The sequence below is a fragment of the Rhinolophus ferrumequinum genome, chromosome 24, assembly GCF_004115265.2.
Source record: "Rhinolophus ferrumequinum isolate MPI-CBG mRhiFer1 chromosome 24, mRhiFer1_v1.p, whole genome shotgun sequence".
NCBI lineage: Eukaryota > Metazoa > Chordata > Mammalia > Chiroptera > Rhinolophidae > Rhinolophus > Rhinolophus ferrumequinum.
Genome location: NC_046307.1, coordinates 8,964,281 through 9,105,572, shown reverse-complemented (window position 1 = coordinate 9,105,572; position 141,292 = coordinate 8,964,281). Strand labels below are relative to the sequence as shown.

The following is a 141,292-nucleotide window of genomic DNA, read 5'->3' as shown; positions in this document are numbered from 1 at the left end:
AAAACACAGTAGCAAGAGCTGTAGAAGGTTTCAGGGAAGGACACCCTCATGTAACCAGGAACAAAATGGGAGACTTTATTTCATTGCTTAAATCAAAACATTCCATTAAGGACTGCCTTAAATAATTTCAGAGGCTTCACTGATACCTATTTGGGAAGGGAGCCCATATGTTATTTGATATAACTAATGACATGCAAACACAATTTGCAAAAGCAGAGCATTACCACCATATGATATAAAAAAGGTTGTTTGAGCAAATAGATTCCACATCTTTAAAACAGAAAAAGAGTCACTGTAATTACACTGTGTTGAACCTGGGAAATCTTGGCAATACCTACAAACCTTCTCAATTACAGATAGGAGCAAAGGTCCAGAGATGTTAAGTCACCCCTCTAAAGTCAATGAGCAAAGAGATTCTGCATTTGCTGTTTTGGAATAAGTTGTTTGCTTTCCAAAGGCTTTTAAAAATGGATATCAGTACTTTCTGTTTGTACAGAACTTCCATATAAAATAGTTGGTCCTTAATTATATTCATTAGAATTTAACCAATTATTTTTCTGGTGTAAAGTTATGACATTTTTTTGGAATGGCAGCCCAACTTTGCATATTCACCTACTGCACTGAAAGGCTCAGCCAGATTTGAAAACCACAGATTCGGAAACATGGCACAACAATGCAATTCACAAATAAATCACATTTTAAAAAGTTAAATATTCATGCCAAATCAAAATAGCCACCCACCAGTGCCAGAGACACGTTTACATTTCACCATAAAGACAACCACGAATTAAAAGTATTTGCCCAAATGTCTCTTCTCTTATTGTTATATCATCTTTACTCCCAAGATGCACTTGTTTCCTAATATCTAGCATTCACAGTACACCTGAAATTACATTCACAATGGTTATATTCTGCCTTCAAGACTCTAGAATCTTCATTGCCTAAAATGAGGTAGATAGATATTTAAGGGTTTTGTTGGTTGGGATTAACTTCCTTTAGATCTTGATCATTTTATTTTTTTAAAATAGAATTCCAAAATATTTAGCAAAAGATTGAAAATGTCTGAACATTTTCCCTAAAAATTGAAAAATATAATTTCAAAAGGTTACTATGAAAGTTGTTTTACCTCATTTCAATTTAAAAACAGGATAAAAGCATCAAATTATAAAACCACCACTGGTATCTTAAAGCTGACAACCATCCAACATCACACAAGTAAAGAGATCCTTGCAACTAGTTCTGGCTTGGGAGTGTATAGATGCAGAGGCACTGGGTTAACTCATTCAGGGACCAGACCAGCTGCCGCCCCTTAACCTTTGATCCTAAATTTCAAGTCTTCTCCAAAGTTCAAGCCTGACTTCTGGAGTTCTTCATAGAAGGCTCTCAGTGAGATCTTGAATCCCATCTCTGGAGACAAGTCAAGCTTCAAACAGAAGCTGGAGGCATAGGCCCACCAGGGTAAAACAGGCTGCAATGGACAAAGTTGGAAACTGGATGGAGCTGAAGGTGTTGGGCCGCCAAGTGTTGGGTAGGCTTAGACTGTGAGTTGCAGGCTCGGTAGCCTCAACCAAGCCGTAGCCTCAGGGACTGTCAGTTTGTAAGGGCAAACTGGGCATTAGACCAGCGAAAGGCCCCAAAGTGGATCGATGAGAGATTTCTGAAAAGGCTGGCAGGCCACTTCGAATCTTCGTCTTTTTACGAGGAACAATGGGCGACGCACCCAAGAACCTGCTGAAGGAGCCCGACTTCTTGAAGCCTCGTGCCAGGTCCTGGAGCAGCAGGTCGTCGGCCAGAACACCCAGGAACGCGCTGGTGGTGGAACTGAGGATGGTGGCGGCCACCTGCACTGGGCTCCGGGCCGCGTGACTGCCACTACCACCACCGATCGCATACAGTTCCATAGAGCTTTGCAGGCGGGGGTCGCCGAGTACACGGCGCACTGCATACGAGGCGCCGGGCGACAGGTACTGGTAGGCGCGCCGCCCACTGTGGTCGCGCACGTGTACGTGTGCACCCAGGCCTACCAGCAGCATGGCGACATCCTCGTGGCGGTGCAGAGAGGCCAGGTGCAGGGGCGTATAGCCGCCGTGTGAGCGCGCGTTCACGTCGACTGGCGCGCCCCCACGCCGCGCAACTTCCACCAGCTGCAGCACCATCTCGCGGTCGCCGCTCTTGGCGGCCCAATGCAGGGCCGTGAAACCAGACATGAAGTCGCACTTGGCCGCCAGGCCGCAGTCGCGCAGCAGCAGCCCGTGCAGCTGGTGGGTCCAGCGGCCACAGGCTGCCCGCACTAGCCACTCGTGCTCGGTCGGCTCCAGGGGCACCGGGGACGGCGGCGGCGCGGGGGGCACCTCCTCGGTATCGGGGCTCAGCAGGCGCGGGCCGGCGCGCGACAGGCGTCTCAGATGCGGGGAGGGGCCCAGGCTGAGGCCCAAGGCAGACTCCTCTACCGAGATCAGCCGCGGCAGCAGCGGGGAGACCCGCGGGCTCGGCTCCTCTGACAGCTGCCGGCGCAGGCCCTGCTCCTCCGCCCGGATCCGAAACACCGGGGGGCCAGGGACGCAGCGCACGGGCAGCATGCAGGGCTTCTGCGGAGGCGCGCGCCTAGGGGGTGGTGGCGGCCCTGTCGTCGCCCCAGGCCCGGATTCCGGATTTGGCGGCCCTGCGCCGGGCAAGGCGGCCTCCGACGGCGCCCTAGGTGGGGCCACGTCTGCAGAGAGGCCCTCGGAGGGCTGGGCTAGCTCAAAGGCTGGAAGCCTGGAATCGGAGGCGCCCCCTGACTTCTGCGCCGGGCCTATCAACGGCTCCCCAGTGGGTTGAGTGGGCTCAGAGGCCGGAGCCCCGGGGGTGTTCTGTGGCTCTGACGGCGGGGCCGGGTCCTCAGGTGCTTCCACTGACGACTGCACCGAGGCCAAGGATGGAGCCCCCGAAGCAGCGTTTTCCCCGTGTGAGACTGAAGTGATCTTCGATGGTGAGGATGGTGCCTCAGGGGTGCTGGGGACGCAGGAGGGGAGGGGCTCTGGTCCTTCTTGGGGCCGCGGCTTCTTCCTCAGCACCACGAACTTGACGCCGTCGAGCTCCTTCACCACCGCCACGTTGTTGACGAACTGCTTGAAGCGGTCCCTGCGGGCTGCGCGGCCGCGCGGGTCGCCTGCATCCAGCAGCGGCTTGAAGCGGCTCACCAGCTCCGAGCTGCGCACCTTTCCGCCGTTTTCCTGCAGGAAGCCCAGCACCGCCGCCTGGCTCGCCGCAGCGGCGGCCGCGGCGAGCGCCATGGTCAGTCCCTGTCCCGCAGGGGAGCCGGCCCCCACCTCCGACCGGCCCTCGGTTCCCAGCTGCTGGGGCAGGTGGCGTCGCGGCGCCCGCTGGGACCCACCGGGGCGGAGGTTCCCGGAATCACATCAGCCTCGGCCAGGCTCACCTGGTAGTTTCCACCGAGGACAGACGGGCGTGTCCCTGAAGCTGGACTTCGGTCACGCCCGCGCCGCAGGGCCGGGGTGTTTCCGGGAGGAAAGCGCTGGGGGCCGCGGCGCGCGCCCACCGCCGCCGCGCTGCCCGGCCCCCTTTCTTGGGGGTAGGTTTCTGTCTTTATATTCTGTCCAATGGGCGCTGGGCTCCATCCCCCGCGTTCGGTGCTCGCCTTACAGGTGACAGCTGCCACCAGGGCCGTTGGGGGGCGGAAATTCACCACCACCACCCCCAACCAGGGAATTAAAGGCGCAGTGCTGTGCTTCAGCTCGGCTCCGGTTGCTAGGTGGCTGTGTTCCCCGGGGATGCCGTGGCCGACCTGCGAGGGTAGGATTTTTATTCCTTTAAGAAATATTTCACCGCCACAAAAATACTGGGCGATTACTTAAAAGCAGTTTTTTTTTTTTTTTTAAAGACCATCAATACCCCTCCAATAGTCGATTGCCTTTCATACTGGCTTCATGAAATTCGCAGCAAAGACAATTAATTCGCTGTGCGTGGCAATGTATGTTACCCGAGGTTTAGAAGAGACTTTTAAAAAGCAATTTTCTCATGAAAGAATAATACATTTTCACTTCGGATTTGGGGAATAAAATCACAGGAAAACAAAGAAGAAAAAATAGCACTTGAAATCACCATTAACGTTTTGAAATATTTTTCTTCTATGCCCTCCATACACATGTGTATACATGTTTAGGCTTTAACATAAGAACGCGAAATGGGAATCATGCTATGTTTTTAAAACTTTATTTAATTCACAAATATTTGTTGAGCACCTAGTTTGTGCCAGTGCCTTTTTAGGTCGTGATACATCAGTTAGTAAGACAGACAAAAACCTCTGACCTAGTGGAGTTCACATGGTGGATCGGGGGACAGAAGTAATATGGTGAATCTGAAAATGATATAATATGCTAGGTAAATACTATGGAAGCAATAAAGGAGAGTAAAACAGAGGAGGGGCAGGTTGCAATTTTGAACCTGGTACTCAGGGTAGGATTCATTGTGAATGTCAAAATTAAGTAAGGACTTAAAGTGATCAGGGAGTTATGTAGTTAGGTGGGAGAAGAAAGGACTGCCAGGGCAAGGTGGGATCAATTTCTTAATTTACAAACACAATGCTACAAATACATAACTACAGGCACCACATCGTAAGTAGTGCTGTAGTCAGAGAGAGCAAGACTCTGGAGTCAAAATTCCACACTTGAATCCTAGCTCTACTTTGGGCTAATTGCTTGACCTCTCTCCGTGCCTCAGTTTTCCTATCTGTAAATTGTGTGTGTGGGGGGGTGATATTAATAGTACTTACCTCTTCAGGCTCTTGGGAAGATTAAGTGAGAACATAGCATAAAACACTTAGAACAATGCCTGACCCACAGTAAACATTCACATTATTTAAAGTTTTTTTTTCATTCACATTATTTTTAGTTGTACGGATACTACTGTTATTATTACTCATTGAAAAGAGAAAGAGAACAGTAAAATGTGAAAGTTCCTCTTTTTCCCAATTTCATTCACCAGAAGCCAGATCTATCTTCTGCCCTGTTTCCAGAATGCATATGCTATAATCTTTTTTCCCTCACTTTATATTATATTGTGAGCCTTTCCCCCCAATGACGATAACTATTCTTTAAAAATATATGACTTTTAATGATAGCATCACATAAACGTAGTATCACACTTTGTTTTCTTATAGTTAATAGTCTATAATGTTTCTAGTTTTTAATTCTTATGAATGGTGCTTCTTATATATAAAACTTTGTGTATATTTAAAAATTAATTCCTCAGGATAGAATCCTACACGTAGAATTACTGGGTCAAAGGGAATTAATTATTTTTATGACTCTTGAAACTTATTGCTAAGTTGTTTTCCAGAAAAGTTACAGCCCCATGAAAGTACTTAGCTTTTTGTCACTGGCATTGAATAGTGTCATTTGTCGATTTGGAAGGCAAAAAAAATTGTATCTCTAATCTCCATTTATTTTATTACTAATGAAGTTAAGCATTTTTCATTTTATTTATTGTCTATTTGGATTTGTTCTTTTGTGAATTGCGTTTCCCCCCTTTATTAATATTTTTTTGTTGACATGTAGTTACTATCCCTTTATTATATATATTGTAAATATTTTCCCAGTTCGTCATTTGTTTTTTTTTTTTCTTTTTTCTTTTTTTTTAAGGAGGGTGCAGCTCACAGTGGCCCGTGCAGGGATCGAACCGGCAACCTTGGTGTTTTTAGCGCTACTCTCTACCAACTGAGCTAACCAGTCACCTCATTTGTCTTTTAATTTTGTTTTCTGGTGACACTTTTCATTTTTAGGCTAGTTTTTGTCAATATTATATCCTTTTAGCTGAAGAATGTAAGTGCAAGATGAGAAGGTACATCTCCCATTTAAAGGAGAACTTTTAGGATCAATTTACCCTATAGTGTGCTAAGCAATCTTCATTAGAATGGTGACATGTCCCTGGAAGTCCTTGTGTTTTTAACATACAATGAAAGCTGTAATCACAAGGAACACTTGGTTCCCGAATCACTGCCAGACTGTTCTTGTTGGACTGACTTTGACAGTACACTAGATGCTGCTGCATAAATCACCTAGACATGAAATAGATAGACATCTTGATAAATGCAAACTGCCTTAACGTTTCTGTTAGATGACCTACTGGTATGGAATTGTTATTAGTGCAGCCATTTGCTGGATATTGCAAAACAAATATTCCAGTACAAATGAAATTTAAAGAAGTATTTCCATTGTTTTTCCAAAGAAGTTAATCCCTCTCCTAACAATATTCAGGAAACAGGATTTTTTTTTCAGTTGAAATGTATTAAAACACCTTCCACTACAAAAAACAAAAACAAAACAAAACTGTAATCAGCTATCATTTCTGTCTAATTATTACCCCTTCTTTAAGCCCAGCTAAGTTCCTAACCCTGTTAAGTGTTCTGCACCTGCCTCAGGTGTGTCATCCTCTTTACTTCTGTAACTTATTTCAGCAAATTGATTAACTTTGGGTGCACGGCAGTGAGCCAGGTACCCTGGGAAGAAGACACCTGTCTTTAGAGAGCTTACCACTTAGTGAAGGAAGAAAAAACACAATTATGTTATACGTCCAGATGAAATGAATGCTCCCTGCACTTACCAGCAGGTCGATTCTAAGAGAGGACCATGGGGAAGCCTTCAAGGGACAGGCTGTGAAAACAGGGTAGGCAAGGAAGTTGGACTGTGAAGGCTTGAATTCAGGGTAAACAGTGTCTAGTGTGTTTTTGGCTTAGTAGGGTATGTGTTAGAGATACAGAAGATGATGATGGAGAAGTAATCTGGGGTCATAGATGGTGAACCTTAAATGCTAGCTTGGACTTTTTTCTGTTTGCAGTATGATGCCATTGAAAGCTTCTTTTCTTCTTTTTAAAAAGTAGCTTTAATTATTTTCTAATTATAAAATTAATAATGATGTTTTCCCAGTTCTCAAGAGTTTTCAAACTATGAAAGAATGGATCACATGTCACATGTTAGAGAACCACTCTTAATATTTTTGGTTTCTTCTGTGAGGAGCTTTCTATATATATCCAGAGATATATACACAGCCATTGCATATATATATATATACCTTTCTATACAGACAGAATGAGACCACACATTGTTTCATAAGCCATGCTTTACTTCCTGCTGTAACCAGTGCCCGGTGTGGTGAGTGGATGGAGGAGGGGGCTTGGGGAGATGGTGAGGGTCATCAAGCCAGGGCAATCGGGGCAGAAAGACAGGGATGGATGCCAAAGACGTTTCAGAAACAGAACTTGCATTATATTGCCTGTTTTCATTTTTTTTTCTTTATTTTATTTTATTTTATTTTTTTATAGGACTTGATTGGGGAACAGTGTGTACTTCCAGGACTTTTTTCCAAGTCAAATTGTTGTCCTTTCAATCTTAGTTATGGAGGGTGCTGTTCAGCTTCAAGTTGTTGTCCTTTCAGTCTTAGCTGTGGAGGGCGCAGCTCAGCTCCAGGTCCAGTTGCTGTTGCTAGTTGCTAGTTGCATGGGGCGCAGCCCACCATCCCTTGCGGGACTCGAGGAATTGAACTGGCAACCTTGTGGTTGAGAGCCCACTGGCCCATGTGGGAATCGAACCGGCACCCTTCAGAGTTACGAGCATGGAGCTCTAACTGCCTGAGCCACCGAGCTGGCCTGCCTGTTTTCATTTTTAAAGTCACATTTCCTTCGTTGCAATTTTCATTTCAATAGCCACTTTTTATATTTGATTTGCTTAGCTTTTTCAGGACGAATTGCTGAATCCCTTGGAAAAATCTGTGATCTCATGGGCAGTGGAGCCTCAATCAACTTGGCATTTTGTTACTGCCCCCTCACTCCAAGGGGAGGCTGCAGAACATTTCCCTGTTCAAGATCATTATTGATTTATGTGGTTTCAACTCATTCTGACTGAGATCATTCATTATAGACAAGGGATTAAATATTGATTGAAAAGGAATTGCTGGTACAAGCAAAGTTCATTGACAGTGTTTAACAGGCTCCAGGCTCTGAGCTATATACAAAGATACGTGCCCAAGGTCAGCCCAAGGCTGAGCCCAAACTCAAACCCCAGGCTGTTTCCACAGCTTGTGCTCATTTACCATGTGCAACTAGATCACCAGTTACTTAAAATTGATGTTCTGATGTTTAATACATAAAGGAAATAATAGACAAAGGGAAAACCGCCTCAAATCAGAATGTAGCTTAAACCTTTATACTTGTGCATCTGAACATACTCAGCTTTAATATTTTAAGTGATTAGTTTATACTTTGAGCAAAATTAGGCTGAGAATGCCAATGACATTCAGATCCCCAGGATGTTTTTAAATGTTGGTGCCCTGCTGCCAGGGAGGCCATTGAATCAATTCTTCCAGCGCCCAGCAGTTTGCCTGGAAACACTAGGAAAAGAAAATATAAAAGGTATATTTAAAGCAAGGGTAAAGTCTATAATGTGTCTTGAACACGGGAGAAAGCAGCTGGAAGGCCATTTGTTCCTAGCTCAGTGTCTTAAATTTGGAGGTGGGCAGGGTAGAAGGCACTTTGTATTTTTTTTAAAGCCCCAGTATTAAATAAATATAAAAGTAAAAACCCTCCATAATCTGTATTCTATTACAAGTCTGTTATGTTACATTATGTTGTATTGCTTGTTCCATTCCACACTACCCTGTGAACCCCACAGAGGGCCATAGTGGATGATTTATGTGGGTGATTGTCTTGTCCCTGTCACGGCAGTGTGAATAGACTTTCATTAGTCTTAGTTCACCATAATCGGCCTCCTCTGCCCCAATTGGTGACTGTTGTGTTCACCAATACATTGTCATCAGGAAAGAAGAGAATCTGGGATCCCAGTAGACGGAACCGGCGGGGAGGGACTGCCCAAAGTGGCTGTAAAGGGACTTTGCCCACATATTAAGTTTTGCAGTCATGACTTCCAGAACGAATTATGTGTTGTTCCTGCTTACCAACCCAAGGGGAAAAAAAGGGGAAAAGTCATGCCTGTGACTTTTTAAGCCCAGTTCTTTCCGAGGTCAAAGGAACTTTATTTCTAAATCTTAGCAACATTTGTCAGATCCTGTGCCTCTGTTGTAAACTGAGTTTTTGTATCTGCGATTGACTTTGCAGGCCGCTTATCTGATTCCTCAGACTTGCTGGTTGCTAGGTAGGGAACCAGTAGGCCTGGTCCACGGAGACTAGGAGAGCTGTGTCCTGGTTAGGAGCGAATCAGGAGAAGACGGTGCCCTGTGCTACCATCAGTCATCCCTTACTTGCCTGTTTTATTCTTATAGATAAGTTTTGACTTAAAAGATTCTCCTCTGCACCCCAGGAGGGACATGTTGGGGCTTTGTTCTCCTTTTACATGGGTCGGTGTCTAAATTAAGAGAGCTCAGTTTGAGAGGCATGCAAAGTGCTATTTTAACTGTTTCCTTCATTGTAAACTAGAGTCCTTGCTTGGGTCAAGGTGGCCGAATCAGCAACTCAAAGGCCAGACTTCCATTCCATTATGGAATACCCATTCAGATGGGCTTGGAGATGACGGCACCAAATGTCTGGAAGTATGCAATCCACCAATAGCATCTGGCTTTAAAATAGATAGGTAGAAATAGCTCCACTCCTCCTTAAACTCTTGCTATACTAGTCTACCATGTTTAACTTGCCTTCCCTTTAGCAACATGGGGAAAGGTAGAAAGAATCCTTAGACATCAATTTCTTCAGTTTCCTATTCAATAGTTCTAAGAGCTTATTAACAGAGAGCTCAGAGTAAAATCATTTGAAGTATGTTTTACTAAAAGACTGAAAATTTATGTGTTGATTGAGACACTCCCTTCTAGAGGGAATGTGTTGGGGGAGGAGTCAAACTGAGGTCTGTGTGGTTGGGGGAATGGCATGAGGTGGGCAGTGAGGTGGGTGTGGTGAGGCGGGCAGGCAGCCAAAGGGCTGGTTCCGGGTCCTCAGAAGGTCTGCTTGCTTGTTGCTTTGAGACCATCAGCTAAGTAAATATTGAACAGTTATTAACGGTCCTCAGAGTAATAATATGTGACATTGAACAACCAGCAAGAAACAGGAAGATGAACTGCCTCTGAGGCTATGGGGTCTGGGGAAGAAGTCCTTAACCGTGCTGGTTTAACATATCTGACTAAGCATCACTGAAACACTAACCGGACGAAATGAAAACAAGGATGATATAAGTCTCTGTTCAGCTACCTATCCCCAAGGTGGCTCAAGCTCCCAGGAGCAAGATGCTGTGTCCTCATTAGTTGAGACATAGTTATAAATGTTCAATAAATATTGATAATGATGAAATAGCAACAATTGCCCACATAATAGTGACTTTCATTGCTTTGATTTTTCTTTTTCAGAATGGGGCCACGGGGGATTACCATCACTGGCGGCTCCTATCCTCTATATTATAAAACAATTCCAGATAGAATGGCTGGAGCCAGAGCAAGGAACAAAAATACAGAGGTGCTTGGGACCCTTGGCAGGAGGAAAGGCTCTGCTTCCCCACCAGTCTCTAAAACACAAACTACTGAGGGCTTCTGTCTTAGTGGGAAGAGGCTGGAAGCAGCTGCTTGGCTCTTTATGTGCGGCGCCATGTTCCTTCCTCTCTTCTTCCCTCTGCAGTCTTTCTCTTCTTTGACAATGATGATAGAATTTCCTGGGCAAAATAATCCTTTCTTTTTTAACTGGAAAATTTTGTCAAAATGTCACAATGTTCTAATGTCCTCTGAGCTCAACATAACTGGGCCTTAGAAACTTTCCAGGGGAGAGACAATAAGACCACAGTCTGCACAGAGCTTTCTGTGTGTCTGTGACAGTGAAGATAAAAACAAGCATGCTAATGTTGTTGCTTAGGGTTGGGCTTTTTTGCTGCTGCTGCTTTGCGGTAGTTTTTCACTATCCAGTCTACGTTTTTAAAGAACATTGTTTATGTCTCCATTCAGAGAAATTGTTTATGTCTCGAAATGAACAAATCCTATGTCCTGTGCGTCATTTTCCATCCGGAAGGTGTAGTGGTTTAAACGGTGCCCCCCCCCCGCCCGAAAAGATATGTCATGTCCCAGAACTTGTGAATGTGACTGTATTTGACAAAAGGATCTTTGCAGATGTAATTAAATTAAGGGTCTCAAGATGAGCACAGCTTCGGCGCTAAATCCAATGACAAATGGATTTAGACAGAGACAGAAGGGGATAAGACACAGGAAAGGAGAAGGCCGTGTAAAGATGGAGTCATAGATTGGAGTGATGCCACCAAAGAAGCCATGGAACACCTGGAGCCACCAGAAGCTGGAAGATGCAAGAAGGATCCTCGCCTAGAGTCTTTGGAGGGAGTGCGGTCTGCTGACACCTTGATTTTTGGACTTCTGGCCTCCAGAATTGTGAGAGAACACATTTCTGTTGTTTTAAGCCACCCAGTTTGTGGTAACTGGTTAAGACAGCTACAGGAAACTAATACAGAAGATTTGAAGGAACTGGGGGATTTATCCAAATCTTGCTGGACAAGCAGATGCCATCCTCATGTCCCTAGGACTCAGATGACCCGGGGCTGTGAAAAGATCTGGTCCAGGCATTTCTCAACTAAAATCCATGGCATGGCTCCATGGTGGAGAACCCTGACGTGTAGACCAAAATTTGGGAGCAAAAATCCCCTGACCACATAAAGGGGATTAGCCAGATCCTAAGGCAGGCTCCTCATTCTAGGAGGTATTTTATGTGATGAGATAGCAGGCCAGCAGAGCATTTTTACTCTGCTTGGGAGGGGTGTTTCTTGTTGGTTCAATCACTGAAATGCTAGCTCCTGACTCCTCCTCTACCCAGGACCGACTTTCACTTTCACAGAACTCCACCACCACCCTGCGCTGCCTGCATCACTCTGGAGTCCACAGCAGGGCATGCTGGGTAGTCATCACCAAGCTGAGAAAGTTGACAGACAAGATGAAACACCTTCGTACTTCTAGTATAAAGAACAATAAGTGACGCTTCCTATCCTCTATGTTATAAAACGATCACCTGGTGAGGAAGACAGACATATCAACAAAGGACAATGGGAGGATGTACTCAGGGCTAGGCAGAAATATGTTGGTGTGCTGTAGGCAGAGGAGGGAGCACGTCTCCTCGGGAGAATCTGGAAACTTTCTGAGAAGACAACCTATTTGAGCTAAGTAATGACCAGGAACTCTGCAGACTGAAGAGGGAGAGGAAAGTCTTCTCGGCAGAGGCATCAGCCTGAGCCAAGACATATAATATGCTTGTGAGACAACAAGAAGTTCGGTCATAAGAGAACAAGGGTGAGGACTGGGAGGTGAGTGAGTACAGAAACAGGTTGGAGAGGGTGGCTGGTGCCAGGCTGTTAAGGGCCTTGCACATCCTCGATGACTCAAACTGAACGTGTCCAAACTGGAGTGGTTATCTTCTTCCCGAACCCTCCCCTTCCTCCCCCAAGGTTTTCCAGCTCAGGAAAGGGGTCATCACCCACCCACCCACCCAGGCATGGGTGTGATTCTTTCTCACCTTCTTTAGTACCTCTTGACTCCATCTAGCTCTCTCCATTCCTATGCCAGGCCATTGTCTGTCATCTCCAGCGTGGATATCTGCAATGATCCACCCAACCCACACTGCCCCCTTGCACCCAATCTCCGTGCTCCCAGCATGTCTTGCCTCTACTTCATTCTTAAGTGCAGCCAGAGTGATCCGTTTAGAACAGAGATCTAATTATATCACTTGTCTGTTTGTGTAAAACTCTATTTTAAATGACTCACAGGACCCTCTATGATACAGTTTCTGATAAAAAAAAATATAAGCCCAGAGGAGCTTATAATGGAAAGCAGTAGTGTCCTGACATAGCGTTCCCCATCCCCAGGCTTTCTCCCTATAGAATGGCTATTGGCCAGTTCTGGGTGTTGGTACTTCTGGTGGTTGCCTCCATGCTTGTACTGAAGCTTCTTGATTTATCAATCTCGAATATCCTAGGATAATAAATGAGGGTTTCATTGATTTCTATTACCTTTTGTCTCTCTTCTCTGTCCCCCAACTGTTCCCAGTTCCTCCTCTGCAGCTTCTACATAGCTATCTGGTGGCCATGTGGTTGATGAGTGCAGAGAGCCGTGTCAGGAAGACTGGTTAGAAGTCATTGCTAGAGTCCACAAGAAATGAAAAAGCTCTGGACTAGGGAAGTTACAGGAAGGTGGAGAAAAGAGCCAAGTTAAGGAGATGTTTCTAAGGACACAATCAGAATTTGGTGACTCTTAATACAGAGATGAGAGGAAGTAAGTATTCAAAGATGATTCTACAGTTTCTGTCTTGTGAGAAGCGGAACACAGTGTTGCTGTTTGTTGAGATAGGAAGATTGAAGAAAAGGAACAAGTTGAGTTTGGACAAGTTAAGTTTTTTTGTGTTTTTTGTTTGTTTGTTTGTTTTTTTGACAAGTTAAGGTTTTAAGTTAAGGGGTGGGTCACCTGGGAGGTAGCTGCAAATAAGGATCTGGAGCTCAAGAAAAACTTCTGAGCTGGAGCTCTGGGAGTCATGAGCTTCTAAGTGGTGGAGGACATGAGGGTGTGGGTGAGCCCATCTAGAGAGAAGGCACAGAAGAGCAGGAAGGAGCAGGTAGAACCCTGAAGGGGCAGGTGGAGGAACAGCTCACGAAGGAGAAGAGGAAGGAATGGACTGAGAAATAAGGCCGTAGGGAAATGGCTAAATGGTGATACGGCCATCCCCTTGAAACATGAATGAAGAAGAACCATATGTACTGACAAGGAGCAAAGTGCATGCATGGTATTTGCTTAATGAACCCAGCAACTTTATTCACTCAACCAGTATGTATTGAGGACCTTCTACGTGCCCAGGCACTGGAGATTCATTAGTGAGCAAAACAGCCCCAAATCCCTGTCCTCATGGGGCTCACAATATAGTGGGGAACTCAGGTGACAAGTAAAGAAAATGAAATGCAGTCTGTGAGAAGGTGGCAAGTGCTAAAGAGAAAACATAAAGCCGGGAAGAGAGATAGGAAATGTAGGGAGAGTTGCCATCACACATAGGGTGGCCAGGTGACTTTTGAGAAAAGACTCAAAGAGTGAGGAAGATAGCCACGTGGATATCTGGGGGAGGACACACCGGGTGGGAAAGGAATGGGCTGGGGGTGCTCAAGGGTCGGCAAGGAGTCCAGAGTGGCCAGAGCAGACAGAGCCATAGAAGAGGTCAGAGGGCTCATATTATGAAGAGCCCAGCAGGCTGTGGTGAGGAGGAGGCTTTTACTCTGTGGGAGGTGGGAGCCATTGCAGGCATATGAGCCTGATAATGACAGGATCTGACTTGTGCTTCAACAGAATCACTCATTGAGCAAGAGAACTGACATCGAAAGTTCGTGCTTTGAAGGCCCAAGGCAATGATAGATAAAGCGTAGAAGGAGAAAATGCAAAAGTCGGAGGTGCACTCACACAAGATAAATATCTCTGTGGACCAGAAGCAGAACATAAATCCCAAGACTCAAGCCACAGGCCTGATGGGTCCACAGTGGAGATATGCAGGAGTTTGGCTCTGGTGAAGTGCCAAGGGCTAAAAATACTCCTCACAAGGTGGTGGGGTGGGGGTGGGGTAGGGGTGGGGACTAGAGCCAGACCTACTGTGGGAAATCAAGTACTGGGATGGAGCCTGTAGAATGAGATGTATTCTTTTCATTTTTTAAAAAATCCATAATCTGTGCATGAATTCTACTTTTGTTTATGACTGGACAAATATTTGGAAAGATGTGTCCACTCATGGAACGGGCTGGGAGGCTGGGGCAGGGGTCTCCCACTCTCCTTTTTACATACTTCTGAGGTACGTGGCTCTTTCTCTCAATGACTATGTATGATATTACAGAGAAAGTAACAGGAGCCTCGTGCAGTGAGGACAGAGTAGGATCAGAATGGAAAAGAAGCCACTGGGTTGAGCCATTAAGAGGTCATTGGTGGCGTCAACCAAACAGTTTCCTTGGGGTTGTGGAGCCAAGACAGATTGACAGACACAAGACACACGAGTGACTTAAAAAGCAGCCTGCTCCTTCCAGAGGCTGGGCAGGAAAGGGAAGCGGAGAGACAAGCAGGGGGCATGAGGGGAAGGGGTCAAGACAGGCTTTTTTAGATGGAGGAGACTCAAGGATGTTCGTCCGTTAAGAGGGTAGGAGAAGGAGGGAGGGAGAGATTTAAGATGTGAGGAAAGGAACGCCCGGGGAAGGGTTGGGGCACTACTTTCTTGGAGCCCAGAGGGATGGTGGTCCAGGTGGCACTGTTGGACACAGGTGTTGGGCTGGGGGAGTGGTGGACGGTGGGGTTGGTGGTGAGGGTTTTAGAAGCTGCTTCAGTGACAGTGGCCTGTTTGTCCCCCATCTGGACTGCCCGTACTTTTGTGACGCTCCATTACACTTTGAGGGCCAGCACGCCTGGCCTCCCCGTGGCACACAGTAGACCTTTAGTTCATGTTGGTTGACTGAATGAGTGGATTGCCTTTGTGAAGAAGGTGTCGGCATCAGCTGAGAGTGAAGGGGATAGAGTGGGGGAGAGTGATTAATATTTGGAGCAGCTGCCCTAGGGATGGAACAGGATGGTGATGAGGAAAAAGTGTAGGACTTCCAGTGATTCCGGGAGGTCTGCTGAGCAAGGAACCACCAGGAGGTAGTGCTGTCAAGCAGCAGGGCTTGTGATCCTTTTTTCCCCTCTGCTGCAAGCCAGGCAGTGCAGGAGCATGCCGAGAAAGCAGATGGGCTTTTTGTAATGTGAGCTGACCTGCTGTCATTCTCTCAGCGGAGGCCTGGAGGAGTTCATGGAGCTCCCCAAGGCCCTGGCTTCATTCCTAGAGAGTGTTCTTGCCTTGGGTGGGCCCGTCCTTTGTGTTTGTAGCTGCTGTGACCAGAGCAAATTAGTATGGAAGCCTCAGCCCAAATGTCATCATCCCCAGGGAAGCCTTCTCCTGGCCTCTTCCTCCTCGGGATCCCGGGCAGGGGGTGCTGTGAGTGCCACTAGGAAGCCTGGGCTGGGGGTACAGTAGCTGCCAGGACAGAGCACACCCTGAGGACCAGAGCCCGCCTGAGCCATCAGCTGTCCACCAGCAGGCCTTCGGGAGGATGGCTGAGCCAAGGCGAGCAGGAACGGTGGTGTTAGCCAGGATACAGGGTGCCACAGGCCTGCGGAAAACCAAAGTACACGCCATACCGGGCAGGCTAGATGAGTTAGACGATATAAGGGGGAGCGGGTGGAGGCTGGCAGCGAGAGGCAGGAACAGGTTGGCTCAGGATTGGGGCTTAATAGTACTGGGGCGTGTGCCCTTTCATTTGACTCCCAACAGATTTTGTTTTGCTGAGGGCAGATTCTTAAAGGGGTGGGTGACCAAGTGCAGCTGTAAGTGATAATAATTCATAATTTTTATGTTTTCCCGTTGAACTCTGACAGGCAGACAGTAAACCATGCCTTATTATCCTCAGGCCCACGGCACAGTCAGTGCTCTGCAAACCTTTGTGGCGTAAATGAATAAATGACCTCAGTGTTTAGTCAGTTCAGGAACTTGTATAATCATAATAGCCTGGGCAGCGAGACCCTGAGAAGTGAGCTAATCCTTTCCCTCCCCTCCAAGAGGGACTTCACAGCTAAGGACACATTCTAAAGGTCCTGTATCCACAAGTTGTCGGAAAAATGGACTCTTTTATGTCAAATGAACTCAGTGTAGCTGACCTGGAGTCCGAACACCAGAATAAGGGAACTCGTGTGACTTCAGGCATCTACTCAACTGCCTGCCATTCTCCTCCTCTTTCTAACAAAACTCCAATGTTGTTCAGCTAGCAATGTGCCCAGCCCTAGGGAATGAATCATTATTGTCTGTCGTGTGGGAAATTATCTCGATACTTCCAAGTACTCCATCGGGCAAGCTGTCTGGAAGTCTATGAACAGAAGGACTCACTGACCAATTTAAGATGGTCGAATCACCTAGCTTAAGGATTTAATTTAAAGCTGCAGTGAGGAGCCGGCCTGGTGGCTCAGGCGGTTGGAGCTCTGTGCTCTTGGCTCCCGGGGCTGCTGGTTCGATTCCCACATGGGTGGGCTCTCAACCACAGTGTTGCCAGTTCAATTCCTCGAGTCCCGCAAGGGATGGTAGGCAGTGCCCCCTGCAACTAAGATTGAACAGGGCACCTTGAGCTGAGCTGCCGCTGAGCTCCCGGATGGCTCAGTTGGTTGGAGTGCTTCCTCTCAGCCACAGGGTTCCCGGTTTGACTCCCGCAGGGGATGGTGGGCTGCGCCCCCTGCAACTAGAAATGGCAACTGGACCTGGAGCTGAGCTGCAACCTCCAAGGCTAGGACTGAAAGAACAACAACTTGAAGCTGGGCTGCGCCCTCCACAGCTAAGATTGAAACGACAAAACATCTTGACTTGGAAAAAAAAAAGCCCTGAAAGTACACACTGTTCCCCAATAAAGTCCTGTTAAAAAAAAAAAAATCCTAAAAAAAAAAAAACCACTTAGTATTAAAAAAAAAAAAAGCTGCAGTGAGAAACAAGGGGAAAGAACTGGGGTCGGTGAACCCATTAGGGTAACGGGAGGAGCACACTGGCTGAATCCTGCGTTCCACAGTGGTCGCATTCTCCCTCTCTCCCTTCCTTCCTCTACCCCATCATCCTGACAGTGTGGTTATGAGAACCAGAGTTGAGACTGAACAAAGGGGCTCAGCAAACAGGAAGTGCCTGGAACCAACACACACTCTGTGAAAGAAACATGGGGCAAGTACCCCTGGCTACAGCCATAGCACAAGGATGACCCTGTGGGAAGAGCTAGGGAAGAGCACAGGAGAGGCCAGAATGGGGTCACCAAGGGGGCTGATTTGGGGGTGACAGCTGCCAATCTGGAATTAGCATGATCCTTAACTTAACACTTGGTTTTTCCATCCCTTTCTATCTACAAGTAATACTTTATCTTCTTGTATCCTTTTTTATCTATGTTCAACATCCATATGTTTCCTTTATTCTATGTCTAGCACATCTTGCAAGTTACCAATTTACTATCTATACTTAACACATTTTAGGAATTTTGCCTGGTTTTTGTTTTTCTTGCCTTCTATGGTAGATTTAAATATTCTCAATAATTCTGCCAACACACATTATATTAGTACGAGCCAACCTTTGGCGGTCCTGAAACTTCTGTGGGGTCATGTGACTCATTTCTGGTCAGCAAGACCCCAGGGGGAGTTTTTAGGGGGCATTTAGGAAAGATTTTCTTCCTTGACAAAAGACGAGCGATGCGAGAAAGAAGTCCCTTGTCCCGTTTCCTCCCTTTCTATGTTTCCAGCACTGAACTAATGGTTGGCACATAATAGACACTCAGCAAATGGTTGGTTGAATAAGTGAGTGGATGGTGCTGGTGCCAGCCTTAGTAGTGTCTGGGACTCTGAAATCATGCTTTGTCTTCTGCTTAAGCTTCATTTGTAAGTCCAGGGTTGGGAGGATGAAAGCAGCATGGTGAAAACAAATCTTGTGATGATGGTTTAATAATAGCTACACTAGTAACAGCAGCTAACATTTATTGAAAGTTCACTCTGTGTCAGAAATGGTTCCAAGCGTTTTACTTTTAACCCTCACAATAGCCATAGAAGGTGGAAGTGATTATTATCCACATTTTGCACATGAGAAAACTGAGGCACAGAATATAAGGAAACTTCCCTGAGGTCCCTCAGCGGGCAAGTGGTACCCCTGGAATTTGAATCTGAACAACTCGAGTTCAGAGTGCACACACTTAGACAGAGTGCCATCAGTTAGTTGCCTGCTGGAACAACTTACCGCATCCTTTGTAGCTTTAAACCACACAGATGTGTCATCTCACCATTTTGGACAGCAGCAGTCCAACACAGCACTAACGTGAAGGTGTGCTGAGATATGGGCCTCGTGCAAGCTGTGGGATAGGACACCCCCTTGCCTTTGCCACTTCGAGAAGCTGTCTGAATCCCTCGCCTTGTACCTGCATCACTCTGATCTCTGCTTCCGTTGTCACATCTTCTCTCACACTCCTGACTCCCTCTTATAAGGTCTTATGTGATTACTTTGGGCCCATCTGATACTACAGGATCATTTCTCCACCTGAAGATCCTTAACTTGGGCGGAGGGGTGGCTCAATTGGATAGAGCACGAGCTGTGGGCAACGGGGACTGCTGGGTCGATTCCCGCATGGGCCAGCGAGATGCACCCTCCGCGACTAGAAGGAAGTTAATGAGCTGCCACTCAACTCCTGGGTGGCCAGATGGCTCAGTTGGTTGGAGCGCGGGCTCTCAACCACAAGGTTGCCGGTTCGACTCCCACAGGGTATGGTGGGCTGTGCCCCCTGCAACTAACAGCAGCGACTGGACCTGGAGCTGAGCTGCGCCCTCCACAACTAAGATTAAAGGACAACAACTTGACTTAGATGGAGCTGATGAGTCCTGGAAAAAACACGCTACTGTTCCCCAACAAAAAGTCCTGGAAATATACACTGTTCCCCAATAAAATCTTTAAAAAATATATATCCTTAACTTAATCACATCTGCAAAATCCCCTTAGCTGTGTAAGGAAACACATTCACAGGTTCCAGGGATTGGGGCCATGACATCTTGGAGGTCATTATTCTGACCACCACACCATCCTGACCGTGCAGGCCCAATATCCTGTATGACCCAGGTCCTGAACCAGCAGGGCCCAAGTCCTACAGCAGAAGTTCTGTCACACACCGAGGAACAGAGGAGTGGCGCCTCCAACCTTTGCCTGCTTTTCTAAAAGCTTCTGGCTTGTTCTCCCCTCCCCTAAGTGCACCCACCACCACCACCAAATAGAGAAGAAATACCTAGTAAACCAGTAGTGTGAACCAAACATATGAGTTATGGGACATTGGCTCTTATTCCTCCGTTCCTCTAGATTGGGTTCTGTACATTGATCAGGTCCTTAGTTCTATTTTCATTCCTCAGTCAGTTGGCCCCATCCTTGTGTGTGTTTTCTTTATTGCTAATTTACTTTTATTTCTACTTTTAATTTAAGTTAGAGTAATTTTTCTCAGCTCCCTTGAATTTCTTCTTCCAATCTCCCTGGCCCACCCCTTGGTTCCAGGTAAAACTCTACCTCTCTGCTATCTCTACTCAAACTCAATGATTTCCCTGGATTTGTTCCAGCAGCAGTCTGTTCCAGACCTGTTTTGTCTGTCTGAATACATTTCCCCCAGAGATGTTGTTTTCAGACTTATTTTTAGCTTCAGAAGAACCCTTTGTGGAAAGGAAAGCCCAATATATAAAGCAGATGGGATGGAGCTGTTTGGGGAGGAGTAGAGCCCCACCAGCTGAGCTCCTTCTCTGCCCCATTCTTCCCATGGCCCCCGTTTGAAAACGATTGCTCTGCAGTACCCTCTCACTATAGGTCTGGCCCTGTCGATTTGCTTCTTAGTTAACTGTCTCCTTTCCTGTTGACTTCCTTTAGCACCTTGGCTAACATGAAACATTCTCTCTCCACTTCCCTCATGCTCTTTGAAGGTCACATTTCCCCAAAAAAGCAAACCATTTTAACTTCTTTATCTCTGTCTACGGTGTCACCACTTGGGGCTTTTTTTTACCTGCTTATATCCCACCTGTTTATGGCTGCGGGGATGGAAGCCACACTCAAATGGGCTGGCCAGCCAGCTGCATGTCACCTGGCCTCTCCACTTTATATATATTGTTGCTCTCTGATTACTGGACAGTTGGCCTATATTTTCCAGAGAATTCTTCTTTGCTCACAACTACTTTGGAGGAGCAGAAATGGTTCTATCTCAGGGAGGACCAGGTTTTAATGTACCTGTTTCGGGGGTGTGGGTGGGGCAAATCACATGGGGTGCCTTGTAAAGTTGGTATCAACCCCTGTCCTCGGGTCCTCCAGGCCAGGTTTGGAATGGGGCTTCTTCCCCAGCAGGCAGCTCTGGACCATGGGGGTTGCTTCAAGAATCCCTGTAGACTTAGGCACCGAGACCTGTGGGTGTCTCTGTGGCCCATTTACTGAGGGCAACCTGGACCTCCTAAAACACATGAAGCTAAAATTTCAGGCCTCTCACTTTGCATGGGTCCCTTCTAAGTCCTGCTCTCTTCTTATTCTAAATAAATAAATAATTCCATACCTAAGCTTGTGTATTCTTTTCTCAAAGAAGGGCTTCCACATTCTATAAGCTCAGGCCCTAGAAAACCTGGATGTGTCCCTGAGAACTTTGGTCTCAGGGCTCTCCCAAGGGACCCAGGGACCCATGTGTTAGAGGACTCTCTTCTGTGAAAAAAGGCAGAGATTCTCATTTCCAGGGCTTTCCAAAGCATTCCTCGTGCTTTGTGTACAGGGCGTCGATGCCAAATGCTCTGGCGGAAGGTAGGGAGGACTGTTCTGACACGTTTCCTGTCCCACCTGCAGCATGTAGTTTCCACTGTGGGACTGTGAGGCAGGGGACAGCCAGAGACCCGTGAGGCCAGAGAAGGGCTGCTTTCTGCCGGTGGTTCCCCCTGTGCCACAGTTCCTGCATCCAGCCTTGGTGCAGACTCTGCCCAGTCTTCCTGGAAGAAGGAGGCAGAAAATGGTTCCTTCTCTCTGGAACAGCTTTTTCCATCAGGCCAGGACTTGTGATCTAGGCCTCAACCTGGCAGTACTGCCATTTGACTGTAATTCCTAAATCTCACTGTTAAGAGCCATGTTCACAAAATGGGAGAGATGGCCTTCCTGGCTGGGGCATCCTGGGACTTGTGAACTCCGTACCTGGGACCCAGTAGTCTCCTCAGATCTGCTCTTGCCTTGTATTATTTCACAGGCATTGATACAAGTCAGACCTGAAAGCCAGAGAGCAAATGCTGCTTTCAAAATGTGTAGGGGCACTTCAGGATACAGATAGCAGATGACAGCTTCCCCACAGAGGTTCTCTTTCTCAGTGCCTAACACAATAAAGTAGATAAGATCCCACGGGAAACTTACTATCAGCAACCAGTACAATAAACTTCAAGTTTGGCTTCCAAAGAAAGATACAGAAGGTTTTGAAGTGGCGAGGAGTGGCACAGCACATCTCTGCTCCCTACCCTGTCCGCAATACCAGAAATTGACAAAATCCTGAACATTCTTCCTGGTACTCCTGAATCTGAAAGGAAACAGATGTGAGTCGTGCCCTTATATTCTTCCTCTTCTGAATGAGCTGTATTGAAAAATGCGTGGGGAGACATAGGGGAAGCAGGGAACGTGAGCCACTGAGCTGACTCAGCTGATGGAAATAAAGGCTCCAGAACAACACTCAACTTAAGAAATTGATCTAAAGCCTCGGTTATCCCCCTTCCTTGGAAAAGCTGTATAGGGCTCTCCTCTCCAGCCCCAATCAGGTGACATGAGCCTTGTGTAAGACATTCATTAGAACCTCAAGGCAGGAGCATGCACAGGTCTTCCAGCCAAGACTGCACTCTGTCTCTGCTGAGCTCTCCTCTTTCCCTCTTCCCCTCCAGCCTGCCAAAGAGTACTCGGAATGCAAACACCCAGCCTCTCACTTTGCTCAGAGGGAAAAACAGGCTGGTCTCAAACAGTGGGGAGATGCTAAGTAAGTCACCCTCTCCTGCCATCATATTACAGCAGCATGAAGAATGGTTTTACAGCAGCATGAAGAGCCACCAAACCAAGATAATAAGAAATGGATGCAAACACATGGCAGCAAATTATTAATGATAAGTAGAGGGAAAACACTGGGCAAAAGACAAGGGCTTCTCCCCTCTCTCCCGAAGGACATTCCTTACAACTACTTCAAATATAAAATGACTTAATGAGAACATGAATTTAATAAATTGGAGGCTCAAAGATGGGATGATAAAACAAGGGAACTGATGGAAAGGAAACAAATTGAGAACAAAAATATTATTATAGAAGAAATAAATAAAGTAGAACTAATAAGAAAGAGAATGGACCCCACTGAAACTCAAATTACTGAACTGGGGTATCTAAACAAGGTAAAGAGATTCAGGAAGTCAGAATTAATAGAAATGGAATATAGATGAAGATGAGCCAATACAAAGATTGATAGACCTGAAAAAAGAAACCAAAAATAGAGACAAAAGGGAATGTCTAATGTAGAATAAACAAGATTAAAACTGCAGATTGAAAGACACATTATGTTCCAGAAAAGCTTAGTTCAGAATGTTTAATACTAAGATACGTCTTAGTTGTCATTGAACTAAAAAAAAAAAATAGTGACTTCTTTACGAATACAAGCAGGAAAAGAAAGTCACCTACAAGGGGAAAGTTCAGGCTGGTCTCAGAGTTCTTCCTAGAATAAAAAGGGGCAAAACCTGCTACGTTCTATGGCAAAGAAGGTGAGACCCAAGAATATTATACCCAGCCAAGATAAGGTTCTAATGTAATGGCAACAGAGAGACATTCTTACACATTCAAAACGCTTCTTGAAAAAACAGCTTAACAATGAAATTCAGTCTATTAGAGACGATGAATTGAAATAAAGAACTTGCGAATGGAGAAGTCTTGAAAACAGGAACAGTGAGTATTGAATTCATTTAAATCTAGGCTGTATACCAAATGTTAATAAAAAAATTTAGGTTGTAATATAGAATAAAAAACATTTAATTGAGCAAAAAGAATTGTAACCCTCTGTAGACACAGATTCAGGTAGCAACCCAAACTGCTCTGGGAACAGAACAAAGAAGGGCAGGGTTTATAAAAGCAAAAACCACAAAATGGAATTCTTTCATGCAAATGAATCTTGCTGGCTAGGTGAACAGGGATTGGTTAGTTCCAATATGCAAACAAGGGAAGCAAAAAATACAAGGAGGAGGTCAAGTCCGTATGTGTCCACGCAGCAGGCGCCATCCCACGATTTTTATGACTCAGCCTTGAGCTGAATTTAGCAATGGTTTTAGCAACTGAGGCATGAGCTATGCGTAGGCCAAATAGGCCCCACCACCCTAACAGCTTCCTGACTCAACTTTAAGTGACTCTCTTAGCAATGCTTATTCCATTTTTTTCGTTATCACAAGTACCTATGTAATTATGTTTTTTTACAGACCAGAATATGATTATCATAAACCTTGATAATGTAACAATAATAATATAAGTAACAACAGTCAGGAGGCAGGGTCAACGGAGATGGAAAGATGGAAAGAATCATGACAGCTGATACACACACATAATTGAAATGTGTATTTTTTTAAAAAAATGACTTGAACCTCTTAATGTTTTTCACAATTTTTTGTTTAACCTCAGAGGTGTTTTTTTCAGGAAGTAATATCTCCTGTGGTCAAGAAACATGTGAAGTACAACTCTTCCTTCAGTTTCACTTCAACTTCTTTTAAATTCAAGTAAAATTAAATTTAATACTTTTTATTAAAATACCATGTGTATTACAGTCCAATTCTTATAAAATATCTCTATGATCTTTCCTCTGATCTGTAAATATGCATAGAAAACTTTCTGGAATGATGGAATGGAATAGTCATTTCTATAGCTGATTCTGAAAAGTGGTATATAGCTGATTATTTTCTTGCTTGTCATTTTTTAATAGTTTAATTTTCCAAAATAAACAAAGAAAAGTGTTAAAATATTAGAAAAAGTTTTTTTCAGGCATCTCATTGGAATAGGATAAATAGTCCAGAAACAGACTTGGCAGAGATTGCTGCTATCTCCCCATGTCTACTCTCCTAACATTTTATGGAATTTTTAGCTGTACACATGATGGTCAGAATAAAGACCCCATTTCCCAGCTCTGTCCAATAGGATGTAGCAGACATGCCATATGGCAACTTCTGGAATCATTTGAGACTGTTTGTTTATTTTTTCTTTATCACCTTCATTCCCTCCTGCTGCCTGGGATGCTAAAGTCACCATATGAGACCATGAGGTCAAGACCTTTCAAAGCAAAACAACATAGAAGGTGTGTGGAGAATATCACGTCACCCAGACTGCCTATCTGGCTAACATGAGAATGACTTTTATCTTGTTGAAGCAACTGAACATAATCTTAATTGATCCACAGACTGACATGCACACAGAAATTTACTCTGTGATACTATTTGCATTGTACATCATTGGGTAAGATGAAACAATTGGTTTGGCACACACATAAACAAATCACTGATGGACATAAATGTGACAAAAATTTTAAAACATTTTATAAAAAATACAAAGAGAATATCTTTATGAATTTGAGATAGGGAAAGATTTTTTAAAAGAGGTTTTATGGTGAAAACCATGAAGGAAATAACAGGTAAACTTTACAACAGCCACATTTTAAACTTTTGTATGACAAAAGAAACTACAAACGAAAGTAAAAGAGAAGCAACAGTGAGGTCTGTCATGTTCGAGTGCAGTGCAGTGCTGGGTGTGTATGTGGGGTGGGAGCAGAGGGGTGGTCAGCTAACTCTGGGGAGAACGCGTGGTCCTTTTACCTCAGACAGTGACAGTGCACATTAGCTTGTCAAAAGCTCTGAGGACTTCTACAGAAACCTTTTCCCACATGGGACCCAGCATTCCATACATATAGTTATTTCACTGTGGGACCACTCTCTCTGTGTGTGTATCACATCTGTGAACTTCTCCTGAGAGATACTTGGAAACACTGCCATAAGAAATAACACTTTGCCTCACGTGAGAAACGATTGTTGCATTCACCTTTGTGTCGCCACAGATCCCCACGGGTAACTCTCACTCCTTCAGTAGTTCTGACCAGCAGTAGCACTGGAGAAGGAGAAGAGGAAGAAGAAAGGAAATAAAAGGAAGTTTGGGGTTTAGGGAGTAGGTGAAAATTCTCCTAGTAGAGAGAACATATCCCAAGAGAAGCAAGTCAGCTATAATCTGGGCTTTTCCTTCTCTCAGCCACCAGCTGGGGCTGCAAGAAGTAGATATTTTGAAATATACCCAACTGGGCGGGGGAAGACCATTCTAAAGATTGTTTAGGGCAGAAAATGGCAGTTAGAACAGATTTCTTGCCAGTTGTAGGAAAAGAAAAGGAAACAGCAGGTATGGCCTAGGATGATCAATTCAACATCTCTCTCCCTCTCCTCTCTCTTTTTCCCCGCCCCCTGCTTTTGTAGTCTAAAGAGGGAGATTTTATTAAACATTTTATTTCAAGTATAGTTTAAAGCCCTTTACTTATTTCATCTCATTTAATCCTGTGACACAGGTACTACAATTATTCTCATTTTAGGGAGGAGGAAAGGGAGGCAGAGTTAAGTAAACTGCCTAAGGTTAAAAAGCTAGCAAGGGATGGAGGCGGGATACCAACCCAGGTGGTTTGCCATAAATCCAGATTCCTCACCCATTGCTCTGCGCATTTCTTGTAAATAACTACAATGCAGCATGTGAAACATCATGATAGAGAGGAACAGAGTGAAAACACTGAGTCAGAAAGGTCCAGCGTGATGTCAGTTCACCTTGGTGACAAGCTGTGGGTTTGCCTGGGAGGGAAAGGAGGGGAAAGCCATTTCAGGGTAAGATATGACTGAAAGCCAGTGGAAGGACAAGGAAGAAGGACCTCTTAAAGCCAGGAGCCAAGTTCAGATACGGTCTTGGGCACAAGTTTCTGAGTAGGAGGGACAGGGCCGTTGTTTCTCAGGAAGATATTGGGGGGCTCGTGGGTGGGAGGGGGGACGGTGTCGAGGGTGGGTCAACGGCGGATAAGGCCAGCGGATGAAGAGGCAAACTTTGCCATATTCCTAAAGACAATGCAAGAGGAAGGCAGAGGGAAGGGAAAGAAAAGGAGGATTTCAGTGGATTGGGGGCTGGGTTTTGCATGATAGTCAGTGAAAAGGACCAGAGCCCCCTGATAACTTCGGCTTAAGCAGGAGGGTTAGTTTTCTGAGTTGTATGCACGTTCTGGGTAGTGAGATCAGCAGAGAGAATGTGCCTGCATTAGGAGCAGTGGTCCTCTTTGCACAACGCCCAGACTCCATTAAGACGTTGCCCCAAGTCCTTGGGGCAGGTGGGGTGATGGTCACTTGCAGTCTGATGCCTTGATTGTCCAGCTCGGCTTTTCTCTTGCACAAATCCCGGCCCTGAACTGCGCATCCTGCGCATTCGTTGCGCAAGGAGCCGAAGGCTGGTCCCTTGCGCAGGAAGGCCGCCTGGCCGGATGCGCGGGTCCCGCCCCGGGTCCCTCCTTAGCACCGACTAGAGCATCAGGTGGGGCCCAGGGCACCGGCATACGAGGCTGAGGCGGCCTCTCCTGGAGCCGACGGGCCGCAGGCCGCCCATCGACATTCCGGCGGGTGTTTCCAGTGCATTTGTAGGCTCCGACGTGGTGGAGGCAGCTTGGTGGCGGAGACCCCTGGGGCACACGCAGTACCCCACTCTCCTACCCCACGGAAAGGGCTTCTTAGCGCGCGGGCCTGACACTCCCACCCGGACTCGGCCCTGGCCTCCCAGGGACACGCGGCAGGCCGGCAGGCACCGGCCCCCGGCCCCCCAGGCACTGCCCTCCCGGGCCCCCCAACTCGCAGACTACAAGTCCCAGCAGCCTCCGCAGCTGGCACCTCCCGCCTGGCCGCGGAGACCCCCGGCCGTCCCAGCGGCGGGGCTCCGGCTGCGCTCGTGGCCGGGCCGGGCGGGGAGGCCGGTCCCGCGGGCGGGGGCGGGGGCGGCTCCGCGGCTTCTCCCGCCGCCGCCGCCAAGGGGAGTTTCCAGGAAGTGGCCATATTGGATCCATTCAGCCGCAGCCGCCCGGGCGGAGCGCGTCCCGCAGCCGGCTTGTCCCCGTCGCGGCCCCGGGTGCTCGCCCCGGCCCGCCCGCCCGGTGCGGAGCTCGCCATGGCGGCCACGGACCTGGAACGCTTCTCGGTGAGGGCCCTGCTGGGCCGCGGCGCGCGCGGGAGGCGCGGGGCGCGGGGAGGGGGCCGCCCTGCAGCTGGCCGGGGGCGCGAGCCGGGCTGTCAGCGCCGCGCGGCCGGGCCTCGACGCCGGGCCGGCTTGGGGACCCTGGCGCGGGCTCTTCGCAGCGCTCGCCGGGGGTCCCGGCGCGTCGGGCGTGGGAGCTTTGCCGGGCGGCTGGCGGGGTTGCCCCCCGGGGCGCAGGAGAGGCAGGCCCCTTTCGCGGGAAGGAGCAAATAAATACCCGCCTGGCTCGGGCCAGGTGCGAGGACAGACTGGGGTCCCGGTGGGCGGGAGGGGAGGATCCGAGATACTTGGAACCCCCACGTCTCCGGGTACTGCTTTCTGCACTGCTGGGGAGATTCCTGGCCGCGCAGGTGCTGTTGGATGGACACCACCGGTGAGGCTGAAGCCCTAGGGATCCGGGGGAGTCCCCCGAATGAGTTCAGGGCAGGGGCAGACTGGGCCCTAAGACCCTGGGCCTGCTTTTCCTTCCCCCTCCAGCCCCCACCGCCCACCCAAGCGGCGGGATCCTGGGTGCAATTCCAAGTAGGTCCGGCCTCAGTGGTCGGGTCTGAGGCAACCATTCCCAAGGACCAGGCAGGAGCGATTCCAGATTCAGCCCAGTGGATGTCTGTCTGGGCCCCAGTTAGGGTATGCCTTCTGCAGGGCTGAGGGCTCTGGTGGTCCCTTCGGGGGTCTCTGGGCCTGATCCGGCCGATGGCCAACTTCCTAAAGGTTTTTCTAATTTCCCCGGGGAGAGGGGCCTTTTGGGAGTTGTATATACTTGTCCTCTGGTGTCTAAGGCTGGATCTGGGTGTGTCTGGGAGGCTGGGCTGTGACAGTGAAGGAAGCTGTGTCCTCCTGCCAGCATGTGAGGCCCTGGTCGGCAGGGAAGGGGGAGGGACAGCCCGGGGCTGTTGGGGGGGAGGGGGGAAAGCTGGATATGTGACCGATAAGGAATTGGTCTGGGGCTAAATGAGGGAGCCAGGGCTTATGTAATTAATGCTATAAATACAGTCATCTGAATTTATGTATGTAAATTTTCCCTTTAATCTGAAAATACATTTGTTGGTCTATTTTGGAAATATGCATAACTAAAGCAGGAGCTCTTGGTTTCATAATTTCTAGCCTGACGTGTTTTGTTTTCATTGGGGAGGGGGCTGTGTGTCAGTTAACTAAGTTTAGATACAGGAGGAGCAGATTCAGAAGTTGGAGGAATCAGAGATTCACCTCACCCCTGCACTGTAAACCGGAATTTATGTACCCCAGTTTGGCAGCGCCAGGATCCTAACAGACCTGCCGATTGATTAGCTGGAGGCCGAGAGACCTGTGAGTGTGTGTGTCTGTGTGCATTTTTCCTGCCCAGCTGACCAGAAAGTTATGTCTGGGGCTTGTCTGTGGTGAGAGGTTGCTCTAACCGTGGGTCTTGCAGGTGGGAGCCGTATGTAGAGCACCCAGATTCAGACCGCCTGGCATGAATCCTAGCTGGCCATGTGATTTTGGACAAGTTATTTAACCCCTCGGTGTTGTCATCTGTGGTGCCCATGTGGGTGTGAAGACTGGCCTGTGTGAGAAGGCAGCGGAGAATGTGTTTGTGCCATTATGCGGCACCCTCCCCTCACTGACTGTCCACAGAGCTTGGCCCCAGAGACCAAGCTGAGAGGCCCAGCTGCGCTGCCAGCAGGTGGACTGGAAAGGCCCCCCCGCCCAGATTCCCCTGCTTGCGCTTTGACCATTCCTGGGAGGATTTTAGGTGTTATCCTCATGGTGAGCTGAGACACAAAGAGGGCACGGACTCAGGTAAGGGTATACAGCCTGAGCTCAGGGGCCTGGATTACTGTGCTAGGTTAAGCTGGATGGATGGATGTGCTCCACGCCCTCTAGGCTCTGGGCTGTCAGACTCCTTGGAGGACTTGGACAGAGTTGAATTTGGGTGGAGACTTTGGGTGGGGTTTGGCCCGAATTTAGGAGTCTGGACTCCATTCTCCTCCCTTGGCTTGTCATCCTGGGAAAATAATTTCTTCCTTTATCTTGCTATAAAATGGACACTACCACACTGATATTCTTCAAAGGGTTCATGGAAGGTTAATTGTGGTCTATGGCATGTTCAGAGATATGCTTAGGTGTCTGGCCAGCACCAGGCTTGACTTTGGTGTTAAGCCGTGGCCATGAGGCTCTGGTCTCATTGAGCTGTGGCAGGTCTACACTGCCTTTCAGGCTGGTTCAGGGGTCGGACCAGCCCTGGAGGGCTGGGAACTGTCCCAACCTGGAGCTCAGATGAACACAGAGTTGTACTTTGAGGTCGGTGTGTACTGGGTTCTTGTTCCACATAGTGTGTTGTAAACACCACAGGCTCAGCAGCCTTTACATCTTGGCTGGGCCCTGCTCACCCCTAGACCAGCCATGGGATTAGGGTTGACATCTCCTGGGTGAGCCCCCTGGGGAGTTTTCTGTTATCTCTTGACCTCTTTGGGCAGCCAGACTCCTGTCTGTCCACTCTTGCTGCCCCTCCTCCTTACTGGGTCCCAGACTCATGGGCTTACCTTCTGTTGCCCCGAGGACCATCTCCTGTGTTTCTCCGGTCAGCGTCTCATGGGGCAGGGTTCAGACTCCGTGGGCAGGGAGGCTTCAGGGCCCGGGGAAAGTGACGATATGAGGGGGAGACAGAAGAAGTGTGCAGTGTGGCAGCATGGCAGCCTCACGCCTGGCATTCCTCCCAGCCAGTCACTCCCCCCGCCCATCTCTGCTTTATCCCCAGCACCATCTGTCACTTCCGTTGTCACCCCTGTAATCTTGACACTTCCCCAAGAAGCAGGCTATGCAGGGAGTGCCTGTTCCCTCCCTGAAGCTGGAGATAGTGGGAAGGGATGGTAAGAGGCAGCCCTCTCGCCCACTCGGGGCTCTGTCACAGAGTGGTATCTCCCTGTCCTGTAAAAATGGCCAGGAATCTTCTTGCTGAGCTGTTCCAAAGGAGAAATGAGAGCTGAGCAAGAGATGTCTGTGCAGCTCTCAGTGCCTGGTGGTGTTGAGGGTTCAAAGTGAGCCTCACCTTCCCCTGGGAGATGGGTCTGCCCTGCCCTCCTTCTCTCGTGGGCGTTGTACCATGTTGTGGGTACTCGCCTGAGGAAGGTCTGCCTGGGATCTCGATGGGTCTGAGTAGGGAGACTGGTAGGAGACGTTGGTGATCCAAGGGAGCACATGATGAGGGACTAACCAGGGTAGGAACAGTGATCACACTGTCCCTGGATGCGAGACTGGATGGAGGCCCGGACCCAGGGCCTGACTCTTGTCAAAAGCTTTGGATGACAGGGAGGGCGCTGGATGCTTTCTGTCCATCATCTTGTTGATGCCAGCAGTCCATGGTTGGGTGAGGTTGCACACTCTGGTCACTGGCAAGTTTGGGCCTGAGACCCAACCCCAGCGCTCGAGTCCCACTTGAAATGGCAGAGAGGGTGGAGCCTCTGAGTTCTGAGCCCTCCGTTGGGCTCTATGGAGGTGCGTATTTGGGTCAGTAAGTACCACGAATTTCCCTGTGGCTTGGGTCCAGCTACTGGACCAAGCAGCTGCAGAATGACAGAGCAAAGGGCCTGAGGGCTGGCTGATCTCTGTGTGTCCCTTGCAGCCTCTTCAGCCTTCCTGCCTCTACGCTGCCAGTTAGGGTCTCGGGATCCCCAGGCATGGCCCCCAAGACACAAGCTTTGCCAGACAACCAGATGTGCAGCTGTGCAGGCAGGAGGGAGACACATCTGCCTGGGAAAAGGATACCTCCCAAGGTCAGCATGCCCTCATGCTAGAGCTGGGGTGTTTTCTGCTAGAGCCATCTGCCTCCTCAGGGCTCATGTGAGGAACCGTGGCTGGGAGGGGTGGTGGAAGACGGCAAGGGGCATCTTGGCTGTGACATCAGTTGTCCTAGGTAGTCTTGGGGCAAATTAGATATTCTCCTCCTCAGGCCACATGGCTTCCAGGTGGTTCTCGGCCCCTACCGTAGAGGCCACATCAGAGGAACAGACCCAGGGGAGGAGGGAATAAGGGCCTATTTCAGATTGCAGGTGTGGGTTACTGTCTGAGGGGCCTCCTGGGCTTGGGGCACCTGGGGCCTAGGGTTCAGTAGGGGCTGTGGCCATGGGTCCAAGTCCACTCATCAGGTCTGGCTGAGGTGCCTGGGTGTGAGTCTGATACCCTGGCTGGTGCTGGGGTGAATGGGGCAAACAACAGAGAAGTATAGCAGCGCTGCCCTGAGCCGCCCTTGGCCCAAATTGGTGCTTGTGCATCCCTCTGCCCCTTCCCAGCTCCACCATCCGTCCTGGGGTTGGAGGCGTCAGGGTCACCTTTGCTGCCCACATTCCCCTTTCCAAGGGTAGGGTCTCATTCACTGCGGAACACAGGCTGACTCCTTCCAGGGATGTCCGGACCCCTTACGACTTTCCCAGCAGGGATGGGGCGGGGACTGCCGCTGGAGTCCCTGAGCTAGGTGGGAAAGTGTGGACGCCTGGGGTTCCAGTACCTTCCGAGGCCCAGAGCGCCTCCCCCGTCTGCTCCCTGGTGGGATGGACCACTCCCTTTAGGCTGCACAGCAAAGCCCAAGAATGTGTCTGTGTCCTGGGCCTGGGGCTGGGTGGGGGGCCCCAGAGACCGGTAACGGAGCCCTTGGTTTCTTGGAAACCTGGTTTTGACAGGAGTGTGCAGCAGGCCATCCCACATTAGTTAGCGCGGCCCTGGTTGTCTGTGTGCAGAGAGGACAGCGCCCCCTAGTGAGAGTGGAAAGCAGAGAGGGTAGAGCATTGGGGTCAGGGCTTCAGATGGCCTCAGGCTGGGGGGGGGCGTCGTTTTGCTTCCAAAGTTTTGCTTCGGTTCCCAGGATGGGGAGGGGATGACGGGTCTTGTGAGGTGACTGGTGGCCTCCTCCTGGGGCCCAGCTCCCATCCTGCCATTGTTATCTCATCTGCCACCATGTTGTGGTCATGAAGGTCGATCCTTCTCGTGCCTTCTCCCCAGGTCTCTGTTGCTGTCTTAGAAAGACACTTTGCTTCCCAGGTGTCCTCTTGATTCGACCCAGGTAGATCCTGCCTCTGTTCTTCCCTGCTGGCCCCAGGTAGCAGCATCCCCCCACCAGCTCCCATGTGCATCCCTTTGGTTATTTCCCGTAACCTTTGACCTGGGCTTAGAGGCTTACTGTGGAATCCTGGGCCCAGAGCCTAAGCCTTTCCTGGGAAAATTCCTCGGATTCCTATCAGACTCAAGGACAGTTGCACTATGACCACGAGTTCTGGCCAGAGGCCTCTGCTCTGGTTATTTAAGGCCCAGGCTGCTGAGAGTAGCTAGAGTGGGGGCGGGGTGGTTAGTGCCAGAAGCCTGGGTGGAGAAGGCTCCCAGTGATGCAATGACTCCTGGGTCCACTGCACAACTTTATAGCCCACACCCACCCCCAGGGCTGGAGCTCCCCTGTGGAGTGGGCTTCCTGTCTGCCTGGCAGGGTGCTCAGGCCAGTGGGGGCCAGGCATGTGAACCTGGGGTGTGGGTATGGGGCGAAAAGTGTTGGGAGTCCAAGGCACCAGAGAACTCTGAGGAAAGCCTGGGTAGGGGGCTGCTCTTTGTCCAGAAGTCAGGCATCAAATGTACTTATGGTGGGGGTCTCACCTCGGCTCCCACCCCAATTACCAACCTAGTTTGGGAGGTTTGAACTCAGGGGTCTTTATTCACCTACAGCTTCCTTGGCTCTGTCGGTTCAGACATTCAGCAGATTTCTAATTCCTTCTGGATAAAAGCCGTGAGACATGGTTTCTCCCCAAATCCTACTTCTCTTCTTGGTAAAAAGGGCAGCTTCTCTTGGCTGGTGACTAGGCTGCTCCACAAGGCTCAGACAGAGCGTTTCCTGGTCAGGAAAAGGACGTCCTAGTTATCCACTGGGCTGCATAACAAAATGCCATTCTCCACTTTGTTCTGGACGGCCGGGCATGGAGGAATGCAGCTGGCCTGAGCAGTTATTATTTTGGTTGTTGTCTTTGATGTGCCAAAGAAATGATGACATAGAAGCCTGGAGCCTAGCTCAGGAGCCAAAAGCTTGTTAGTGATTAGAGAGGGGATAATGGCCCCGTGGCTTTTCCCACTGTGTGGAGAGCTCCGAGCTGCCAACTCTGTCCTGGAGCTCTGGGGACAGTTAGAGCCCCCGAGCCAGCGCCCCGGGAGCTGGCTATGTGAAAGGGCCAGAAACAGCTGGATCTGCCTCTCCCCAGAGTCCCGACTCAAGTTGTCCAGCCCTAAGGCTCCTGCCGGCAGAGCGGCTCCTGTGGGTCTCCGTGCCCCAAGGATGGGAGCGGGTATACAGTTCTTCTGGGGCATTCTCCTGCCAGCCCCGGGAGGTGGTAGACGGTGGGGCCATGGGCCGGGTCCAACCCCCAGTCGTGTTTGTTGGGTCCTCATGGTAGTCTCAGTCTGTATTAGTCTCCAACCTTTAAAAATTAAGGGGTTTCTTCAAAATCTAGCTGTCTAGATTCTCTTGAAAAGTTGGAAGATTTGGCAATACAAGGTCTGCATTCCCACAGTTGGCGGGAGTCGCGGAGCCGTGGCCATTGTGGACTGAGCACAGGCTCTGCAGTTCCCCCCTGCTCCCACCTCTCCCCAGGGACCCCACACTCAGCGGCTCTTTCATCCAGCAGGGAGCGGAGGGATGTGGCTGGAAGCATTTGTGTTGCAGTCTTTCCGTCTCTGTTCAGATCCTGGCTGCACCCTCCCGAGCAGTGTGGTCTCGGGTAACTTGCTTAATGTCTTGGGCCTCATTTGTACAATGGAGATAACGTGCCAGCCGACCGCGTGGGGCTGAAGGGTGGACTAAAGAGATTAAACTCGAGTTGTGCACAGTAAGTGCTCGGTAACTGTGAGCCCTGCTTGTTGTGACTATACTGTTCCCCTTCACCCATCCCCGTTACCTGGCTGGCCTCTACAGGTTTTTGAATTTAGACTGAGTGAGACTGAGCCCCCAAGGCCCAGGATCCGGTTTCCTCGTCTTTCCATTGGCAGGCGTCCCAGTGTCTGGCACAGCAGACGTGCCCGGTGAGCATGTGTTGAGTGGCTGAATGAATGAGTGGGGAGCCTTGTAAGAATAGCAGAGGCAGAATAGCAGAGCGGTTTGGGCAAGGGCTTCGCTGCTCTCGAGTCCCTGCTCGGCCCTCATTAGTTCTCCAGGTGGTGGGTACCTGTTATCTTACCTGTACGATGGGGACAGTAGTGGTGTCTGCCACACAGGGTGGGGAAGGGACTGCGGAGAAGACTGTCGGTCACTGGGCTCAGACGGCACAGGTGGTCCTCAGCGAGGTGATGGTGTCGTCATTTGACATCTGCTCCTTTGGTTGTAAACACCGAGACGTTTTCCTTTCCATGCTTTCCCTTTCCCTGTCCTTTTCCTCCCTGATTTCTCCCGGTTTTTCTGCATTCAAAGAGTTTCACTTTGGAGACTAGAGCAGTTAAGATGCTTTCAGTGGCAAGAAATACTAGATAGCCCCGCTCAACTAGCTTACGCAGGAAAGGGGAGCTATGGCCAGGGGTCAAGGGAAAGGCCCAGAACTAGGGCAGACACTGGCTCTCTCTCTTCTCTGTGCTTTTCTTGTCTCTGCCATCCTCTGGCCCTCAGCCTTAGGCTAGCTTCCCTAATGGTCACAAGATGGTCACAAAGGCTCCTCCTGGGTCATGTGCTTGTATCGGAACCAATTGTGGGATCGTGCTCAGGACTGTTAGGACCCACCCCCAGAGTTGTGGTAGCTGATAGGTGTCAGTGATCCTTGGAGGCTGCGGGCTCCTCCTAGACTGGGACCCCACGCAGGTCAGCAGCAACACTGGGGAGCAGATGTTGTTGATGCCACATGTAGGATCAGGGAGGTTGGCATGAGTGACTCAGTAGAGCGGAGAGGTCAGCTCGATCTTTGGAGACCAGGGAACAACACTGTCCCCGTGAGGGCCAGTGGCCATTCTTCTGTGTGTGTACGTGGATGTGTGCACGTATACGTGTATGGAGGTGATGGGCACTCCCATGGTCCCTGAGCTTCCTGAGCAGGCATTGACCTGGAGCTATGGCCCCTGGAGTGACAGTGCAGCCTGGGCAGAAACCTGGGGATAAAGATCTCCCTGTGCTCCACCTATGTCCCCAGAGAGCCACGCTGTGTGAGCGAAGGCAGGCAGGGAGGGTGGAGAGGTGACTCATGTGAGAGCCCCCTGCTTTTAACTTTTGGAGCCTGGTACTGTAAGAAAGTGGGGGGACTTGGGAGCAGGATGGCCCTGAGTCTGCGCAGGTCCTCTGCAGCAGAGCGCGCCTGTGGTCCAGACGCAGCTGACGGGGTGGCTTTTGGCGGCAGACTACAGGATGTTGGATTGTATCCTGATTGTGTCACCCTTGGAAGAGGAGGATGAATAAACATATTGCCTTCTCTGCAAGCACAGCACGCCTTCAATTTTGGAGATTTTCAGTCTCGCCTGAAAAGAAAAAAGCTCTAGACTAGCTGTTCTGTCCTCCATTTGATCCTCAGGCTGCCATGAGCAGGTGGAGAGAGACTAAATAGTGAAGCTCTGTGTAAGGTGGGCAGACGGCCCTGACGCTGTAGCAGTTAACGATGGGGTTGGTAGTTTGTAAATGGCAGCGTTGTCGAGCACGGTGGACATGGTGGTGGGAGGGTGGGAAGAACTGGAAACCTGACCTCACCCCTGCAGCCAACTTCGAGGAGCTTGTGGAAGAGATAGAGAACCAGGATACGTTAAAAAAGGACAACCAATAGTGCAAGGAAGTGGGGTCACTGCCAAGTGAGGGGTCTGGAATGCAAGTACTTAGGGGCCAGGTCAGAGCAGGTACCAGGAAAAAGGGAGAGTGAGCGCTGGAGCCCAGGGAAGGGGCTGAGTTTGAAAAGTGAATTCCAACGTAACCAGCGGGGTGGGAACTGAGCATGTAAGGAAGGCCTCAGACCGTGAAGGTGCCAGAATGCCACGCTAGGGCCTTCGCACCCGACTTAGCAAATCCTATGCGCCATTTACTATGTTTGATGTGGGCACCAGTGAGAGGAAGCTGCCTTTGGGACCTCTTTGTTATGTTTGCAGCCCTGGGGGGGGGCCCTGGGCTTGACTGGGGAGGTTGTGACATGATCCCCTGAGCACAGGGGACAGGGAGAAAGGGCCAGCTTCAACTGAGAGAGGGTCGTCGGAGAGAGCAGGTTTAGGGGTAACCCTTACTTGTTTGAGGGGACAGTACAACTGCCCAGAGGGGCCACATGGGGTCCAGGCTGCTAACACACACCCTTGGGAGTCACTGATGCAGGGTGCACTGATTGAGCTGGGGGTGGCGTTGGGTGGGGTGGGCATAGTTACTGGAGAAGAGAAGGTTGAGTATGAATGCTGGGGGCTCTGGTTGGAACGAAAGAATGGTTAGGGGGGTTCAGGTTGAGGCAAGAGGCTGTGGCTGGAGAGAGGTCCAGGAGCGCTTCGAGCTGTGGAGACCCCTCTGGGAAGGGCAGGGAGCCAGCGCCCTCGTGTCCGCTCCTGAGCCCCTCTGCCACTGTGCCTGTATCCACACTGGCATAAGGGCTGCCACTGTCCTAATCAGGAGCTCCTGGGGCTGGCTTCGTTGGGCCTGTTTCCTCCCCTCTGGCACTGTGGGCAGGAAGGCAGGATGAGACTCAGACCCACTGCCCTTTCCCGTCCTTGCTCTTTCTAGCTGGCGGTCAGGGCGAGGGGGCTGGGAATGGAGGAGGCGTGTTTCTGCCCAACATGGAGCTGCCTGGGGCCTGTCCTCAAGAGGGTCCGAACCCAGGAAGGCCGAGCCTGGGAACTATCCCTCGGAGGACATCATTTTACCCCCGTTCCCAGGCAGGCCACTCAACTTGGAGTCTGACCGTGACCCTCTGCTTTGGGTGCTGCTGGTTTCTTTTTATAAAGCTGTGGGCCAGCTCCAGTGAGCCCAGCTCACTCGGGTCCAGCTGCCCGCTTCTCCGCTAAGGCCAGGTCTCCACATTCTCATCCGGAATCATCCGTCTAAAGAACCAGGGTTGGGATGGGGTGAGAGGGTGACATGAACCAATGCCTGGGGATCCCCAGGGAACCCCACTGAGGCAGGAGGGAGGAGGCCTCAGAGTCAGGACGCCTCAGAGACCGTCCCTGAGACCCAGTGCTGGGCCCACGCGAGCACTGGCTTCTTTAGCAGGGCCCCCGTTCTTTAGAAGCCGTTAAAGAGCACTGGCTTCTTTAACATGGGGTGCATGAGGAGCAGGGGGGCACCTGGAGGACTGTGAGCCCGGCCTGATGGGGGAGGTTCCTCGACCGAGCTCGAGTGAGGGGCCAGACCTGACTCTGCTTGAATCCTGCTTCGAAAGGAGGGTCTATGAGGTCTGTGTGTGTGTGGTGGGGGGGGCGGGCGAGGGCAGAAACATACATATTCTCTAGCCTTGGCCTCTTGAAATCTTACTTAAGATCCAGGGACCATCTGGGGACTCCTGGGCAGGAGGATAGGGGAGCCCTTGGGAGTAGCAGCCAGGAGATGCCCCCGGCCCTGGCACCCCTCGCCAGCCCAGATGGAGCAGACCACAGGTTACAGGGCCTGTTCCCAGATGGATTCAGGGGCCTTGAGGCCCATTGGGCTCCCTCTGTGGAGACTTGGCCTGGAATTGGAACTCTGGTGTCCTCATGTTGTGTCCTGAGATGTGCCGAGAATTCAGATGGTGGGGGGAGGTGTTGACTCAGGTTTGGCCTCCCCCCAGGTTAGCCCCTCTTCCCAGTGGGCTCACTGCCTCGCTCTGTTTCTCTCTCAGCAGAATGCAGAGCCAGAGCCCCGGAGCCTCTCCCTGGGCGGCCACGTGGGCTTTGACAGCCTCCCTGACCAGCTGGTCAGCAAGTCGGTCACTCAGGGCTTCAGCTTCAATATCCTTTGTGTGGGTGAGTGTCATGGCCTGGCCAGGGAACAGCCTCAGACAGAGGAAGGACGAGGGCCTTCTGGGAGATGGGTTGCTGGCCACCTGTCGAGCTGCAAGGGGACCTCCCAAGCACAGTGATGCCTTGGGAGGTCAGGATTAAGGTTTGGGTGGTGTCTTTGCCAGTGTCGAGGACAGAGTTGGAGCCCGGGCCTGCCTCAGAGCTGCTGTGAAGAGTAAACGGCAACGTGAAAGTGCTTTTTAAACTGACACTGTTTACCACAGAGGTTTAGGTGATTTGTTGATTTAAAACACATTGACTGTTGTTCCTACTATGTGCCTAGGACACTGGCAATCACAGTGTCATGTAGTAAGAGCTTCCGCACCCATCTGAACAAATACAGCCGCAAACAGGGAGGCTCTGAGAGGTGCCATGTGCTTCAGGGCGTGGGCTCCCGAGGCACAGAGAATTCGGCCAGATTTTCCACAGGTACCCTAGCCTTAGTATCTGCTAGACTGTGGGTCCCCCTCAAGAAGCAGCCTACCCTAAACCCCGAGTTAAAGTTATAGAGAGCTGGGGCCACCCAGGGAAGCTGAGCCAAGCTACTATGGGGTGCTGGCCCTGCTGGCTCCTAGATCATCCTGGGCCCGGGAGGGATGGCATGCAGAGCAGGAGACTAGGTCCTGTGGAGGCCAGCAGAGGCCAGTGTGCAGTGGTGTCTCACAGCTGCCTGGCTCTGCCTCTTGCCCCCTCCCTGAGGAAACATCTTGCATATCCTGCATGGCCACGGTTCATGTCCAAGTCAACCCTTTGTCTCTTTCTTCCACATGTTATTTCTGAGGCCACTGAGAAGGGGTGGCTCCTAGGGACAGGGACAGTGAGGGATGAATTGGGAGGCCTGTCCGTCTCTCTTCTGTGGAGGCTGAGTATGCCTCAGCCCCATCCAACCCAGCCAACAGCCAAGGACAGCCCCAGTTCCAGCCTCTGATATGCCCTCCTCTCTGTTCCCTGGTCCCCAGGGGAGACTGGCATTGGCAAGTCCACACTGATGAACACACTCTTCAACACGACCTTCGAGACCGAGGAAGCCAGTCACCACGAGGAGTGTGTGCGCCTGCGGCCCCAGACCTATGACCTCCAAGAGAGCAATGTGCAGCTCAAGCTGACCATCGTGGACGCTGTGGGCTTCGGGGACCAGATCAATAAGGATGAGAGGCAAGAGGCGGGAAAGGCGGCCCCTCCCAGTCTCATCCCCACCCCACCCCACCCTTGTTGACCTTGGTTTTAACCCTCTGCCTAGCACTCTTCACTCTGAGCCATCCCCATACAAATAACCAAGCCCCACACCCCATAGGGGCCTGGGGAGTCCTGAGGTGCAGCCCCCTGGCCCCAGGCAGGCACCACAGCCTGCTTGTTCCTCGGGGAGCCGAGCCAGGCTGCCCGGCTCCTAGGTGACGGAGCTGTCTGTAGTTACAGGCCCATAGTCGACTACATTGATGCGCAGTTTGAAAGCTATCTGCAGGAAGAGCTGAAGATTCGCCGCTCGCTCTTCGACTACCATGACACCAGGGTCCACGTGTGCCTCTACTTCATCACGCCCACCGGGCACTCCCTCAAGTCCCTGGACCTGGTGACCATGAAGAAACTGGACAGCAAGGTGTGCCCCTCAGCTGGTTCCGTGGGCTCCACAGTTCTTCCCTGGGGTGGGGTGTGTTGGCTGCAGTGTGGCTGTCCCCTACGGTCCCCAGTGGCTCTGCTGGGTGGGGGCTTGCAGACAACCCCCTTGGCTTGGTCTTCTCTGTATTCTCTTTGTCCCTACTGCTCCAGTGGGGCTCCACTGCTCTGGACTTTTTCTCCAGAGTTCTGTCCCCTGGGTCTGGCCCTGAGCCCCTTTCTTCCAGCTGAAACCTTATTCTCACCTTGCTGGCTCCTGGCCCTCTGCCCCTCTCCCCAGTGTCCCAGTTCTCTGCTCATTTTCTCTCTTTCAATTTATAGTTCCTCTGCTCCCTTCACTTCCCCTGTCTTTCCTGCCATGGATTTCCCTTGGGTCCTCCCACGCTCACTAGGGAGAGGACAGTTAAAGCCCAGAATTGGGAATGCGAATGAGGCGTAGGGATTGAGAGGGCACCTTCTTGGGGATGACAGGAAGTGTGTGTGGCCCACAGTCACCTGTCAGCTCTCATCTGACTACCCTTCCCATCCCAGGAGTTAATTTTCATTGTGAAAAATGGGGTAACTTTAGCCTGGGAGATTTTGAGGTCTTCCTATGGCTACTGCTGATGGGTTATCTTACCTGCTTATGTGGGAGCTCAGCCCCCTGCTGCTGCTTATGTTGCCCCCAGATTGCTTAAAACCTTCAGAGTACTCTCAAAGCTGGCTATGCCCGTGGGACTAATTTTGGGGCTGGATGGTGGTTTGGGGGAACCGGGGCTGTAAGACACCCTAAAGCCAATTGTTAACAGCCCATCCTCATAATGGCCCTAGATGGCTGGGTTCAGGCCGGGACTCCCCATGGGAGCAGCTCCATCTCGCTGGTTTCCTGCCCCGCTGCCCAGGGATGTGGCCTGGGCAGGGCTGTCCACAGTCAGGGAGCCACTAACCTGCTGCCCCCTCTCCTCTGATCCTGGCAGGTGAACATTATTCCCATCATTGCCAAGGCTGACACCATCTCCAAGAGTGAGCTCCACAAGTTCAAGATCAAGATCATGGGCGAGCTGGTCAGCAATGGGGTCCAGATCTACCAGTTCCCCACTGATGACGAGGCTGTTGCAGAGATTAACGCAGTCATGAATGTGAGCGTGGGACAAGCGCACTGGGGTCCTGGGGCCAGGTGGCTTGGAGCCAGCACGGCGGATCTCTGACACCGCCCCGGGAGACTCTTGTTCCCTAGGATTCCAGCCTTAGTTTCTCCAGGAAAGATGGGTGGGCATCTGGGAGCCAGGCAGTCCTATGTCCTGTGGACAAGGAACGGGAGGAATAGGGAACTGGGCTGGTACTGGGGCTTCCCCAGGTTTGAATTTCGTAAAGGAGGGAGTCAGGGCAGGGATCTGAAACGTGTAGAAGTGAGCAGGCGGGATGCCAGGGCTGGGAACTTGGAGGAGAGCCAGGCCCACAGGTTCTTTGAGGGAACTTCCAATGGCCCCTGGGGAGCCCAAGGGCTGAAAGAACACGAGAGTGTGAGGAAGGAGGTTTGCGGGTTTAGCCCACTCCCTGTTTGGAGGTCCCAGGACACTTCTCCGAGAGAGCTGGGAAGTGAGCATCTGGCCCGGCCTTGTTCAGCCCCGCGCTCACGCAGCCTTGGGCCCCTTTCCAGGCACACCTGCCCTTCGCCGTGGTGGGCAACACCGAGGAGGTGAAGGTGGGGAACAAGCTGGTGCGAGCGCGGCAGTACCCGTGGGGAGTGGTGCAGGGTGAGTGCGCTGGGGGGGCACACCCCAGCGGGCAGCCCGAGCTTAGGCCCCTGTCCTGCCTTGCTGCCTGTGACCCCTGCCCTGTCCTCCCTCGGACCCTCTGTGCCCTGTCCTGCCTCCGGAGTCTGCCGCTAACACTCTGCCCGCTGTCCGGCCCCCCTCCTCTGTGTGCCCACCTGACGCCCCCCTCCCGCCCCCCGGGCGCCCTGTGCTTGCAGTGGAGAATGAGAATCACTGCGATTTCGTGAAGCTCCGGGAGATGCTGATCCGCGTGAACATGGAGGACCTCCGCGAGCAGACGCACAGTCGGCACTATGAGCTCTACAGGCGCTGCAAGTTGGAGGAGATGGGCTTCCAGGACAGCGACGGGGACAGCCAGCCCTTCAGGTGACGGCCTGCGCGTGGAACAGGCCGCGCTGGCATCTGCGTCGGGGGGCTCGTGAGCCAGGGAGCGAGGCTTCCGGGGCCGGCAGCCTCTTGCCCCCAGTGCCCGTGTGATTCTGCTTCGCTGCCTCCCCCCGCCCCCACCCCCACCCCCACCCCCACCCCCACCCCCACCCCCACCCCCACCCACCATAATCCCAGCCTGGGCCTCTCTTCTCTGGGTCTCCGCAGCCTACAGGAGACCTACGAGGCCAAGAGGAAGGAGTTCCTGAGTGAGCTGCAGAGGAAGGAGGAAGAGATGAGGCAGATGTTTGTCAACAAAGTGAAGGAGACAGAACTGGAGCTGAAGGAGAAGGAAAGGGAGGTGGGTGTGAGCTATGGGAGCTGTGGGGGCTGTGGCGAGGCCGGGCCTGGCTGGGTGGCGGGAGGGCCTGGCACCTCCCCGGCCCACACAGAAGCCCGGTGCCGCCTTCTGCTCCCAGCTCCACGAGAAGTTTGAGCACCTCAAGCGGGTCCACCAGGAGGAAAAGCGGAAGGTGGAGGAGAAGCGCCGGGAGCTGGAGGAGGAGACCAACGCCTTCAACCGCAGGAAGGCCGCGGTGGAGGCCCTGCAGTCTCAGGCCTTGCACGCCACCTTGCAGCAGCCTCTGAGGAAGGACAAGGACAAGAAGAAGTAGGTGGTGGGCTCCCTGCCCTGCGCTGGCTCTGCTCTCTCCTGGGCACTCTGTCCCTCTCTCGGCTCCTGCAGGTGGACTTTTATTCTCGCTCCCCCTCACTTGTCTACCATTTCTGTCATCTTCACTGGCCCTGTCACCTCATTCTTGCTCACCTTTCTTTTTCTTTCACTAGTGATCTTGCGATTTCAACATATCAAGTCTTCATACATTCTGTCTCTTGCACAAGTGACACCCCTCTCTCCCTCCTATTCTCTCTCTCTCCCTCTCTCTCTGTGTGTCTGTCACTCTCATTCTTCTGCAGTTTCCTCACAGCTGTGGTGGTGAAGGCTGGACCACACAGGCAGGGAGTGGCCCCCGAGGGGTGTAGGGGGTCTCAGGGAAGGTCCTTCAGGCCAGACGAGGGACAGGGTCTGGGAAGGTCAGCATTTTCTGACAGGCTCCAAAGGTTCCTGTGGCTTCTGCTTGGACAGCTGTGTGCATTCCCCCCGCCACCCCCACCCGCCCCAGTCCCTGAAGCAGTGGATGTGGGACCCCTGTTGACTGGCAGGTGGTGACTGAGAACAACTGAGCCCAGCCAGCACTGACCCCCTGGACCCTATAATCACCATCTGGCTAAAGGAAGGACAGCAGCTCCTGGTTGGGGCTCTGTGAGTCCTGCTAGGGAGAGGGGCTGCTCCTCAGGTAGAGGTTGGAGTTGTTCAGAGGAGAGAGAATGACGGGGGATGGCAAGGAGGCTTTTCTCAGCCTCCAGGAGTCAGTCAACACATTGGCCAGGTGGGGGCAACGCTGAGGCACTTCTCCTTGGCGGGTTTTTCATAGCCTGGTTCCACGCTCTCAGCCCAAGTCCAGGTGCTGTGGCTCCTGGGGCTCTCCCTCTCCTACCCCATCACAGTGTCCCCATCACATCACATCGCTCTGTGCGGATCTCATCCATCCCTGCGTCTCCCAGCCCCTGGCCTGTGTCAGGTACTTTCCTTCCTTGCCAGCCTAGGAACTGAGCAGGTCTACCCATCTTGGCCCTCATTCTTGGGCTCCATGAAATCCTATTTTCTCCCGGAATATTTGGGAATGTGTGTGCCAGGCCCTTCCTTTCTTGGTGGCAGTGGGGCCCGTAGTTAGGGCCATGCAGTACACAGCTAGCTGTGGCCCTGGGATGCGGCTCCTGGCATCAGCACTCCCCTTGCCCCCCAGTATTGCATTCCCTAACACACACACACACACACACACACACCCATGCACACGCAGACATGTACATGTACACTGTCTTACTCTCTCCGGCCCCATCACACACACAGACTCAGGCACATGTCACCAACACACAGTCTCCAGACACATGCACAGACACATCTAAGGAAAAGAAACTTAAAGAGCTTCTCCCTGGAGGAGGCCAGGGGGACAAAGCCAGACATGTAGGAACTGGATGCCAGTTCTCATTCCTAAGGCCTGTCCACTGCTTTGGGACAGACCCTCCTTTCTGTAATCTTTCCCATCCTGCTGACCGGTGGCCCCATCCCAACTGCTGGCACTGCTGGACCCCAGCCCACACTCCCCTCAGCCATATGAATGTCCCCTCTGCTTTGCATTTGCTACCCGCCCTTGTCCCACGTCCTACTCTCGGCTTGGTGAGTTCCAATTCTGTAAATATGAACCTGTGTGTATTTCAAGCTAGCAGCTCAGAAATCTGTTTCTTCCTGGAAGTGGGTAACCAGGTCTATGACCCAGGCGCTGGTACTCAAAGTGACTTTGTCCTGCTCCCTGCCAGCTTGGCCTAGGCCATCTCGTTAAAGAAAAGGCAGGCAGAGTCCCCTAGGAATGAAGCTCTGGAGAAACCCCTCAGAAACAAAAACAAGGACCTGTGGCCAGGTCGAGGTCTGAGGGCAAGTGGGTGGGGTGCAGGCTGGCTGCAAGGGCACCAGCACAGCTCTCAGGGTGGGGGCTCATTGCTGGTGTCAGGTCTTTTCTGTTTGCTGAATATGCCAGAAAGTTTCAGTCAGTTTAGCGTCTGGGAGACAGACTTCTCCTCCCAGGCTGGCCAAGAGTGGGATAGGTGGGGTGGCTGGGAACACCCCTTCCTCCTACCCTGGTCAGGGAATGGGGTGAGTTGCGAGTGCATTTTGGGGTGAGGGGCATATTCTATGACCATTTAGTTGAATGACTTTGATTGGTTGTATTCTTCAAATTTTAATCCATTTTTGCAAAATTACTTCCCAATCAGATCTTGACCCGCAGCCTGGGACGCCACAAACTGAAGCGAATTCTCTGCTTTGCTTGTGACAAATGCCAAACCGAATCCCCTTTCCCAGTGTTCATCTTGCTGTCTTTTGCTTCTGTTTGATTTGGTCGTCTGCGTATCTTTTAATGTGTCTGTTTTTGTTTTGTTTGTTTTATTTTTATTTTTCAGTTAACGCACGCACAGACTTACATGTCAAGAGCGGACTTTAGACTTTCATGTGTTAAGTTGCTTGAGTTACACCTTGTGACCCTTCTCCCATAACATGGTGTGAGGACCGACTGGGAGCCGGTACAGACTCCAGTGTTTACAGCCTTGCTCTGTCACCCGTCCCGCCCCCAGGCTGCCCTGGGCCTGGTGGGCCACCCCTCTCTATGCAAACACGTCAAAGCCATGAATGCTGGAATCCAAAACTGACGAGGTTTATTTTTTTCAGAGCCAGTGGCTGGTCTTCCATTTACAGTGTCACTATTCCTTGATGGAGCAGTTATGTGCCGCTCCAGCGAAGGCCCCCGCGCCGGCGATGATCGGCCTAAGTGTTCAGCGGCAAGATGGCGGCGCCCTAGGGGTGACCGCGTGGTCTGGTATCCGGGCTGCAAAATTTGCGCGATCCCCCTTCGTTTTAATTTTTCTAACCTAGAGCTTCATTTCAATAATAACTTTTTAAAACACTTCTAAATTTTTATTTTGGCACGAGCGTAAAGACGAATAATATCCTCTCTCCCATTATTTTCATAAGTAACACAGATTCCCTGATTTTTAAGAACTAAAAATATCTCTAAGCCTTTCTTATGTATAAAGTATCCCTATAATATATAGGGAGAGGTGGGTAATAAACATCCTGTCATGACAGTGTTTGCAATTTCTTTACTGATGAAAGTGGAACATGAATAAGACCACACCCATTACATTTTCACTGTGAATGTAAATGGAACAGCAGCCCAAAACCATTGTCTGTGTGCCCCAGAGGTGCTACTTGTAAACAGGGACCAACTCCAAGTGTGTGTTAAGTATTTGACTCCAACTAAGACCCCCAAACCAATCCCGCATTTGCCAAATGCACAGAGTGCTCCGCGGGAAAGAGGTTTTTATCTCAAGATCCTTGTTTCCTTTTTCCTGGCTGAGACCCAGGGCAAAAGATGAAGGTGTCTGGTGTGTATGGACAATTTAAGAAAAAACTACCAGCAAAGGAACTTTTCCCCTTCAGCTGCATTCTGTAGTGGGGAAACATTTTTAAAAACTAACAGCATTGATTCTTCGGTTACTGTTGGTTTGCAAGCCATTGAGGGGATCGGGGTTGAAAATGTGGCCTGATAAAATGGGAGACAGAAATGAATAGATGAAAGGAAGGATTTCCTCTAATGTTGATGAAGCACTGTGCTGGGCACAGGCTCCCCGTAGAGCCGTACCCTGGAGGAGCTCATTCTAGAACAGTGCGCTCCGTGGCTGGAAGCCTTCGGAAGCTGCGCTGATTGACTTTGGATTGGTAATTTGTTCTTCATGTCCTCCATCTGCCCTGCCATCGCCTGTTTTATTGATTTGCAGGACCAAGTCCTGACTTCCTCCTGCCCTTCTGAGACGGTGTTCAATTCAGAGTGGGGTAGCTGGGTGAGCTGCGTGTGTCCCCCGAGGCACGGCCAGAAAAAGGCAGCCTTTGCTTGTAAGGGGCTCTGCTCGCCAGGAACAGAGCAGGTTTTATTGATGCTCAAAGTGACAATTCTCCCAGTGTTACGCCATGACCACAGGTAGATCCAGATTTTGAGGGGTAGAAACTTGAACTATTTGAAAAGCCTTCATCAAGAAAAAGAACATGAATACTCGATTAGGTACGGGGCCTTGGAAGCGGCCTTGAGGATTAAGCTTCCTTAGTTTCCCAGTCAACCCACTTCTGGTTGTGACTGATGACCGGTGCTTGAGTCGGGGTACCCACCCAGGTAAATCAGCACATGTAAGGCAGATGGGGACTGCCAGTGGATTGCCTTTAGGGTAATTATATGTGAAGTGTATGAAGTTGGGCAGAAGCATGCTCTTAAGACAGCCTCTGTCGGCTAATGTGTTTCTGAGGACGAGGCTCCATGACCCAGTGGCTTAACTGGTTATGTAACAAATGAGGACTGCTGGTTCAGTGCCAATCTGGGGTCTCAAGTGGGCAGGTTCTGCCACCCACCCACCGTAGCCTGCAGGCTGCCGCAGGGCATCCTGGATGGAAGGCCGAAACTGTGGTTGGTTACCTGCCTGCGGGACATCTCTGAGGGGAACTGTCATTGTTGCATTTTCTGGGGTCTGAGCTGCCTCCACAGGTCCCATCAGCTTTAGTGAACCTCACTGCGCTTCTCTCCCCATGTTGTTTGTTTGGAATTTTGTCATCTTTAGCTGAGACCAAATTAATCCTTAGTGCACAAGGTGAGCTTAAAACTTGCTGTTTAGCAAGCTACCCCTCGGAATGTGACCCCTGCCTGCACCCTGCCTGCAGGGGCTGATTTACCACTCTTCTTTCTCAGCATCATCTGTTGGCATTATCAGGGCTGGCAGTGGGAGCATGTTGGCATTTACTATCATGTCTTTCATGAACCAAGTTGGTTTTGGGTGGAATCGCCATATAATTTATTGTCCAAACAGACTTTTGAAAGTGAAAGGAGATGCTATTGATTATTCCAGCTCAACAGGCATAAGCCAGAACTGACTCAGGCAAAATGGGAGGTATGGTCACCCCAGTTATGGGTAACCGGAGCCTGGGTGGCTTACAATGGTGCAGACTGACTGCCTATATGTTTGTATGTTTATGTGTGGGTTCCCTGTTAAGTGGGGCTCCTTTACTGAATAAGAGGCCCCTAAGGGAAGCGTGGCTTGCTAGTCTGTTACGTTAATATGCTTTTCTAAAACTGCTTTACTTGTTAATTCATTTACTCCTTCATTCATTGACTGTTTTTGTTCCTTTCCACTCACTTTGTACTTGTGTTTTTTTTTTCCATTAAATTTTGCATTTATTTTGAGTTTTTGTGGTGTCTTTTTTGGGCAGTAGCTTTTCTGATTTAACACATTTCCTAGCCTATTAATGTGCTACAACAATGATAAAATATAGCTTATCTTTTCTGTGAACTTTGTGGGGTTGATCAGCTTCTGATAGAAATTATGTTTTAATAATGAATCCTGCTGTGGGCGTTTATGAAGGGGTCTCGAATGGGTGTAGGTTGGAGGAAAGAGTCATAGGAGAGAGAAGATACAGCCTGTGGTCCAGTGAATCTTTATTGGGTGACTGGGTGCAAGACACGGGAGAAGGCAAACCCTGCCCTTGAAGAGTTTACAGCCTTGTGGACAAGACCTGACATGGGTCTAGTAGAGTTTTTACTGTGTGCTAGGCATTGCTCTAAAGTACATTACATGCATTAATCGCTCTAATCCTCATAATAATTCTATGATTAGTACCATTTTACCCCATTTTATAGCTAAGGCACAGAGGTTAAGTAGTTACCCAAGGTCACACCGCGAGTAACTGGAGGAACTGGGATTTGAATATTGGTAACCTGTACCCTTAATTCCTGAGTTATAGATGCTCTTTGGCAACCCGATGGGATGACGGAAGAACAGTGGAAGTGCAGCCAGTAATAAAGTGTGCAGTCTGACTGTGAGTTGGTGGACCTGAGATGGTTTTGTAGAGGTGGGATGCCCAGACAGGTAGGCAGATATTTGGTTGCGGAGGGGCAGACTGGTGGTTGTAGGAAGTGATGACAAGCTCACGGATCCATTTATTAAGGAGCTTCCTCTGGCTCCTCTGGCACCAGGCCAAACTCTGAAGACCAAACTGAGGAGCTGGGGACTAAAGCCGGGGAGCTGACAGCCCAGCAGGGAGACTGGTATGCAGACATCTGTAATGAAGGCACAGCTCAACTGTGCCCTGGGGAGGCAAAGTCTTCACCAAGCTTTGAAGGACAGAGTCTCCAGGAAGCCAGGGGGAGAAGGGCCGTGTTGGTGGAGGGAACATCACTGTACAACTCGGCTCCCATTTGGGGGAAGTAAAGTTGGACACGTTTAAGAAAGGTGCACGATGCTCACCTGCCCTGCCCTTCCCTTAGCCCATCTGGGCCTCCTCCCATCTCCATTTTCTGCTGCCACAGTCCTGCACAATCCCTGCCCTTCTGTAGGTGGGGACAAAGGAAGATGGACTGTGTCCATATTTCTCTCACCACAATGATCCCTGAGGTGGGATATGAGCTCCTAATCTCAGAAAGAAATAATTAGTAGGATGGGGCCTAGGACCCAAACGCAAGCTTGAACAGCATAAAAACTTTAATTCACAAGTGGTATTTTGGCAATACAGAAGTTTGTGTCCCCAAAGAAAAGGAATATTATTTACAGAAAGAGTGACAAGGCTGGCCTTTATCCTATTTTGGGGGCTCACAGGTCTACCTTCTCTTTTCTCCAAGAAACGAAGTTGGCTTAGCTCTGGGGACCCAGCTTACATCCAGAGCTACTTGGTTAAGAGGTCCCGGTAGGTCGCAGCAGTTCCCTCAGGATGAGCCTCCGCCCCACCCACTGCAGTGCCTGCTCCCAGTGGAAGGAAGGAGGCAGAGGGCAGTCAGAGCCGGTGAGAGCTATGACCACGAACTACAGGCTACCCCTCAGCAGCTCCATCCATGCTGGCCTAGAGGACAGTTATTATAGGATCCAGGAAATGGTATTCAACTGTATCTGACTTGAGCAAGTCTAAAGTCATGGTACCCAATACATGTAAAATAAGATTCAGACAGGGTTGCAAGGAATTCAAGTTTATTTTTGCAAAAGCTCCAACAGGCAAATTTATTTCAAGGAAAGGAAGAGATTGGTACCGACTCCAGTGCAGACACTGTTATGGTACCTCTGGGCCTTGACCGCTTTGCACCTAGTAGCAGATCATACTCCCCATGGCTTAGCACACTTAGCAAAAGACTGGTCACAGTGGAAAGACGTCACAAACCACCTCTAACTGTGGCTCAGCCATTCACTTCCCCAACACTGCTTACACAGCTCCAGCTGGCACCTGCCAGCTGGACTCCACTGCTTAAAGAACGGCTCTGTAGTGTCACAGCTCCAGAGGGGCGGCTGGCTTCTCCCTCCCAGCCATGCTAACAACCTCCTTGTCCTGGCAGCACAGTGGCTGGCGCAGGCCCAGTCTTTGGAACCTGCTCATCTTAACAAGATGCTCTCAGAGCCGCACCTCCCCATCGTGGGTCACGCCTCGTAATATTCTTCAGCATAAAAATTCCTCTAGTTAAGCCAGTCAACTGCTTTGCATGAGAGCAAGAGAGGGAAAATATTCTCAAAATGTGGTCCAGTTACTGCACATTAAACAAAGCGTACTTCATAATGTAGTCCTTGTTACAGAAGACATAAGTCATGGTGGCCAAATCAAGGTAAAGGCATCTGGACAGACTGTCCTATTTTTCAGTGGCAGGCAGGGTGGAGGGGACTGGCAGCACCATGCATGTGCTTGGGATAAGCCTGGGAAGCTCGAGGGACTTGGCCAGCTCGGCTGAGTGGAGCAGCGAGCACTGGTTACTCAGAACCAGCCCGGCCCTTCAGCCCTGAGCAAGGCCCACCTCTGGCCTTCTAACCCCAGCTCTGTTGGGGGCCGATACCAGCCCTTGATGGAGAAGGAAGGAAAACCAAGCTGCAGTAAGAGCATTCGTTCTTCCCGGGTCAGACCCAGGCGCAAGCAGGAAGCAGGTCGTGGTCAGACTACCCTTACCTCATGACCCCAACCTCCCTTTTCCCCCTTAGTTTCTTCTAAGGACCCAGAACGTTTTCACAGTTGTTCTTCCAGGGCCTTCTTCCTTTCTTGTTACAGGACCCATAGAGCCTAGCATTTAGAGGAGGCCAAGCTAGGAGAGGTTGCCATTACGTTCTGAAGGACATGGGTGGGGCACAGGCTGGCACGTGGGAGAAAGTTGTCTTGCAGGAGGAGGACTACAAACTTCCCAGCTGCTGCTTTACCAGTGCCCTGCAGCGGAGCAGCTGCTCAATACTGACCTGTAATTGAAACAGAGCGGTCATCCTTGAAGCAGAACCATTTTACATTATAAGGAATGAGCAGTTGAGTGCCAAAATGTTAGCATGGGGCAATTTCAGGAAGGTCCAACCACACAGCTTACGCACGTTAACCCCACCATCTCAAGGACATCCATTTCCCACCTCAGTAAAACTGTCATGAGTCTAACCGCACATTCCATCTTTCCCTGTCTGTCCCGAGGGATTCTGAGCTCCCGGTCCCTGGTACCATACTCATATAGAGGGGGACGGCTCTGACATTTACTCTCTCCAATATTAAGCTCAGGGTTGCTTCTTCCTGAGCTGGACACATCCCCCCCCATCCTCTTGGCTACAAGGACTGCCCCTGAGATAAAGCTTCTCTCACTGTCAGAGACACCCACCCCAACTGGTCCCGTGAAGGGCACGAGTGTCCCATACTCAAGTCCAGAGGGCATGCCAAGTGTGGAAAGCCTAGCCCTTAAGTAGACTTTATACAGTCGTCATGGCCAGAGCATCTTCTGGAGTCCACAAGGGCCAAGAAGGGCCATGGGTACCCTTTTGGGGATGGAGTGCGGCAGGCAGCTAAAGGAACACAGCTGAGAGCTTGGTCTGGGGCAAAGTTGATGTCTACCTGTGCTTTCTTTAGCAGATCAGATATAGCAGCACACCAGTCGGGCATGAGCCTCTCCAACTCTAAGGTGATGATGACCAAGGCCAGTGTGGAGCCCTTGAACTGCAGCAGTTGGTGGCCCGCCATACAGTGCTGCAGCTGCCTGGTCAGGGACGCGACGTGGAGGGAAGGATTCCTCTGAGGCAGCAGCTCCATCATGTGGGGCCAGCCCACGACCACCAGGGCATGGAACTGGAGATTGTGGTTTTTAATGTTAGAACAGAAAACCCCATACTTTTCATATATCAATGACCAAAAGTGCAAACAATTTGAATTTCCATCAGGGAACATCAAATGTTGCCCAGCCCTTTTCATTCCCATCCATGGCCCCTCCAGGGGCTTGAGGCTTAATGCCTATTCCGTGGTCAAGCTGAGCCTCAACCTTGGAGAGAAAAGACAGTCTGCTTTGTAACATGGCCATAAGGAGCCCAAAGTACCTAGATGACAATGTTTCAATTTTGAAAAATAGAAGCATACTCTTCAAGATTAAGGTAGCAGAAAAGTTACTGTATCCGCTTGACAAGAGAAGAAACTCTGCAAGTTGGCAACAGTGACCAGTTTTCATACTGAAACAAACAGCCAGCCCTTAGTGATATAATCTTCATGCTTCATAACAGACCAAAACCCCATGACATTTCCACATTGCATAATTTTGCCTTACTAACAGAATCATATCCTTAAGGATGACCATCATTCCCTAACTAAAACAAATACAGGCTAATATGATATTTTTTAAGTGCCAGATCAATATGGTCTAAAGCCTCAATAAGGATTGTGTGTAGGTGAATAAAGACAGCTCAGTGAATGTGTGTAAAGTGCAGCAAAAGCAGACAGCTTTTTATGTACAGTATTCATAGAATGGAAAGTCAAATATTTTTGCAGTGTGTATTTAAGAGAAACTCACCATAATAGTGCCGCCTAAAACTCTTTGTAAAGTTAATTTAATGTCCTTTAGAAGTGGGAGTCTGGTGAAACTGTGTTGAATTTAAGATACATTTTTCACTGTTGCGTGTGTCGTGAGCCTTGTGGGTCACCTTACCGTGGTGCATGTGCAAGGAAGTGTGCACGCCTGTGCTTGGCCGTCCTATGTTGTGAGCAGCTGTTCCAAAGGCACACATGAGTCTAGTGTAGACTCTGAAAACTCCTCGGACTTACTATGGTCAAGAAGTCCAGCGGCGTCCCAATATAGAGGTCCCAGTGCAGTTTGTCCAAAATAGCCAGCTCCATCCTCAGCAACTCATTCGAGGTATAGCCAGAGCCATAGTGCTTTATGAAGTCTTTTATGCGTGGAATTAACTGTAAAAAGAAAATAAAGAGGCCAAAGCCCTATATCATGTCATGGTAGCTTTTGTTTTCTTATTCATGGGGGCTGGGTATCCATGACCCTAGTTTAGTTGTCTTGTAGTGACGAGCCACAGAAAATGCTTCTGAAAGAAAAACCAAACCAATTCTAGGCTATCTGTCAAGTCCCCAGGTGGTTGTGACAATGTGTAGTGAATGCCACATGTTCACCCTCTGCAAACAGGTTTTGATCACTAGCTGTACTCCAGTTCATACCCAAAAGTGCTTCAGAGACTGGGGCTGTGCCATCGCCCCTGTTCAGCTGCAGGAACTCACCCAAAGCTTTCCAGGAGCTGTGGGCTCTACCCATTCCTGTTACAGAGCCCTGCCATGATTACTTGTAGAGAGAAAAGTAGGCCTTTGTGCTTCCTGGTCTGCACCAGACAGACTCAGTTTTGGCAACACCATAGCTGCAAACACATTCCCTTCAACCTCGATTTAAGGCAGTTCAGTTTTGGAAAAATTATGACTTTTTTTCAGAGGGACTAATAAGGCTTATCTCTGAGTAAACATTCAAGTACCAAGTGCACTAAAGAATTGGTCCTACTTTTTCAGATAAAGTATTACTATAACCTCCAGAAATACTTCTTTAAAAGATCATTTACTTGCTTTTTAGTTGGGGTTGGGGGCAAACATTCTAATAAACAAGGGTTAAAAGCATTTGTATTGAAGGTTTGGAACTGGACAGTAGTGACATTTTCTGCCCCAGCAGACCCTGCGATCAGCTAAGGGAGACCCTGTGGAAATGGTAGTGGTTCCACTATCCCCAGAGGGGGATGGATGGAGGGAGGGAGGAAAAGAGGGAGGAGAAAGGCCTGGGAAGGGTGTTGGGAGATGATCTTCTCCTGAACAGAAGACACAGGGAAAATTAGACATTCAAGCAAGCCTGAAGCACTTGTGGGGGCTTCTCCTTCACCCCGACCCCCTCAGAGAAAGGTTCCAGAGTCGCTGAGGACTGGTTTTGTTGAGGTAGCCAAGTCCTATCATCCCAAGCAGTTTTCTTCCGTATAGTTTCCAGAGTGGACATTAGGCCATATGGTTTAGGAGGCCTTTTTCCTTAACTCAACAGCAGATGCCTCTGCGTAGTGGGACGTGGCATCTGGCATGAACCCATGAGGCAAGATCTATCTGCCAGGAGGTCAGGCCTCTGGGTTTGCTCAGCCAGAATTCAGCAGTTCGAATTCCCCATTTGCAGGGGCCCAGAGGCCAACAAGCCTCAGGAAGGGATAGCCGAGATCCTGGGAAGTTAAAGGCTTTTCTAAAATGCCCACCATCCCCAACTGCACAGGAACCTTGAGTGCTCCAGTTACACCCCTATACCTCAAAAGCAGCCCAGAGGGGACTTCCAGGGGTGCATACCTCCTCTTCTTCATTCACCTTCGCAGCAAGTCTCAAGGAAGTAATTGTGACACAATGAAGTAACCTTTCTTTTACCTGCAGTATGGAACAGTTGAGCAGAACATGAATGCCAGAAACAAACTAAAGCATCTGTGCTTTTTTCATTTAAGAAATTTAGTTTTTCCTTAAAAAAAGACTGATTGTATTCCTCCACAAATAAGTTAGTGCCATTTTTAGATTTGGCCAGTTCAAAGCGCTCCTGATATCAGAACCACAGGTGACTAGTCAGTAGTCCTTTGTTAGAACTGACCGGAGGGGTGGAATGTGACACCTTATCAGGGAACACTTAGTCCCATCCTGGCTCGGGTTGTGGGACAGGTCCAGACAAGCACACCCTACCTCACCTGACCACACAGGAAGTCCTTTCCTAACTAGGTCCTCTCAGCCTCCCCAAGTCTACCCCTGACCACACAACACTGAGCCACAGGCACGGTGGTGGGATGTGGAGACGGTCCAATTCCAATTCTACCACTTCTAGCAAGTTACTTAGTTTTGAGCATCTGAGATGGCTCATCTACTTAAGCAGCCACAGGGAGCAGAGGTCAGTCTCCTCTCCCACCATCTATCACCGGCTCGCAGAGGCCTCCCTACCTTTACCGAAACCAGGAGGCGGTGGAAGATAGTGAGAGCCAGGTTGAAAGTGCCCTGAGAGAAGTGAAAGATGTTCTCCAGCCACAGGAGCTGCAACACAACTTCCTGGAAAGTGTCAACGAACTGCACCTGCTGAAAAGAGGAAGTAGGGAGGGCAGGGAAAATGGTTGGTGGCCGCTCTTGGTCCATCAGTGGCAGAGCCGCCTGCCTAAGGTGACCAGAGGGGCTGTGAGCAGCCCCTTCACCTTAAATCGCCATGGGACGAGGCGCCTCCTGTCGCCCAGCGGCTCAGCAATGTAGCCCCGTCCCCGCGCGCGTTTTCCGTCCAAAGCAGAGTTCCTCGACCCCCACAGACCCTCTTCCCAAGCACCTACTCGAAAGGCACCCCCTCAGTGAAAGAACCGGCGAGGCCGCCTCGTGCCGGGGACGCACCTGGGGAAGGGCCCGGCCTCCAAGGTGCGGCTCACCTGAGCGCGGGTGCAGGTGGGGCCCGGCCGCGACCCGTGCGCACGTGAGGAGGGGGATGCAGGTGCTCCCGGGAGGGCTCCGCCGCGGGGACCGGTACCTGGGGGCGGCCGCCCCGCCACAGGCGCGCCTCGCGGCTCAGGGCCAGTTTCAGGTGGGCGGCCATCCGGCGCTCGTCCAGGAGACCCTCCAAGTCACACGGCACCCGCCGGCGCTCCGGCCCGAGGGACGGCGGCGGGGGGGCGGGAGTGGCGTCGGCGGCGGGGCCTGCGGCTCGTGGCGTCCGCGCTGCCAGCCGCGGGCATCTTCTCGCGGACGGCTCGGGCAGCCGGGCGGCTCCGGGCGGGCACGCCTCCGGGGACCTGCTCTGGGTGGCCGGGGGGAGAGAGACGTTCCACGGAGGCGCTGGGAGAAGGAGGCGCAGGGCCATCTCCTCCGTACGCTCGCCAGGACGCCCGCCCGGACGCGGGTCGGCTCTGACCTCATCCCAGGCCGCCGGCCGCGGCGGGGACTGCGCGCCCGAGGCCATGGCGGGCGCCGGATCCCAGGTCTGGAGCGCGGCGGGGCCCGGCTTTTTATAACCCTGCGCCCGGGCCTGGCGGCTGGGCCGGCCCGGGGCGGGGCGGGCGGCCTCGGCGGGCCCACCCCAGCCTTCCCCCGAGCTACCCTCGGCTCCCGCCCGCCCCTCCTTGACACATGCTCCTGGGGGACGCAGCAGGACAGGGCGCGCAGGTGGCTGAGGGACCCCTCTACCTGACTCCCACCCCGCGCCCGCCAACTGAGCGCCTCTTTCCCAACCGAAGCCCGCGCCGCATGCTCAGAGTTCCCAGCCCTGGATGGGGCAGCTGGTGACTACGCCAGCCCTGGAGGACACTCGGCCACAGACCCTGCCTCTTTCCTCAATCAGGCAAGCTGGGGATGGAATTCCTGACTTGCAGTGTGATCTCGTGCATGTGACTTGACCTCCCAGAGTCTCTTACCTCTTCTCTAAAAAGAGCGATAATATCTCCCTCACAAAGTTTATTCACGCATATATTTTTTCATTCAGCAGTTATTTCTTGAAGGCCTGCAATGTCTTAGGCGCTGGGACATAACTGAATAAAATACGGAACTTACATCCTAGTCAGGAAAGACAGACAATAAACATGAGTAGAAAACACGCAAATCCCACAATTCCACTTCTAAGTAGATGCCCAACAGAAATACACATGTGTGCACCAAAAGATGCTTACTAAAGTTCAGAGCAGTGCTACTGGTAATAGCTCGAACCTGAATACAACCCAAATGTCCATCAATAGTTGAATGAGACAAATTGTGTTATAGTCACACAATGATAATAGCTATACAATGAAATAGTATTCATCCATAAAAAGTAAAGAATTGTTGATATACGAGGTCGGGCAATTAAGTTCATAAACTCATCCTAGAAAAAGGTTAACATTACTGAATATCACTATGGTCACCTTTGAAGTCCTCCCCTTGGGAAGCTATGCACCCATGCCAGTGCCTGGTCCACCCTTCAAAGCAATTTTGAAATTCTTTTTCTGGAATGGCCATCAGAGCTGTTGTATTACCCTTGATGTCCTGAATATCACCAAAATGTCTTCCTTTCAATATTTCCTTTATCTTCGGGAAAAGAAAGAAGTCATTGGGGGGGTCCAGATCAGGTAGGTAGAAGAGGGTCTTCCAATACAGTTATTTGTTTGCTGGCTAAAAACTCCCAGTGCATTGTCGTGATGCAAGAGTCATGAATTGTGGGTGAAAAGTTCAGGTTGTCTAACTTTTTCACACAGCCTTTTCAGCACTTCCAAATGGTAAATTTGGTTAACTGTCCAGTTGGCACATATTCATAATGAATAACCCCTCTGATATCAAAAAAGGTTAGCAACATCGTTGCAACAATTTCCTGAACTTAATTGTCTGACCTCGTATGCTACAATAGGGATGAAGTGTGAAAACATTCAAAGAGATAGAGTTTATTTATAAAAGGACTATATTGTATAGAATTCCCTTATATGAAATGTCCAGAATAGGCAAATCTATATATAGAGAAAGCAGATTGGTGGTTGCCTAAGGCTGGGAGGTTGGCAAGGGGACCAGGGCAAGAGGGAGTCACAGCTATGATTTTGAGTTTCTTTTTTTTTCTTTTCTTTTTTTTTAATTGGGTTGTTTGTGGGTTTTTTTGGAGTTGAGTTGAGTGAGTTTTTGTTTGTTTTTTTAATAGGGGAAGGGGAACAGGACTTTATTGGGGAACAGTGTGTACTTCCAGGCCTTTTTTCCAAGTCAAGTTGTTGTCCTTTCAATCTTAGTTGTGGAAGGCGCAGCTCAGTTCCAGGTCCAGTTGTCGTTTTCTAGTTGCAGGGGGCACAGCCCACCATCCCTTGCGGGAGTCGAACTGGCAACCTTGTGGTTGAGAGCCCACTGGCCCATGTGGGAATTGAACCGGCAGCCTTTGGAGTTAGGAGCATGGAGCTCTAACCGCCTGAGCCACCGGGCCGGCCCCGATTTTGAGTTTCTTTTGTGGATGATGAAAATGTTTAAAATTGATTGTGGTTATGGTTGCACAACTCTGTATATATAGTAAAAAACATGGAGTTGTAAAATTTATATTGGTGAATTGTATATGTGATTATATCTCAGTAAAGTTGGGTATATATGGATATCTATAATCTATATCATATATATCATATGCCAGATAGTGATAAGTACTATGGAGAAATATAAGGTAGGAAGGGGAGATAAGAAGACGGGTTGAAGGTTGGAATTTTAAATAGATCATGGTTGGACTCAGCGAGAAGGTGATGTGTAGAACAAAGACATTCTGAAAGACGTGAGGGAATTAAGCAGATATCTAGGTAAAGAATTTTCCAGGGCCTCGGTTTGGATCTTGGCTTTGTCACTGCCTATATGTATGACTTTGGACAAGTTATTTAATGGCTTTGTGCCTCAGTTTCTTTATCTGTAAAATAGTCCTATTTTCTGTAGGACTAAGAAAGGTCGATTTAAGAAATGTCTAAAAATCTAGAGAATTTGTATGTGTTTATTTGAGCCAAACTGATGACAATTGCCGGGAAGCAAAATCTCAACGGATTAAGAAGATGCTCTGAAGAATGGTAGTTTTGCAGCTTATTTTATATATTTAGAATAAAAGGAGGAGATGTAAGGAGGGTTACATGGAATCCATTGGTAATAGATTGTGGGGTTGGAGAAAACAAAGCAGGGAAATCTCTGAGATTGGATAAAAGTAAAACAGAGAGACACATACTTCTTTTGTATGGAGTAGATGATAGCTAATAATTAACATTTACAGCACATAGAGATGGCATTTGGCAAACAAGTTAACAATGAAGGGTTCTGTGGTCTCGTGCTCTGGTGCGGTCGGTTGTGCTTTAAGGGGTCCAGAAAAAGGGATTATTCTGACATTGCAAGTGTATGTTATCTTAGATGCAAAAAGACAATAGACAGGCTCACTTAAGGTAAAGATTGACCTTTGTCAAGAAAGCTACAGACCCAGGGTATGACTACCTTGCATGACTCACTTTTAATTAGGAATTTCTATGTTCAGATGATCCTATGTGGTTAATTTCAGTCTCTGAGTTTGTAAGGCCCTCCTCTGAGCTTGTCAGGTTTAGTATGTGGTCACTTTCTCAACCACACTATGAAAATGACTAATAGTACTTATTTCAAAAAGTTATGTGAAGAGGCGGCCAGTTAGCTCAGTTGGTTAGAGCGTGTGCTTTTTTCGGTTTTCCCCCCTTCTTCGGCGTTCCCCCACCCCACTCTGGTTCAAGCCAGTTGTTTCCCAGTCTAGTTGTGTAGGACACAGCTCCCTGGCCCATGCTGGTATTATGAGCCTTGCGCTCTCCCTGGCTGAGGCAGTCAGTTTCCAGCCGTGGGTGGGCAGCCCATGGCAGCTCTCGCCAGCTGTGGGCCGCTCATCCTGGCCACCCAGCCATTGCTGGAAGCACACCCACCTCTGGCTGCTCACTGCAGCCCAGCTCTAGGGGGAGCTGTTGTTCACAATCTTAGCTGTAGAGGGCGCAGCTCACTGGCCTATGTGGGAATGGAACAAGCGACCTAGGAGACCTAGCCGGCCCAGAGCAGTGCTCTTAACAAGGTTGCTTCTTCCATTCCCACATGGGATGGTGCGCTGCGTACCCCGCAACTAGATTGAAGGACAACTATTTGACTTGGAGCTGATGGGTCCTGGAAAAAACACAGTTACCAAAACAAAACAAAAAAGTTATGTGAATTAAATTAATTTTTAAAGAGTAAAGTAATTAGAACAGTACACTGGCACTAAATAAAATGCTGTATAGTTATTTTTATTAACTGTTGCTGCAAGCACAAAAGCCCTTGCATGCTAGATAGAAGCATGTCAATTGAATCAAGGAGACTAGATGAGGCAAGAGGGAAGGTGGTAGGAAATGGGGAGAGGGCTTGTGACTTTTACTCTATGAGATGGAAAATCATTTGGAAGATTTTGGACAGGGAAAAGACACTATCTGATTCATGTTTTAACATCGTCACTCTGGCTCCTGTGTTGAAAACACGGGAGACTAAGAGGGGAGAAGGAGGCACCCAAGGAAAGCAGTTCTGAGCCGCTTCAGGTGAGAGATGGTGGTAGTGGTAAGAAGTGGTCAGATTCTGGGTGTACTTTGAAGATAGAATCACAAGCTCTATTGAAAGGTTAGATATCGAGTAAGAGAGAAACAGACCATGGTATTGCGCAGAGCAATTGTCAGAATTCAGGTTACATTTAGTGTGATGAATGAAGTCTGAGAAGGAGCCTTTTAAAAAAATATTTGGTGGGGGCAAGGGAGTAGGTGTGGGGGGGTGGGACTCAATCTTTCAATTTTGTACATGATGAACTTGAAATGCTTATTACACATCCAAGCCAAGTGGTGTTCAGGAGAGAGGTTCGGATAAGAAAGACAACAGATCATTCGTTCTTCCACAGAGATTTATTGCAAACCTATCCAGGTCCTATTCTAGGCCTTATTATAGGTTCTGAAGATACTCTGTGAGAATACCTACGTAGCTCCTCACGACCTCACCTTCTAATGGTGAGACAGGTCATAAACAAGTCAGCAATCAAGTGCAGTAATGTATGTAAAGTCTTTAGCTCTCCACATGAGGCACAATGTGCAATTGCTATTGTTTTTAATATTCGGAGTATTGCAAGCACTGAAAAATGGGGCTTGCGATCTAGGACGCCTCTTCCTCCCAACCAGTGGCAGCCAGGTATGCCAGCCCAGATGCGGGCCTCTTTTAGCGCAGCGGAATGGCAGCATTGCGCACGCGCGGCCTCAGCCCGGCGTCCTAGGAGACGGACTCGGAAAGCCTCCGCGCAGGCGTAATTCAAGGGGCAGAGGAAACCGGAGGCCCGGGAAGGGGCGGGGCGAGGTCGGAGTGCGCCTGCGCACAGCGCGCTCTCGCTCTGAGGAGCCGCAGTCTCGAGAGCGCCAAGGCGGTGTTTCGGGAATCCCTGGCTAACCTCTCTCGCGAACCCCGCGTCATTGGATTGCACACTGGGAGCGGCCGACCGCCGGGCACAGGAGAGAGCCACGATGCCGGTGAGGAGAGTCGCTCAGCTGCTGTGGTTCCTCATCTCAGCACCCCGCTCCGGGGGCGCGGCCGTTGCCATGGAGGCGCGGAGCAGGCGGGCAGCCGGGGTGGGGCGGGGCAGGGCCAGGCCCTGCGACGGGTGCAGTTGGGGAGCCTGGCGGGTAGGCCTGGGGCCCGCAGGGGTCCAGACGGCCCTGGGAGGTGCCTGGGATAGGCCCTGCTGTCTTCGTCGCTGCTGCATCACGCAGGGCCTGCGTTGCTTGACATAAAGGCGCTGTGCCAGAGGATGCGCTCTCGCTCCCAGCCCTGCGGGCTGGGTTGGGCGTCTGGGAGCGGCCCCAGGGGGTCGGCTTTGGATGTTCCGCTCCCCGTAGGGTCTCCACGCAAGGGAGCCAAGCTCCGGAAGGCAGCAAAGAGAGGGGTGGCCTCTACTCCAGGCCCCTGCCTCGAGCTGTCATTTCTCTTGTGGCACTTTAGCTTACAGTGCAAGAATGTAACCCGTAGGTGTCTTTGTGTGTGAGGGAATGGGTGGTGGTATGTTTGTCTTGTAGGGTTTCAGATTGTTATCGTGCACCTCGCATGGGGGCGTCGTCAGCCCAGTAGGGTCATGGGCAACACTTGAGCCATGGCCAGTTATTTGCTGGTTATGAGGCCTCGGATAATTATTTAATCTTTCCGGGACTTTAGTTCCCGTATAATTAAACTTTTCTCATGGGGCTTTTATCAGGATGGAATAAGATACTGCTCAGGAGAACTGAAGGGCACTGCTTGACATTTAGCATTAAATGCTCCATATTTGTTCTTTGTCATTGCTTTCAAGTTATCAATGTGTTCAACAAATACTGGGCACCAACCACGAGTTAGGCACTGGAGATACAAGATTGAGCAAAACCAGCCTGGTTCTTCAATTTGTGAAGAGAGACGTGTACCTTCTTGGACAGGGGTGAAAACCATACATGTTTATAGAGACAAGACACTTAACATTAATGAAGTGATTGGGTGGCATACAATATATAGAAGTAGATATTCTAATGAATTGTAATGTATTACCATGTAGGACTGCTGGCCTACAGATGTCAGATCATCTGTTGTTGTTTTTTTAAGAGAATCCAGAACTTAGTATTTTTGTGAAGTTTTTCAATTTTAGCAAATCATTCAAAAGATTTTTAAATACTACGAACCAAACAAAAGACATTTGTGGGCTGAATTCAGCCCCTTGACTACCTGGTGTAGACAAAGAAAAAGACAGACATTAATCAAATAATGAGCAATCTAAGCGGAATTGTAACCAGATGTAGAAGAAGCTTGACAAGAGTGCTCTCAGGGCCCATACAGGCACACCTCATTTTATTGCGCTTCGTTTTTATTGCTCTTCACAGGGCTTTTTTTTTTTTTTTTTAACAAATGGAAGGCAAGACCTTCCACCAGCAAAAAGATTACAACTCTCTCTATTGCAGTACTCACTTTATTGCTGTTGTCTGGAACTGAACCCGCAATATCTCCGAGGTATGCCTGTATAAGGATTTTACCCTTTTGTCCCTTCCCTTTACTCAGAGAAGTCTGCCCAGATGAAGTGGTAGGTTGAGACCTACAGTATAAGTGAAGAAGAGACTGGGGAATGTTCTAGGCAGATGGAACAGCACATAAAAACTGCTGTGGTAAGAAGGAGCATGGTGACAAGAAAAGGCCTAAAAGAAAGCCAGTGTGGCTATGGCTAAGAAAACCAAGCCGGGTAACTTGTGAAATGAGACTGGAGTAAACATGGGCCAGAGCCAGATCTTACAGGTTACCGTAAGGATTTTGATTTTTATCCTAAGATCTGTGGGAAAACATTGAAGAGTTTTAAGTAGGCGAGTGACATGATTAGATTTATGTTGAAGCTGACTGCCATGTAGAGAACCAACATCTAATTAGATGCAGGAATGTGGTTAGGAGTCTTTCATAATTCAAGGTGAGATAATGGTGACTTAGGAGCAAGGTGATGAAAGTAGAGAGAAGAGAAGTGTATTGATATAATCTATTCCTTGTCAACGACAGTGGCTTGTAGTTGTTTCTCTAATGCTTAGAAGAGTATCTGAAACAGTGGGAATTGAACAAGTATCTGTTCAACTAAACTGTTGAACTTCTTCACTTCAATAATAAGATTGCACTTTAACATAGATTCTTAATCATAAAATTTCAGAAATTGAAACTTTCCATACACAAATATTCTTAAGGTTAGAGCCATACTAAAACATTTTTCTCTGTCTGCTATTGGACTTTCTTTTCTGTCTTTCATTTATTGTTGCCTTCTATAAAGGAGATAGACTATATATAGACATAGGATAAAAAATGTTTTATTAATTCATTACAGAAAAGAAACCTAAAAGTCTCAGGGGAGCACAGGACCTACTATTATATTCTTGATTAAAGTTGTTAACCATGTTAACATTTGTTTTCCTACCGATGGGAAACACAGGAAGTCAGGGAGTTCTATGCAGGATGACAGTCTGTGATATACTGGTTCATTTTCTGCTTGACTAGCATTTACTGTACATGTAAATTAGATTTTTCTCTCCTTCATTTGTGTTGTAAAAGAAACATTTCCTTTTTATATTCCCTAACAAGCTTTTTCCATATATCTGTAAGATCTTTAATTGCATTTAACAAGTATTTATGGAATGCTTTAATACGTGCAAGGCACTGAGATGGTAAAGTAGCCTTTTTCAAGTTTTAAATTTTGTCTGTTGCAGGTATAAGTAAATGTTCTTTTCATTATTGGTAAATATTTTCTCCACCAGATCAATAAATCAGAGAAGCCGGAGAGCTGTGACAACGTGAAGGTGGTGGTTAGGTGTCGGCCCCTCAATGAGAGGGAGAAATCAATGTGCTACAAACAGGCTGTCAGTGTGGATGAGATGAGGGGAACTATCACTGTGCATAAGACTGATTCTTCCAATGAACCTCCAAAGACATTTACTTTTGATACTGTTTTTGGACCAGAGAGTAAACAGCTTGATGTTTATAACTTAACGGCAAGACCTATTATTGATTCTGTGCTTGAAGGCTACAATGGTGAGTACTTTGTATAGTTCACTTTTTTTAAACAACTTGATCGAGGTATTAGAACCCCATAAATTCACCCCTCATAATTTTACAGTTTGATGAATTGTAAATACATACAGAAGGTGCCAAAAAGATGTATACACATTTTAAGAAAGGAAAAAACTGTATAAGAATTGTAATACTCAGTATATACTGATAACAAAAGATAAATACAACTCATGTGTATACATTTTTCTGGCACCCCTGGTACAGCTGTGAAACCATCATCACAATCCAATTTTGTCACCCTCAGAAAGTTCCCTCTGTCCATTTGTACCTTCAGGCAACCATCGACCTGCTTTTCAGTCTATAGTTTTGCCTTCCTTCGAAATTTCAAGTAAATCAAATCATGTACTATTTTGTCTGTTTTATCTGTTTTATTCAGCATAATGTTTTTGAGGGTCATCCACGTTGTTGCACGTATCGGTAGTTTGTTCCTTTTTATTGCTGAGTTGTATTTCATTGTGTACCACCTTTTGTGATCTTTGATGGAAATCTGAATTGTTCCAGTTTTTTGTCTATCATAAATAATGTTGCTATGAGCATTCTTTTATAAGTCTTTGTGCAGGTACATTTTAAAGTTTCTCTTCGGTAGGTACCTAGGAGTGGAATTACTGGGTCATATGGTTAATATATATTTATCTTTTGAGGAAATGGCCAAAAACTTTTCCAAAGTGGTGACTGTACTACTTTTTTCCCCTGCCAACAAGGTTATGAGGGTTCCAGTGTCTTCACATTCTTTTTTCTTTTTTTTTTAAATTGGGGAATATTGGGGAACAGTGTGTTTTTCCAGGATGTCAAGTCATTTTTCAATCTAGTTGTGGGGGGCACAGCTCAGCTCCAAGTCAAGTCGTTGTTTTCAAACTAGTTGAGAGCGCAGCTCACTGGCCCATGTGGGACTCGAACCAGCAACGTTGGTGTTAATGAGCACCACGCTTCAATCACTGAGCAAACCAGCCACCCACCAGAGGCTCAGCTCCAAGCTCAATTCGTTGTTTTCTATCTAGTTGTGGGGGGGTGCAGTTCACTAGCCCATATGGGAATCGAACTGGCAACCTTACTAAGAGCTGGCACTCTAACCAACTGAGCCATCCTCCTGCCACCTTCACATTCTTGCCAACGTTTAGATTACCAGTCTTTTTAATTATAGCCATTCTGGAGGCTCTGTAGTGGTATCTCCTTGTCTTGTATTTTCCCCAATGACTAACAATGTTGAACGTCTATTGTGCAGTTGACCCTCAAACAGTGCAAGGGTGAGGAGCGCCGACTTCCTGCGCAGTCGAAAATCCTCATATAACTATTTATTAGCCATTTATTAGCCGTTTTAGATTGGTAAAATATCTCTTAAAATATTTCACCCATTTTTAATTTGGTTTTCTGTTTTATTATTGAGTTGGGCTCTTTGTATATTCTGGATTCAAATCCTTCATCAGATATGTGATTTGAAAATATTTTCTCCAGTCTGTGGCTTCTCTTTTCATTTTCTAATGATGTTTTTTGAAGAGAAAATGTTTCAAGTTTTGATTTAAGTCCAGTTTATCAATTTTTTTATCATTATGCTTTTGGTGACATAGCTAAGGAATTTTTGCCAAACCCAAGACTACAAAGATTTTCTAAGCTTTTATCTAGAAGTTGTAAACATTTTAGGTCTTATATTTAGATCTGTGATCCATTCTGAGTTATTTTCTATATATGGTATGAGATAAGGGCCTACGTTCTTTTTTTTTTTTTTCCCTTCTTGCCTATGGATATCCTGTTGTTCCTGCACCATTTATTGAGAAGACTGTCCTTTCCCTATTGAATTAATTTGGCACTTTTGTTAAAAATCAACTGATCACAAATGTGTGGGTTATTTCTGGATTGTCTATTCTATGTCCTGTTTTGATTACTGTAGCATTAAATATGTTTTGAAATTACGTAGTATATATCTTCTAAATTTGTTATTCTTCTTCAAAATTGTTTTGGCTTTTCTAGGTCCTTTGCATTTTACACATAAATTTTAGGATTTCACCTTGTCAATTTCCACACACACAAAAAAAAACCCTACTGGGATTATATTATTATTCTGACAACACAGAATTTTCCAATCTTCCAATTGGAAATGTGTTAGTTTCCAAATATTTTGACATTTTCTAGAAATTTTTGTTACTGATTTCTAATTTAATTCAATTTTAGTGAGAGCACATACTGTGTATGACTTGGATCTTTTATTTTATTGAGACTTGTATGGCCCTGAATGTGGTTTACCATTATTAAAAATGTTGTGCATATACTTGAAAAGGATGTGTATTTTGCTGTTGTTGGATGGAGTGTTCTATAAATGTCCATTAGGTCAATTTGTTTGATAGTATTCTTCAAATCTTCTATGTACTTAATTATTTTCTACTTGGTCTATCAGTTATTAAGAGAGGGGTATTGAATTCTCGGACTGTATTTTTATATTTGCCTATTCCTGTCAGTTGTGTCAGTTTTGGCTTTATGTATTTTGAAATCATGTGAGTAGATACATAAACGCTTAGGACTTTTATGTCTTCTTGATGAATTAACCTCTTTTTCATTATGAAATTGCCCTCTTTATCCCTGGTGATATTATTTACTGTGAAACCTACTTTGATATTGATATAGACATTCTAGTTTTTTTTTTTTTTTTTTTTTTTCTCTTAAATAACAGGTATTTATTCTCTTGTGAGACTAGAGGCTGGAAACTAGTCCGAGATCGAGGTGTAGGCAGGCTTGGTTCCTGCTGGGGGCTGTGAGGGCGAATCTGTTTCATGCCTCTGTCCTTGCTTCTGGTGGTTTGCTGGAAGTCTTTGGTGTTTCTTGGCTTGAAGACACATCATCCTTATCTCTATCTTCATCTTTGCATAGTGTTCTCCTTGTGTCCAGCTTTCTTTTGATTAGTGTTAACATGGTGTGTCTTGTTCCCATTCTCTTACTTTTTACCTGTTTGTGTTTTTATATTGAAAGTGCATTTCTAGTAGGTAATTGTGCTGGAGGTCACTTAGATCACCCAAGGTTCGATGATTGCTAGGAGGATTCACAGGATTCCAGGGACTAAGCATATAGTGGTACTTAGGGCTATGGTTTATTATACCAAAAAAAAGATACCAAAAAAGGGGGAAAAAACCAGTAGAGGGAAAAGGTGCGTGGGGTGAAATCTTGAGAAAATCAGATATAAGCTTCCAAGAGTCCACTAGTGGGCACATGGCATGCACTTGATTCTTCTAACGCTGAGTGTGACAATACGTGTGAAAGGTCAGGGAAGCTCTTAGAGACTCAGTGCCTGAGGTTTTTATTGGTGGCTGCTCATGTAGGCACCCTGGGCCTAACACATGCCAAGATCCCAGAGCTCAGAAGAAGGAACGCATATGTTGAGCATAAACCACCTTGTTTATACAAACAGTTTGGGCACAGTGAGCCACTTATCTGTTAGAGATTGGTGGGAACCCTCCCTAAATCCAAATTCCCAGGTGCCAGCCAAAGGCCAACCTTGACAGGTCTGCTGTGTTAGCTCTTTTTTGCATAGCAGCATATTTAGTTGGTCATGTTTTTTTTAATCCATTATTGCTATCTCTGCTTCTTCATTGGGGTATTGCGATCATTTACATTTAAAGGGATTATAGGGTTAGGTATAAATCTGTCATCTTGCTATTTGTTTTCTCTTTGTTCCATTCTTTATTCTCCTTTTCCACTTCTTTTGGATTAATCGAGTATATTTATTATTCCATTCTATTTTCTCTTGGCTTATTGCAATACATCTTTGTTTTGTTTTAGTGGTCGCTTTAAGGTTTATAGTATAAATTTTTAATATTTCACAGTTTACCTTTAAGTGATATAACTCTAAGTATAATATAAACATTTTATACTATACTTCCATTTCTCTCCTCCCAAGCTTTGTGCTATACATTTTACTTCTACATGTTATAAACACTAAACCATATTGTTATTATTTTTGTTTAAGCTGTCAGTTATCTTTTAAAGAGATTTAAATACTAAGAAAAATATCTTATATACTTATTTACCTGTGTAGTTAACCATTTTTAGTATTCTTTATTCCTTTATGTAGATCCATGTTTCCATCTAGTCTCATTTTCCTTCTGCATTACAAAACTTCCTTTAACATATTTTAGAGTGTGAGTCTGGTGGTGATGAATTCTTCCAGGTTTTGTGATCTAAAAAAGTATTCATTTTGCCTTTGTTTTTGAAAGATATTTTCACTGGATATAGGATTCTAGATTCATAGTTTCTTCTTTTAATACTTTAAAGATATTGCTGTAGTCTTCTCATTTTGCATTTTTTTTTCCTGATCAGAAATCTGCTTTCATTGTTATCTTGGTTCTTCTACATGTAACATGTCTTTATAGTTGCTTTTAAGGTTTTCTGCTTTTTTCACTGGTTTTGAGCAATTTGATTATGATGTGCCTAGTGTATTTTCTTCACGTTTCTGTGCAGTATTACTGCTCATTAAGCTTCTTGGATCTATGGGTTTATAGTTTTAATCAAATTAGGAAAAATTTCAGCCATTATTTCTTCAGTCCCCACTCTCCACTTTTTGGGGGACTACAAAGATGTGTGTATTAAAATGGCTGCTTGAAATTGTCCCACAGCTCATTGATTTTTTTTTCCTGTTTTTTCTCTGTTTTATTTTTTGTTTCTGTCGGTATGTTTTCTTTGTAACCTTTTCTTCTGCATTGTCTAATCTATTGACCCTGTCTATTATATTTTGCACCTGACACATTGAAGTTTTCATCTCTAGAAGTCTGATTTGAGTCTTTGTTATATCTTCCATCCAAGTTCTTCCAAACCTCCATCAAAAGTTTCCACTGAATTTTTAACATAGAATACAGTTTTTGTAACTGTTTTAATGTCCTGTCTGCTAATTCTAACATTTGTGTCAGTTCTGAGTTGATATTGATTGATTGATTGATTTCTTCATTATGAGTCATATGTTTTTGCTTTTTTGCAAGCTTGACAATTTTTTGTTGGATGCCAGACAATGTGAATTTTACCTTGGATCTTGGCTATTTTTTTATTCCTGTAAATATTAATGACTTTCTTCTGGGATGCTGTTACTTGAAAACAGTTTGATTCTTTCAGATTGTTCTTTGAAGACTTTTTTTAGTTAGGATTAGAGCAGTGCGCATTCTAAGGTTATTACTCTCCACTACTGAGGCAAGACCGTTTATATACTGTACCTTAGTCCTGTGAATTACAGTGTCTTTCCAGTCTGGTTGGTGGCAACAGATTCTGTTCCTGGCCTGTGTGAATGCCGGGGCTCTTTCTTCCAGCCCTGCTAGATGACGCCCACCCCACACCTACCCCCCCATTTAGATAGTTTCCTGAGACTCTTCTGCTGACTAGTCCTCAGCCCGGGTCCTCCTACTTGAGGAGGACCCTCTGCAGATCTCTGGAGCTCGTTCTGTGCAGCTTTTTCCTCCCTGGTACTGTCTCGTCTCCTACAGATGTTTAGCTGTGTTGGTTTCTGAACTCAGCTCCTTCTCAGCCTGCGGAGTCTTTCCATCCGCTGCTTGGGTTCTTCTGTTCCCTGCCCCATGACTTGGCTTCTCTGTCAAGACAGGAAGCCGGGCAGTCAGAGCGCCTGCCTCACCTGTTTCCCATCTTTCAGGAACCATTGTGTTTTGTTGTCTGATGTCCATTGTCTTGAAAACTGCTGTTTCATATATTTTGTCTGCTTTTTAGATTCAGCCAGGAGGGTAAATCTGGTTCTTGTTACTCTGCCTTTGTTGGAAGCAGAAATATCACTAGTTTAATTTTAAATTAACAGAATTATGTATTTTAAAACATTTATACAGAGTAATACGTGAATGTCAGGGGACTTTTCAACTATTTTCCAGTGTATTATGCTGACTGAAAATTGTTGATAGTAACAAATAGAAAAACATTTTGAAAAGGGACTAAAATTAGGAATGCTGTAAGAATATAATATAGTTTACTCTGCATTATTCAAGTGCGGTTAAGCTATAACTTTTGGATTGTCCATGGCAAATACATAATTCTTCTATCATTTAAATTTTTTTTTTGAGATTAAGACTTCCTTTTTTAAGGGCGGTTTTAGGTTCACAGCAAAATTGAGTAGAGTGCAGAGAGTTCCCATATATCCCTTTTCCCCAGGCGTGCACAGAGTCCCCACTCTGGACGTGCCACACAGCAGTGGGACACTGGTACAGTCCATGAGCCTACACTGACCCAGCGGCGTCACCCATCCACGGGTCACTCCTGGTGGTGCACGCTGTCTCCTTAGTTCCACCTTTTCCAGAACGTCACACAGTATGTAGTATTTTCGGATTGGCTTGTTTCTCTTAGTGATACGCTCTTAAATGTTCTTAATGCCTCTTCATGGCTTGATAGCTCGTATCTTTTTAGCACTGAATACTATTCCATTGTCTGGATGTACCACAGTTTACTTTTCCCTACTGAAGGACGTCTTGGTTGCTGCCAAATTTTGGCAATTATGAATAAAGCTGCTGTAAACATCCGTGTGCAGGTTTTTTGTGTGGATCTGCTACCATTTTTAATATATAGTTAGGAAATGAGGAGGGAATAAAAAAAAACTCAGGTCATTTTTAGTTTTTCAAAAGTAAAGTTTTAAAAGAAGTTCATATTGAAGGAAATGATAGCATTAGGTTTGTTAAGTTTGACATTTAAAAGCTAGAAATTTGGAATCTCATCTCTGAAAATGAGTTTTTGTTTTATTCTAGGGGATTCCTGGCCCTCCTTTCTCAGCTCTAAAATTGTAGGTTAATATCCTTTTTAAATTAGTAATCTTCATATATTTAATGCATTCATAGGAATTGCATTAGGAATTAATTTTGAGTTTGAAAATTTTTTTGGCCTTTACATACTGATAAAAAATATGGGTTCTGGAGCCAAATGGATTGTGTTCAGATCTTGTTTCTACTACTTACTATGACATTGAGCAAGCAACTCAACCTCTCTAAGCCTTTGTTTCCTCAGCTAACCTATGGGAATATACATAGTGCCTAGCTTTTAGGACTGGGATGAAAATTAAATAAGAATGCATGTGGAGTGCATGGTTTAGTAGATGGTCGGTCAGTGGTAGGTGTTGTGTCTACAATGCAGCCTGTGAATTCATATTTTCAGCTCCTTTGACTGCAGTAACTTATTCTGTGTTCTTAATGGAAGAGTTTGAAATATTTAGTTAGAAATATTAAGACTTTTTTATTCCCATGTGCAAAAGATGGCTTCTGTTGTGATTAGTTTCACATAAAGTCTGAAGTTGATGACTTTAGAGGTTAACTGAACAAGTGGTAGTAGTTGAGAAACCTTTTTCATTTATGCTGTCACTTCCGAGGCTATCTTCTCATTCTACACTGCCTCCTGAGGAAATGTCATCCACTCCCTTGGCTTCAGTTGACAAATGAATCTCATCCATCTACCTGCCTGCTTGACACATCCATTTGGGTGCATCTTAGGCACTTCAAGCTCAGTATGCCCCAAACTGAATTCACGATCGTCCCTTTCAAATCATTAGTTCTTCGAATGGTGTTCACCATCTCAATATATGAGATGCCGTACGTCCCCTTGTGTAAGCCCAAAATTTGAAAATCAGCCTCAATTCTTCTTTTCTCTGGTCCTCTTCTGCCTAGTTATTTCCCAGGTCTTGTTGGTTCTAGCTGCTAAATATTTCCGAAATCTTTCCATCTTCCTCATTCCCTTTTGTTGTCAGCATCACCTCTGACCTGACGAAGCCCTCCAGCCCTTCGTTTCTTCACAGCTCTCCTGCTGTCTTCCAATTCTTTGTGTACTACAGCCATAGTGACCGCGACGGTAATCCTGACTGAAAAATCGTTCAGTGGCTTCACTTTGCTCTTAGGATAAGCTCTAAAACCTTCACTTGGTCTTCATGGCCCTGTGTCATTAGGTCCCTGCCAGTTTCTTTAGTTCTGTCTGCATCCACCTTCCTTTTCTATCTGTTTCTTCCATTCTGGTCTCGTTCCATTTCCTCAAAATCTCCATTCTCTTTGTTGCGTCTTGTTGTCCACTCTGTTCCTGTCGAATTCTTACTCATATTTCAGATTCTTTCTTCATCCTTACGTTTTCTGAAAAGCCTCCCCTGGGCTCTCCTTTCCACCTCCCTCAGTTCTCCTGCCTAGATGAGGTCCCTTACTCCCATCTAGCTCTGTGTTTCTCATTCCCAGCACTCATCCTGATTAAGATTACACATACATAAGATTAGGGATTGTGTTTGTCCTGTTTGTCACCATGTCCCTGGTGCCGGTCACAACGCCAGACGCAGGTGTGTGGTAAATATTTGTTGAACGAATGGATTTAGCTACTTAGAAAGTTTAAATTGCGTCTGTTTTTACCTGTAATGATTGTGTTGTCTTTTTTGTTGTTTTTTTTTTTTTGTTTTTTTGTTTTCTTAACTCCCCCTATTCCTTACTTAAAAAAAAAAAAAGAAAGAAAGAATGCACTTACTTTAGAATTAAAAAAGAAATAACTACCGTGTACTTTACCAGGCATCGTGTTGGTTGCTTAAAGTAAATTGTTTCATTTGGTTCTTACTATTAATGTAGGGTAGTTATTCTTATCCACATTTTACCACTGAGGAGACAATCTTTGGGTAGATACTTGTCCAAGGTTAAGTGGCTAAAAAGTGGCAGATATGTCGATTCACACTGAGGTCTTTCTGATCTACAGCTTTTATTCTTTTGCTGTAAGTATACCACCTTCTCCAATTTAATGTTCACATTAAGCTAACATACCCATTACAAGAAATGTTTTAAAATGATCTTCAATGTCAGATTTTATGTTTAGGGTTTGGGATACTTTTTATTAATAATTAGGAATACCTCATTAACTCTGGTGCTTTAACAGTGCTTGGCTCCTGTGGCAGAGTACGTGTTGTAATTGTTGATAATGAAGGTGAAATTTGTACTAGAATCAATTTTAAATTCAGGGAAGAAATTGCATCACAGTGTCAAAAGAATTAATTTTAAGAGCTATTCTGTAGCATTAGACTAAAAAGTCATTGATTTTCTTTATCATTTTCAGGGACTATTTTTGCATATGGACAAACTGGAACAGGCAAAACGTTTACCATGGAAGGTGTTCGAGCTGTTCCTGAACTTAGAGGAATCATTCCAAATTCATTTGCTCACATATTTGGTCATATTGCAAAAGCAGAGGGCGACACAAGGTAAAAGAGAATTATTTTATTTTCTAATATGGAGAAGTTAAGAAAGGCATATAGGTACAAATTTCATAAACACACTTAAAAACTGTTCTTATAAATATTTCACTGTTTTTTATGTTTTTAAAAATGATGTTTTCTTTATAGATTTTTGGTTCGAGTGTCCTATTTGGAAATATATAATGAAGAAGTCCGTGACCTTTTGGGCAAGGATCAGACACAAAGGTTAGAGGTAAGGGTAATTGAAATCGGAATACTTTCAAAGCAATAGAATGTTTGCTAAATTAAAGTCCTTTTTGTACAAAAGGTACTTTTAATATTTATTTTTTGACTGGGTAATATGATCTCGTAGTTCAAAATAAAAATATTATAAAAATTCGTGCATGGAAAAGTCTTGTGCCTACCCGACCTGCCTCATTTCTTCCCATCCTAAGATAATCACTTTCAGTATCCTTTCAGTGTTTCTTTATGTGAATATAAACATATACAATTTTATTTTTACTCCAAATTTGCATACTGTATATACAGAGGGTGCTAAAAAAAATGTATATACACTTTAAGAAAGGAAAAACTATTAAAATTGTAATACTCAATATATACCGATAACAAAAGATGAATACAAGTCACATTTGACTTCTGCAATTACAAGAGGTGCTCAAAGTGGTTACCATCAGCGTCCAGACACTTCTGATTCTGGCGAACTACTGCTTGCCCAACGTTGACCAAAGTGTTCACTTGTACACATTTTTTTGGTAGCCCTGGTAATGATCTGTGTGTGGGTTCACATGCAGTTAGTTGTAAGAATAACACAGAGAGAGTACCCTTTTCGCAGAGTACCTTTTACACAGTTTCCAAGTGGTAACATTTTGTAAAGTTACAGTACTGATATCACAACCATGATACTGATATTGATATAATCTACAGATCTCATTCAGAGGCCCCCAGTTTTTCTTGTACTCTTTGGTGTTCTGTACTATTGTATCACGTGTAGATTGGTATATCCACTGCCATGTCAAGTGCTAAGCAGTTCCATCACAAACATGCCTTATGTTGCCCTTTCATAACCGCAGCCAACTCTCCCTCTGTCCCCATCCATAACCCCCGACAACCCCTAATTGGCTTTCCAATTCAAAAATTATGTCATTTGAGAAATGTTATATAAATGTAACTATACAATGTATAACCTTTTGGGGTTCATTTTGTTTCACTGGACATAGCTCCCTGGAGATTCATCCAAGTTGTTGCACGTCTTGATAGTTCATTCCTCTTTGTTGCTGAGTGGATTGCATGGTACATGTGTGTATCCATAGTTTGTGTAACCATTCACCTGCTGAAGGACATCTACTCTAGGCTGTTTACAGTTTTTGGCTATTATGAATAAAGCAACTATGAACACTCACACACAGAATTTTTATGCAAATGTAAGATTTCATTCTCTGGTATGAATGCCCAAGAGTACTCCAAAATTTAAGTCAGAAAATTATAAACTGTCAAAAATATAGGCATTAAGACTAATTATGAACATAGTCACTAATGCTAGTGTTTTCAATCTTTCTTTCACCTGAAGAAACTTTCTGATTAGGAAATTCTAGCTTGTACACTTTTGGGTAATATATTGGCACCAAAGATTACTTTTGCCCTGCATTTTAGAAAAGGGAAATGTGAGAGTCTATGCATAAATGTCAGCTAATCACTGTAATAAATTTGTGAATTGGTACATTTTGCTGTTAACTGACAAGTATAGCTGATTCACAAATTTTTTAATTGAGGTACATTTCGCAAAACATAATATTCACCCTTTTAAAGTATACAGTTTAGTTGTTCTTAGTATATTCATAGTTATGCAACCATTACTATCTAATTCTAGAACATTTTCATTGCTCCAAAAAGAAACCCCATACCTTTTAACTGTCACCCCCCACCCCGTGTTCTCCCCAGTCCTAGGCAATGACTAATGGACTTTCTGTCTCTATAGATTTGCCTGTTTTGGCTATGTCTTATAAAGGAATAGTACAGTATGTGGTCCTTTGAGACTAGCTTCTTTCACTTAACATAATCTTTCACGGTTCATCCATGTTGTAGCAGGTAACAGTACTACGTTTCTTTTTGTTACTGAATAATAATCCATTGCACAGATATACCATAGTTTACTGATTCCTTTATCAGTTGAACATTTGGGTGGTTTCTGTTTTTTTGTCTATGATGAATAAAGCTCTTATGAATGTTTTTATATGAGGTTTTGTGTGAACATATGTTTTCAGTTCTCATGGTTATATACCTATGAGAGCAATTGCTGGATCATGTGGTAACTTTATTTTTAGCCATTTGAGGAACTGCCAGACTTTTCCACAGTGGCTGCACAATTTTACATTCCCACCAGCAGTGTCTGAGGGTTCCGATTTCTCCACATTCTCACCAACACTTGTTGTTGTCTGTCTTTTATTATTGCCATTGTAGTTGGTGTGAGGTGGTATCTCATCGTGGGCTTGATTTCCATTTCCCTGATGGCTATTGATGCTGCGCATCTCTTCCCAGGCTTACTGGCCGTTTGTTTACCTTCTTTGGAGAAATGTATGTTCAGATCCTTTGACCATTTTTAATTGGGTTATTTGTTTTTGTTTTTGAGTTGTAGTGTTCTTTATATGTTCTAGAGACAAGTCCCTTATCGAATGTATGATTTGCAAAAATCTTCTCTCCTCTATGGGTTGTCTTTTTACTTTCTTTTGGTATCTTTTGTAGGACAAAAGTTTAAAGTGTTGATCATGTCTAATTTCTCTATATCCAAGTTTTGTTGCTTATGTTTTTGGTGTTATACCTAAGAAACCAGTGCTTCATCCAAGGTCACGAAGATTTATGCCTTTATTTTCTTCTAAGAGTTCTGTAGTTTTAGCTCCAATATTTAGGTTGTTGATCCATTTTGAGTTAATTTTTGTATTTGTAACTGGTGTGAGGTAGAGGACCAACTTTATTCCTTTGCATGTGGATATCCAGTTGTCTCAGCACCATTTATTGAAAAAACTAGTTTCCCGCATTGCATTGCTTTTTTCTTTAAACAATGAATTGTGGCCATCTTTCTGTATCATTACAGAGAAAGCTTCTTCTTTTGTCCTTTTTAAAAGCTGCATAATATCCTTTGTATGGAAACAGTTAAAATTTATTAAGCCAGCCCTCTGGTTGTTTCTGACCTTTTGCTGTCACAAATAATTCTGTAGTAAGTACCTTCTACAAATATCATTTCATGTGCAGCCATATCTGGGGATACATTTTTTTTGTTGTTTTTATTTTTTAAAGATTTTATTGGGGACGGGGAACAGTGTGTTTTTCCCAGGACCCATCAGCTCCAAGTCAAGTTGTCGTCCTTCAATCTAGCCGTGGAGGGCGCAGCTCCCCTCCAAGTCCAGTCGCCATTTTCAATCTTAGTTGCAGGGGGCACAGCCCCCCCATCCCATGTGGGAATCGAACCCGCAACCTTGTTGTTAAGAGCATGCGCTCTAACCAACTGAGCCATCTGGCCGCCCCTTGGCAGCTCAGTGGCAGCTCAGCTCAAAGTGCCATGTTCACTCTTAGTTGTGGGGGGCACAGCTCACTGGCCCATGTGGGAATTGAACTGGCAACCCTGTTGCTCGGAGCTTGAGCTTTAACCAACTGAGCCATCCGGCCGCCCCTGAGGGTACATTCTTGAAGCAGGACTGTTGAGTCAGGTTTTAAATGATTTGTAAATATTGCCGAATATTTTAATATTTTAGGAAATGAGACAAAGAAATAATCAGTCTTTAAAACATTAATATTGGAAGTCAGACAGAGAAAGATAAGTACCATATGATCTCACTTATTTGCGGATTCTAAAGAAAAGAATAAGTGAATGAACTAATCAGAAACAGTTTGGGAGATAATGAGGAAAAACTGAGGGTTGCTAGATGGGCGGGAGGGGTGGGGGGTGGGGGGGAGGGTGAGGGGATTGGAAGGCAATCGGTGACCATAGGATGGCCACGGGCTTGAAAATTAATCTGGGGAACGTAATTTGGTGGTTACCAGAAGGTAAAGGGGTTGTGGGGTGGGGGATGAGGGTGAGGGGGATCAAATGTATGGTGATGGAAGGGGAGCTGACTCTGGGTGGTGAACACACAGTGTGATTTATGGATGATGTGATACAGAATTGCACACCTGAAATCTATGTAATTTTACTAACAATTGTCACCCCAATAAATTAAAAATAAATTAAAAAAAAAACATTAATATTGGAATTTTGATTGGAATTGCATTGTCAGTAAAATAGAGAATAATGTATGAGGTATGATCAAGCAATGCAGTGAATGTTTAAATAAAATAATTTTGTTACAGTAAAAGACACATCGCCATAATCCCCCTCAAAATACTCCCCCTCGCTTTGAATACACTTATCCCATCGTTCTTGCCATTCTCTGAAGCAGTTCTGGAAGTCCTCTTTTGTGAGTGTCTTTAGTTGTGCTGTTGTGGCTGCCTTGATGTCCTGAATCATTTTGACTCTAGGGAAGAGCCAGAAGTCGCACGGTGTGAGATCCGGTGAATAAGGTGGATAAAGAAACACCATAATGTTTTTATTTGCCAGAAGTTGCCATACCAGAAGCAATATGTGACACGGAGCGTTGTCACGATGGAGGACACTTTAAAACACACCTTCTCTCCACCGTAGCTCACACCTGACTGACCGCATCGAACAAGTTGAAACTTGTCACACACTGTGACTAAGGTTTAATGTACGGCTTCCCGTGTTGAAGATCCCTGCCTCTCTGTTGGATGGCACTCGGCAGCAGCATTCTCTGTGTATTCTTGGATCACCACGCAAAGGCTCCGTGTCACACATCACTTCTGCAACGGCAATTTCTGTCAAATAAAAACATCATCGTGTGTCCTCCTCCACTTTATTCACTGGATCTGGCACCATGTGACTTCTGGCTCTTCCCCAAAGTCAAAGTGACCATGAAAGGTAAATGTTTTGAATCGATTCAGCAAGTCGAGGCAGCCATGACAGCGCAACTAAAGATACTCACAAAAGAGCCCTTCCAGAACTGCTTCAGAAAGAGGCAAGAACGATGGGATAAGTGTGTTCAAAGCAAGGGGGAGTATTTTGAGGGGGATTGATGGCAATGTGTCTTTTACTGTAATACATTTTTTTTCAATTTAAATACTGTAGTTTCTGATCACACTCGGTTTGTAGAATCACAGTAGCCACAACTCTAGAATGGTGTGGAATACACATAGCGTAGCAGCAGCTGCTGTTACGAAGCTCTTACCATGTGGTAGCAGGCATTCAGTACAGTAAATTGTGGTAGTAGTACATACTTTATTTCATTTACTCTTCCTAGCAGTTCAGTTTTTTTGATGTGAAAACTGAAACCTAGAGGGTTTCCTGACTTGCTCAAGGTTATGTAGCGGGTAAACGGTGGTATCATCTGGGATTAACAGGTGGTTTCTGAGGTCCTACCATTTTAGTTTTAATTCTGGCTCTGATCTCTTGAGCAAGTTACTTCACCTCTATTAGCCTTAGTTCTGCAACATGAAAATGGAAATAATAATAGTATCTACTTCATAGGGTTATTGCCAACATAAACAAATTATACAAAGTGTTTAAATCAATGCTTGACACATTATAAAGTATTCAATAAATGTTTTTCTTTTTACATTTGTATAAACTGAGCTTTTGGAACAATATATTACAGGCTTAATGATTATATGTGTTTGTTGATCCTTAATGAAAGCTTATTCTATAATGATAATGTGTACATAGCAAATGTAGGGGTAAGTTTCTTTTTTGCTCATTGTCATCTTTACTTTTGATGGATACTTTGTTAGTTCTGTGCTTTTACCATTTAAAAGTATGTTTTTTTAGTGCACAAATTATTAGAATACTAATCATTTAGGGAGCATCTCCATTTTTGTATCAGTAATTATAGATCAGACTTACTCTCAGGAGCAGTCTTTTCAATGGTTCTCAACTGTATTAGACCCAATTTTTTAATAACATAATTTGTAACGCCCCTTTGACTATCCTGAAATAAAGTTCATTGATGATAAAATATACCTACGCATATAACTTTAAAAATATCAATATGCTGCCCAATTGTAAGATAAAAAGGAGAATAAAAGTACTTAAAAATAAAATGCTAGTATTTCAACACATTAAATGCTTAGATGTGACCACATTCGATGACAGAATGAAGTAATCAGAGACATAATCATCATGATTGCAACAGCTACAAATGCAGATTGTTACAAGGATGTTGTATCGCTGACCTAAACACCCTGGTTGGTGTTACTGTCAGTGACATACATGGTCTTTTAAAACCTTGACTAGCTCTTCGTAGAGTTCTGAGCAAAATAAAGTAGTTCTTTTCTCAGTTTTCCTGCATTCCTATATCATTATTATGCTCATGGGAAAGCACTTTCTCTTTATGTGTAAAATAGAGTTAGGGTCTAGACTCGGGTAATTATAGCTTTTCTCCCGTGTGACTATTTGATAGGATGTTTAAACTTTCATGGGTCAGTTCTTCATTGATTGAGACGGTCCCACCCATTATAAGAGGCCCAGTACCCCTGGCCCCTGCCTGCGAATATTAATAGTATCCTCAAGTGAACCCGAAGCTCCCCCACAGATTTCTAAAACATTCTGACTGCCGCCATTGAGATTCATTGTTTTAGTGTTATCCACTGTATTTGTCATAGAAATTTAATTTCTGGTTTTATGAGAAAAGTTCTTCGATGGCATTAACACCCAATTTTTATAAAGACTTTCATAAATTTGGAATGATATTTGATTTCTTCATTTTTCATATCTAATCAGTTTATCTACACTTAATTGAATTTTGGATTGAGATCATATTGTGATTGAAAACAACTTTAGACTTTGCAAACTGGTGTTATTTTGAAGGTTGATTGTGTCTAGTCTGCAATACGATGAGCGCAGAAGGTGAGAATAAGTGCTTAAAAACTTTCATAGCAATCAGATGTTGCCATGCTATCCAAGTACATGAGTTTTGTATTTTTCAGAAATATCAGTTTGCTATATAGTAGAAATATACAAATCGTTCTTTACCATACATTTTCTTTACCATACATTGTACCATACATTTCCATACATACAAGTGTGGAAAGAGATCAGTAATTTTCATCAAACCAAACCTTATGTGGAAGCACAATGTGTAAAATATTAATACATGAAAGTGAAGCTCTCTTTAGAACTTGTCTGGGCCTGAAGACCCCAGACTCCCACAGTGGCCTCTCAGTGCCACCACGAACTCTCTAGGGCTTTTAAAACACAGTTTGAAACCCACTGGTTTATAGAGACCAACATACCTTTACTACTAATGACATTAGAGCTTCATTTATATCCCATTAAAAAAAAGGGGTAATTTTTCCTAATGTATATCTTATAAATTGTTATAAAACAGACCAAAAAACCTCCAAATCTCCAACTAGAGCTAAAATCTGCACCTGGAATTTGGAGAGTCTGCACTCGTGACTTTTGTCTTTGAGATTGTTTTTTAAACTATTGTTTATTGTCTTTATCTATAAGGTCTTACTACCTGTGGGATGGCTCTCCCCACTGAGAGCCACAGGCCTCTGCCTCAGTTTCACTTTATTGTGCTGACTGGTGGAGGTGACCTCTAGGGCCTTCCAAAGTGAATTTTGTATTTCTCACACTCTGTATTTTATATAGGCCTATCCTAAATAAAGCCTTCCAATTTGGTAAAACTTCTCCTAAGGATACTCACGGAAAGGTAGTATTTTTACCCGGATGTCATATAGCTGAGTATTATACTCAAATGTTTGATATCCTCTCGTGACTTCAAATTGCTGTGAAGACCAACAACAGCTGACTCTTACCTCTGCCTATCTCTGTAGCCAGATACCCTACTTGTTTTCCCCCTTGCTTCTTACTCCTCCCAGCTACTGTGGCTTTGTTCGTTTAGTTTTCTAAGTGCCTAGTGTTTGCCCATTTCAGGATCTTTGCATGTACTCTTTTCCTACCACTCCAGCCCAGATTGGCTGCCTCCTGTTTCTTCAAGTCTTAGCTTAAATGTCATCCGGGGAAATCCGTTCTCTGCTGCACTGGCTTAAGTATCCCTATAACGTATTCTCAGACTGTCCTGTAAATTTTTACTTCATGGCATTATGACAAAGTAAAATAATTTTTGCTTGTAATTATTTGTGTGTTCCCCCTGTAAATTTTTACCTCCACGAGTGTAGAGACTGTGTGTACTTGTTCAGCGCTGTGTATCCACTACCAAGCAGTGTCACATCGATGTTCAATAAATAACACAGTTATTTATAAGCTATTTATATACAGAAGATGTTTAGTAAATAACATAGTAGATGTTCAATAAATAGCTGTGGAAGAATTATGGATATATATGTAAACTCTTGTGATCTTTCTTTTTTTTCAGGTTAAAGAAAGACCTGATGTGGGAGTTTATATCAAAGATTTATCAGCTTACGTAGTAAATAATGCCGATGATATGGATAGAATTATGACACTAGGCCACAAAAATCGTAAGTATAGTGCATAATTGTGATTAAACATTTATGTGTTGAGTAGGCTTATTTAGAAGCAAAACTGGTGTAGCCCTTTGTCCCATAAAAACTAAATTTTTTATAGGTTTCTTGAAAACCCTTCCTCTTTGATAATTTACTAGGTAGAGAGCGTATGAATGAAAGATATCACAGATTGCTTTCCATGCTGACCAAAATTTTGTTTCTTAGTAAGAGTGCTTGATCTTTGAAACTCTTACATAGCTGTCTCTTGTTAGCTATACTATTTGGTAACATTTATTGAACACTTACTATGTGGTGAGTGCTTGTGCCGAGTGCTTCATAATAATGATCTCTTTTAATCCTCACAGTGGTCTATGATGGTATTAAATTCCTATTTTATGATTGAGGAAATCAAGTCTTAAATAACTTGTCCACCGTTATATACCACTTAATAGGTGGCAGAGTAAATATTTTAACCTAGGTCATGAACCAGCATAACCAGGCATTATATTGCTTCCCTTTTGTTGACAGGAGAAGCAAAACAAAAATGAAATAAAACGGTATTCTGTTTAATAATTGTTTCAAGTTTTGTTTAAAGAGTAAAGAACTTCAGCAATATTTAATACACAGATGCCCCAGGCCTAGTACTGGTGATATTGCTAACAGCAATTAGAGATTAGGGGTAAAAGATAAGAACATAGCAAGTAAACATTTTTTTAGGAAGTTTTATGACTCGACTATAAATCAAGCAAACTCAAGGAAATTAAACTGTTTTTAAAAGTCAATTGTATTCTGATAAGCCAAGTAGTAGAAAGAAAAAGACCTAATTTTAACAGGAAAATGAGAAAAAATATGTATGAATATATTATTCCCAGAAGAACTATACATAACAGTAAGCACATGAAAGGATGTTCAACTTCACAAATACGTAATCAGGATCGTGCACATTAAAACAACAGTGGGAGATACTTTACCCATTGGTTTGGGTGAAAGGATATTCACGTTGGTGAGGCTCTGAAGAAATGGGCACTGATGATGGCAATGTAAAGTGGTACAGCCTTTTTTGAAGGGCAGTGTAACAATATCTGTTGAAATTTTAAAAATGCATTCCTTTAGATGCAGTGTTTTGAATTCTAGAAAAATATTATTTTTAAGTGTAAACCAAAAAAGTGCCTTATTGAAACATTATTTGTAGTAGGAAAAAGTTTCATACAACCTAAATAACTAAAAACAAAATATTGGTTATATAAATTATGGTACAGAAATACTAGGGATTATATGAAGCTCTGAAAAAAACAATGAGTTAAATCTACATGTGGAGACCCGAAAGATTTTCAACATAAATCGGTAAATGAAAAGGAAGCAAATTATAGAACAGTATATACTGTATCATTTCATTTATATATGTGTAAAAAAGCCAAATTATTAAACCATGCATTTGGGCATTGTGTGTTTGTGTACGTGTGTATGTGTCTGTGAAATACAAAATGAAAGGACATTTAATAGTGGTTACCTTTAGGGAAGGGGAAGTAAGACTGGGGAAAAGGGATGTACGGAGCTTTTACTTTTTTTTTTTTTTTAATGTATTTAAAAAAATTTTTATACCAGGAATACATTTATGTATTGCTTATTTAATTAAAAACATTTTTTAACATAAGATCCCATTCACAGTAGTGACCAAAACCTCCCATTAACTATCTGAGAATTAATTTAACTTGGTTTGTGACATTTGTTCAAGGAAAACTAAAAAATCTGAATGAGAAAAATAAAATGAAACGAAAGTAAAGGGATTTGAAAACCGAAGATAGCAGAGAGGAAAATACTCTTAATTAATAAGCAGATTGAGTCCAAGAATTAAACGTTTAGTACAAATATCCAAGTGAAAAGTTCCAGCATAAAAATACAAACTTTATCATATTGAAATATAGTAAAATAATTATCAAGAGGAAAATAGCAAGAGAGGGGAAATGTAACAGTAAAAACTGCTGTTCTAAATAGATGAAAAATTGATACAAATATAAAATTAGTACCCATTTTGTACAGGTGATCATAGTATAGAAATAGCTAATTTTCCACTTAAGAAAATAAGTCAGCCATCTCACGAATAAATACATAGGCTTTCTAGCAACTAAAATACACATTTAAACTAGTCAGGTACATTCACATTGTGGGCATCATTGTAAATTGGTCAATATTTATGCAGACAAGGGTTTTTCAGCCTTTAAACCATAATCTTTTTTTAAAAAATATTTTTTTGGGTAGGTAATCCATACACATGATATAAAATTCAAAAGACACAAAGTATACATGAAAAAGCAAGTCTTTCTCCTGCCCTTGTGTCTCACCTGGTTCTCAACCCTGGAGGCAATCTGTTAGTTTCTAACATGCCCTTTCTGATACAGTCTGTACTCATGCATGGTTGTTTTTAGAGAGAATGCTTGTCCCCTTTCTTTTGAGGCAGATAATAGTATACTTCATTCAGTTAATGATATTATCTTAGCAATAATTTCACATTAACACATACTAGTCATATATAAGTATTTTAAAATAATTATACAGTATTTCATTGGATGGATATATGTAACTTATCCAATCTTTTATTGATGGACTTTGGGTTGTTTTCAATCTTGCTATATGAGCAATACTGTAATAAATTTTCTTATATATACATGAATTTATACACATGCAGGTATAGTCATAGGATGAATTTTTCCGTACTCTTTTGAAAAACATAAAATTTAATTTCTTATTCCAAAATAAATATTTGACAAAAATTAAAGCTACGGATGTTTTATTTCCATTATGTGATATGTCAGTAGGTTAGAGCGTTGAGTCTGCTTGATTGCTGTAAGCTGTTCCCTTCTAGGGATTGTAAAGTTCAGTTTATGTCAGTTTTAATAGCAGGTCTGTTGCATTTCTTTGTTTTTATAACCAAAAATACAGAAAAATCACAATCATGAATAGTATGCTTTACTTATATTACAAAAGCAATGGGTATTAAATTATTTAATATGATTTTTTTTCAAATTACATGTTCTCTCTTCCTCCAAATTGAAAAACACTGCTACAGTGTGATTTGATAGTCACGTAGGTATAAAATGATTCCTAGTAATCCATTGACCTAGTAATTCCATTTAGGAAATACATCCCATGGAAATAATCCCAAAGAGAGAGAAAGGTATCTGCTCCACGATGCTCCTATCAGTTTTCCTTGTGAGGACCCAGGATGGGAAACAATCCCAGATCCCTCTCAGTAAGGGAAGAGCAAAATCAAGGCTTAATAATTTTTTGGAAATTTTTCATAAATTCATAATTTGATTTTAAAGAAAATAGAGAAATATCATGTGATGTTACAATCCTTGCATTTTCTTTCACTAATTTTTCATTTCATCAGGCTTTACTTTTCTTTGTTAGTGCAATTTACGTTCTTTTTATCTGACTTCTAGTATAGCCATATGCTAATAAAGAATACCTTGTAATGTTTATGTTGTACATTCAAAGCTCTCATGGACAAGTTCTGCATGAATATATAGCAGGAAGATAATTTTGGCTTGGTTAAAATGAATGTAATGCTTTTAAAGTATTCTGGAATTTAAGGAAAAAAAACCCACATAGGCCTATTGTAAAAAACAAAACAGACCTTTTTCTGTTTCCATAACATAGAGGGTGCCAAAAAAAATGTATACACATTTTAAAAAAGGAAAACTATATTAAAATTGTCATGCTCAATATATACTGATAACAAAAGATGAATACAAGTCACATTTGACCTCTGCAGTTACAAGAGGTGCTCAAAGTGGTTACCATCAGCGTCCAGACACTTCTGATTACGGCAAACTACTGCTTGACCAATGTTGACCAAAGTGTCCACTTGTATACATTTTTTTAGCATCGCCAGTATATTCATGTAAAATATTTATATACATAAATACTTGGTATATTTTGAATGGATGCTTTTGTTTTATAGAAATGGGATTTTACTATATATTCTTCTCTAAATTTTAATTTTCAGCCAGATGTTATGGGTATTTTTCCATGTCATACAGATCTACCTTATTTTTTTTTAAAGGACTGTTTCGTAACCCACGGTATGACTGCTCTTATAATTGATTAACCATGATCCAGTTGGTTGTTTCTGATCTCTTGTTTTTGCGAACAGTGCTGCACTGAATTTAATATCCTTCATCATCTAATGCATATATGCAAGTATTTCTATGGTTTAGATTTCCAGATCGTAATACTTTTTAGAGAGCTGAAACAGCAATAATTTTTCAAATTATTTAACATCTATTTTTTATGTAAATTACTTATTTTATTTTAGGCAGTAATATTGGGATTAAAATTAAATATTTTGTCCTAAAATACTTGTCCTCTTTAACATGAGAAACATTTTAAATTCTTTTGTTGTCAACATAAATTGTCAAGAGAAATTTCTACACTTGATCTTAGCCAAAAGGCCGAGAAGCGATGAGAAATTTCTAATAATGGCTAAACACACCTGTGCTTTTTTGGTTTAACCATGCTTTCTGGCTTTTGGCTGTGATGAAATGAAGTCTTTTAAACAATTCTGGATATTTTGTCATTTTTAAAGGTACTCCCTGTTGTTATACTTTTTAAAAATTTCCTTCCTTTATTCAAGGTTCTGTTGGCGCAACTAATATGAACGAACATAGTTCCCGTTCGCACGCCATCTTCACAATTACTATAGAGTGCAGTGAAAAGGGTGTTGATGGTAACATGCATGTCCGGATGGGGAAGCTCCATCTTGTAGATCTTGCTGTAAGTAACAGGATACTGCTACAGAGTAACTCTTGGGTTTTTTTTTTTATTTTATAAATGAATAAAAATTCAAATGTAAAGGTTGATTTACATATGGTTTTTAAGTTGTTAACTTGTTTCTGTGTTTAATTTATGGAATATTTCAAACCTATACAAAAGTAGATAGACTAGTGTAATGATCGCCCATGTAACCATCATCCAACTTCAACAGTTACCGGTTCATGGCCAGTCCTACTTCATCTCCTTCCCTTCCTGTGTTATTTTGAAGTGAATTCTAGATATTATGTCCGATGTTTATTTTACTGTTAAATTACTTTTTTATAAGCTTTGGAAAGAATATTCTGTATTTTAAATTCCGATTTATCTCTTGCTTTATTGCCAGGGTTCAGAAAGACAAGCAAAAACTGGAGCTACTGGACAGCGCCTGAAGGAAGCTACAAAAATCAACCTTTCACTTTCCACCCTTGGCAATGTGATTTCTGCCTTGGTTGATGGAAAAAGCACTCATGTGCCTTATCGTAACTCTAAATTGACTCGTCTTCTTCAGGACTCCTTAGGAGGAAATTCAAAAACCATGATGGTAAGACGTAGTTGATGGTATAGCTATCATCAGGGAAATTTAAGATTCCTGTTTATCCCAATAATTGATATGCATAACATTTTAAAAACTATGGATTATTTTGTTTTGTTTGATTTGTGGTTATTCTTTTTCTAGTACACCATGTGTACTAACCCATGTGGTGGTGTTTGGAAACCCACGTGGTTATGCTCTGTTTTTCAAGAAGGCCAGAGTGGAAGTTTGCTTCAAAAATTCTTTTTGATATCTTGGTAATGGTAGTATTAATTTCAACTGTATCAGGTGTTAAAATGTTTTGCTTTGTGTTCCTTACTCAACAGTGTGCAAATATTGGGCCAGCAGATTACAATTATGATGAAACTATCAGTACATTACGGTATGCTAACCGTGCTAAGAATATTAAAAATAAAGCTAGAATTAATGAAGATCCAAAAGATGCTTTGCTTCGTCAATTTCAGAAAGAAATAGAAGAATTGAAAAAAAAGCTTGAAGAAGGTAACGTTTTTCAAAGTATTGATTTTAATGTTGGCTAAAAATATGTTGCTTAACCACTGAGTGTTCTAATAAAAACCACCTATTAAAAATTCCTCCAGCCTCTAACACTGATATTTAAAGGAATATTGCTACGTGGTAACTCGATACTTACATACTTTAGCATTTTCATATTAAGCTCAAGTAAAATTATATGTTTGTGTATGCAGTTTTAAAAATTCATTTAATTTAAACGTCCATTTTAATCCCCATGATCTTGTGTAGAATTTGTATGACCACATATTAAATAATGAATTTTTATTTGTCTCTGTGTAAAGAGTGTGTTCTACCATATATGTATTTTGGTAACTATGACCAGAATTCCCTCTGTGATAGATATCAGTCACTATTGTTTGATGTAAAGAAAACCATCACAGTCACGGGTACACCAAGTTTAAGTCAAAATTCATTGCATGGCCTTGAAAATATGCTTTCATACTTAAATTTGAACATGACATTCTCTTTTGGAAGTTCTTTTCTAACAAGATAACTAGAACAAGAAGGTTAGAAAGTTTGAAGACGTTGTTCATGAGAATGAAAAACTTACCAACCATCATTAAGTACCCAGTGACCCCCTGTACCCCGTGCTAAGAACTGATTGGCACAGGGTTCCTTTGCATGCCAGGTAAACAGTGGGCTTTGGTTCTACTACTGGCTCTTTTCAGTCTGTGGGGGAACTCTTTAGATCAGATGTGAAATCCAGAGATACCAACATCACAAACTTTTGGAGAAAGCGATAAACTTAAGTAAGGGTACTGAGGCGAAGCAGTAATAATTGAGCTCTCTCTTAGATAATGAAATTTGGTGTTTTAAATGTGACCACTAGGTGGTATTTATAGTCAGTATGTTTTAAAGATTTAAAATTCCTTAGATTTATTAATGTTGAATTTTTACCTTTATCTTGCTGACTTAAATTTTTTTACATTTTTTGTGATAAAATACACATAACATAAAATTGACCATGTTAACTATTTTTAAGTGTACAGTTCTGTGACATTAAGTATGTTCACATTGGTGTGCAACCATGACCATCATCCATCACCAGAATTTTTTCATCTTCCCCAAATGAAACTCTGTGCCCACTGAACACTGACTCCCCAACCCCCATTCTCCCAAGGCCCTGGTAACCACGACTCTACTTTCTCTGTCAATGAATTTGGCTATTCTAGGTACCTCGTATAAGTAAAATCATATAATATGTGTCCTTTTATGTCTCTCTTATTTCACTTAGCACTTGAGGTTCATCTATATTTCAGCATGTGTCAGAATTTCCTTCCTTTTAATATTATGTTATAAATAATATTCTGTTATGTGTATATACCACGTTTTGTTTACATATTCATCCATCAGTGAACACTTAGCTTGCTTCTCCCTTTTGACTGTTGTGAATAGGCTGCTGTGAACACGGGAGTACAAATACCTGTCTGAGTCCTTGCTTTCAATTCTTTTGGGTATATACCCAGAAGTGGAATTGCTGGATCAGATGGTAATACTGATTTTATTTTTAACACATTTTATTTATAATATCATGACATTTGTTTCTGTAATCCAGTTAACAGAATTTTATAATCTGGTTAATGGAGTTGATCATATAAACAATAAAAAAAATAGGCAAAAACAATAAAAGAATGTCTTTTTAACTTTTTTATTTTGAAATAATTTTAGACTTACAGAAAACTTGCAAAGATAGTAAGGAGAGTTCCTATGCATACCCATTACCCAGCTTCCCCCGATGTTAAAATCTTATATAATCATAATACAATTATTGAAACCAGGAAATTTGCATTAATACAAATTTATTCACTGGTCTACAGATCTTATTTACATTTTGATAGTTTTCTCACTAATGACCTTTTCCTCTTGTCCAGGATTCAAGTCTAGGATCACATATTGCATTTAGTTGTCATTTCTTTTTAGTCTCCTTCATTCTCCAGTTCCTCAGTCTTTTTTTTTTTTTTTGGTCTTTCATGATCCTGACACTTTTGAAGAGTACTGGTCATATATTTGCAGAATGTTCCTCAATTAGCGTTTGTCTGTGGTTCTGTCATAATTGTTCTGCAAGGTTTCTCCACTATAAATCTGCTAGTTTATTTTTTCCTTTATAATTAATACCGTATAATTAAAATAAGACCTAGCCGGACCATCAGCTCTAATGCGTCTTTTGGAGCAAAAATTCATATAAGACCCCATCTTATTTTACTTATTTTATTATTGTAAAATAAGATGGGGTCTTATATGATATAATATAATATAATAATATAATACCCGGTATAATATATAATATAATACCAGGTCTTATATAAGACTGGGTCTTATATTAATTTTTGCTCCAAAAGATGCATTAGAGCTGATGGTCTGGCTAGGTCTTATTTTTGGGGAAGCAAGATATGTATCTTGTGGGGAGATATTTTGAGACTATACAAAGGTCCTGTTTCTCATCATACTTTCTCACTAATTTTAGCATTCATCAAGGGTTCTTGCCTACAACAGTAATTCTGTGGCATTTGCTTAATGGTGACTTTCTCTTCCCATCATTCTTCCTGATGTTTAGTGTTTGGAATTCTGTTGTGTGGAAGATCAATCCCTTCTACCATACTTATTAATTCAGTTTTTTTTTTTTTAAGATTTTATTGGGGAAGGGGAACAGGACTTTATTGGGGAACAGTGTGTACTTCCAGGACTTTTTTTTTTTTCCCAAGTCGTTGTCCTTTCAATCTTAGTTGTGGAGGGCGCAGCTCAGCTCCAGGTCCAGTTGCCGTTTTCTAGTTGTAGGGGGCACAGCCCACCATTCCTTGCGGGAGTTGAACCGGCAACCTTGTGGTTGAGAGCTCACTGGCCCATGTGGGAATCGAACCTGCAGCCTTCGGAGTTAGGAGCACGGAGCTCTAACCACCTGAGCCACCAGACCGGCCCAATTCAGTTATTTTTATATGTTATTATGGACTCATGGATATTTATTTTAGTCTGTGGGTTATAATACAGTAACATCATTATTTCGTTTATTGCTCAAGTTGTTCCAGCTTGGGCCATTAGGAGCAAGTTCATTGTTGTTCCTGTGTTGTTTCAGCATGCCCCTGTATGTTTTTGTTTATTTGTTTTTGAGCACTTTCTTAATCTTCTGGTACCAACATGTTTTAGGCTCATTTTGTATTTTTTCTACCCTGGCCTTAAAATCATCTATTTCTCCCTGATTCCTTTCATTGGAGAATGGAATTTAGAAACCAAGATTTGGGCAATAGATGTGCACATTGCTACTGAGGTGTTTAAACATTTTTAGTGAATTCCTTTTTCCAAAATTTAAGTTCACATAATCTTTGTACAAATAAGCCCTTTTTCTTTTGAATTATTTCTTATGATATAGTCCTTTTTACTGTATTAGATGAGCTTTATTGCTCTGAAAAAATATACAGGTTCAATGAATTATTTAAAATCTTAAACAAAACTGAGGAGAAAATGCTCCCCAAAAGTGATCACATGTTTAAGAGACTGAAGCCTTTAACTCTAACTTAGAGTAAATTACTCTAACATGTAATTTACACACACACACACGCACACACACACACACACAGAACTGTACTTAAACTGTTATTTGAAATTTTAAATGGATCAGAATTTAATTTCTCTTTAGGAACTTTAAAAATAAAACCTCTGTGTACGTTATATCATGTCTGTTTCTGAGATTAGCGTATCTGATATACTGTCTAGGAATATTAATATAAAATTTGTTTAGGGCAACAAAAACTTAATGAAGAAAGTTGATACAGGCATTTCCTAAATAGCCAGTGACCTGGTACAGATTAATAATTATTGTATTAAATTTCTATTCAAGGGGAAGAAATATCAGGCTCTGATATCAGTGGGTCAGAGGAGGATGATGATGAAGAGGGTGAAGTTGGAGAAGATGGAGAGAAAAGGAAAAAAAGGAGGGGTAAGTTCTTTTTCAGTTCTAGAAATTAACCGGGATTGCTACCTACGGATGGTTTAACATTCCCAAGGCTGTTGAGTGCATGCCTATTATTTTGCCATATTTAGTATCGGTAGCAATTGGAACAGAGGAAGTATGCCATGAACCTGGTTAACTGCATTATTTTTTCCTCCTATATTGATCTATTTATAGTTGAATTAGAATACCATATGTTCTGGGTTTTTTAGAATTTAGAATTGTAAAAATCTGTTCTAGTGGATGTACCATTTAAAATTTTCATGTAGGGTTTTAATTTTATGTGGGGACTTTCATCTGTGTTAGGAACATAACTTCAGGATAAGGTGAAGTTTTTCTCAAGCAGGGTTAGGCTTTAGAAGTCACTGAATTTTTAAATAATAAATTTATATAAGGATTCTATTTTTTTAATTTAATTTTTTCTTTATGAAGTGTACTTTCATTCTCACCCTATTATGGGGCATTTGTTGCCAAGTGTGGATTAAGACTGTGTTTGTTGTGAGAAAGGTATAGATAACATGCAAAAGAGAGAGACGTATTATAATCACCTACATTTCAAATCTTTTTACCCTAAATGTATATTTATTTCAGAATTCTCTTCCATTAATGTGGATCATTGTTTCCAAGCTGGTACATATTTTGCTTCTCTTATTAAAATGATCTTACTGAAAATAAACCCATCACTGCTTGATCAGGAGTCCCAAATTTAAAAACTATGAAGATTTTTAACTTCAAAAGACAGGAAAAGCATGATTTAGAGCAAGAGTTGGCAAAATATAGTCTGCTGGCCAAATCCAGCCTACCGCCTGTTTTTGTAAATAAAATTTTATTACACAGCCGTGCTCATTTGTTTATGTATGGTCTATGGCTGGCTGTTTTCACATGAGACTGTATGGCCTGCAAAACCTAAGTACTTATTAGAAAAATGGTTTTGTGTTCAAACCTATTTTTTCACAAAGGAAAACTATTCAAAGCTAAAACAGATAATAGATTTATTAAAAATAAAATTTTGAATAGAAAAAAATGCCACTGTGTCATATGTTCAAACATTTAATAGAAAAATACCTCCCTTTCAGGCTTAGAAATTTTTAAATGTTCAGTGAGCTCTTCAAAGTTTTGCCATGAAACTTTGAAACATGTAATTATATCTGATAGTTTGATGTTTTAGAGGGGAACAAGTGAAATTAGAGATACACCAACCTGTCTATAATGAAGGACAGTTTATCATTTCTGTGATTTTAATTGTGCAAGAGCTTAAATTTTAAAACTCAGTTCCTTTAACTTATCAACCTAAATAATTTAAATAAACAGACATGTCACCAAATGGCTTACTGATTTTTCATTCTTGTCATTCCAAGCCTCTGAATTACTGTGTTTTAGGTGAATAGTGGCGTTTGCCCACTATTTTTGTACACGCTTAAAGGAATACAGTTTCTAATTCTCCTGCATGGCTTTCTTTATTAGAGAATATTGGCTAGACTACCAAGACTGGTTTTAAGGGAAAGTAAGTTTTGGTTCTTTAATACAAAGCTTGATTGTCCTTTAAAATTCTCTCTCTGGAACTGAATTTTTCTGTCTTGTGTCCTTTCCTTGTTTCCTTTTTCTGTGGTTCCCGTTGGGCTCATGTCTTTGTCTTCCAGGCAGTAGCAGCAGCAGTAGCTCAGACTCCACATGTTCTGTCATAGAGAAACCTCTGGATAAGTTCTTGCCTAGTGAGTGGCAGCTCTTAAATCCTCTAACAGAGCTTTGGCTTTTCCATAACCCATGGGCTTCATTTGAGAAATGCTGCACCGCTCCCTGTCATTACTTACAGAATACGTGTTGGACTTCTCAGGAGAACAGAGCATGTGGTGATTTCCACCCCCCTTCATCGCTTCCAGTTATCCATAATTGTTAAAACATATGCTTAAGCTTATGTTTGAGACAATGGAAGAGAGATTCATGCTTCTGCAATCGAGATAATGTAAAGAGAGCTAGTAAGCTGTACAAAAGAATAATTTTTATCATTCTTTTTCATATTTCATGACAGAATCCTAATCCTAGTCAGTATAAGGGATGTGTAATAACAGATCCTGAATTTCTAAAAGTCCAAATTACATTTGGAAGTACACCAGGGCTCATTATAACATATCTTACAGTTGTAAATGTTTTATGCTTTGGTGTATTCTTAGGGTAGCTTAAGATTGAAAGCTCCCAAATAAATAAGTAAAGTTTGAAGCAAGGAAAGATAAATTGAATAGTATTTTATATCAAATAGCCATTTATCTCTATTTCAAAATTTCCTGATTGATTTTAAGAAATTTTCTAAAGTATGATTAGCAAATTCAGATCCACAAAATACTGTTTATGCAGGATCTATCAACTTATTTCAAACCTCAAGTGTTTTTATTAAACTTTAATTAATTAAATTGAAAAGTGTTATTAATTATATCTATGTTTTATTTTCAGAAGGAAAGAGAAGTGATGCTTTCTTGTACTAGCTTGCAGCTTACTGCCTTTTAAAGCATTATCGACATACTTACCTTTCAAAACTAATAGCGAAGACATGTGGTTATTGTTCTTATGCTTTTAGCTTTCTAGAGGAAGAATTCCAAGAATATTAAGAATTGTTTTCTCTATTGACAATTCTTAAATTTTACCAAAACAATTAATTTCAGAGGATAACATAAAATATATGAAATTGCTTTAGAAACCATATATAGAGGTATTATTTTGTATTTAAACAACAAAATACAAGAAAATATCTGAGTGGGAGGCATTTTAATTTAATTTTCTGTTTTAAAACTTACCTTAATCCTTAAAGACTAGTTATATGAAAGTATGTTATGAAATGGGTTGTGCTTTCTTCAATTTAAGCAGTTTTAGTTACTATTTGTGTACCTAGCACGTAACATTAAGTTTCTTGTTGTGATGTGTGTTAGTGAAGTCGAGATAAGGTAGTCCCAGCATGTGGTTGCTGTGTGTTACTTGTATGTACTTTCCCCTTTAAAAATATGAATGGCCTTGTTTAAGATGTCTTTTGCTTGAATCATCAATTGATCATTTACTTCTATAGCATCATTATTATAATCATCCTTGACGATCTACTAATAGATTGAATGCAAGTTTATTATACAGGTGTACTTCACTTTGTGCACAAGAGTTTTTTTCTGAAAAAATATTGCATATAAATCAAGTTGGAAAATCAAATGTATTGGGAGAACTTGCTGCCTTTAAAACTTCTTCATTAAATAAATCCTTTTGTTAACCACATAATCACTACAAATTACTATAATCTAATTTGGGATTGAGGCTTTGGGGTTGGATTTTCTTAAAGAGAGGCACACCTGTAACAGATCCTTATATTGGAAGAACATTGAATTGGGAAATTTTGAAAATGGACAACGTGACTTTTGCTACTTTTAATTTATTAATTGTTTTGAAATTGGCATAATTATCTGTTTTGCTCTTTTAGAATACTTCCCAGGTCTTAGCAGGTTCCCAATTCCATGTCCACCGTTATTATACCCACTTGGTGCTGAACTGTTTGTTATATTGCAGGAGTTTGGGAGTCAGTGTAAGCCCTGGAGGTTGAATTGTAACCTCAGACTAAATTAAATTAATCGTATTATCTGCTTAAATTACATTGTATTTAATATGCTTTACTGGTTACATAAAACTGCTCAGTTTCAGTTTTGATAACGATTTATTTCTATACTTAAACTATAAATAAATGCTAATATACATTTTTCTTTGTTTTACATAAGAAATAATGCTTTTCTTTTTTTCTTCCTCATCTCTGTGCATATGCTTCCTGTCTACGATTTGCTTACTACTTCTTATTGAAAGATCAAGCAGGTTGGTGTGATTGATTTGCACTCCACGTGGTACAATTATTTAAACTTAAAAGAATTTTATCACTTAACATTTTTAAAATTTAATATTTTTTACAAGGTAAGTATTCATCTTTTGTATTTAAAAAATACAGCTTTAGTTTTTTTTAACAAAAAAAACTTCCTTTTTTCCTAAATTTTTAAAAATTTTATTTTGATTTTTATTGAGGAATATATTAGGAACATTCTTGTTTCCAAATTATGTTTTTAGGGGAACAGTTCAGAAGTATTAGGTGGGTAGTGGCAAGCACACAGGATGTGCTAGACCTAATTAACAAAACAGATAAAAATAAATATATCACCAGAACCAGATGGCATTATCTTTTTTCCTAAATTCCTAAAGACTCATTAAGCCAAATTTTGGAAATACAAATATAAATGATTTAAGCATTTTCCCCCCTTTTTTTTAAAATAGAGGAATCAAATGCCTGGTTCCTTATGTCCATGGGTGCTTATGAAATTAACTCAGTTGACACTTTTCTGAGATTCTTCCCTTTAAGTTCACCTTGCCAAAGTTCACTTTCATAGTTTTGGGTAGAGCACATGGCATAGGGCAGTTTTAAATATTACTACTCCTGTTTGGTTTAATTACCCTATGACATTAACTTTTTTTTTTTTTTAATCTGAAATTTGTGCTGAATTTTATCACGCAGTATTAGAAGAAGAAGCATTTTTTTTTGTTTGGTTGGTTTGGTTAAGATTTTTTTTTAAATCAATGTAAAAGTGACTTTTAGTGATGTCACGTTTTTAAGTGCCTGGTTAGGAGAATTGGTACATATTTACATTTAGATTAAAATATTATTTGGGGAGAAATGTAATGATTTATCAGAGTAATTCTGGTAATAATATGTTACTGAAATATTAGACTTTTGAAACTGAACCTAGCTGTATATGCATGGTCATCTTTATGAAAGTGTTACCAGAACACAGTAGGATCTTTGTTGCTAAAGCATTAGTTTGGAAATATTACTTGAATGGTTTTGAATAACTAATGCAATTTAGGCATAGTAGTAATTTATCAATAGGCATATGCTTTTGTATTTCTACATATAAAATCTTTTTATTTTACTGCCTCTCAATGGGTTTGGAAACTGTTTTTAATGGTTAACAAAACAATTAGAATCGTAGAAGCCTAAAAAAATCAATGTACATGTGTTCATCACACCATTTCCTGTATATCGTTAGTATCTATGTCTTCATAATATATAGGTTTTGTTGGGTTTATTTTTGTCTTAACATATTTGCCATGTTTTCTTTAAATATTTGTAATTCTGAAGTGGAAAGGAAGTTACAATTTATTATGCATGTACTTACTTTGTACCTGAACTTATACTTTCCTCCTCAAATTTCTAAGAAATAATATTACTGATGGGAAATTCTTTCTAGGAATTCATTGGGAATAGGGATAAAATTATTTTTCTAAATTATTTTTTAACAGTGTATGTAATTCAGAACATTCAATACAGGTGACTGTGCCAAAAAAGCCCACAGAATCAGGTCTACATCCTGACTTTTGGAATGCAATGAATCACACCACACCAAAGCATGAATTTGGATCAGTGCTTTTATTTACTCTTTTATTTAACTTATTTGTCTCGTGGCTTAAGTTTGCTTTGGACTTAATGTTTCTGTAAAATCAAATGGTAATATATTTGAAACCCTTGGGGGTTTTTTATATAATTTTATCCTATGATAAATTAAAGCCTATGAATGATTCTTCGTCTCATGGTTCCTGAAAGAATATATTCAGATACATATCTCCATCATCGTTATTTTTCAGTTCTCTTTCCTCGCTAGCAGAAGAGGTTAGTTAGCTTTTGGGTGGAGACATTAACAATTTATAAAGTCTTCTGGTTTACACTTTTCTGTGGTCCTTTGGGAAGGAAGTTAAGAATGACAGAAAGCTTTCAGAAGAGCCTCAGATCAATTCTACGAAAAGTTTGTTTGTTTTTTCTGAAGGAAAAGTATGCTTCAAAGAAATTGTATTACCAGAAATGAATTATCTTTGATTCAGTTTCATAACCAGTTTAATATGCTAGTTTTTATTTTCTTTTTGATTTTTCATTTTAATTTCATGATTTTGAAATTCATTTAGTAAACTTTTTATTCAGTACTATTTGTAACAAATTTAACACTTTTTTGTACTATTATTTGTATGTAAAACACTCTACTAGACATTATAATCAAAATAATCAATTGGAAACTGTATTTCCAGCTTTATTATTTTGTAGTATTTCTATTTATATTTGACACTTATCATGTTCTTTCTGACTTAGGGAGATTTAGGATCCTGTGTTTGACATAAGAGTTATTTTAGTTATTCATTTAAGGTATGATATATCATGACAGCTCAGCAACTATAAAATGCCTGGTTGATTACTATATAACTGTTATATAATCAATATAGAATTTTTTTTCCTTTAAAAATATACTATTAAATAAAATTAAGTACTTTTATTGAACAAAAACTTAAAAATTTTTTAAATTAAAATTTATTGGGGTGACAATGGTCAACAAAACTACATAGGTTTCAGGTATACAATTCTATAATACATCATCTATATATTGCATTGTGTGTTCACCACCCAGAGTCAGTTCTCCTTCCATCAGCATATAGTTGACCCCTTTTACCCTCTTCTACCATCCACTCTCTCCTTTTACCACCCTCTCCTCAGGTAACCACAAAAATATTATAAACACTAAAGATATATATTAAAAACTACTTGCTGTAAGTTCTACCTGATATTTTTATGTGTTCATTTTATACCTATGTGTGACTTTTGCTTATTTATTTTAATAAGTTTCGGGGAGGTATTTTTAGAGCCACTTAATTTTGTACCTGGTTATCAGAAAAAAGTAACTAAAAAATCATATTGCTTTTTTGACCATATATGTTATTTGGGGACACACAGATCTTTGCTTTATTTATTTGGCTTTCTTGTTAATTTATCTCTTTTTTTCCCTGCTCATCTGTTTTGCTTCTCTTTCACTTATTTTTATTCTTAGTTATTGTGGCGCAATTGGATAGCAGTTTGAATTTAGCAATTAGTTAAAAAGTTCTTCTAGGAAAATAAAACATATTATTGATTTGAATTCCAATGTTGATATTTGATTTTAAGTTATTGAGGAATGCATCTTTTATAAAAATGAAGATACTTTGTTCAAGTCTGAAGCATTAACTCTAAAGTGATTGTTACAATTAAATGACTCAAATAGGTAAAAAGAAAGTTTCCCCTGATAAGATGGTTGAAATGCAAGCAAAAATTGATGAGGAGAGAAAAGCACTTGAAACAAAGCTCGATATGGAAGAAGAAGAAAGAAACAAGGCTAGAGCTGAATTAGAGAAACGGGAAAAGGATCTTCTTAAGGCCCAGTGAGTACCACTGAATTGAGATGGATTTGTGATTTAAATTCTTGCTGTTTTTCATAGGATGTATAAGCAAGAAAATTGAATAGTAATTAAAAACTTGATTTTTGTCTCCAGAGTAGCTATTTTTGGATAGAAGGTTTTATTGAATATATTGTATTTCTAAAAGTTACACCTGTTTTGCTTATTTCCTCTCTATGTGGGAGGAAAAAATACCAGTGAATTTGAATTAGTTATATATTAAATCATGAATTAATACTACCCAGTGGTATAATTTGATAGAGATGTTACATAATTATATTCCTGTTTTGAAAATTTGCATCCAAATTTTTGTTAAATTTTGGGAAACGATTTTGATAGATTAGTAGATAATCGATGATGTAGAGTGTTCTCATTTTAATCAACAGACAAGAGCATCAGTCTTTGCTAGAGAAATTATCTGCACTGGAGAAGAAGGTGATTGTTGGGGGTGTTGATTTGTTGGCGAAAGCTGAGGAACAAGAGAAACTGCTTGAAGAATCTAATATGGAACTGGAAGAAAGGAGGAAGAGAGCCGAGCAACTTCGCAGAGAACTTGAGGAAAAAGAGGTAATGTGACTTTTTGGTTTTGGTTGACACTTTGCCTAAGGTATTTAATTTTTCTACTGAAAAGCTAAATACCTGTGCTCTTAATAAAATGTTAAAGCAGATCTGTGGGTTGCTTTGAAGATAATAATTGCTAAACATTTATATTATTTGTTAAATAATTAAATTTGTGATTTAATGAAGAAAATTATTTTGAAATTTATCAATTTTTGTCATAGCAAGAACGCTTGGATATTGAAGAAAAATATACCAGTTTGCAAGAAGAAGCACAGGGAAAGACCAAGAAATTAAAGAAAGTTTGGACTATGCTTATGGCTGCAAAGTCAGAGGTTGGTCTCTTAGAAGTTCCCTACTAATGTTGTTCTGAACTTTTAAAAAAAAGAATTCCTTAGATTAAGGATGGTTAAGAATCCTAAAGGACTCATAATCTGTGCTTAAAATTTTAAAGGAATAAAATTTTCTCCTTATATGAAATTTTTAATTTTAGCTATTAAGCTAAAGTGTTTATTTTCAAACTTAACGTGGAACAGACGGTGATAGTGTTGTTCTGTCCACTGTTTTTGTGAAAGAACTGGATAAGCACTTCCAGGGCCTCTTCGGCCAGTGCCCCATGTCAGACGGAACTGTTTTGTGTTTAAAATCTTGTTTGTCCTTAGTATTTTCACTGATTTTCTCGTAGATGGCTGATCTCCAACAGGAACACCAGCGGGAAATTGAAGGCCTGCTGGAGAACATTCGACAACTTAGCAGGGAGCTTCGACTTCAGATGCTCATTATCGATAACTTTATACCTCAGGATTATCAGGTAAGAGGGACGTTGTCCTACCTAGATATTAGGTCACTTGGCTGGGGTTAAGGAGTAAGGAAAGATAATTTGTCACTTAATTGGTGCTAAATATTTACACTTCAGTTGTTGATGATAAAATTTTCTTGAACTAGTGTTATCACAGTTCACTTCAGCTGTTATCTTAATGCATAATTCTGTTTCTGTACCTAAGTATCTAAATAAGAATTTCTCAGCCCTTTGGAGGAATCCAGATTCATGTATAGCAGATCATTTCATTCAGCGTCATTTTGTTACAACATTGATCAGAAAAACAATTGCTTCCCAGCTGGGACCACTGTCTGTGTGGAGTTTGCATTTCTCCCCATGTCTGCGTGGGTTTTTTCCGAGTCCTCCTGTTTCCTGCCACACCTCAAAGATGTGCACATGAGGTGAATTGGTGTGTCTAAATTGTCCCAGACTGAGTGACTTGGTGTGTGTGACGTGCCCTCCGAGGGTAGGGTGTCCTGTCCAGGGTGGGTTCCCTCCTTTTACCCTGGGCTTCTAAGACAGGCTCCAGCCACCTGCAAATATATTTCCCTGAACTAGAGTGAGCTGTTTGAAAAATAATTATCTTACTTGTTTTTATCAATCTTTCTTAAATATATGTATACCTCACATTTATTTCAATGTTCAATATGAGGGTTTGCGGTCTTTATTTAGAAATTTGGTGAATTTTTTTGTGACCAGAAATATTCCGTAGAAACTTAACTCTTATTTATATCAATTAGCTGGTTTCTTTATATGCCATTTTGCTTAAAGTTTCATTTTCCAAGAACCTATTGACGATGTTAAGTGAAGACTTACTGCAATTACAATCAGAATCAAGGTATAGGCCCTGTTTATTCATTCAGTGTCCTGTATCCTATAAGTAGAATAAGCAGAACTCCTGTGCTAACTTTTTCTTTCTGCTTATGGATGCTAAGTCTGTTTGTGGTGTGTGGTAAAATATACGTACCATGAAACTGACCATTCTAACTTTTTTATTTTATTTTATTTTTATTGGGGAATATTGGGGAACTGTGTTTCTCCAGGGCCCATTAGCTCCAAGTTGTCCTTCAATCTAGTTGTGGAGGGCACAGCTCAGCTCCAAGTCCAGGCGCTGTTTTCAATCTTAGTTGCAGGGGGCGCAGCCCACCATCCCATGTGGGAATCGAACCGGCAACCTTGTTGTTGAGAGCTGGCGCCATCTGGTCGCCCCTCCGGAAGCTCAGCGGCAGCTTGTTGCCTTCAATCTAGTTGTGGAGGGCGCAGCTCACTGGCCCATGTGGGAATCGAACCAGCAACCCTGTTATTCAGAGCTCGCGCTCTAACCAACTGAGCCATTTGGCCAGCCCCATGTTAACTATTTTTAAGAGTACAATTCGGTGACGTTAAGTATATTCACTATATTGTACAATCATCACCATTATCTATCTCCAGATTGATGCTAATTCTTAATAATAGTGTAATTTAGAAATTTCAGCGTCTATTTTTCTTTACTCAGAATTTTCCTCTTTCCAGTACATTTTAGTAAACTTAAAATACTGATTTTTAAAAAAAATTTATTTTGAATCTGTAGCTTTAAGAAATTTGTCTGAAAAGAAGCCTCAGTGTATCTTTCCTTCGGACGTCAGGTGCACAGAATTAATCTCTGGTTCTTGGTACGCTCTCCTTATTGGTCCTTGGATGGTCCGCTTTCATTTAGTTAGTTATTTTGTAGTTGAACGCATCACCGCAAACAAAAGCTATGCCCATGGCAGTAACCTGCTTCCAGTCAAATAGTTCCCTCTCCCTTCTTCCATCCGTTTGCCTCTTTCCAACTGAGGGTATCCATCTTCCTGAGTCCCATGGTCTCCATTTCCTTGCTTTTTATTTTTATATGGTTTAATTGCATCTACATATATCTCTTAAAAGCGTGTATTTTTAAATGTATAAAAAGTGTATCATGCAGTATATGTTTTGAGACACCTTTTTCTCCCTAATATGTTAAGATTTTAGTTTCTTGAATATTTTTCAGTATTTTAAATGTTATCAAATATTAAAATTAGACTATCTTTGACTCTTTTAAAAGGAAATGATTGAAAACTATGTCCATTGGAATGAAGACATAGGAGAATGGCAGCTGGTGAGTATTACCTTCATCCTTTCATGAAGTCCTTGTGGAGCGCTTCCTGGACACGGTCACTTTGCAGGCTTTCGTGGGGAGAAAGATGGTCCAGAGGAGGGATCAGCTGAGAACCCAGTGGGGTGGATAAGAGGTTTCTCTGATTAACTCTATGATAACACACAGACTAGTCAGTGGAAATTGTGTAGGGCTGCATAGGACTGAAGGACCTCTGGGTCCCTTTCTGTTCCAGCGTTCAGATCACGTTTTATGCGTGTAACATCAGCATGTCTCATAGTAATTTGCTTATTCACAGTGTCAATTGCTAATTAAGACAATTGTCCTCTGCTTTTTTTCCTTTTTTGAGAAATGTGTTGCCTACACAGGAAATAACATGAGGAAGCAGACTCCAGTTCCTGATAAAAAAGAGAAAGATGTAAGTGCTTTTTTTTTTTTTTTTTGATTACAGTTGTTTCTTCATAGGAATGTGGGTCACTGTGTTATCAACATGATATCTGTTAATCAGCTGTGTGGAAAAGTCGGCCAGTCTTTTGGGAACAGTGGCTGGGGTGATAACCAAGAGAGTTCTGCTCACCTTCAGTCCGGAGCAGGCTTATTTCTGCACAGGAGTGGCGTGGAATCACTGTCAGAGTCACCCTTCATCGCCTTCTGCGTCATGGGCATATGCTCAGAGATTAGAATCTCCTTTTCAGTGCTAGTCCTTTTTAGAGCTGTTAGAAATACAGCTTTAGGGAAAACAGCAACAGTTTTTCTTTACTATTAAGGACTTTATAGTGTGGCAGGTCTTATTCACCAACCCTTGGTGAATATTGCGATAAATGACATTAGAAGAAGGTATCTTTAGACATTTATTTGGTCCTGTCTTCTGTGGTTTTTTCCAAGGAGTTTATTTAGTATTTTAAATTTTTCCCCAAATCTGATGTAAATTCCTCCTCTGAGAGTATCTGGTATGTGTCTCCTTTTCTTAGCCCTTTGAAGTGGACCTTTCCCACGTGTATCTTGCCTATACTGAGGAGAGCCTGCGGCAGTCCTTGATGAAATTGGAGAGGCCACGGACCTCAAAGGGAAAAGCAAGGCCAAAGACAGGGAGAAGGTAAGGACTGTCTTTGCATACTGTGAAATAAGGCAACGAGATACATTTAAAGAAAATTTAGTTAATATGGTAAATGTTTTGGCTGATATATTTAAATAAACATCAAAGTTCTTAGGTAGTTACGATTTGAGTAAATACAATCTTGCTAAAGAATCAGTTTCTTTAGCCCTCCTAAGTAATAGAATTTATTATTAACGTATTTTGTTCTTTCCAAATGTGTAAATCACCTACTATCTTAATTCCTTAATTCTTACACTGATTCTTCTAGAAGATGCTAATTAATTTGCCTGGTTAGACTCCCAAGGTATTGTATTCAGCTGATTCGTTTTTCTATCATAAAAATCGTCCCAAGAACTTTGATTTCCTCAGTTGTTGGTTAAAGAAAGCTTCCCTGACCATCTTTTCCTCTCTTCTGGGTGCTGGTTTTGACTGTTGAGTCATCTGTATGTGTCATAACATGAGCCCAGGGAAACCAGAATGTGAGTGCCTTGGGCTGGGTTTATTTCTTCTCTCCCTACCCTGCATCAAGTACTGCTCAACTTGCTTAAACTGGATGTAAGACTTTGGGGCTCCTGAAATGAGAGGAAATAAGCTTATTTTTCCCTGCTTTGAGGACATAGATTTTTGATTAGGGTGAAGTTGTATGGTTTTAATATTTTTGTGTGTCATAATCTCATAGACAACCTAACATTAATAAATTTGGGATAGTTGAACTTGGGGAGGAAGAATCAATAGCATATTAAAAGTATACAAATTTTTACAATCTTTGGTATTTAGGTGTCAAGAGGTTAAAAACTTTTCATATTCCAGAAGAAGCCATGCATGTAATATTAATGAATGAAGCATAACAGTTCAAAAAAAACACAAGTCCCTCTACTTGTTTCACTTTTCCACATTTAATAGGGATGTATTCCTCTTAATTCTGAAGTTAGTAAGAAAAATAACAATGCAAGTGTGATGATAAATGCTAAGAGAGTTGGCCTCACTGTAGGCAAAAAATAGGCTGTGGTGGGAACTGGGGCAAAATGGAGAGTGTTGGGTCTAAAGTGAGTGGCTGCTGCCCTGCTCCTGCTTAGTTCTGGGAATAGAGGGCCCCTGGTTTCTGAATCCTGTTGTTTCAAAGGAGAAGCCAGATACTGAATTATTTGCATGAGATCTCTCAGTCTTTAGTCACTTTTGTAAAACTATGTGGACCTAAAACAAACAAAGAAATAATTTAATATAGTGTTTGGATATAGTTTTTGGAATGCTCATTTTAAAATATAATGCCTTTTTGATTTAACCAAAAAAAAAAAGAAAAGAAAAGAAAAAGCATATGAGCCAAAAACATTAGATGAGCCAAACCCAGCATCTCTGCACACCAGAATTAGCCTGCTGTATTGTGAAAACGATAGATGACCAGGAACATAGACAAATACACAGTCAATGGTTTATTGATATTACATTATATGATAATTCAGTGTGGTGTTCCTCATGAGACATGCACAGTTCAATGTGCTAAGCAACATTGCAGTAAACTTGTGTATGTGGCGATTTCCATCAGCCCCTACACGTGCATCTGTGCTGTGTTGCCTCAGATGATGTGTGTCTCTGATTTTTATGGAACACACCTGCGCCTGTAGCGTGCCCCAGAGAGGTAGTCGGGGGGTTCGGTGTGGCAAGCATGCAGCCCACTTGGCCTGGCCACGTGGTCTAGTGCAGTTTTGGAAATTATCATCCACTTAGACCCACACTCTGGGTGGGGGGGGCCTGCCGTGCTCTCGCACCTCCTCTAGGTGACCTTCTCCTGGCCTGAGACAGTGCGCATGAGCTGATCTCGTAATGATCAGACATGTCAGGCCGTGGCCTATTTCTAGACGTTGCAGCCACCCAGTGTTTTCTACTACGTAAAGGAAAGTGTTTGCATTTCAGTCTTTGAGGAAAGCGTTCATGTTTTCTTTTTTTCTTCTCCAAACAGAAAGCGTTCTGCAAAGCCTGAAACGGTAATTGACTCTTTACTTCAGTGAATGTTACAGACTGAAAATCTCAATAAAAATTAGTGATATTCTCATGCCTGGACAAAATCTTTAATTAAACACTGAAGACTTTTGTGTAATTTCAAATAATGGACGCTGTAAATCATGGAGTGAGACTGGAATAATTTGTCTAATAACTGTTAGTCTATATATATTAAGTTAACATAGCATATTAAAATTGCACAACTGGTAGTTCAGATTGTTGTATTACTCTTCAGTTTATACTATGCAGGGAAGTTGGGGGAGCAGCTCATACTATAGAGTCGCAGTTTAAATGTATATACATAAGCCGGCTAGTAATTTACTCAACTACTGTTTGTTTAGATAACCAGATATTTAAAATAGAAAGAAATGTATATCCTATTTTGCAGACAGGCAGTAGCAGCTCTAATTGTCCGATGTTGGGCTCTTATATACGCATGTATGGGTCACAAAATGAAGAAATGATTCAATCATAACCCCGCCCAGCCTGTTTAAATATGTTCTAATTTTTATACTGATAAGTCATTGCATTTTAAGTATTAGATGACTGATCTTACTGATCTGTAGAAAATTTATAATTTGTCAGTCATTCTTTAGAAGAAATGTACATGTTTAACAAACAAACTTGAAAATCTGTTTAATCTGGATCTCTCTTGACCTTTTTTGCCACTTTGAGTTCAAGTCAAATATACTTTTTTGTTCTGGTTTCATGTTCTCCTGAAACATTGACTTTGTACCTAAACATAAAGGAGTCACAGTGGCAGAAAATTGAGAACCTAAACAGTGGTCACTAATCTTTACCCATAAGTGTATATTTTTAAAATTGACTTTGAAGTGTAATGGATACTTTCCTTTGAGTTCTAAATTTTGATGGAAATTGCTTTGTATCTCCCAATTGAGAAAGGTCTCTATTTTCCAAAAGATACAACCAAAGTAAGAAAAATATCTTTTAATCCTTTGCCTTTGAAACACTTGTTTTGTTTTTCTCCATGTTTTATTTAAAAAATATTCTTCCTTGAATTTCTTCCATTGACAGACCCAGTTAGACCATATTCCTCTAAAAATAAAAAATATTTTTATTTTATAGTAAAATAAGTTGTAATAGGATTGTATTTTCTTTTGTTGGCTGCTTACAAAATTTATATATTTTTGAACATTATGCTACAGCTACACCACTTACTGTATCTTTTATGAATTTTAAAATTATGTAATCAGCCTTGAAACATTGGTTGCAAGTTTTGAGACTTCACAAATTAGTATTTATGAAATTAACATTGTTTTAAGGAGTTTGGTTAAATATTGGTTTATAATTACAAAGCTGTGTATAGAGTGGGGGGTGAATGAAGGTGGTGTACTTGTGCAGTGGTCGTAAAAATGTGTCCATAAACTTAAAGTACACTCTGAAGGGGTGTGCTAAATGTCCTGTGTATAGTGCGTATTTTCTAGGTAATAAGAATTGCATTTCACTGGCAGCATTTTCTTTGTAATGTGTAAGATAGAAGTTTGTAACTTTACTCTGTGGGGCATTGTTTACGTACTGTGAAGACTTGAGGTGAATTTATGTTTGTAAAAGCTTTGTGTCAGCAAAATATCTCAGCAATTACAGATGCACATTAACTCTGTTAGTAATTACTCCAGAGAAATCTTAATTTTACCAGTAGAAAGAAAAGATGACTACTTCTTTTTAGAAGTCCATACTTCTAGTCTTTAACCATGCAGTTAATAAGAAAGGAATAACTTTTACATTAAGCTCTAAAACAATATAGAAAATTTAAGCCAGTATGTTAGATTTTTTTCTATTCCACTCCACTGCAGTAACAAAAAACAACCTGTGGAAAAAAATCAAAGCATTGAGAAATTGAAAAAACAGGCGGCTTTAGCACGGTTGTATTTTTTTTTTTAAATAAAACATTTACGTTAGAACTGTTTATACCAGATGGACAGTGAATATTCATCTTGTGAAATACCAAAATTAGATATTTGAGGCAGGCCTGATAATCCAGGTGAAAACATGGACACTGACTTCAGGGCTATTCATTAAGCTCCAGTCAGAGCCGTTTCCGCACATTTATTGTGTTTTTGTGCACAAATGAAATATTTTGTAACTTCAATATTTATTTTATGAAAGGATATAGATGAACAAACTTGCTCATTATATGAAGTAGGAAGATTTATAATGAGTGTCACATATAAATAGGGTTGTTTTGTTTTTTTAAATAGGTTTTTGAATGGGTATTTTTCTCTTTAATTTAAAGTAGCAATATTTATTTATTAAAAGGAGCCTTGGTAGAATGTTGTTTGTGGTATGTTCTTTACTAAACCCTCTAATTATATATACCAATAATTAGGATGTTAAAACATAGCAGTATTCCCCGTTTTTGTTTAGTTTCTCATAAAGTGTAAGTTTAATCGGGATGGGGGAGGGTCTGTCTCTATGTGTTTATCCCACAAGTAGAATCTGTTGACAAGCTGTGTCATCTACTTTTCTAGGAAAAGGGAACCTATTTTTGCAGCAAGAAATTTAAGGTTATTTTGGGGGTGGTGCCACTTTATCTGTAACATGTTTTTTAAGTTATGATTATGGTTTTGGGGGTTGTGTTTTTTGTGTTGTTTCTTTTTAGTCTCTTAAAGATACCTTTCTCCTTAACTCTTATCTTAAGGAAGGTCCCTCTCTTCCCTACAGGGCTGTGAATTAAGGAACGGGTAGGGTTTACACTTAACGCCAGTGTCTGCCCCATTTCTTAATGTATACATTTGTCTTCCTTTTTAGTTATTCTTTGTTCTGAAAATGCTAGAAAACAGACCTTCCTAGTGCCTTTGAACTTACACTGTAGTCTAATTTAGATCATTAACAACTTCAGTAGCATTGCTACAATACTGTATGCTGGCCAAAATTACAAATTGTACAATGAGTTTGTTACATTAATTTCAAAAACCACACTTCCGTTGTATTTTATGTATAAATTGTATTTGTTCAAGTTGTACATATTGGTATTGTATATATACGTGCAGCATGGTTAAATAAGAAATAAAAGTGTTTGCCTAATGCCTGTAGTAGTGATCTGATTCTTTAAGTAATTATTTTGGTGTTTACATCCACCTGATACAAATAGATGGGTTCTTCATGCCTGGCCATCTCAGTTTCGTGTGATTACGAGAGGCCTGTGTAATTTCACACCCAGAAACTCAGTGGTGTGAGTCTTTAAACAGAAACCATCATGAAACAGTAACCAGGGAGAGTTGTTTTTAAATGTGCTTCCTCTCATCGATAAAATTTCTTTTCACCAAAAGTATTTTTTATCCAGGTTTTGTTATCCTTTCCATTCGGTTTGAGAACAGAAACTTGTACTGTGTATGCACAGTGTATGTCGCTAAAAGGTAAAAGGAGACATTTCTGAGTGGTAGCGATAGGATCTCTTTCAAAACATTTCAATGAGCTTATAGTATCTCTAAACCAATAGCATTGCTTGGGTTAGTGTTAATCGTGGATTCTTTTGACAAACACTTACCAGGCGCCGTGCTAGGAGGCCTTATAACTTCACAGAGGACACTGAGAGGGTTTGATTTGTAGGCAAGTTTCAAAGGACTTAAATGTGCTTTTCACATGGGAGACTCTAGTGGCCACTTTAGGGCTCGCTCTCTTCCTTTCCCCAACTGCTAGCTTATGTTACAAACTGCATGTGTGTGGGATGTGAAGATAAAATGAAAGGCCTACCACGACAGAAACAAGATAGTAACCGCTGCCGTCTTCGTACCCTCTGCCCCTTTTCCCCAGTTGAGTTGGAGCTGTGATATTCACTTTCATCAGGCAACGCGCGTTGTCCATCCCATCTTCTCCTGAAGACCCTCCAGAAATCCTTTAAAACCAAGTACAAACAAAATGAAAACCAAACAAACCCCCGGGTGTCAGTCTGAGGGGCCATAGTTAGCCTGTGCCTAGGCGAACAGTAAGCACAGCTCTGAAGCCACAGCTCTGAGCGAGCTGGAGGAGCCTTCCAAACCATTTGTCATGACATTATCTGAATGTCTCATTCTTAAGCTGTTGCATTTGCAAAGCAAATCAGATATTCAGTCCTCCTTCGGAAGTTGAACAAATGTGTGGGAAAATGATTATGAAGAGGCTACTTCAAAAAAGACCTGTTTCCTCTGAGCGTTTATCTTAGGCTTCCTGTGACCCAACCTTCAAGCTACTTTTATCAACGTTATCAGAACATCACTTTGTCTTACTCAAACAGGCTTAGGGCTCTGACTGAAGAATATGCCAGATCAGACGCCCTTCCACACCTGCTCCCCTCCCCCATCCCTGTTCAGAGGGCTGGGGAAATTTTAGTTTTTAATCAAAGGCTTTATTTCTCCAGTTGTACTGGGACTTTACAAGTGAATACAATATTTCTCAGAGTTGATACCAATCTTAGCAAGAGGATATTGCCTAACCCAGCCCCAAAGTTCCCGAGTCATTACAGAAACACTCCGTTGACCTTGATTTCTACTCCATCATGAGTTCTGCTGCTCAGTCATCAGGTGTCTTCTGGATTTGCTGTGTACCTAACCTGTGCTGAGCAGAAGGTCCTTGCAAAGCTCCCAGCCTCCCCCAAAGGGACAGGTGGCTGCGTAAATGGGGAAGGACAGTGCAGCAGTAGTGAGGAGTGCGAATGGCGAACTGCCAGGCGGCCCGTTCCTTCCTAGCAGCTAACAGTGCCTGGCACATGTCTACCTGACCAAGAGGTCAGAAACGCCGTCTTAGGGGAAGTGTTGTCTGGGCTGTTAAAGCAGTCTAACAGGTGGATGAAGGCACGTCAGGCAGAAGGAGGAATGTGAATCTAGATGCCGTGTGCGTTGGTGGTATGTTTGGAAGTAGGGCAAAGGGGTGGGGATAGCTGAGCCTGAAACGGAAAGAGAGGCCAGGATTCTATGGTGAGTTTTCTGTAAGCAGTGGGAAGCCGCGGAAGGATTTTAGGTGGGTCACTCACATGGCGTTTTAGAGAAACTATGTCTGGAAAGCCCGAAGGATTAGGTAGGAGGGCGCTGGGAGACCAGGTAATGTGCACACCTGTGTGAGGCGGAGCAGCCAACCTTCGTCTGTCCTCAGCCGGCTCGCTCTCTCATGACCGGTGCCTCTACTGACGGGACACACGGCTCTCGGCTTCTCTCTACTCCCATTGCCCAGCAGGTAGCCAGGTGTGCAGGCAGCACACAAAACATCACAACATGCTTGTCTTTGGTTTAACACTATCGGAAACAAGACAGGAACAGATCGCTTGGAGACTGAAAGCTGAACTAGGAAGAAGCTGATGGGAAGGATGGATTAGAAGAGACTCTTTTTTTAAATTAAATTTATGGGGGTGACATTGGTTAGTAATAATGATGTAGGTTTCAGGTGTACAATTCTGTAACACGTCATCTATATATCGCATTGTGTGCTCACCACCCGGTCAGTTCTCCTTCCATCACCATATATTTGACCCCCTTTTACCTTCATCTCCCACTCCCCTCCCCCGTTTCCCTCTGGTAACCACCAAACTGTTGTCTGTGTCTATGAGTTTTTGTTGCTTTCAGTTTTATATCCCATATATGAGTGAAATCATATGGTTCTCAACTTTTTGTTTGACTTATTTAACTTAGCATGATATTCTCAAGATCCAGCCATGTTGTCGCAAATGGCCGTGTTTTAGAGAGCCGAAGAGAGAGTGTCTGAGTGCACAGGGCAAAGACCAGCTCAGGAAATGTGAGGCCTGGCCACTAACTCGGAGGTGTAGTGCTCTACCTGAGAATGGAACGTGGACTGGCGCCCACAAATTGAACCAAAGCGTCAGCCCTCAGACTAGCGGAAGTCCCTGGCTTGGCCTCTGTGGGGGCTGGGAGGAGCTGAGAGCTAACCTTGCTTGCACACTGACAGACCCGTTGTGCCTTCCTCCATGGGAAAGCCGTGTGCCACGCTCTGCCCTAAAACCCCCCTTTCTCAGATGACGTGGGCACCCTGAAAGGCTGGCAGAGATGACATGTGCAGGACAGTGGGAATAAAGACAGCAGGGCTCCTGGCAGGGACACACCAGTAGCGGCAGGAGACCCCCTGATGTATTTTGATCAGAGGCCAGTATTTCTAACGGTGGCCCAAGGATGTTTCAATAAAAGACAGTCAGCCGTAGATTTGAGCAAAATGTGTTTTCTTTATGCGTTTACTCAATACATATTTATTACCCGCTAATGCCACTTAAAGATACAATGTATTCATAGGTAACAGGCGGAGGTAGCTGACAGCAGGCAGGGAGGGGTGCAGCCTCTGCTGTCGATGTCACCCGTTCCATGCACAGGAGAGAGGCATGGCCCACGAAGCAGACTTGGGCTGTGGCTGAGTTTCCTCAGTGACTGTGTGCAAATGACCGGCATTTCAACTTTCACTCCATCCTCAAGTTTCTTCCCTCATTCTGTTTATGTGTGTCCTCCTCGATTCATGTCCTCTCACTCCCTTGGTAAACGTAAGGGCTTACTGTTGGGTGTTTCTGCCCAGAGCCCTGTCTGGCAGTGATTAGAAATGTTAGTTGCGTCTTAACCATTGAAACTCACCTTATGACAGGCCTGCCTGGAGCGCACACATGTCCATCCTTTCTGTGGCCCATGCGAAATATTTCTTCCGACAGCCGTTCTTTTACCATCCTGGCGTCATACACAGACACTAACCCACAACTCATATCCTGTGGTGGACTACAGCTCACATTAGCCATTGAATGCAAATGAGTCTTAATCAAAGAAGAAAGGAAACTAGAATTTTCGGTGTGGCCTTAGAAGGCTCCATGACTCTCTTCGGTACTTGTTGTCCTTGGCACGCTGGTATTTCATGTGGGCAGGGTGAAACTGGCTGTGGTCAGGGCGAGACTTGAAGCTTTTGATTTTTTTTCCCCTTATTTTGAAAGGGTTAAAAAAATGTTACATGTTTTGGTATAATGTTAGTACTAGTATTAATTTTTGCCACATGTGTAAGCGAGGATGAAAAGAATGCTCATTCACTGTTACTAGATCCATATTCTTGCAGAGCACGTCTTTAAAAGGCAAGTTTCAATGACTAGACACTTGGGTTTTTTTCCCTTTAATTTTTTTAAATAACAGCTTTATTGAGATATAACTCATACACTATAACATTCATCCTTTGAAGGGTACTAGTCAGTGGATTTTCATCTATTCACAGGCTCATGCAACCATCACCACTATCTAACATAAGAACATTTCCATCACCCACAAGAAGCCCTGTACCCATAGCATCTCTCCCATACCTGCATCCGCCCAGCCCATGGCAACCAGTATTCTGCTTCTTGCCTCAATGGATAGATGCAATCATAAATACCACATGTGGCCTTTTTGTGTCTGGCTTCTTCCACTTAGCATAATGTTTCCAGGGTTCAGCCGTATTGTAGCCTGTGTGTCAGTACTTCATTTCTTTTTGTTGCCAAATAATACTTTGTGGTATGGACATACTACATTGTGCTTATCCATTCAGCAGTTGATTGACACTTGGGTTTCTACTTTTTTGCGATTAATGAATAATGCTTCTGTGAACATTTGTGGAGAGGTTTTTGTGTGGACCTAACGTTTTCAGTTCTCTTTCAGTTCTCTCCTCTGCCTAGGAGTGGAATTGCCAGGTTGTCGAGTAACTCTGTTTAGCCTTTTGAGGAACTGCCACACTGTTTTCCAAAGTGGCTGTACCATTTTCCAATCAACCCCAGCAATGTCTGAGGGTTCCAGTGTTTCCACATCTTTGCCAACATTTGTGACTGTGTGTCTTTTTAGTTTTAGGTTTTTTTTAATTTTTAAAAATATTTTATCTTTGTGCGCGTGGTCACATAGAGACTTACAATGGAAAGCCAGCAGTCTCCTGCCTTGCTTTCACCCATCCTTATTCCAAATCCTGTTCCCAACAAACCACCATCCCTTTTTCGCTTTTTGTTTTTCTGGTGTCTACCATTGTAATACCAAAGACCTCTTTATTCACTCACTATTGGATTTTTTTCACCTTTTATTTTGAAAACTTTCAAACATGTGTAAAAGGCAAGTAAGTAGTGCAATCATCCGCCATGTACTCATCCCCAGCTACAGCAATCAACTCGTGACCACTCTTACCAACTGTTTTTGATTTATCAACTTCAGATAGTGTATGTTGATTTCCGTAATAAAAAGTGAGGGTTTACCTCAATCTATCCCTTCCAAGTGTTTTATAGTAAATTATTTTTAGATCTTCTATTTCATCTGCAATTTTGAATAAATACTGAACTCTCTTCTTCATCAACCTTCGGCATCATTGCTTCCCTGACCCCCTCACCGAGTGAGTTGGGGATGTTCGTGTTCTACCTCTCTTCCTTTCCTTCTGCTTTTACCTCTCACCTGTTTTCAGCTATGCCTTTTATGTCGTCAGGTGGGTAGTGTTTACAGTCTGTTCTGTAATCACTATTAAGTCTTCTGTGCTTTGTTTGTTGGTTCTAAGACTTGAGAATCACGAGAATTTACATTATTAGCACTTTAAATATTGTTCACAGCAGAGCCATGGAGTGTGCTAGAATTACATTTTTCCCCCTATAGATTCAACATAACAACCCTTGTGCCGATGGGAGAAGGATGTTCTAAACATCCCGTCAATACCTTTTCAATTCTAAGTTATTTGGTAGTCAGTAGGACTCACAAACCCACTCTGCAAGCTCTCTTTTTACTTATCATTTACATCCTGTGTGGCCTTGTATTCTTTAATCATTTTGTGCGTTATGTCCCCAGTTAGAGGGGGGAATCCCTTGAGAGGGAAGCGATCTTTCCTTTTTTATTTGCACACTAGTTTCTCAGTGAATTAAATTGGTTTCCCCAAAAGTTGTCAAGTAAACAGCCAATGCTATTAAATCATGCTGTGAGGTTCTACATATACTTTATTTTATGATGAGTTATAAATATATAAATATTTTTAAAATAAGGCAATTAAAAACTCATAAATTAAAATATTCAGCTTCAACCCTTGGCGTATTTCTTTTTCATCGTCTGCTTTAGCCTTTCCAAGAGTTCTTTCAAGGTGATCTTCTTGGTTTCATTCACAGGGCAGGAGTTCTACAGAAGAAACATTTCATTAGGTTGCATTGCTAAACATTTGAGTCTTGCTGTCATTCCTGGTTACTTGAGTCAAGCTAGTGGCACTTGCCACTTGAACAGTTATCAGATCAGGGCCTCCCGTGTAGCTCGCCTGGGAGTCTGACTCTGTCACTAGCTAGGGCAGTAGGGTTTGCCTGTTTTCGGTGCATTCTTACTCTCCTAGAAATGGTTACTGTACCATCACTATGGGTCTGCCTTCGGGGATGCCACAGTCTCTGGAGAGGTGTGTCACACACAGCCAGGTGCTGCTCGGGAGCGTAACATGAAGGTGGAGGCTCAGACCTGTCCACTACTTTCCTGGGCCTTCTACGGGGCCACCTGGACTGCTGAGACGGGTTCCAGCAGTCCCTTTGCCCTCCTGCGCATTAAACAGCAACACCACAGCTTGGCAGCATGTCAGGTGGAAAGGAGTCCAGATTCCTGCCACCAGGCCACTGTTCCATTTGAATCTTAGCCCTGCCAGTTTACTGATTGCATTGCTTTAGGACAAACTGCTTCATTTATAAAAGCTTCAGTTTCCACCTTTGTAAAATGGGAACAGTAGTGCCCACTTCGTATGATAATTAAGAGGATTAAAAGAGAGAATGAGTGTAATGTCAGCTCCCTATTCCATTACCTTACAAATAAGGTGACAGGCCCAGGGAGGGGATGAATGGCCTTAGATAGCATCCACTGCTGGCTCTCCTTCTTTCCCGCAGTGTCAGTTCTGCCCTCTGTACTAGACTATTCCCATTGGAACATTAACAGGCTGAACATACCCCCACCTTATAAGAACTTGCCTCACTGGACACCGGCCCTTCAGCTGTCGGTCCAGTCCAGTTCTCTGCAACCTTGTAGCAAAACACCTCAAAAGACTTTTCTATGTTCATTGCTCCTTCCTTTTTACTCCTTCCCACCCCATCTCAATGGAAGCCACTTCACTCAGCCTTTCATTCCCACATCCCATTTATATCGGCATCACCAGTGCTCTCCATCGTGCCAAATCCACCGGCCATTCTCGCCCTTCATCTTACTTGACCTTTCAGTACATTTGACACAGGTGATCACGTCTTCCTTCTTAAAAGACTTTCTTCACTTGCCTTCTGGGGCACCGCACACTTCCATTTCCTCCTACCTCACTGGCTACTTCTCAGTGTCCTGCTGGACCCTCCTCTTCCTGACCTCTCTATGTTGGTGCCTCTGGGCACAGTCCTTGGATCTCTTCCTTTCTCTGTGTCATTCAGGTCTAGGACTTTAAATAACATCTTTCTGAGAACTCTTCATTTTATATCACAAGGTCTAACCTCTCCCCTAAGCTTCAGACTTTTAGAACAATCTTCTCAACATCTCCACTTGGCCGTCCAAAAGATACCTCAAAGTTACCATGACCAAAATTGAACTTCCGATCTCCTGCTCAGCCTCCAGCCCTGCTTCGTCCCCACTCTTCCATATCTGTAAACAGCAGCATCCATCCCCCAAGGGCCGAGGGCCAGGAACCAAGTGGTCCCCTTTTCCTCTTTCCCTCACCCCTCACAATGGATCTGTCAGCTATAGTTTTAGTTAATCCCAAATCTAACCACCTCCACTGCTCTCACCCTTTCGAAACCACCACTGCCTTCAGCCTGGATTGCTGCGGCAGCCCCCAACAAGCCGTCTTGCTTCTACGCTTACCCTTATTCAGTCTGTTTACCACACAGTAGCCAGAGGGATCATTTTAAATCAGAAAAATCAGATCGCAGCCTCTGCCCTGCTCCAGACCCAGTGGATATTTCCCCCATACTTGTGGAATCCAAAGGCTCCGCGTGAGCTGATTTCCTACTGAAGTCCCCTTCGCTCACTCTGATCCAGCCACACTGGCCTCTCTACTGATGCTGAACACATGAAGCTCATTTCTAGTGAGGGCTTTTGCACAGCCGGGTGTCCCCTTTGCCTGAAATGTTCTTTCCCATTAGTTATGTGGCCTGTTCTCTCACTGAACTTAAATATCTGCTCAGATGACATCACCAACTACTAAATCAGCCCTCTCCCCTACTTATGTTCTCTATTCCTATATTCTTCTTCGAAGCACTTATCACTGCTGGACATCATGGCATGTTTGTTTGCTTTTCTAACTCCCCTACTAGAACATTCTGTGAGAGCAGGGACTCTGCCTTATCTTTACGACGGTGTCCCCAATGCCTAGCGCAGCACATGGCACCCGCGGAGCCTCAGCCGTACTTGCTGACGAATGAACGGGTTGATTGATGAAGGCCGCTGTCACCCAGGAGGAACACTTAGCAGGGAGAATGCCACGCGCCAGGAGCCCAGCTGTCGGCACACCAGCTTACTTACCATGTTGGCCAACCTGCTGAGGTTCCTGTCAAGTTTGCTCAGGTGTTTCCCAGTCACGTCCTTGGGGTGTGGGGGGTAGATCTTCCGAAGCTCCATTGCGGCCCTGCAGAAGGCTTCCTTCTCAGTTGTGTTCTAGAAAGAGAAATACCACAGCCATGTACCGGCCCTATTTTGAACGTGGCGCAGAGATTTTTCCTTCTGCTTTCTTTTTTGCAGGAGGACACGTGGAGAAGGAAAGTGTGCTCCACTGTGGGTCAGGTATTCAAGGATTCCTGCCATGGCGATGACAGGCTGCTTGCCACAGCCATAAACCTCTGTAAACAACCTCTCCCTGTTTCCTGCAAATGCAGCAGCCTTTCCTCAGAAGCTCCCAATTTCTTTTCCCTTCAAAGGTTTTGCTGAAAGGGTACCTGAATAAAGTCACCCAACCAAGCAAATGACAGAGTGGGCATTTGAATGAAGGACCACCCGTCTGTAGCCCAGGTCCGTTTACAAGGTGCAAGTTGTTCTTTCTGTGGAAGATGCCTGCATGAATTCATAGTCAGATTCTGCTCTCGCTTGTTCCTATAAGGTTTTCCTGGAAATCCTACAGGCTTGTTGAATAAATGGTTGCCCATCCTTTGGCTTGGCCAGTGCTGCTGTGGCCATACTTTCCATTTAGCCCTCCGCATGGGAGATGCAGAGTGTGTAGACACTCAGGGCCCGGTGAGGAGATCAGACATTTCTCCATAGCTAGAGGTGAGTACCAGGGTCAGAGCGAGATGCCCCAAGAGTCTGGCCTCGGGAGATCGGGGAAGCTTCTGAGAGAGGGTGCCATCGGGCTGGGCCTGGGACAGGGCTTCTGTCAGGGGACTTTGACCTTGACATGCGTGGTCAGACCCTCCTTGGAATGCTGGCAGCTCTGCTGTGGGTCTGGCCACGTGGCTCTCCCTGGGGACATTTGGGCCTTAGAAGAGGGCATGAACAAGCGGGGAAGCAGGTCTTGTCGTGAACCTGGGAGGAGGCTGTGTCTCAGAGTGAACCAGGCCTGGCGTGTCCTCTCATTTCCACTGAAGAACAAAGTCACAAAGCCTGGAGAATGGTCTTAAGCTTCAGTCCAATCCAGCTCGGACAAAGTATCTACCCTCTGCCAGGACATGTTCTTAGTCTCTTGCCACTCAGAGTTCATGGGCATCACCTGGGAGCCAGGTAGCAATGAAGAGTCTCCGGCCTCATCTCTGACCCACTGAATCACAAATGTGCGTTAACAAGATCTCCAGGGGATTCGCACGAGAAGAACTGTCCAAGCAGCTTTTTAAGTTCTTAGCAGTCTCATATTTTTTTCTGGTTATCAAGGTGATACATGTTTACTATAAAAATAATATATTCAACAAAAACGAATTCACTCATTATCTCACCAGCCAGGGATAACTACTGTTAATAGTTTGGTCAAACTGTCTTCCCAGGTTTTTTAAATACGATTTTTTGTGGTTTTTTCAAAATAGGGACCAGCTCTGTAGCCTTTTCACACTTCACATATAGTACAAGCATTTCTTAAGTCGCTCAATGGTATTTGGAACATAGGACCGAGAGCTCTGTAGGAACCCATGGCATATGTGGACCCTAACGGATCAACCCCCTATTATTGCAGGTTTTTCTTTTGTAAATAATGTTGCAGTGAATCATCTGTGTAAATCTTGGTGTTTATCTCTTGTTTCTCTAGGCTAACTTCTACAAGCACCAGAATCCCAGACTACCAAAACTTCCCCTTTCTCCTGTGGGGCCCCTGGGGAAGGCCTGTGGAAGGACAGACATATTTAATGAGCTGGCTGGGAGCCCTCCTGGGCCCTGGAGTCTAGTTGGAAATTTAAGAGCCCCGCCAGTGTCTCTGGGCTCAGGGAGTCAGGAATCCTCCCATAAATATGGTGCCCCTGGGGTGAGCAGAGGTGGTGAGACCAAGGAGAAGGCAGCCACTACCGAGTGCAAATGTAGGAGACCTCCGTGTGGCTGGAGGGAGAAAGGAGGTTTAAGAGGACAGAGGACAAGAGCCCCTGTGCTTAGCTTCCATCAAAACCTATAGAGACTTTTCTGACACTGGCTTGGAGCCTAGAAATTAAACTGCCTCTTAGTTTTGCATGTACGGCCATATAATATAGGGAAAAGCCCTGTAAAGATACTTGTGAAAGGACTTCCTAAAGGTAATTAGGATATAATAGGAACTGAAAAGAGTTTGAATCAAATGGAAAAACTTTACAAAAAACCCCACAAAAACTAATTCTAAAGGCCTTTGTAGCTAAGGGCCTTCACGTTTTAGTTCCATTCATATTGAAGCAACAGGATGACACCCCATCTCGACTGCTTTCAGCTGCTTGTCCAGTTCTCTGCTTGTGTGTCTGTCATAGCTCAGGGGCACACTTTGATGACAGCCTAGCAGACCTGCAGTTCAGAACTGCTCAGGAAAAGAGACTCAAAAGGGAGGCCCAGACGCAAGCCATAAGGAAGCCCGTCCCTCAGGGGACTGTCAAAACGGCCGCTTCCTTCTGTGGCAGTAACTCTATTAATAGAGTTCTAACTTGGTTCTTGACTAGCTTCATTCAGGGCCATAAAAATCCAGTCCTATTTGTGCTGTATCCCTTATCTCCACTTTTAGTCAGCCAGAACTGTTTATGAAAAATCCTCTACTTTCACTCAAAAAAAAAAAATATTTGAGGGTTGGCGTAGGGCTCTCTGAAAAATTATGAACTTGAGCTCTCTTTGGTAGGAAATACCTCCAATTAATGGCACACCCAAGAAATCCTCCGTAGACCAGCCTGCTTTTGCTTGCTTTCCACTTTGCTGTTCCTCGAACCACCTTTATTTCAGAGACACCCAGTAGACATTGCCCTGAAGCGCAGGATTTAGATCAGCACGTTCTTGCCAGCAACTGCCTAGAGCAGGATGCTACCCAACGTGGACATACAGGAATTTTTGATCCCCCAAAGAAAGAAAGTTAATACAATGGATTTGGGAAAGATGTTCCTCTTTGGGAACACAAAGAAGTAACTTTCCTTCCCACATACCACCTTTGTGGGTTTTGAAAAGCACAACCTTTCCTTGTTCTGAAATATCCTGATAGATTAGTAAGCAGCGCCGAGTCTTTGAGGAAAAGAAAAGGATGGAAAAATGAGATTGTTAGCCCAGGAGGAACAGAAGCAGGTCGGGGGAAGATACCTGAGGCAGGTCAGAGTGAAGGAAGGCAGCGGGGATTTGTTTTAGGAGATGTCTACCTGTGTGGTGAGGGAAGTATGTGAGAACCCAATGAGGAGGAGGGCCAGGAGTGGGAGGAAACGGCGTGGGCAGGCCTGCACCTCAGCAGGGCTGAGGGGTGGCTGAGTCTTCTAGAGACAGCCCAGGGTGGGGTGGCCGGGCTTGGAGTCTTGGAGGGTTTTGATCATCTCCAACCGCTGGCCCCTCCCTCTTAGAATTACTGCTTCTCTACAACCAGCTTTTGCCTTTAATCAAGAGTTATATCATCTTACAATAACACTTTCCACTAACTCAAGAGTTGGATAGCAACCAACTTTCAAAATCACTTTCATTTCTTCAGATGTGGAAACTGAGGCAAAAAGAGGTGTGCAAATTGACCAAAGGCTACACAGCTAGTTAATAGCAGGACTGGGGCTGACACCGCAGGCTGTGTCACTTTCAGACCCTTAGCACGTTCTTCTTGGGGCCCTGCTGTTGGCTTTGGTGGAGCCCACTCTGCAGTGCAGGCGCCCCCTGGAGAGCCCAGAGCACAATGCAATGGACTCCTGGCTATTTTATATACATATATAAAATATTAACATCACATTCATATATAATTTTATATGTATGTAAAATCTCCAAGTCCTTCTAACCTACTGATGGACAGAGTCTGATCCATGATAAGATTCTGAAGGACAAAATTGTATATGTTCTTATATAATATATTATACATGTATTTTACATAATATTATACATAATTACATTACGCTAGTATATATTAGTGTATATCAGACTCCTGGAATACTCTTAAATGAAATATTCAGGTAAAGACCTGAAGAACAGTTTTCTCACGAAGCCGGACGGGCCTGTTTCATGGCCTGGGTCCTGGGCTATGGCCCTGCCCAACCTACAGGGCTTCAGTCCTGGCCAGGCTGCCCCCTCTGGTACACGTGGAAAGCAGGTGGTTAGGAGACCACTGGTAAATTGAAGCTTTGGGTTTTTCATTCTCAGTTGTGTGTTTCCATGAAAACAGGAACTGAAGTGCACAAAGCTATTGATATGGCTGTAGTCAAGTGTTTGTCAGAGAAAATGCACTATCAGCTGTCAAATCTATCTCCTCCCACTGCAGATAGAGGGGCGGGGGTGAGACGGCACAGGAGGTGGAAAAGCAAGATGCCCGAGCAGCCTGAAACAGGGATGGTTGGTCCCCCACCTGGTAGGATGGTCCGGACCAGGCTGGAGGGCAGTCCGCAGGACAGAGCAAGCCGAAGGTGTCTGGACAGCCACCCCGGAGCCGGTGGGCTGCGGAGGAGGAGGGCTCCGGCAATACCTTCTCTGTTGCCATAGGAAGTCTCTTAGACAAAATGAAAGCTCCCTCAACCTGTAATCTCAATATCTGCTTTTGTGAGAGTATTTTCGGAAATGTACGGGCCGTAAAAATTCTCTCTTCCAACAAGCGTTTATCGAGTGCCTCCTATATTTCAGGTACTGGGCTGGGGCTGCGTGGCTCTGCCTTGACCAGGATCTGAGTTAGGATTACAAGATCCAAGCTATCTCTTACACATCTTCTAAATCGAGTGAAACCAGAAACACCAAAGCATATTTTGAGAGTAAAGATCAGAATTCTCATTATAGTTAATTTGGACCCATTCGCTTTCTGTTAAAAAAACAAAACTTTCCTGTCCAAACAATTATGGGTGGCTCTCCTCTCCCAAGTCAGCCAACTGCCAAAGCAGACCTGGGGCAGTTCTTACCTTTGGGACAGGCAAGACTTCTGCTACAGTCAGCTCCATGTACCGGTCCTTGGTCCACGCAGGAAAAAGAGAGCAAGAGACAGTTACCTCCAACTGTACAAACTACATCCAACCAAGCATCTCTCACTCCCTCGAACTGAGAGCACTTCCTACAATCCCTCAAAGAGGAAAAGTGCCAAGCGAGAAGTCTCTGCTCTGCTCCCCATCCTGCCACCAACCACCAACTACCAACTTCTCTAGAAGCTGCTATGCTCCTCTCACAGTCGAAGAAATACCCACGGCGTCAGCCAACATCTGGAGAGATGGTGCCAGATAGCTTACTCACCTTTGTCTCTGTGAGGTTGTTCAGTGTTTTGATGATCTCCTGTAAGAGGATGAGCTCGCGTCCATGGAGGCAGTTGCTGGTACATGCTAGTAGGCAGACCAGAGCTGGGATCAGTTGGGAGGTGAGATGCATTAATAGGGCTCAATTTGTAATGACAATGTGAGACAATTAGTTTACAAGGTGAAGCTAACAATGCAATTCTGACAAAGATATCTCTATATATAGATTTAAAATTGCTGAAACTGAGGGAAAATGAGTTTACATTGGAAATTTTCATTACACCAGGTTGGGGCCAATCAGCGCCTCTCTTCCAGGAGAAAAAAATGCCTCACAGAAACAGGTAAAATGTTCCTGTGAAATCAGACCAATAGGAAAATGAAACTTTTTTAAAAAATTAACTACAAAGTATCAGCATAGGAAATTACACCATAATTTGCTCTTTAGATTAATCTTATCAGCTTGGGGTTATGCTGGCTTTTTGCTTTGAAGGAAGAGGCCACAGGTGTCCGAATTTGTTGTAGTGCAATCCTCCTAGGGAAACACAGAGTAATATCAAGAAAGCTTGACTTGAATGGTATTTCAACCTGGCTTTTTCCAAGTATGGGTGGCATCTTGGAAACTTTTCTTTTGTGGAAGAGCTGACCTGGGGTTCTTTCTCTGCGTAGAAGGGAGGTAATGACACAGATCCTCTCCACTCCTAGCGCTCAGACAAGCCGCTCTTCCAGGTCGAGGTCTTTGCCAAAGGACAGGTCACACCAGGTGGGGCTTAGTTTGGGTCCCAGCAGGTCCTGAGGTCTTTCACAGTAAGAGGGTCCTACACAAGTTAGGACCATCCCAAAGTTTCAGGAGTGGCCACTGTTTAAATGGAACTTAACTACATGTTCAGCTCGTTAGGAAAAAGAGCCACAGCCTGACTGATTTACAAACCAGCTGTCTGTCAATGCCCCACCGCCCACCCTGCTGCCTGAGCCTGATTTCGGGGACCTGGTGAGGTGCTGAGCATCTGTACTGTTCACTCGGATGCTGCAGGATTCCTGCACCCAAACACTGCACGCTGCTTTCTCCTGGAACCTTCCCTTCCCTTTCCTCTCCACTTCCGTCTCTTGGTTTCTGACCTTCCCCCCTGGAAGATCACACAGAAAACAATCCTGCTAAGGTCGTTCCTGCATTTTGGATCTTGCTACAGTGCCTTGTGCTCTGTGAAGGAGAGGACCTGGCTTATTGTATCAAGGAGGTCCTTCCACCATTTTTAGGATGCGTCCATGGACGGCGCAACAAGTTTGCCAAACTCACGCAATGACTCCTGCCTGACACCAACTACGGGGAGTTGGGTCAGACTTCACAGGTGAAGGGCACAGCCTCTACAAGACCGCCCGCACTTCACACACCAGCTGCAAATTTGGGGGTTGCAGTCCTTGCATATATTGTGACACGATTACCTTAAGGCAACATCTGCCATCTCATATAGATGCAACCAAAAAAGGAAAAGACAAAAAGTTCTTTTCCTTGTGATGAGAACTGTAAGATCTACTCTCTTAACAACTTTCCTCATACACACCATAGAGCAGTGCTAACTGTAGTTGTCATGTTGTAATGACATCCCAGGGCTTTATCTTAGAACTGAAAGGTTGTGGTTTTTAACCACCTTCATCCACCTCTGGTAAACACAAATCTAATTTTTTTCCTATGACTTTGTTTACTTGTTTTTAGATTCCACCTGTAAGTAAGATACAGTATTTGTCTCTGTCTGAGTTACTTAACTTAGCATAATGTCCTCCGGGTCCACCCATGTTGTCACAAATGGCAGGATTTCCTTCCTTTTTAATGGCTGAGTAATATTCCAGTGTGTGTGCATGTGTGTCACATTTTCTTTATCCATTCATCCATCAGTGGACATTTAGGTTGTTTCCATGTCTTGGTTATTGTAAATAATGCTGCAATGAATATGGGGGTGCAGATATTTTTTCAAGTTAGTGTTTTTGTTTCCGTTTGTTTGTGTATGTGTATCTAGAAGTGGAATTGCTGGGTCATTTGGTGGTTCTATTTTTAATATTATGAGGAAACTCCATGTTGTTTCTTATAGTGGCTGTACCAATTTACCATCCCGCCAACAATGCACAAGGGTTCCCTTTGTCATCACTGGCGTTTGTCATCTCCCGTCTTTTCAATGATGATCATTCTAACAGGTATGAGGTTTTGATTTGCGTTTCCCTGACGCTCAGTGATGTTGAGAACCTTTTCATGTACTTCTTGGCCATTTATCTTCTATGGAAAAATGTCTATTTAGGTCCTTTGTCCATTTTTTAAATTGGATTATTTGGGTTTTTGCTAGGGTAAGTAAATCCTTCACTATACAGATGGGTGGAGTTTATGAGAAGGGTAGACAGTTCCTTTCAGGACAGGTAGAGATTTCAAATTCAGGTTAACTTTTATTTGGAGTAAAAGGGTGCATACATATTCCTTTCTTGAGGAAAGGTTCATGTTAAAGCAGGTGTGAACTTGGGAGTGCAGACACACTGGAGGAGTGTCCGGGTGTAGAGTACACCTCTCCACCCCTAGGGTTTGAGGGCAGCTGGAGAGGAGGGAGGTCAGCAGGCTCCTCCTGCGGAGGAGTTGTGAGAGGTGATAGAAAAGCCATCCACATATTCTGCAGTGATTTTTGTGAGCACCTGCCTTCGCTGAGGACCAGACCCCCGGCTGGGCTCTGGGGGCAAAGGTGTGAGTCAGAAAAGGGATGTAATATGGGAACCAGTAGCTCAGAAGCAGAATACAGCTGCTTCTTTCTTTTTTTCAATGGTCGGATGAGACCAGGGGAAAAAGGACTAACTTTCCAGAACATCGAGGAGTGGCCAGAATGTCCCCTCAAAGGGAATAAGGAGAAAATGGACCATGCTTTGCAGTGTGGCACTATGGCAGCTGTGCATGTGGCTGGCTGGGCAGAGGCCAGGAAGGTGGAGGTCAGGGAATGCCGCTCCCAGCCTGCAGGCGTCATGGGCAGTAATGGTCCGCGGCAGGCGGGGTCGGCATCAAGGCTCAGAGAGAAACTGAAGACTCTGTGGGGTATGTCCTGTGTCAGCCATACACCCTCTCCCCTTTATCCTGCATGAGAACTGAGAACCAGCACTGGCCCCGTGGGGCCCCAGAGCTTTCCGCTCAGGCCCTAGAATGTACCAGTTGTAAGCGCTGGGCTTTGACGTTTAGCTAACAAGCCTCCTGTCAACAATGTGATCATGGGCAGATCACTAACTCTCTCTGGGTCTCAGTTTCCTCACCTGTGAAATGGGAATAATGTAACTCCTCAGGGGATTCCTGTGAGGAACGAGTGAGCGATTCCGTGAAAAGTGCTAGGCACTCGTCACTCCATAAAGGGTGGCTGTTCCTGGATGCCTCCATGGCACACAGTGGGCCCAGGCAGCCCAGAAGTGCTGGCTGCTCTGCTTTGTCACTGCGACCTTGGGCACGCCACTCAGCTCCCTCCTTAAAGTGGGGGTGACAGTTATACCTGCCTTGTGAGGTGGTTCTGAGGAATAAACACGTTAATGTTTTTAAAGCAGTGAGGACGGTGCCTGGCACATAGTGAGTGCTCTGTAAATGGCAGTGCTGTTGTTATTATCCATCCCATCTTTGGTTGGTCTGATGACTGTGGTATCTATTAGGCAAACCTGAGTCTGCACAGGGCCAGGGGAAGTTTGGCCAGTGATCACATCCCCACACATGTCCTGCCTGGATGTGTCCCCTTTATAGTTTTTGAGGTCCTATCCTTGTTTCAGGGAGTCACCGTTAGTTGCTACACTGCAGCCCTCACTGATGTATCTGGATTCGATGCTTTCAGGCGGAAAGCATTTAATGCAGGAAAGTAGGCACTTTTAAAATGTTCGGGGTGTGGGTGGAGAAGCAGGCTCCAGGCTGGGCCTAAAACTTTGAAGAAATGACCCATAGGAAGGACCACTACCCTGGAGGCTGCCACTGCAGGTCTGAAGTTCAAGAACACATGCCCGAAGCTGCAATCCAGAGATCCCCGAGCTGCTGCCTCAGCTGCTTCCAGACACCCACAGAATGGCTCCAGGGCTCCCGCTGGAGGGAGCAGGAAGATGGTATCTGCCTCCTGCCTGCCTGCCTTCCGCAGCTCCCTGGAGAACAATTCACACCCAAATTCTAACTTCAAGGGGGCCTGAGAACTGAAGTTGCCAGCATTCAGGGGGAAAGGTATGGAGGCTGAGCAGAGCAGCCTGGTGAGGATTCTCGCCCCACCCTGAGCCTTGCGGAGCTCAAAGCTCCTCTTCCCTCCTCTTCTGTCGGCTGGCAGGACAACACGCAGAAGGAGCCCTTTGCAACGCCTCCTGGGCTTCTTCATGAAAACCAGTCAGAGGCCTCCAAGAGTGTGACTAGTTAGCAGAGACTGCAGTAAGTGAGCCCTCACGGGGACCAGGGGGACCGCACGTGGCGGTGGGTCTGAGGTCCTCGGCAGGGTGGAGCATGGGTGAGGGCCGTGGGTCCTGGAGTCAGCAGGACCTGGTCGTTCTGAGGCCCAGCTCTGCCGCCTGCTCTCGGGGGGTAACAGGGCTGTGGGAAGGTTATATGAGGTGATAAACATAAGGTGCTTGGCGTGATGCCTGGCACTCAGGAAGCCCTTGGTGAATGCCAGCTGCCATCGTCATTATTGCTATAGTTTATGGTTATGATTATCATTGGCTGAATATGCAGGTAAGGAAGAGTGAGAAGTCACAGAGGACCACAGTTTTCTGGCTTGGGGACCCGCTGTTCACGGAGATGGCAGGTTAAGGGGGGAGGAGGTGAGGTGGGGGCCCATGAACTGAGCTGCCTCCCCCTGGGTCCGCAGCTCTGGACACAGACAAGGGACTGGGTTGTTGACACAGAGGGTGAGGAAACCCAGGGGACGAGGGAAGGGAGGAAACCAAGGCCTACAGCACGCCAGCGACACAGGGCAAGGAGAGAACGCAGGCGGACGAGAAGCCTGAGAGGGACACCAGGCCTGAGACAGTCTGGGGGAGAAGTGAGAAGTCAGCAGGGGCAGATGGTTCACAGGGGCAGATGGTTCACAGGGCGGGTGGAATAAGGGCACATGTGCTTCCGCTGGATTTGGTGATAGGAGGTTATCAATGCCATCACAGATACAGCATCTGGAGTGCAGACAGGGCACATAGATGCCCGGCGGGGGTGGGACTCACGCAATGGAAACAGCAGTGTGGATGCTGTGGATGTTTTCGAGAAGGTGTGCTGGCTGCGAGGGGTAGGCGACCCATCACCCGTGATCAGTAGTTATTTTATAAATGACACTCGTTTGAGCACAGGCTTCCCCAACTCAGTAAATGGCAACCCCACCCTTCACGGGGCTCACACCACCATAAAAACCTCCTGTGCTCCATATCTGGTGGGTCACCCAAGCCTCTGCCTTCGTACTGTCTCCAGAAGTGAATGGAAAGCCCGTTTGCATTGGGGTGAGGGAGGGGCCACGAGCTGATAACTGGTGAAGCTGGGCGATGGAGAACCAGGATTTACTTTTGTAGGTGTTTGAAATTTCCCATAATAGAAGATTTTTAAAACTTATATGGATAGAAAAATTAAATACATATTTAATATTCATGTTACATAAAATACATATGTCTGTAATTTTACATGGCCTATGTTCATGTAAGTGATATAGACATAAGTGTATGTTACACAGGTAACGCGCACACACACATTATCTCTGAATCTGACCACATCCCACCCCTCCATGGCCACATCCACTGTCATTTCCCACCTGAGTTTCCACAGGAGCCTCCTAACGAGTCATTTTGCTCCCGCCCTTGTCCCCACTTTCCACTCTTCACGCAGCAGCCAGAGGTGCCACTCCGCCCCCCTCCAGCAAAGCCAGACCCCGCAGCCTCGCCTCCTGCTGCTCCAGTTCTGGCCACACAGATGCTGCTGGAAGGAGCATCCAGCTCCCTCTTGCTCAAGACCTTGCTGTCCCCTCTCCCTGCATGTTTCCCTCTGTTATGCAGAAGGCCTTTCTCCTCCCTCACCTCACCCAGATCTCCAGTGCGTGAGCTCAGCTGGGAGGACTTCTCCGACCTGCCCTCACGACAGGCGGCCCCTGCTGCCTCATTGCCCTTGGAGCACCCACCACCACCTGCACGTTCTGTGTGCTCGTGTTTGTGGGCTCTGTTTTGTTCACCGGGTCCCTGGCGCCTAGAAGAGTGTCTGGCCCCCTGTGAAGGCTCGTGGGTCCTTGTGGAAGGGACAGAGGGGGCTCCACTCCACGATGGGCAGCTGAGACTGGGCCTTCGTCACACCAAGGGACCTCAGGGGCACAGCAGGGACTGGGAGCCAGGGCTGTTTGGACCCTGAAGTCCTTGCCCCAAGCCCCTCCAAAGGGACAAGGGACCAAGGGGAATCTGGATCCAAGACAGGCAGGACTCGAGCTTTGCTGAGTAGATGGTGAAGGAGTCTGTAGACCTCTGGCTTCTCTTTTCTTTGAGAAGCAGATGGACAGTCGTTCTCCTGAGAGAGAGGGAAGCTGGCTGAGGAGACGGCAGGACCTCTCCATCTGTCCCCAGGGCATTGACGTCACGTCAGCCTCAGATCTGGACTGGCAGCCCAGCCTTTCTCATGTCATCCCCGGGTCCCCCTGCCCCAGCCTGGTGGGCCGGGGCTGGATGAAGACCCCCAAGAATGGAGTGCCTTTCCCACTCTTTGGCAACACGGGATCTGATTGGCCCGAGGGTCAAGCCCATAGGAACAGGGTTGCTGGCCCTGCTGGCACCCAGGCCTCTGCAAATGCTTCTGTTCTCCTGAGACAGCTGGCTACGAGGGACTGCACGAGGGGGTGCTGCTGGCCCCTTCCCCCCAGTTGTGATCAGGTCCCTCATGACCAGACATCAATTTCATCTTCTTCTTGTTTTCAATTAAATTTGCCTTTGTCCCCCAGTGGGAAATGAATGAATGTATGCTCATTATAGAAAATGTGGAGAATAGAGATTAGAAGAAAGAAGAGACAATACATGAGAATTTGCCTTTCCAATGTACTGCTGTGGCTCCTGGCCAGGGCCCTGGGCTGGGCAGGGGGCACGGACCCTGTGGCTGGTGTGGTCAGCAGGCCATCAGGTACCGCAGGGCACTCCCCTCTGGGTTTCAGGAAGAGCCATTGGGCCCCAGGCTTTTGCAAGTGACGCAGAGAGTGGAGCTGAGGAGAGAGCGGCTCTTTAATTTTGGCATCTACGTCACGGGTGACCACACCGCAGTGTTTGCCCAGCCAGTGCACAGGCGGGGGCCACCCTGAAGGACGCTTTGAGAATCACTTTCCACAAGAGAAGGCACCATGGAGGGGAAGGGGAAGAGCGCAACAGAAAGTGAGGTCGTAAGTAGAAAACTGCTTCTGGGATCTCGCTGGCCTCGTCATGGGGCCCCCCCACCGGCTGCCGGGAAATCAGTCGATCTGGGAAAGTTTGTTGCAAACCCTTTGCTCTGCTGCTTTGGGTGGAGCCGAGAAATGAAGATAATGAGGCTTTATGAGTTTTCTTTTTCAGAGTAGGAGTGGGCCTGGTGTGTGGGAGTGGGGCGTGACCGTGGATACAGCCACCAGTCTGACACTGGCTTGGCCCTCTAGAAAGACTAGATAACTGGCCAGCGTGTCCCAGGCCAGGCCGCCCCCCGGGGGGTATGGTCAGCCTGGACCAGGCTGGGCCGTCTTAGAAGGGCGTCAGCTGAAGGGAGAAGTGGTTTTTGAGTTTGCTCTAACTGACCAGCTGAATTAAGATCATAAGCAGAAGGAACTTCCCTGTTGATCATAATGAAAAAGTCATAAGCTGATGGACTCGATAAACCCGTCACAAGATGTAGTCCTCCTGGTCCTGAGCAGTGCAGAGGGCCAGCCTCAGACAACCCCCAGGGTGACTCGAGTATTTCTGACACCTCATCTGAGCAGCAAACAGAGGTGTTTGGTGCCAAGTTCACCGGAAGCTCGTGTGTGTCTCATTTCTCACCTGAGCCCCCACCCCTCTTTCAGTGAAACCTCCCAGGCCTGGGGTTCCTGGGGTGTCAAGGGGCTCCCCACCTTGGGCCCCACGACCAGCATCTCCCTCCCACTCACCAAGCACCCTGTCTCTTCCCAACCCCTCGCCCACCTTGTCTCTTTGCTCAGGGGTCACCTCCTCCGTGAAAGAAGCAAGAAGACGTAGGCAGAGAAAACTGCCAGCAAACACCCCGGGGGTCAGTCCCTAGGGGCTCACACTCCCAGCCACAATGGCTGACACAGACCTTTCGGTTCTCTTTCTATTTTTCTTTTCTCTCTCATTCCTGCCTGGGCCCACCTCCCTGTTGCCCCCAGCAGTGGTTTAGTTGTGTCGCTCTGTGAGGTGTCTGTCTTCTGTGGAAGGCCCTGAGCTCCTCCAGCTCACTGCACAGCACCCGCCTGTGACCACAGGTCCCCAGCGTGGGGGACAGTCTCAGAGAGCAGGCAGAGAGCTGCGGGTAGCTGAGGATGTGGCTCGCCGCGGACCCCTAGTGGTGGAGCCCGGAGGCTCTGGCGGCACTGTGTACCCCGCCGTGGGGACCTCAGGATGGGCTGGCTTGGAATATAGGCTGGGGACCCTCCCCCATGCCAGCCTCAATTCCAGTCTCTGTTCTTGGGAGATTCACCTGGAATTTCACTAGAAGATTTTCCATCTCCCTTTTGGACAGACAGGCCAAAGCTGTGGTTGGGCAGAGGACATGGGTCAAAAGTGATGCTTCCGGCAGATGGATTGCTACGTTTTGTATTTAAATAAATAAATCTTCTATAAATATCTTCTGGCTTTAAAACCCTCGAATCTCTGGATGGAGAGGGGTAGGAGACATGTTGCCTCCTATCCCCACCCCTGTCTTTGGAAGCTCCCCACCCTCCCAGGACCCAGCACCCTTCTCCAGACGCTCCTTTGCTTAAAGATGCCTTTCAGGTGCTTCGCCTTGAGCGCATGTAGCGTCTTAGTCTTCGCTGGCCCGGGAGGCTGGTACACCACAGGCCACAGGCAGTCTCCGCAAACGTAGTGTGAACCTCGTGGGACCACAGAGACCAGTCCGGTCCCTGCTCTGGACAGCCCGTGGGACACTCAGCTCCTGTGCCCCCTCCCCAGGCCGAGCATCCCTGGCATCCTGCACTGTCACTTCTGGCTTCTCCTCTCACCTCCACCTGGGTGCAAGTGAGGAGTCCACCCCACGGCTGTCTGTCCTGGTCCCGCACCCCCTGGACAGGTCCGGCCATGGCCTCTGTTGCCTGCGGCAGCCGTTGCTGCTCTTGGCTGGCTACCTCCACTGACTTCTGAGCATTGCTGTGCTGTCCCCGTGTGGCTCTGGGGACAGAGAGAGCACCTGCCTGCCACTCAGCGTTGGAGACTGGTCTCTGATGGCCACCACCCACCGCAAAGGCCTTCCGTCCTGGGGTAGCCCTCTGCTCTGGGCCCCTCCCAGAGAGTCCCAGTAGGAACCACTGCTGACAGTCATGACCATTCGCTGGGCTTGCTGAGCCCGCTGCTCCTGACACTCCCGCTGCTGGCCTGGGCCAAAGAAGAAGCAAAAAGCCATTTGACCAGGGCCTCTGACCCTGGCTCTCTGCTTCAGCTGCTCCACAGTCCAGAGGCCACAGGTCAACTGGTGTGTCTTCCTTCACAGAGGTGGTGAGTGCATTCTCTAATGATGAGAAGTGGTTACATTGAATAGGCTATCCCTGGAAGGTAGGTAGTGAGCTCCCCATCAGGGGAGGTGCCCAAACAGGTTGATGACAAGATCATAAAGGTCATGCATTCAGGCCAAATGACACTTGGGCAGAGGGAGGCAAGAGTTGGAGTGAATTTTGAGTTTAAAGTCCTGACGTTACTCCTTGTGTGACCGTGGGCAAGCCACTATCTCTTCTCTGAGCCTCAGAGAGGTTATGAGGGAGACACCAGAGGGTGTGTGACTCACTAAGAGCTGTGAACGAGACACCAGAGGCTGGCCACTCCTCAAGAGCTGTGGTCATGAGATGACTTCTGAGGTCTGCTCCAGACGCCCTCCTTGGACCTTGAGAGCTTAGCCCAAGCTCCCTCTCCCTCCCTGCCGGTGGTAGGTGGGGGGGCTGCCTCCAGGCCACGCCTCCCTCCCAAGGGGCTGGCTTGCTTTCAGCACAGCACCTGTCCCTCACTCCCCCTCCTCCAACAACCGGCTTGCCTCCCCAAGAGCTTCAGAGTCGTAAGAACTCAGGCCAGCGTTCAAAGGCCAAAATAAAAGGCAAACACCATTGGCTCTCTTGCCACCATCTTTATTTCTGGCTTCCAGCGTGACAAAGTCAATGAAACAACTTATTCAACGACCCATCCATACAATTCACACATACCATGTACAGTGTTCTAGGCTGCTCATCTATATATTATTAACTCTGATAACATATTTTAATACTTAACTTTAAATACAGGAAAAACAATAAATTACTCCTTGGCTGAGGGCTGACTGCCCTGCTGGCTGGCAGGACCCCAGTGAGGTAGCAGGATTTTGCACGCGGTCCTTATGCCCAGGGATTCCTTACCCCCGCTGCTTTAGTGCTAGAGCCCCTCCCTAGCCCCGGTTCAGACAAACACACTTGTTTAAATAACATACAGTAATAAATAAGACCAAGGGGAAATATGCCTGAGCCACTCTGCCTCAGCGGCCCCTGTGGTAAGCGGATCCCGCTCCCACGGTGTGTCTGGCAAGGGTGGCACCCACTGTAATGCTATAATTTGCTCTAAGGAAGGGGAAGTTGTGTGGGGAAACTATTTAATCCTTGTCCACCGAGCTCGGAGCCCCGGATGGAGGAGGCCCCACCAGGCTGAGCCCCGGGCCCCAAGCCAAGGGGCCGCTGGATCGGGGGCTGAAGGCAGGCAGCATGGGCTGCGGTCTAAACTAAGGCGGTCTTACCCCCCCTCCCTCCCCCTCTTCCCCATCTCCCCAAAAAATTTCTGACATCTGAAAGGAAAAACACTCAACAACTTAAACAGTCAGGGTCGGCTTCTGCCGATAATACTGCTAGCGTTTCATGCTTCAGTTGAACTTTCCATAGCGAACGATTTTCCTTGCATGTCGGAGCAGGTCTTTGGCAAATCGGGACACTTCGATTTTGGTGTGTCTGACGAGCTGGCTGGGAACCTGCTGTGGGGCAGAGGCCAGTGCGTTAGCGGGACAACGCCAGAGGAGGGACGACCGACACCCGCCAGGGGCTTTCTGGGGGCCGGCTCGTTGGATCCTCACAGGAGCCCCCATAGGTGTGTAGTGTCATTACCCGCATTTTACAGATGTGGCTACTGAAGCACAGGTAGGAGTCAGGAGTCCTCAAGCCCAGGTCTGGAAATCCCAAAGGCCATGTCCCTGCTGCCACAGTGGACCCCCTCCCCACGGTGGACGCTCAGCAGGTTCCCCTGGAGCTCCCTGGTGAGCCCAGGGCTGGCAGGAGGCAGGTGCAGGTGCGGGCTGGGGCCTTACCCTGGCCGAAGGCTTGTGGGGGCACAGTGTTTTCAGCATCCTCTGCGTCTTTTGGATGGCGTGGCAGTCAGAGACATTGATCAGGGATTCCAGGGCTGCACAGGACTGCAGGGAGGACAGTGTGCCTGTTAGGCTCTGCCGGGCACCCCCAACCTATGGCTTGGGTGACACCTTCAATAGAAACCTGGCAGAGCTGGGTCTGGGTGGGGGGAGGGGCCCGGATTATGAGGGGAGAGAGAATAGGTCTTGCAGCTTGCTTGGAACCCGCCCGCCCTAAGAGCGAGGCTCAGAGAAAATAAGCCCAAGTCTTCAGCCACCTCCCTCCCAGCTTCCGAGGGGTCCTTACCCAGTTAGCCGTCAGGTTGACGTGCCACACCATGCTGCCATTGCAGAGGGATGCCTGGGGGAGCAAAAAGACAGTGAACTGAATGCTGGCAGGGGTCCCAGGCCTGCCCCAGCCAGCCCAGGCCAGGCGTCCATGGAGATCAAGCCCCACAAGCATCCCTGGTATAGCACTGAGGCAGGCCTGGTCCTCTCACTGTCCCCGAACCCCATTTCCTGCTCTGCACAGTGGGGGAGACCCATCTTCCAGGGTGTTTGAGCCGAGAGAGGAAGATGGAATGACACAACCAGTGAGGGACACGCCTGTGCGAAGCTTGCCATAGGCAGGGCATGAGGACGTAAGGTACTAGGCAGGTCAAAAGGGGGCCTGTAGGAAGGGCTAGGCCAAGCGGATGGGAGGCAGCGGGATCCAGTGTATAAACATCCCGGCTTCCGAACTGGCGGGCAGTGCAATTTGGAGCATGGGCACGCTGATGTCAGCCAGGCCTGGTTTGCAGCAGGCTTTTGTGAATGAACCTCACGGAGGCTTCGTAGTGAAACAGGGTCATCATACCTGCCTCTTAAGGTGGTTGGCAGTGATGAAATACGATATAAAGCACCCAGCACCAGGCCTAGCATGTAATCAGTGCCCAGAAAGTGCGAGCTGTCACCACCGGGGAGAGGAGCTGACTCAACTAAGGAACCATTCCTTAAGAATGGGTTTAACTGAGATGCTGTGAAAATGGCCGTACCATTGCATTCAAATCTCGTTGGCAACAGCCAAATGGTTCTGAGAGGGTGCTGGCCTGTCTCTGCTCTCCTCTGTTCAGAAATGGCTAAGTAGGAGCTGGCAGGGCCAGGTCAGGGGAACAGGAGGTCCATCCATATCGCTGCACCCCCCAGCCTGGGTCCTCTCTCTCCCTCACGGCCCAGCTTGTCCCCTGGTCCATGGCGCTGCTTTCTGACCCACAGGCATCTTAGCACCAGGCCCAGCCTTCCTGGCCCAGACCGTAACCTGCACTCTTCTGAGAGTCACCCACCCAGCATCCTCAGAGCTGGGGCCCTGGCCAGCAGGCACTCACCTTCTGGGTGATGTTGTCCAGCTCCTCAATCAGCTCCCTGAGGACCGTGAAGGTAGGCACAGGGCCCGGGGAGGCGAGACCACCAAAGCAGGTGAGAGCAATGACCAAGGTCATCCAGAGCGCCATGGAGCCCGGAGCCAACACAGGAGTAACGAGGAGCAGACGTGTAGGTGGGCTGAGCTGACTGACTTGTGGCCTTGGTCTCTTGTGGCAGCTTTTATAGCCCAAATGTGATGCTTCACACCCTGGTCTCCGCTTTGTCAGGCACTATCTATAAACCACATCTTTACTTATCTTGATTTTACTTTGTGGAAAATCCAGCATCGCATAAAGGAAAGAGTTTGATTTCTTGTGGACGTGATATTGAGAGGGGCTTGGGGCAGTTTCCAAGACCTGGACGGGTTCCCCCCCTGGAGTAGGTGAGAGGGCCTTGAGGGGGCCTGGAGCTCCGGCCGTCTTGCTTGGTGACCAACCCTGAGTGCTTGCCCAGCTGCTGCTTGGGCAGACAGTGCTATGACCACCAGACACGGGAATTTGGGGGTTTTATTTTTCAATGAAATGATGATCTCTTGTATTACCAAAGTAATACCTGCTTTGGATACAAAATACAAATGGAAAAAGGAGCAGAGTGACGTTCAGTTCTGTTGGCCCCCCCTGGCTTCCCACTGGCCCCACAATGGGAAGGATTATAAAAGTTCAGATTCCCAGATCTCTACTGAAAGAGCCAGTCAGATTCAAGGATCTTCCTGGGACCTTTCCTTCATTCCAGGGCTTTGATGATGACCGAGTTAGGGCGCCCCACCCAGGACCTCAGTGTGGGCCCATCCTGCTGGGAACCCCTCCATGTGCCAGGTGGGTGGGAGGTGGACCCAGCCTTAGCCCAGGTCAGAGTGTAAACGTTCAGTGCCACTGAGACCTGGAGCGACACCTTTGCCCATCAGTCTCTGTGGTACCAACCTCTAGCCTCTGGGGGCCTCAATTTCCCTTCTGAACAATGAAGGCCAGCTTCTGGGTCCCCTGTGAGCAGCCCAGCCCAGGCAGGGCCTCGGGCACGGAGCCCTTCTCCTGCTCATCCCTCACTTCTCTAGAAGTTCTCCAGAAACCCCCGCAACAGAGGCTGCAGCATCTGCCTGTTGGGTGCTTATGTCAAGCTCTCTCCCTCCCTCACTTCCTCCCCTAAGCCAGTGCCTCTGTCTCCAGACCCCCTCCTTCTGCCTGCTAGCTCAAGGAGCCTCTGTCATGCCCCCAGGGGGGACTCAACCTCCTCAAAAGGGTCTTCCAAGAGATGCTGGAACTGTATCTCTTTCTCAGAAGTTTCTGAGCCTTGCAGACCCTCTCCTCCCACTAGTAACACGATGCCCACCCTCTCCTGTCCAAACCCCAAGCTGCCCACCCCATTGCAGTCCCTGACTGTGGAAGCCAGCCCTTGACCCGCGTGGCCCTCCAGTGCCCGGAGTGCTGCCACCTGGCTGTGTGAGCCCTCTGTGGGCCTCAGTTTCCTCATCTGTAGAATAAGGCCAGTGGCATCTCGCATGGGGTCTCTGTGATGGGGAAAGCAGTGGGGAACCACCGTGGGCTGTGCAAGTCCCAGAGCCCTGCGTTAGGATGAGTCAACGCCTCCCCACTCGTCAGGACCAGCAAAACCCAGGCGGGGAGCGGTGGGAGGTGCGCCCCCGCGCGTGGGAGAAGGCGCGCTGGCCCGGCGGCCGCGGTGATGCCCGGTGGAGATAGGGGCGCGGCCTTATGTAATTGCGCGATGGAGCCGATAAGCGGGCTCCGTGCAGCCCAGCCCTCCTCCGCGGCCTCGGGCGGTGGCCGGTGCGGGAGGGAGGGGTGAGGGCGCAGACCCGCTTCTTGGCGAAGCTGCGCGGCGCCGGACCCAGCCTCTGGTCCACGAAGGTCGAAGGCCGGTCGAGGGGGTGGCGAAGGTGGGCGCGATGGGTCAGCGCGCCAGGTAGGACCCGGCCGGGCTGGACGCGCGGGCCCTACGGCGCCCAGAGCGCACTGGCGAGGCGGTGGCGCGTCCGTCCCGCTGCCGGCACCCGGCCCAGGATCCCCTTGGGGCCGAGGACCCTGCGGGGACGCGGCCCAGCTGCCCGCCCCCCTCCTGCCCTGCCACCGAGGGCGTCCGGGCCGCACCATCGGCCGCGGCTCGGGAGACCCTTCTGGTCCTCAGCCGTGGGACGAGACCGGCTGTCCGTGCCAACTGGTCTATGTTGCTATTTCTTGATTTTCTGCGGGGCGCCATTCACACCCGATAATTGTAATCAACACAAACTACAGAAGGGCTGCTCCGGGCACTTGACACCCGTGGCTCGCACTGCCCGACAGCCCGCGGCGCGGGCCCCCGGGTCCGGGTCTGGCAGGTGCACGCCCGGCGCTCAGGGTCCAGGGAGAGCCTGGCAGCACCGCCGCGCCGTCCCAAGGAGGGGTCGCTGGGGCTGAGACCTCCCTTCTTCGGACGAGACCACCCTTCTTTTGGACGAGCCCGCCCTGCGCAAAGTTTCGGAAAACTTCCTTTTCCAATTTTTTCCGACTTTGGGTCTGGGTTGGAAAGAAAAGATGTCCAGTCAGTAGGAGTAAGGGCTGGGCGAGTTTTTAATAATGTTAAACATCTAACTTATTACATTTTCAGTTTTATGGAAGTTATACACGCATGTAAATTTTTTAAATCAAATAATTCAGGAGGTTAATGAAAAATAGTAGTTTTGAAAATCAGTTCTCCATGGTCTCTTGCATTTCTGCACGTCTCGTGAGTGAGGCACCCTGGCTGCCATACTTTGTTCCCTACTGTCTTTTTAAGGATGTTTGTATAACAAATGGCCTGGGAAGAGAACATCTTCCCCTGAAGCAAAAGGCAGGCTGATTTACTGACCATTATTAAACATTCAGGTTCCCTAAGCTCAGGCTTCCTCTCCTGCAAGGCAATCCACTGCGTGTACAGGTTCCATCTGGTTCTCTTGGCATCACTCTGTGAGAAGTGGGGTTCAGGGAACAAAATTAAAAATGCCAATACTGTGCGTAATAAACTGTTCTTTGTCTCTTCTGCCAACAACCATGAAACTGAGGGACTAACTTGTTAGCATGTGAGGAGGGTAAAGTCTCAGATTTCAGTTGTTAACAAGCAACACCCCCCAACCTCTTCTCCAGAGGAATCATGATTTAACTACTTCTTTTGATGTTTATCTCCTCCATGTTTCTAAATTTCTTGATTTTTCAGGTTGTAGCCATTATCTGTGGTCTACGATGAATATGTACTTCTCTTGAGTCTTTGCCATTCTTCTTCCATTTGCATCCTTCCTTTATGCCATCCTAACAATATACATAGATCATAATTTGGGTTAACTGCTCTGTTTACCATTTATATAATTACATTAATATACTCACAGCTGAAATATGGTTAACTACGATTATTTTTCTTTTCCATCAAAACTATTTTCCTCTGGATTTAATAATTGTCTTGTTTTTCCACTTGCTTAGTTTTTGTGTTCGTCTCAGTGATTTAACCCTAAATTCTCCACCACTTATATAAATCTCCTCTCAAGAGATTTGGGTAAATCAGTTATTCTCACAATTTCATCTTCCCCACAAAGTCTTCCCTGGAGCCTGCTGACATGCTCTGACATGGCAGCTGCCTTTGACCCTTCTACACAGCTGTCACCCTGAAGTCTCCTGTCACCATTGCCCTGGAATTCCCTTCGCCTCTGTCCTGTGTGATTCTTCTATTACTTGCATCCCAGGTCTTCGTCTTTCTTGGGGACACATCCTAATAAACACAGAATTTCAGGCAGGAAATAATTTCCTTTCAGAATCTTGACTGCCTGTGCTATGACCTCCTATCTTCCAGTCTTGCTGTGTGGATGTCCAAAAGCTTTTTGGAATCCAGATCTTTTCTAACTCTCTCTAGAAATTTGTAGGAAATTTTCCTAGTCCCCATGTTCCAAATTTTACAATGATGTACCTCACTATAGTTCTGTTTTCATCTATGATGACACAAACACAGTGGGACCTTTTAAACTGAAAACATGTTATATTCTGGGAAACTGTTTTTTGAAAAATAGAAATTTCTGTTACCATTTATTAAACTTTGTGAAGCCATTGCTTTTTTTAAAACTAGGTTTTATTTATTTTTTTATAGCAGTTTTGGATTCACAGCAAAATTGAGGAAAAATTACAGGGAGTTCCCATATGCTCCAGGCCCCCATGCACGCACAACCACCCCCATTATCAGCATCCCCCACCAGAGTGGTCCATTTGTTACAACTGATGAACCTACACTGACATAGCATTATCACCCAGAGTCCATAGTTCCCATTAGGGTTCACTCTTGGTGTTGTAGCCTATGGGTTTTAACAAATGCCATAGCCACTGTTCTGTTATCATACAGAGTAGTCTCACTGCCCTAAAAATCCGCTGTGCTCCACCTTTTCATTCCTCCCTCCCTCCCTAATCCCAGACAACCACTGATCTGTTTACTGTCTCCATAGTTTTGCCTTTTCCAGAATGTCATATAGTTGGAATCATCCAGTATGTAGCCTTTTCAGATTGGCTTTTTCTACTTAGTAATATGCATTTAATTTTCTTCTGTCTTTTCATGGCTTGATAGCTCATTTCTTTTTAGCACTGAATAATATTTCATTGTCTGGATGTATCACGATATTTATTCATTCACCTACTGAAGGACATCTTGATTTTTTCCAACTATTGACAATTGTGAATAAAGTGCTATAAACATCCATATGCAGATTTTGTGTGGACATAAGTATTCAGTTCATTTGCATAAACACCAAGCAGTATGATTACTGGATCATATGGTAAGAGTATGTTTAGTTTTGTAAGAAACTGTCAAACTGTCCTCCAAAGTGGCTGTCCCAATTTTGCACTCCTACCAGCAGGAGATGAGACTTCCTGTCGCTCTACATTCTCATGATCATTTAGTGTTGTCACTGTTTTGGATTTTGGCCATTCAAATAGGTATTTCACTCTTGTTTTAATTTCCATTTCCCTGATGACATATGATACAGAGCATCTTTTCATGTGCTTACTTGCCATCTGTATATCTTTTTTGGTGAGGTGTCTGTTAAGGTCTTTGGCCCTTTCTAAATGTGGGCTGTTTTCTTGTTGAGTTTTAAGTGTTATTTGTATATATCGGAAAACAGTCCTTTATGTGATAATGTCTTTTGCAAGTATTTTTTCCCAGTCTGTGGCTTATCTTTATTCTCTTGACAGTGTATTTTGAAGAGAATTTTAAAAATTTTAATGAAATCCAACTTATTATTTCATGGATCGTGCTCCTGGTGTTGCATGTAAAAAGTCATTGCCAAACCCAAAGTCACCTACATTTTCCTATGTTATCTTCTAGGAGTTTTATAGTTTTGTGTTTTACACTTAGATCTGTGATTCATTTGAGTTACTTTTCGTGAAGGGTGTAAGGTCTGTGTCTAGATTTTTTTTTACATGTGGATGTCCAGTTGTTCCAGCACCATTCGTTGAAAAGATTATCTTTGCTCCATTGTGTTGTCTTTGCTGCTCTGTCAAAGATCAGTTGACTCTATTTACGTAGGTCTCTTTCTGAGCTCTCTATTCTGTTCCGTTGATCTATTTGTCTATTCATTTTTCAATACCACACTATCTGATTACTGTAGCTTTATAGTAAGTTTTGATGTCAGGTAGTGTCAGACCTCCAACTTTGTGCTTCTTTAATATTGTGTTGGCTATTCTTTTGCCTGTCCATATAAAATTTAGAATCAGTTTGTGGATATCCACAAAATAACTTGCTGGGAATTTGACTGGAATTGCATTGAATCATATATCAAGTTGGGAACAACTGA

The 141,292-nt window shown here is 45.0% G+C and overlaps 6 protein-coding genes and 1 pseudogene across 16 annotated transcripts; 2 read left to right on the top strand and 5 right to left on the bottom strand.

Moving 5' to 3' along the window:
* Window positions 1-59: 59 nt before the first annotated feature.
* SOWAHA (sosondowah ankyrin repeat domain family member A) lies at window positions 60-3,684 on the bottom strand. Its single transcript, XM_033096888.1, has one exon. It carries the CDS (start codon window positions 3,273-3,275, stop codon window positions 1,581-1,583), a length of 1,695 nt encoding a protein of 564 aa, XP_032952779.1. The 5' UTR covers window positions 3,276-3,684; the 3' UTR covers window positions 60-1,580.
* A 23,928-nt stretch (window positions 3,685-27,612) lies between these two features.
* SEPTIN8 (septin 8) lies at window positions 27,613-53,403 on the top strand. 9 transcript variants are annotated; one of them, XM_033095703.1, is made up of 10 exons: window positions 27,613-27,781; window positions 38,599-38,719; window positions 39,715-39,910; window positions 40,166-40,352; window positions 41,326-41,487; window positions 42,009-42,105; window positions 42,324-42,492; window positions 42,721-42,853; window positions 42,972-43,162; window positions 52,049-53,403. In XM_033095703.1, exons 1-10 carry the CDS (start codon window positions 27,752-27,754, stop codon window positions 52,212-52,214), a joined length of 1,452 nt encoding a protein of 483 aa, XP_032951594.1. In that variant the 5' UTR covers window positions 27,613-27,751; the 3' UTR covers window positions 52,215-53,403. The 9 variants fall into 9 exon arrangements, with proteins under 9 accessions (XP_032951594.1, XP_032951593.1, XP_032951598.1 ...); XM_033095702.1 differs by having other exon boundaries at window positions 38,596-38,719; XM_033095707.1 differs by lacking the exon at window positions 52,049-53,403 and adding an exon at window positions 45,833-48,389 and having other exon boundaries at window positions 40,172-40,352.
* On the bottom strand, window positions 53,161-56,401 carry CCNI2 (cyclin I family member 2). The gene is made up of 4 exons (XM_033095709.1): window positions 55,968-56,401; window positions 55,403-55,534; window positions 54,734-54,847; window positions 53,161-53,368 (listed from the first exon to the last, which is right to left on the bottom strand). Exons 1-4 carry the CDS (start codon window positions 56,394-56,396, stop codon window positions 53,195-53,197), a joined length of 849 nt encoding a protein of 282 aa, XP_032951600.1. The 5' UTR covers window positions 56,397-56,401; the 3' UTR covers window positions 53,161-53,194.
* A 4,884-nt stretch (window positions 56,402-61,285) lies between these two features.
* KIF3A (kinesin family member 3A) lies at window positions 61,286-108,901 on the top strand. 3 transcript variants are annotated; one of them, XM_033096558.1, is made up of 19 exons: window positions 61,286-61,443; window positions 64,216-64,489; window positions 73,556-73,700; window positions 73,842-73,926; window positions 82,118-82,223; window positions 86,845-86,984; window positions 87,367-87,564; window positions 87,882-88,056; window positions 91,922-92,020; window positions 93,673-93,744; window positions 95,861-95,869; window positions 99,121-99,277; window positions 99,679-99,859; window positions 100,075-100,185; window positions 100,536-100,661; window positions 102,733-102,786; window positions 103,133-103,201; window positions 103,755-103,879; window positions 105,837-108,901. In XM_033096558.1, exons 1-19 carry the CDS (start codon window positions 61,438-61,440, stop codon window positions 105,883-105,885), a joined length of 2,181 nt encoding a protein of 726 aa, XP_032952449.1. In that variant the 5' UTR covers window positions 61,286-61,437; the 3' UTR covers window positions 105,886-108,901. The 3 variants fall into 3 exon arrangements, with proteins under 3 accessions (XP_032952449.1, XP_032952450.1, XP_032952451.1); XM_033096559.1 differs by lacking the exon at window positions 93,673-93,744; XM_033096560.1 differs by lacking the exons at window positions 93,673-93,744; window positions 95,861-95,869.
* Window positions 86,565-86,674, bottom strand: LOC117017147 (uncharacterized; annotated as a pseudogene).
* A 5,957-nt stretch (window positions 108,902-114,858) lies between the features above and the next one.
* On the bottom strand, window positions 114,859-122,926 carry IL4 (interleukin 4). The gene is made up of 4 exons (XM_033096943.1): window positions 122,590-122,926; window positions 122,265-122,312; window positions 117,307-117,438; window positions 114,859-114,954 (listed from the first exon to the last, which is right to left on the bottom strand). Exons 1-4 carry the CDS (start codon window positions 122,719-122,721, stop codon window positions 114,859-114,861), a joined length of 408 nt encoding a protein of 135 aa, XP_032952834.1. The 5' UTR covers window positions 122,722-122,926.
* A 10,694-nt stretch (window positions 122,927-133,620) lies between these two features.
* Window positions 133,621-135,587, bottom strand: IL13 (interleukin 13). The gene is made up of 4 exons (XM_033095598.1): window positions 135,456-135,587; window positions 134,405-134,458; window positions 134,059-134,193; window positions 133,621-133,728 (listed from the first exon to the last, which is right to left on the bottom strand). Exons 1-4 carry the CDS (start codon window positions 135,585-135,587, stop codon window positions 133,621-133,623), a joined length of 429 nt encoding a protein of 142 aa, XP_032951489.1.
* Window positions 135,588-141,292: the final 5,705 nt, after the last annotated feature.

Bases quoted from the DNA above. Each gene is read 5' to 3' on its own strand.
- KIF3A (XM_033096558.1), top strand. The intron at 64,490-73,555 runs GTGAGTACTTTG...TATCATTTTCAG, and splicing joins TGTGCTTGAAGGCTACAATG to GGACTATTTTTGCATATGGA. The intron at 102,787-103,132 runs GTGAGTATTACC...TCCTTTTTTGAG, and splicing joins ACATAGGAGAATGGCAGCTG to AAATGTGTTGCCTACACAGG.
- CCNI2 (XM_033095709.1), bottom strand. From the start codon at position 56,396: ATGGCCTCGGGCGCGCAGTCCCCGCCGCGGCCGGCGGCCTGGGATGAG. The intron at 55,535-55,967 runs GTACCGGTCCCC...TCCTCTTTTCAG, and splicing joins GGCGGGGCGGCCGCCCCCAG to CAGGTGCAGTTCGTTGACAC. The intron at 53,369-54,733 runs GTATAGGGGTGT...TTCTTTTTACAG, and splicing joins CCCTCTGGGCTGCTTTTGAG to TTAATTCCACGCATAAAAGA.
- IL4 (XM_033096943.1), bottom strand. From the start codon at position 122,721: ATGCATCTCACCTCCCAACTGATCCCAGCTCTGGTCTGCCTACTAGCA. The intron at 122,313-122,589 runs GTGAGTAAGCTA...GCGTGGACCAAG, and splicing joins ACAACCTCACAGAGACAAAG to GACCGGTACATGGAGCTGAC. The intron at 117,439-122,264 runs GTAAGAACTGCC...TTCTCTTTCTAG, and splicing joins AAGTCTTGCCTGTCCCAAAG to AACACAACTGAGAAGGAAGC.
- IL13 (XM_033095598.1), bottom strand. From the start codon at position 135,587: ATGGCGCTCTGGATGACCTTGGTCATTGCTCTCACCTGCTTTGGTGGT. The intron at 134,194-134,404 runs GTAAGGACCCCT...GGTGCCCGGCAG, and splicing joins TCAACCTGACGGCTAACTGG to AGCCTAACAGGCACACTGTC. The intron at 133,729-134,058 runs GTAAGGCCCCAG...TCTGCCCCACAG, and splicing joins CCCACAAGCCTTCGGCCAGG to CAGGTTCCCAGCCAGCTCGT.
- SEPTIN8 (XM_033095702.1), top strand. From the start codon at position 27,752: ATGGCGGCCACGGACCTGGAACGCTTCTCG. The intron at 42,106-42,323 runs GTGAGTGCGCTG...CTGTGCTTGCAG, and splicing joins CCCGTGGGGAGTGGTGCAGG to TGGAGAATGAGAATCACTGC. The intron at 42,493-42,720 runs GTGACGGCCTGC...GGGTCTCCGCAG, and splicing joins GGGGACAGCCAGCCCTTCAG to CCTACAGGAGACCTACGAGG.
- SOWAHA (XM_033096888.1), bottom strand. From the start codon at position 3,275: ATGGCGCTCGCCGCGGCCGCCGCTGCGGCGAGCCAGGCGGCGGTGCTG.